The sequence below is a fragment of the Arvicola amphibius genome, chromosome X (assembly GCF_903992535.2).
Source record: "Arvicola amphibius chromosome X, mArvAmp1.2, whole genome shotgun sequence".
In the NCBI taxonomy this organism is placed as follows: Eukaryota; Metazoa; Chordata; class Mammalia; order Rodentia; family Cricetidae; genus Arvicola; species Arvicola amphibius.
Window position 1 is genome coordinate 54,493,506 of NC_052065.1, and position 144,179 is coordinate 54,637,684.

The window sequence follows — 144,179 nt, forward strand, 5'->3', positions numbered from 1 at the left end:
TAAAACGAGTGGCATTTTTAGGAGTGGATGCACCTCCCAATGGTACCAGGGACTCCACTCTCATGGCCAAGGTGGTAGCATTGATAGATGTAGCATTATTGGGCCCTCCTGACCCTGAGGTGATCCCCTGAGTCACCTGGGCTAATACTGCGCCCAGGGACCCTAACCCAACTTTACTCTGTATCAGGGGATCCATCCAATTGGTCAAGTTTTTGCGTAAAAGCCTTATGCAGGGTCCCTTCTCCTCAAGGGAGAAGCACATAGTCCCATTTAGGGCTATCTTTGTAGCATTAAACAACTCCTGTTTAGCGTCTGAGTTAGGCAGACAGGGTGCCTCCAGATCGCAAGAGGTGGAAAACAGTGTGGGCAATATAGAAGAATTAGCATGAACAGGCATTGGCATGGGCCAGGCCTTTGTTACCGCCCATAACGTCATTGGACTCGCGTTTAGCAGGGCTGTCTTCATTGTCAGGATCAGCATCCATGTTGTTGCAGCCCTCATCTTCAGCTGTTGGTCTCAGGCTCCTTGTCAGCCGTGTTGGTACCCAATGAGGGACTTTTTGACTCTGTGGGAAAACACAAACAGCTCCCCTGGATCTCGCAACGACTGGATCCGGTCCATACCATTTGTTATCCAACACATCTTTTTACATAACAGACACTCCCTTATCTTCGGGGGTCATGTTAGCATGTCTATCAGCCGCTGTTCGGCCTTGACCATCAAAAATTAAGAAATTAAATGTAAAAAGTGCCAAAGCAATTCTATCCCTGGGGGAAGCTGTTTTTGCTATTCCCCCTTTTTGTTTTGTTAGAATATCTTTGAGGCTTCTGTTAGCCCTTTTAATGATCCTCTGGCCTTGGGGATTATATGGTAGGCCAAAAGTATGTTCAACTTGAAGCTGTGTGCAAAAGGAGCGAAAGCCATGGGAGGAATATGCTGGGCCGTTGTCTGTTTTTAAGCGCAACGGTTTGCCCCAAGCTGCCCAAGCTTTTAGGCAATGAGTCTTTACATGGGTGACCTTTTTCCCCGCCAAAGGGGTGGCATGGATAATGCCTGAACAGGTATCAACAGACACGTGTAAATATTTTAGCCTCCCAAATTTAGGGATGTGAGTCACGTCCATCTGCCATAGATCAGTCGGGCGCAGGCCCCGAGGGTTAACCCCTGTGTGGGGAGGGTGAAGAAAAGTCACACAAGAGGAACAGGCCTTTACAATATCTCTTGCATTGTTTCTAGACAGGGCAAATTTTTTACGAAGAGTATCAGCGGGTACATGATAGAGCCTGTGAAACTCTCGAGCAAGCTCCATTGGGTCCGCAGCAACCAAGGCCATAGCTCTGGTTGCCTGATCAGCTCTTGCATTAGCCTCAGACATAGAACCAGGCAGTAGGGTATGGGCTCTAATATGTCCAATATAGAATGGATTACTCCTTTGAAGTATATGTTGTTGAATCTGTATTAGAACATTGGAAACCGGACTTGACTGGCGAATGGAAGCGGCCACCTCGAGAGAGGACACCGCATTAACTATATATTGTGAGTCCGAAAACAAATTAAAGGGCTCAGGAAATTTCTTAAAGACTTTTAATACCACCAAGCATTCTGTAGTCTGAGGGGCATCGGGTTGGAAATTAAATACCATCGGTGACTGATTATCCACCACCATAGCTCCTACTCCTGTTTTTGAGCCATCAGTAAATATGGTTACAGCTCCCAATAAGGGCTTAGGGGAGGTAACTCGTGGAAAGTACACTAAATTCTTTTCCATAAAACTCAAAATTGGATGCTTAGGAAAATGATTATCAATAGTATTAGAAAAGGTGCAAAGCAAAATAGCCCAATTGTCCACAGTGGCGGCCAAGACCTCCATTTGTTCCTTAGTATAGGGTATAATCAGCTTATCAGGCATCTTTGCAAAACAGGTCAAGCAAAATTTTATTTCCATTAAGGCTTGATTAGCCATCAAGTCAGGATAATATCTAAGCGTTTTTGCCCCAATTGAATTACCATGCAGCCACCATAGAGGTCCCTCTTGCCATAAAACTCCTGTTGGAATATTTTTTGTTTTTAATATACAAAGAGAAATTGGCAAAGATGGGTCATGGCGGCATAGCTGTGCCTTGGATATAGCCCCCTCAACCTTGAGTAAAGATTGTATAGCAGCAGGTGTCAATGTCCTCGGGGAGGTAACATCAGGATCACCCTCTAAGATAGAAAATAAGGGCAGTAGCTCCGACCTTGGTACATGTAGATACCCTCGGATCCAATTAATATCTCCTAGTAACTGTTGGAAATCATTAAGGGTCCTTAAGTTTTGGGTATGAATAAGGACCTTTTGTGGTCTGATTGTATCTGGGGAAATAATAGAACCTAGAAACCGTGCTGGTGTAGAGCACTGTACCTTTTTAGGGGCTACAATTAGCCCTTGCTTTTCCAAGGTCTGAACAGTATTTTGAAAAGCTTCCCTAAGTACCTGTTGAGATGAAGCTGTCAACAGAATGTCATCCATGTAATGAATGACCTTTACAGTGGGAAACTGTCTCCTTACAACCATCAGAGTAGAGTCTACAAATAGCTGACACATAGTAGGACTGTTTGACATCCCCTGGGGGAGGGTTCTCCACTGATAACGAGCATCAGGCTGTTCATGATTTACAGAAGGCAAAGTGAAAGCGAACCTTTCCCTATCCTGGGAACACAGCGGAATGGAAAAGAAGCAATCTTTGATATCTAGTACTATAATTGGCCAATCCTTTGGCAGAGCAGAGAGTAATGGGAGACCCTTTTGGGTTGCCCCCATGACTTGCATTTGACTGTTTACAGCCCGCAAGTCATGTAATAACCTCCATTTTCCTGATGCCTTTTTGATAACAAAGATTGGGGTATTCCATGGTGATACAGAAGGCTCAATGTGACCTAATTGCAATTGTTCCTCAATTAGTTGTTTAGCGGCTTCCAATTTCTCCTGGGAAAGGGGCCACTGGGGGATCCATACAGCCTTATTTGTTGTCCATGGTATGGGTATGGAGCCCATTGTGGAAGTCGATATGTCAGTGCCCCCTAAGAAAAACCCAGTCCTTTGTGGTCTGTCTTACTGACCGGTATTATCGGATCGGGTATGCCTTGAAGATTTTTTCCCAGGCCTCGAGAAGGAACAAATCCTTGTAACCTCATCATATCTTTACTTTTATCTGAAAACTCATTAGTCAATCTGAGCTGTAATTGCTGCTGAACATCCCTTCCCCAGAGGTTAATGGGGAGGTCTACTACAAAAGGTTGTATTTTTTCATGTTGATCTTTTATTCTCCAAGTTAATTCCTTAGAACTGATGCAAAGTGTACGTGCGTACCCTATCCCCTGTAGGGACTGGCAGGATTGTTGTAAAGGCCATTGCTTAGGCCAGGATTGGGTTCTGATAATGCTTCGATCCGCGCCAGTGTCCACCAAGCCCGAAAAAACTTTTTCTTCAATAGTCAATTCTAAGATCGGTCTATCATTAAGGGCCATGGACAAACAGGCAAGATCAACTCCTGTGGACCCCAAGCCCTCATTCCCTCTTACTCTGTCTGTAGAGGGGAATGATTCATGCTTGGAGGGCAAAATTAACAATTGAGCAACCCGGTCACCGGGAGCAACAGAAATTACGCCATGAAAAGCGTGACAAAGAATCTTAATCTGCCCCGTATAATCAGGGTCAATAACACCTGGGTGAACTATCAGCCCTTTCATAGTAGATGAGGAGCGCCCCAAAATAATCCCTACATGTCCCTCCTGCAAGGGACCCGACATGTCAGTCTCCATAATCTGATCTCCCATGTCTGGTGTTAATACCATTTCGGAGGTGGCACAGAGGTCCAACCCTGCGGAACCGATGGTGGCCCTCCGTACTGGCATGTCTGCCTCTGGTAACTCAGAGGTGGGGCTGAAGCCTGAAGCGCCCCGAATATTTTCGGGCCCCGGGGACTGGGGCCCCTCATCCCATTTTTTGTCTCAGAACTAGAGACTTGTGGGATAGGCTGACCATTAATGTCCCTCACTGAGCGGCATTTATTGGCCCAATGCTTTTCCTTTTTACAGCGAGGGCAAATGCCTGGCATACGTGGACCAGGCCTTGTAGGCAGTTCGAATGGTCCGCTGCCATTAGGACAATTTCTTTTTAAGTGTCCCATCTGGCCGCACCGAAAGCATCCTTTGTTTTTTGTATCCCGGGCCGATCTAGCGGTCGAAAGCATTGCCGCTGCTAAGCCTGCATTTGTTAAAGGACCTCCAATTTCCCTACAAGCCTTCAACCAAGCATCCAGTCCTTTATGCCTGACTGGTCCTATGGCTCGCTGACATTCTTTAGTGCTTTGTTCAAAAATTATCTGTTGCACAAACGGCAAGGTCACATCTGAATTTCCAAAGATCTTTTTAGCGACCTCAGTCATCCTGGCCACAAAGTCCGCGAATGGCTCTGTGGGTCCTTGGACGATCTTAGTCAAATTGCCTGCCATTTCCCCTTTATTGGGTAGGACCTTCCAAGCACTGAAGTAAAGATCACTAATTTGCTGGTATACCTCAAGAGGATGATCAACTTGGTTTTCAGCAAACTCCCCTTGTCCCAAAAGCATCTCAGCAGTCCAATCTGGGTGGCCATTTTGTGCATTAAGTCGAGCCTGAACCTGTGCCTTGTCAGCAGCCAGGGATTTAAATTCCAGGAATTGTCCTCGGGACAGGCATGCCCTAGCAACCTCTATCCAGTGTGTGGGTGTTAAAACCTGGGTACAGAGTCTGCGCAACAATGCAATGGTATAGTCTGCGGTGGGCGCAAAGTCCCTAGCCGCGGTCACTATGTCTTTCAGCTGTTTATAGGGCACCGGCTCATACCACCTATGATATGTATCAGCATCCTCAAACACTGGGAAGGCTGAGGCCAAACGAGCCCAAGTGTTATTGCTGATGAAATGATAGCCTCCGGCAGGCTTTGCTGCCTGCGCATAAGATGGCGGTGGCGCTGTGGGTGGAGACTCACCCAGCAGCTGTCTAGGCCCTCCTCTGGCCCCGCCTCCAACTGCAGAAACCTGCGGCAGGCATCTCCGCCCCCGCCGCTCCTCCTCATATCTAGCAACTTCCTCCTCTAAGTCCTCCTCTTCCTGAGGACTGAGCTCATCGTCCGACAAGTCTAGGTCGGCGAACTCCTCAAGAACCGGATAAAGCCGGTTCCTCTCCTCCATTTTTGTGCCCAAGGGCTCTCTTTGACCCTTTTCCCTGGGCTTAACTTTTGGATCCTTTTTTTTTTCTTTTTTCTTTTCCTTTTCTTTTTTTCTTTTAGGCCTATCCAAGTCTCCCCCTTTTGATTCCGATTCTGATAAGTTGTCCTGGTGTGCTATTAATGCCTCTCTACCTTTTTTAACAAGATCTGCATTATCACCCCCTCTTAAGCAGTTCCTCACTAGTCGCCATAGCGGCATAGTTCCACGGCCTATTTGGCCTATTTTGCCTTTTCCAAGTCCCGTCCTAATTTTTCCCATGAGGGCAAGGTGAAATCCCCAGAGACCGCGAACCATGGTGTGTTCTGGTCAATGTCCTTCACGACCTTATCGATCGTGCTCCGAGAAACTTTCAGGCCACGCTGTTTAAGCAGCGCCTGCAGGGGACTAACGAGGTCGATGGGACCAGGACCAGCGCCATGAGTGTTGCCCATAATGCGGTCTTATGCACGGGCACCCTACCAGAGAGCCGCTTAAGCTACAGCGGTCTTACTTCCCCCTCAGAGAAAAGCCGTTTTATCTACGACGGACTTACTTTCGATTCTGACTAGGCGTGGTCGCAACAGCAAAGGCACTCTTGACCAGGCTTATGGCAACGCAACCAAAAGCAACACAGGAGCACACAGATCACCATTACCACAAAAACAAGGCAGAACATTCCAGGTTCAACTCCAGCAATCATCATTTTTTGGAGACTTGCTTACCGACATCGCCGCCCCGCGTGTCGAGTTCTGGATCCTCCTATGGGCCCCTCGCCCGGTGACCGAAGGGTGTCCCGGCGTCCCGGGTTTCGGCACCAGTTGCGGCGAACCCCCCTGGCCAGCAGGGAAGAACGACCACCGAGTCGAGGATTTTTTTTAAATCACGCTTTATTGGAGCCTCTTGGTTGTAGGGAGAGCAGGAAGCGAAGGGCCCGGAGCACTAAACGGCAGCCGCTTATATAGGGAGAGCGGACACGGGTCATGCCTGGATTGGCTACTCACTCATCTTTTGATGTCCCCGGCCACGGGATTGGCTAAGATTACTGCGCACTACTGCGCATGCGAGAGGTTCCGTCTACAGCCTTGCCATATATGGAGTTGTTTACTCGGTGGTGCAGGGGCTCAGCGCCATCTTGTAATGGCGGCTAGCAAATCGGCTCCCTGCAGTTCCAGAAGCAAGTTTTGAATCCTTTAAAGATTGTGTTGGGCCACACATCTGACAGAAAACTGATCTCCATAATATATAAAGAACTCAAGAAACTGGACACTAAAATACTACATAATCCAAAGAAAAAAATGGGGTAAATACCTAAACAGAGAACTCTCAATAAATCTCAAATGACCAAAAACACTTAAGAAAATGCTCAACTTCCTTAGCTATCAGAGAAATGCAAATCAAAACAAGTCTGAGATTCCATCTTACCCCTATAAGAATGGCCAAGATCACAAACACTGATGACAACTTTTGCGGAGAGGTTGTGGGGTAAAGGGAACACTTCTGCATTGCTGGTGGGAGTGCAAAGTGGTAAGCCCCTTTATATATCAGTATGGCAATTTCTCAGAAAATTAAAAAACAACCTTCCTCAAGACCCAGCAATACCACTTTTGGGTATCAAAAGGATGTTCAATTATACCACAAGGACATGTGCTCAACTATATTCAAAGCATTATTCATAATAGCCAGAACCTGGAAACAACATAGATGCCCCTCAACCAAAGAATGGATAAGAAAAATGTGGTACATTTATACAATGGAATACTATTCAGCAGTAAAAAAATGACATCTTGCAATTTACAAACATATGGACAGAACTAGAAAAAATCATACTGAGTAAGGTAACCCAGACCCAGAGAGACAAATAAAGTGTATAATCACTCATAAATAGATATTAGACATAAGGCAAAGAATAACAAGCCTACAGTTCACAACTCCAGAGAGCCTAAACAACAAAGAGGATCCTAAGAGAGACATTAGAAAGGAGAAAAAGGACAATATCTCCTGAGTAAGTTGGGAGCATGGGGGGCAGGATAGGTGTGGGAGGGGAGAGGGGAGAAAAGGGGGAGTAAGAAAATTTATATCTCAATGAAAACAATAAAAAGAACACTAAAAATTAATAAAAATTTAAAAAAGACTGTGTGGGGGGCTACTGAATTATGACCTAATAAACCAAAACCTCTGATTTACTTAGACAATTGATCCTTGTCAGCTGGGGCTGGAGAATCAAAAAGAGACCAGCATAATTGAGGTGAAACCTGGGAAGCATTTCCTCAGAGTTAGCACACAGAAACTGTTCCAGACGTGGCTAGATATGTCATGCTGGCAGCTGAACTTGTTAGTGTAAGATTGTCCCAGGTTGCATTTTTTTAAGCATGGAGGGATTATGGGGAACAGCTGGAGCTTGATGCTGTGTTTCAGGGTTGGAGTCTGTGAAGTGAGCCCAGGAGAAACCAATGGTGAAAATGTAGCCTCAGTTGCAGTAAAATGCCCAGGGTGGATGGTCATGGAGAGAAGTTGAGGCTCGGTATCATGTGACAGGATTAGAGTCCAGAATGAGATGGTTGAGTTGGGGGGAGGGACAGTATGCCAGAGCAATGAAAGAGATATCTTGATAGAAGAACCCATTAAGGGGTTAGGAAGAAACCTGGTGCTAGGGAAATTCCTCACAATAATGGAGAGGGTGCCTGAACTGGTCATCCGCTGTAATCACGTTGGTAATGACTCAGCTGTCATCATAGAGCCTTCATCCAGTAATTGATGGAACTAGATGCAGAAATCTAAAGTTAAGTACCAGGCCAAAATCCAGAAACCCAATCGAAGAGAGGAAGGAGGGAACATATGAGCAAGGGAGGTCAAGATCATGAAAAGGAAATCTAGAGACAACTGAACCAAGCTCGTGGGAACTCATGAACTTTAGACTGACAGCTGTGGCCCCTCCAAGGGACCGAACTAGGCCCTCTGCATGTGGGAGGCAGTTGTGTAACTTGTTCTGTTTGAGGGATCCCTGGCAGTGGGACCAGTGTATATCCCCAGTGCATGAATTGACATTTTGGAGCCCGTTCCCTAAGGAGGAATGTCTTGTTCAGCCTCGATGCAGTGGGGAGGATCTTGATGCTTGGTCCTACCTTAACTTAATGTGCCAGACTTTGTAGACTCCCCATGGGAGGCCTTACCCTTTCTGAGGAGTGGATTGGGGGTGAGCTGGGGGAAGGGGGGGTAGTGGGAGGAGGGGAGGGGAACAATGTTTGTAAAATGAATAAAAATTTAAATAAAAATGTTGAAGAGAGGCTACTGTTAAAGGTACAACCGGATGAAGTGGAGACCCAAGCATTTGGGAAATAAGAGTACCTAAGATGACCTTCAAAGACTGCATCAGCTGTTGAGTAGAGTTGACCTGAGCTCCTTTGGAGGAGTCGCGAAGATCATAAGGGAATCGCAGACCTTGATTACTGAGTTCTTTCCACTGGTGGAATTTGGTCTTGTTTTATTCAGATTGAGACTGTGTTCTGGTTCTCCTTGTAATAATAAAAATTTGAACTTACTTTGATTTTACAAGAATCTACAGTTGAGAGATTTTTGAGTTTTAGAGATACTTTGGATAGTTTAGAGACTTTAGATATTTTAGAAAAGTAATGAATTTAGAAAACCACTTTGGATGATTTAAAGAGACTGAACTTTGTTCTTTTGGTAGGGAGTTAGTTTAACTAATTATGGCATATATAGACAAGGAATACAAGACACTCATTTAAAATGAGATAGATTGGCACGGATATACTGAAATGAATGTTCTTCAACAAAATACACTGATGAGCTAGGTGTGAGAAGCATACCCATCGTCCCAGCACTTCAGAGGTAGATGCAAGAGGGTTAGGAACTCAAAGTCATCCTCAACTTTATAACAAGTTTGAGGGTAGTTTGGGCCATGTGAGACTATTTAAAAAAACAAAGAATACCAAAACAAAGAAGGAAAAACATTAATTGAATTTTTAAAAAAGCCTCTTGGGCTGGAGATTGAACTTTTAAAGGGTTTGAATTTGTAAAGACTATTGAACTTTAAAATATTAGAATGTTTTATACTGTGATATTCATATTAAATATGAGATTTGGGGCATGAACAAAAATGTAAAGGTAATGTAACAAGAATGTAAGAGTATTGTGTTTGTGTGTCACATTGACAGGGGGTCAATTGTGGTAGCTAGTTTTTATGTCAATGTATCACAAGTTGAATTTATTTTGGAAGAGGGAACCTCAATAGAGAGAATACCTATTTCAGATTGGTCTGTGGGCAAACCTGTGGTACATTTTCTTGACTGTTCATTGATGTGGGAGAGCCCAGATAACTATGGGCAGTGGTACCCCTGGTCTGGTTATTCTGAGTGCAGAAGAAAATAGTCTCAGCAAGCGAGAAGTAAGCCTGCAAGTAGCAGTTCTTCATGGCCTCTGCATCAGCTCTTACCTTCATGTTCCTGCTCCGTTTGAGTTCCTGCCCTGACTTTGAGCCATGAAATGTGACCTCAAAATGTGTAAGCTGAAATAAGTCCTCTTTGCAAGTTGCTTATGGTCCTGGTGTTTTGTTAGAGCAACAGAAATCTTTCTCTTTCCAGATGACCCTTGCTTATGTCACATTGTAAAAAGTAACTGACACACCCATAGAACATCTACTTATTTGGAATGGGTTGCCTCCTAAATCCGTGCTAAACAGTTCTAGCAAATGGTTAGTTCTGACCAAAACTCAAAGGTATCTTCTATATGTTCCTTCTGTTCCCGTAAAGGCACCACTTTTTCCCTTCTTTCACGAAGAGGGAACCCAAGAGAGAGAAAATAGTCTGTATCAGCTCAGTGATACAAGGGGCACTATCCCCCATCTGAATAAGTGAACACAGCTTTTATTGTAAATTCATAATTTTATGTATTTTGAGGATAAAATAGTGCTATGATTTATAAAACTCCATAGAATTTTATCAGACTAATTGTCATGCTTATTACCCCAAATACTTACATTTTGACTGAGTGATTTGATCTTTGTAATTTTGAAATATGCAATATACTACATTTAAGTACATTTAAACTTATTCCATTGAGACTTTGTATATTTTAAATATTTTCCTCTCCACCCACATCCCCAGATTCTGTATCATTTTACTCTGTGTTTCTGAATTTGGTTGCTCTAGATTCCACTGGTAAGTGAGAATAAAAAGTAGTTGGTTTTCGTGCCTGGCACATTTCACTTGGCATAATTTTTTACACTGTATGTTGTAAACAATGCAATTTCCTTATTTTTACGGCTGAGTAGTAGTGGTATACATTTTAAGGTAATGTAACTTTTAAAGGTTATTGACCGTTGATGGATGCCGGGAGGAGAGTCGTTTTCTTTTTTCTTTTTAAAAAATATCTTGGCCCCAGTTAAGTCTACTATGCTCTGGTGGATGGATGGCCTTGACCTATCAGTCTCGGGACAGCAGAAAATGGAGTCTTTGGGGGAGAAATAAGAGAGGGGGGGAGGAAGTTGAGAGTGGGTGTGGTAAGCTGGGGGGAGTTGGGGGAGGAGGAGTGGGTAGTAAATGTTGTCAAAGTCCACTGTAGATATGCGTGAAATTCTCAAAGAATTAATTGAAAATGCTATATTAAAAAAGAAATGTATTTGTCACTTCCAAATATTTGCAATAGGTCATTGCATGTTGGTTGCTCCTTCCTTCCCTGATAAAGACCCTTGGTGGACCTCTGTAACAAGCTGATAAGACTATTTGGCTAGTTCTCTGACCAAGAGCAAAGTATAGGAAGAGAAAAGTATAGTTAATTTGTTTTTCTATTTTTAAACAATTCTCTGGACCCCTTTTGTTAACAGTGTTGAGCATTGAACTCTGGGCTTTGCATATGCTAGGTAACTCCTCTAACACCAAACTATAACTACTGAACTTGAAATCTTATTTTATTTGCTTCATTTATTTTGTCCTGTTAAGAAGCTAGGCAAGGGTTGGAGAGATGGCTCAGAGGTTAAGAGAACTGACTGTTGTTCCGGAGGTCCTGAGTTCAATTCCCAGCAACCACATGATGGCTCACACCCATCTATAATGAGATCTGGTGCCCAGAACACTATATACATAATAAATAAAAAAATTTTAAAAAAAACAGCAGCTACTCCTGCCTCTGCTGCTTTGTTAAAAAAAATGCAAAAAAAAAAGAAGCTAGGCAAAGGTAAGCTCTAGCAAAGCTCCAAGAAGGAAATGGGTATGATCAAAATATACTGCAGGAAATTCTCAAACAAATAATACACTTTAAAAGGGTGATTACTATAGCTCTCTCAGTAGGCTGTATTAAGGATTGCATTGGACTAATATTTTAAAAAATACATAAAACAATTGAAACAGTGCCTCACAGTGAGCTCACAAAAATATTTACTATTGTGATTACAGTTCAAAACAAATCTCTTGGCAGATCCAATGATTTACCTCATTATTCTAATACATCTATAGGTATCGGTAGCTCTTCTGTTCACACAAGGTAGCCATGTCCTCTCCTATCACTGCACTTTTCCCGTTTTGGTGCTGTGGCTGGAACCGAGAGTATCAGGTGTGCTAGACAAGCACTTAGCATGCAATGGTGGTGCACGCCAACACTCAGGAGTCAGAAGCAGGCAGATATCTAAGTTCAAGGCTAACCTTGTCTATAGAGCCAGTTTCAGAACAGCCAGGGCTACTCTGTCCCAAAAAAAGTGTGGTTATTAACACGTGGTGGCCACACTTTATTTCTAGCAAATTATTGCCTGTTTTTATTGGTATATATTTATGTTTTCCCTTGGTACCAAATGCAGAGCTTTGAAGGCAGTAAATGTTTGACACACTTTATTGAATATATTTCAGCTGTTGTTGTTGAGTTAAATGCTGAAATTTATTTCGTTGATATTACTGGCTGTGTATGGCCCATAGTGAAAAGCCTGTCCCCAGAATCATGTGTAAAGGAGTTTTTTAAGTCTGAGCTCAGTGTGCCTTACACATTGCATCAGCCTGTAGGCTTCCTCTCACAGGAAGCCCAGTGCAATTCTGTGCAGAGCAACTATCAAGGTAGGGGTGGGTGTGTGGACATCAGCCATCTCTTGCACAGGAAGTGGCCATAACTTTGCAATTGTCTTTCTACTCTTTCTTTCAGAGGTTTCCCGAAAGAGGTGGAGGTGGATGACCAAGGAAATGTACTCAAAGTAAAAAGGTATTTTCCTGGCTCCCACTTAGAGGGAAATAAGCTAAGGCTCTTGGAGAGTTGAGGCCAGGAGGTCTTCCTCATTTTCTTCTGCACTTGGTCATTTATTTACTCACTTGATAGTCCTGGGGGAAACATTTGACCTGTTGCCTTGAGAAGACAGCGAAGGCCTAGAAATAGTCCTTACTTTGGGTTTCTACTAAAAATGGATGCATAAGAGCAGTTGGACAGCTACTGATTTTGCTCAAGGTTATCAAAGAAGACTCTCTAGTGACGGCCAGCATCATTTTTTATCTATCTTTTAAGACAACTTAAAACCTTACTCTTCTGAGAATCTTTCTAACTTGTCTAACCCTTTGTATGTCATCCTGGGAGGACTGTGTATCTTAATCTATACATCTGATGTCACTTTACACCTTTATCAAATATTTGTCACATCCTATAGAGTAACACAGTTTCTTTGATACATTTCTGTTTTCCTCTTTGCTGTAGTCTGAGACTCCGGGAATCGGATGTGAAGATTGAGGTTCAGCTAGTACATGATTATGTAGGGTCATATAGTTATGTAGGGTCCTATAGTCAGAGCTGAGTTGAAGGACTCTGTCTCAGGGTTCTTTGTCATCTAACACTGAACATATTACAGAAGGGGTTCTCATCACAGTCTGCAAATTCTCATTTTTTTTCTTTTTCCTCATCTTCCTTTCTTTCCAAACACAGTCATGAACGATAGCACCTCAAATGGGAAATCCGTTTGACTTTCCATTGCACTGAAAAACTGCATGGACTACAGGCATACTATATATAAGGGGCCCTGCTTGCTGGATGTGGTGACACATAGCACAGAATCCTAGCACTTGGATGGCTGAGGCAGGGAGATGGCTTTATTCTGAGTTTGGGGTTAGTCTGAAAAGGGTCCTGAAAGCCTGGGGTTTAAAGGAAAACTTTATATCAAAAAATAAATATAAACAGTCCCTCTGTGCTGTTATTGAAAGCTGGGCTCTTACCAACATGTTCTGTGCTTGTGGGATAAAGAGGAACTCTCAAGCGTTCAGTACCCTTTGTTCTACTTCATATTCTCGTCATAGATGACATTTTTTAAATAAAAAACCTTTCTGGCCCTTAATAGTTTCCATCTATGGTGCTAAAGATGGACACCATTAGTTATTCCTTTAATGAAGCCATTATCTCCAGAAGTACCTTGTGTAAAAGCCAGCGGGGGATGGTTGGGAATGTAGCTCAAACAGTTTGAGCCCCTGTCTAGCACACGAGAAGCCATGAGCTTAATCCCCAATATCACATACAAAAAAGAAAACAAAATAGCCACTAGAATACCTTAACTGAGTGCATGCAAAAGGAGTGTTACTGAATGTAATTTTTTTCAGAGTTAGTTGAGAGAACATAGTCCCTTCTTAGAGAAGGGCTTACTGCCTTGCTCCTACTCCAAGCTTTAGTTAGAAACTCAAAAGAAACAGTCACTAAATCTTTCTAGAAGTAAAATCTGGATACACTGTTCTCAGGATCTAAGTTATCATTATTATTTATTATTATTATTATGGTGGAAGGAAGGTATTTGAAAAATAGTGTTAATGTGAATGGGTCCCTATTTTAGGCTATAGTCACAGCCTTAGACCCTGTAATCACAGGAAAACACACAGTAAATAAAGAGGATCAGGGAACTATGGAGTGTTTGAGTCAGAGAGGCTGAAAGCAACAACTCCCAACTATGCTGTTTAGAGAAGGAACAGAGTTGAGACTATGCTCCTCACACTTTTAATTCTCAGGCTATGGTCTTTTTGCTTGAGTCCAAACTTAAAAAAATTTATATGGCAGGAAGAGATTATTTACAAAAGCTTGACTATTGGCTAGGGCCTTATTTCCACTAGTTAGACTGAAGGGTGCAATCTGAAACTTATTTTAAGTAGATCTTGAAAACATCACAAGATCTGTCTCCATCCTTCATCCTCTGTGTCATTAGAATTTAAGGTGGAAGGTCCTAAATGAGAATCGATCATCTTCCTAGTTGTGAATGTAGACTTCCCAGGGACTGCATACATATATTATAGGCTTGAGCATATAATTCATTGCCTTCCCAAACTCTTCAGTTACCCTTCTCATCCTGGAGGTCACATTGATTTTAAAGATATAGCATTATCTTTTATTTTATTTTCGCTACTTTTTCTCCTTCGTTGTGATTAATAAAATACAGTTTAAAACATCCTAGCATCGGGAGCAGTAACTGAATGCAAATTCAGCCTTCACCCTTATTTCCGAGTGTTGTTTGCTTAGACAAGCTGTTTTATCTATAGTGTGTGGCAGAGAGTTACCAGTATATTCTCTGCGGTAACTTGGTCAGACTATGGCTTGCCTCACCTGTTGTATCCCTGGTAAGAAAGCAGACTCTCTGAGTCTCACAGGGAGGGAACAATGTACTAGCACCGCACACCTGAATACCTGAAGCCATGGCTGAAGTTCAGATCAAGCTGCACGCTGGGAAGACTTTCCAGGTGGTGGTGAGGTTCACTCCTGATTTGGAGCTCACTTGCTTCCACAGTGGAGAAATACTGACTGATATGATCTGCGAGATGGCGCAGTAGGTGCTGGTTTCTCAGGAGACCTGTCCTTTATGTTGTATCCACAGAGGCCTGGGGCTTCAGGCCTGCTAAAGCAACCACTCCGACTCCCACAAAGGTGTGCTTCTATGAAGATGGAGCAAGTAGGTTCTGCCATTTCTGGAGGCAAAGAGCCAAAAGGATCTACATTCTCTATTTGCTAGTTTCTTTAAATTTTTCTATTGTTTGGGCTCTAAAATTATGGGAAGGAGAGTCATACCCAAAAGAGAACTCGCTTGTCTTTAGAAGGGGGTGGAGGTGAAACTGTCACATTTATTTTGTACTACTCCTTGTAAGTCGTAGAACTGCTTCTGTCTGTCACAAAAGAAGGAAAAGCGGTATTCCAGGATGAGAAGGCATTCTCACAGGAGGAGATTAACATTGTTTCAGTGGAATGGTGTGGTACCATATTTCAGTTTTGATACAAATTTGCTTCCAATTTCAAATTTTGACAATGGATTTTCATTAGATATTATCATAGCTCTGATATTTGAGGATTCCCTCAGTTGCTCTCGGGACCTCTTTGCCTCATAGGCAGAGCCCAAAGGCAGCTTATAACTTCCTGCTTTCCCACTCCGAAGCATGGGAAGTCAGTGAGTGTCTTTGGAGGCTGCTTGAGAATGGGTGGAGACAGAGCAGTAGGGGCTATTGCTGCACTAGCAGTGCCTTTCACAATAGTTCTGTTTTGTCATGTTGTACCCAGATTTCCGTTGGTTAGCCTCAACTTTATCTTCCTCATTTCTGTTTCCTCTTCATGATACAGAGTCCTTCCGAACATGTGACCTGCCTGCTCACAACATAAAGCTCAGCTTTCCCTGATCGCTATAGTTCGGTTCGGCACCTATATCCCATCCAAGGCAAAGGCACAACTTTGATGACAGGTATAGTATCCATTTATTCTCTTAGATTTCCATGCTGCGACAGTGTCCACAACAGCTTACAATGGTTTGGCTATGCCTAACTGCTTCTCAGATCAGAGTTAGGGATGGAGGTTAAAGATAAGGCAGGAGAAGTTTTCTATTGGCTTTCTATCCTGGAGTTTGTGGTAGCTGAAAGAGGGGACATGATAATTCCTAAAAAAATGATAGGGCTTAGAAGATAGTCATGTAGAAGTTAAATGTTCTTCAGAGCCAGGAGTTAGGAGTTATGAATAGCATTTTTCAGTTTGTCCTTTATCTATCACTTTTCTTTGAGCAAGTTGTTTCTGCATTCTGGCGCTCAGGCTTGGAACCTCTTTTTCAAAGAAGAGGAAGACAATGAACTCCGGAGTGCTGTTTAATGTCTTAGTCCCCGTGTCTCTTATTTCAAAGCCCTCCACTGAGAAGGGGGATGGGACCGATGCTCGAATGTAAACCTCTAGGCAGTGCTGAACACACGCTGGAAAACTGGTGTTGTTATGAAAGGTATGACCAAGAGATGAAGGTTTCTCCCTCTTCTACTTTTATACTCCGCTACTCCAATGTTAGAACTGAAAAGTCACAGAGAAGGAAGTTTGAGAGTAGAAAGAGAACAAATATGTAAGAAAGGACCAGAGGTCTAGGGAGAAGGAAGAAGGTAATTGCCCAAGGCCACGCACAGAGCCTACAGCACAGCTCACTCTAATCACAAGCCAGGGCTTTTATGCCCTGCTGTGGGACTGAGACACCAGAAAGTAGAGGTGCCTTGCAATTGAGGCAGGTGGCTCTTCTTCTACTGGAAGAAATCTGGGTATTTCGGCATGACCCTGAGTACTTCTTCTTCACTAATGTACTTCCTGTTATATGGCTTATTCTGGACACTTAGAGATCTTTGGATAAAACCTCATGCCCCTTTTACCAAGATTATGCCCTCCAATTTGTTTGGTGACAACCGATCTATTGGTCTCTTTGGGAACAGCTTTCTGGAGCTAGCCCATCGAGGACGTTGTGTTCTCATGGGGATGAATGATGCTATTTCAAATCAGATCATAACAAATAGAAGAGTTTAGGAATCCTTCAATTACCACCACATGTAGTCATCTATCTCTTCATTCTATGGGTCTGACTAACCTTTTTCAACTGAACTAGCTTTTCTTCTGTGTACTCCTTTGAACAGGTGCAATAAGCATCAAAAGTGAAAATGAAACTGGCCTACATCCAGCTTAATGACGACTCCTTCCATCAATACTGGTAAAAAGTATTTATAATAATATTTTTTATTCTGAGTGCCGACTCTTTAGCCCCTCTCATACCTCTCTTCCAGGCTTCCTGGGGTGTATGGGGTCAGATAGGGCATTCAGGAGGCTATGGATATCTCTGGAGTGTCCAACTCTTCTTACAGCAGGTGACAGGCAGTGAAGAGGATGACAGGAAGCAGCAACAACTGTCCGTTACCCTTTTCCTTGCCCCTGTAAATACAAGCTCTTTTAATCAGTTTCCTTGGATTTTACTAGCTCCAAAGTCTGAAGCAAGGTCTCTTAAGCACCTTCATAAGAAGCTATAGAAATATCACCAGACAACTTTCAACCACCTTGACATGTAAGACTTCTCTGTCCACATCTCTAGAGAAGACAAATTGAAGCTTAAGAAAGGCTTTATCCCAGCTGTGATTGGCTAGGATCAGTATCTAATTTTGTCTGATTCTTTCCACATGTGGTGGCCATGACAGCTGCCGTGTTAGAAAGTCGCACTTTTGGGAGACATAAGGTGGATTTGAAGATTGAGAGAAAAGTTAGGGAGTAGAAAAGACAATTTTGATTTTTAGCTTTTAAGTCATCAAATTGGAACAATGTGTTAACCTCTTATATTCATCTAAGATTTTAGAAAAAAACAGCATATTTTTGCTGAAATAGCATTCAGGGAAGTTTTCCTTTCCTAGTAATCTTGGGATGTTTGCCACTTTTTGTGCCAGTGCTTAATATAGGCTATATACTTTTTTTTTTCAAATCTACATTTAGTTCTGGGCAGGACAAAATTCGATAATGGCAAGTTGGCATTTTGAACAACAGGATTTGTGTGATGCAAAAGACAATCTCAAGTTCCAGGTGTCACTCTTCTAGCAGTTTCCTTACTGTCCCGGTGGCTGTGAGTTCAAACAGCTTAATGATGCCCCGCAAAATCCACTGTCCTGTTTTGCTCTTTGTTGCTGTTCTTCCCCCTTTTTGCAGGGGGATATAAGACAGGAAAATGCGATGCTGAGGAAAGCTGAGGGATACAATGAGATGACATATGATATAACACCCAAACTCTATATGACTTTCCCCAAACTTCCTTTTCTCATTTTTAATCTTGAGTCGGGAAAGCCAGGTGACTTAAAAGGGAATTTTAATAGTATTCGCTTGTAACTATTTATGCAACATCTGGCTAAGGCCCCAAGAAATTACTGCTTCAATTTTGCTAAACAAATTGTCAATCATTTTTTTCATGCTGATATTTATTTCATTTATTTATTTTAACTTTAAAAGCACATTTTAGTCACCTTTTTCTGTACAAGGAATCAAATACAGAGTTTTAGACATGCAAGCCAAACGCTCTTCCACAGAGTTTTATCTCTAGGCTTCTTTTTCTTTTCTTTTTTATATAAGATAGGGTCATATTACATGGCTTAGGATGGCCTCAAACCTGAAGTTCTCCTGCCTCTAAGAAAGCTGGTATTCAGACATGTACTATCATAACTGGGAATAACCACAAGTTTTGAGCATTTGCTACATAACACATACTAAATGAATGTCTTTATATGCCTTATCAATGCTCTCACAGTGACTTCCTGCACATTCTTGTGGCTGTAAAAAACTAGGCGGGAGGGACATAAAATCACTTATCTAAGCTGTCCACTAGCTAATGACAGGGCTAGAACTCAAGACCATTTTTAAAACTCAAAGTCATGCTGAGAACACAGCATGAAGGAAGTGGATAGAGGGAAGGAACAAGGATGTTGCCTTTGAGGCTTTTAAAATTAGGAAGGTAGGATGACTACCAAACTGCAAACTGTCCTGTTTCAGCTGAACAAGAGTTAAGTATGGCTTGGGTCACAGAGTCTCCTGACAAACACTCAGGATCTTCTGTTCGGTGTGGCACCTTAGGCCTATTTTCCTCCCTCTTTTGGTGTTTCAGCCAGTCAGGTCAGCCTCTGCATTTGCCTGAGGCTTGGGGTCTAACTTCATCACAACATCCCTTCTCTTTCTAGGTGCACGTCTTCTAGGATGTGCTTGCTGCCCAGTGGATGCTCCTGAACTGGCCTTCTGCAGTGTCACGCTCCGTGTATTTGACAAGCTGAGTTGGACACTCTGTGTGGTAGAGTGTCAGTTTGTCAAATACCCCAAGTGTGGCTCATGCCTAGCATCTCCAGGCCCAGGACAGAGCAAATAGCCTGCTGCCTATATACAAAGTTTATGCAACCTCAAGCTCTCTCAAGGTACTCTATGGCTCTGAGGGAACTATAACATTTCTTCAGGAGACGTCAGAGTAAGAAAGGTGCAGCTCCGGGGCCTACCCATCTGGGATCTCTATCTACACACCTTGTGAGAATGCCATGGAGTGCCCAATGGGATTAAAAATATATTAAGGGATACCAAGAAGGATGTGAAATTTGATTTATTATTAATGTCTTCTTTCACATTCCTCTTCCTGCAGCCAGAACACCAGAGTTTTTCTACAAGCATCTTGACATCAAGAAGAAAGCAGGACATAGAAATCCACTCTCTTGTCCTTGGAGCACACGTTGACCTGACCTGCATTTTCTCTTTTTCTGTTTTTTTTTTTTGTCCTTTCTCAAAGTATTCTTTCTGTTTCTCTTCGCACACCCAATTCTTCCACGTACGTTCAGACCCCATCAAACTCCAAACACTCTGGGCGGTTTGGAACATCGACCTATGCTTTTTCTTTACTCCTTTACTAGATCCAGGTATGTGCTCTTATATTTCCTGCCACTCACTACATCCCCCTAAATTGTCAGTGAATTTTTCCAGGGTAAAGTCTCAAAATTCCCCGTTACATTGTAAGAGTCTAGAGCATATTATATTTACTTGATTGCTGCCTTCCCTACTATTGTCCAGCATTTTAATTTGTTTAATAAATGTTTACCAATTAATTGATGTTCTACTAGTCCATTGCCTTTGGTGAAATATCACGCAGGGTTTTGTGGAAAAAAAATCAAACTGTGTGTATTCCAATGCTATTGTGTACACAAATAGGAACCAAATAGATTTTTTTTCCTGAGAAATAAGACTTAGGACTGGAGAAGGAGGGTAATAAAAAAATAGACTCAGAGGGCAAGTGAATTTTGGAATTGTTTGTTTATGTGCAGCAGCTTTTAAACAGAATTTTCTGAGTCTTTAATATTCTAATGCTGCACTGAATGAAGTTTAATACAGAACTATAGAAAGGGATTTCCAATATCTAGCTCCAGAGTCTAACATTTCATGATATATATTTTGGGAAGTTTCTCTAGAGAAATTCCATACATTCCCTCTGTTCTGGAGATACCTAATTTCACTCTAACTTCCCACGCATCAGCCAGCTACCTAAATGACAAGAACTATCTTGTCACCCCATTTTTTTTTTTTTTTTTGCTTAGAAGAGTCACTCTCTATAGGAAGGACTTACTGGCTTATCCTGCATGGCAAAACACCTTAGTTTAGGGGCAAAGGCAATCTTCAGAAGATGTCTGTAGCAATGCACGCACACTGCTGAAATTCACGGGTCTCACTTCCAGTCTTTGTTTAGCCATTGTCTTGATGTGGGTTACCTTTGACAAGTCATCATTTCTCTCTGAGCTTCGTTTCCCATTTTGTGATATGTGAATGCACAGATCAATAATCCTTAAGCTATTTCAAATGAAAGACCGAGAGACATCCCTGATGGTGCCTGTGTCGGGGGTTCCCTGCATTTGTGAGTAATTTTACTAGAGAAATTTCAATAAAAATTCTCTCTTCAAGTCCAGGGATTATTATTTTTTCTTTTTAGCAGAATAAGATAAATGAGTGTTTTTAAAAGGCTTGAGGGGGGCTGGGCTAAGAGCTGTTTCATGAAGGAAGCTGAGGTTTCTGCTGAGTGGGGCCACTGCTATGGAGGCTTGTAAGTAAAATGGAGAAGAAGAAGTGGTCCTTCTCACCATTTATGTGTAGCTAGCATTCAGCAAGGAAGAAAATGCTGAGGTTTGGATCACAGACTTGGCAGTATCATTGGGGGAAAATGTGGAGGCCTCTTACTTGCTCATTTTTGTGTACTATTTTGACTTTTGTAATCATCTCAAAGTGGGAGCAACTCCTGTTGAAACTATGGGCAACATAGTAACTCTCATGAATAGTAATGAAGTTGATTTGATATGAAATACACGGGGAAAGGAAGCAGTACAAACCTGACCCCAAACGATTTCTAGACAAGGGAATTTTATTCAATGGTACATAAATATATAGCTCTCCCCTCCTCTTCTCTTTCCTCTTGTCCCTTTCCCCCTTTCCCTTTTCTTCCTTTCCTTCCCATCTCTCTTCCTTTGCTTTGCCCCCTTACTTCCCCTTCCCTCCCCATTCCCTTCTTTATCCTCCTTTCCTTAAAAAAGAATTTGTTACACCTAACCCTCTCCACATTGCAAGAAGAGTTTGGGAGTTAAAGAAAATAACCGATGAATATTGCAACTAACCCAACGATTTTAGTGATACTACACACATGTTTTAAAAAAGGAAACTACTTCATATCTACGTTCATTGTCCTTTGAGAAAGAAGTAGGGCTTCTTGCCACACTTCCTGTTGCCCTGAGTTTAAAAGTCCCTAAGTAGAACTGAAAAGAAGATGGAGTGGGGGAATGGATATTCTGTAGAATACTGTTTAGAAGAGTTTGGTTTGTTTTAGATAGGGCTATCCACGGTGTGAGAAGGGAAATGGTGTGAGTTGGAAAGTGAAAGACCAAGTAACCAAGAAACAAACTGAAAGAAACAAAAATCTATGGTATACTTTAGCCTAGTATTACAGACTACAGTCTCAGCTACTTGGAGGTTTCAGGCAGCTGACAAGTTCAAAGCTGAGAGTGAAATAAAGGCAAGCCTGGGCAAGTTAATGAGATCTCATAAAAATAAAATGTTAGACAAATACAAGAATATAGCTTAGTAGTAGAGTACTTGGTTACCCTGGTTAAATTTCTTGTAACTAACTAACTAACTAACTAACTAACTAACTAACTAACTCAGACAGACACACACACACAATTTCTTGTAAAACACACACACAGACACAGAGAAGAAAAGTATGTGATCCATATTTCTAGGGGAGCTTACCATTTTATTTAGTCTCATTTTAGGTAGGTCCTACTGTATCTTAAGACAAACACAACTGAAGTTGCTGTCATGATTAAACATTTATTACTACCAGAAGAACAAAACACAAGAGCATTAGGTTTACAGTGTAGGAACAGATGTGTACCTTGGCCTTTGATTTGGCGATATTAATTAAAAGTCCTCTGGCATTAGAGAGGAAAACATAATCACGGACACAGATGATTGCCTGAGTTGGTAGGACTGAGCCTCACCTGATTTTCTGGTGATGCTTTGAGGCATGAAAAGGAGCCTTTAGTGCTATGGGAAATTCTCTGGTGTTTTCAGAGGAGGTGTGGAGGCCCCAGGCAGGAACATAGAAGGGTCCAGGGCCAAACTCAAAAGCTAGCTTTCTTGAGGGCCACATGGTAAATTCTTAGCCAAACCAGGATTTCCCAGGGGCCCACCAATGGCAGAGTTGATACTTTAAGTTGTCTAGGAAGAAAAGAAGCAAGCAAGAAAGCTTAAAGAGCTAAATAATCATAGGCAATTATGTCAGTAGACCTTGACTTAGTGGGACATTTTAGCAGATGCTATTGTCTTTGGTTGCAACAAATTCATAGTTCTGGGGAATTGTGTGAAGCAGGCAGGAATGAATAGTCATAGTTGATCTGTGTGGTTATCTAGTACTCCTGGCCCAGTCAAGGACTCATCAGAATAGTCATAGATCAGAGCATGGGAATCTGGTTCATCATTGAAGTATCCATTTGTGAAGGTAGTTTCTTCAGAGTTTCTGGTCTCCTTGGCACACACCCTGTGGACCAAGAGCCAATTACTCATGAGAAAGTTCTTGGGCTTAGATCCTGACTTCTAGAACCCTAGCTCCTAAGTTCTTATTCAATGACTCCAAGGATCCTGTTAGGCAAGGACTGTGGAGACAGAAATTTGGTATACCTAAATCATCTTGTGCATTCATTGATCCAGGATACAACATGAGAACATTCATTTGAGAGGGTAAAATATTTTCTGACCCTGAAGGACTCTGCTTGGGCTAGTCTCCAGGTTTTCCGCCAACAACCAACAGAATTTAGGGCTTTGAAGGATTAATATGTCAGAAAAATGTGTATCTTACCTGCTTAGTTCATAGACATGCTCTAGAAAACAAGGAAGAATCAGGTTAGAAATTTATATGGACAGTATATAGGAGCTAAGTATGAAACCTCAGTATCAGTCCAAAAATGGGGGAAGAAAACAGAAGAGAATCCAGGGTACCAGCTTTGTAATATTGAGGGATGTTGTCGTGAGTTAAAATACAGGAACACATATTTTTCAAGAAGTGGATGGTACACATCCTTGTTCTCCATCCCCTTTGCCATTTCTGACTCAAACCATCAAGCTGAAGATATTGTTTAGTGTGGGTAAAGGGAAAACACACCAGACCTGTTCTTCACCCAGGATTCTCATCAAAGATTCACAGAAAATTCTGTGGGAAACTTGATTGCCAGCTACAACCCAGGAAAATGAACTGAATTTGGTTCCATGTCAGGGACCACAACCCAATCCATTTTCAAGTGCACTGGCACTGACCTATTACTCAAGAAAGGGCTCGGTTGACCTCATATGTTTATGAATATGTATACATATATGTATATGTATGGGTGTACGTATTCGTGTGTATATGATTTATAACATACATGGAAAAGTTGGTATTTCGTTGAATTAATAAAATATTAGTACTTAAAATCTTAAAACTAAAAGGACCCCAACTAGATAGTCATTGCCCCCTAGTGTTGTAGAGAACTGTCCTCTAATCTAGAGGACTAGCTTGGCACAAGGATGGGTATTTCTTGATACAGCCCTCTTCCCTCTAGGTGCTTATGATCTTTCACGGTAGCAACTGGAAATTCATGTACTAAATTACAAGAATGGTAACAATGCAAACTATGGGAGTTCTGTTTTGTAGAGACCCACCTTTCCATGTTTTATCTCCCCCACTGGACAGGGAACTTCTTTATTTCCAAGGTTGGTTTTTTTTTTCTGTCTTAAGATGCTTAGTATCCAGAGTACAACCTATGCTCAGTAACTACAGACTAAATTGAATTACTGCTCTGACGCTGTGCTGTCTCTCTTAAAGAGAAACAGGAAGTAGGAATTCTGGAAAGCCAAACTAAGAAGGTTAAAAAATAAAGCACAAAGACATGTTATGTAAGCTTTAGTTGCTTGTCTAAATTCAGTGGCTGGAAATGAGAACAAGGCAAAGTGACTAGTGGATGGGAAGAAAACAGAGCTAGACCCACATCATAGAGGGTCTTAAAAAGATGACTTAACCTGACTTCTTATTCCCTTGAGCTACTAGGGAGAATGAAATATTTTGGGATATTTTAAGAGGCAAATAATATGTAGTTACTGTCGTAGCCTTTAGAAGACTATGGTGAATGGTTTCCTTCAACTAGAGCTGGTACTTGCGGCCATTTGAGTAATTTTCATTTCCTAGATCATCCTGATGGATTGTAACTGGCCAACACCATAGGTTATACTTGAGACCCTGGGGAAAGAGATAGACAAGACTGCATTCTATTTCATTAAAGTGATCCAAAGCAGAAAAGATGTTTATGAGTGGAAGATGCTACAGAAAAATATACAAGATGATTGTAGGTAAAATGATTAGTGCAAGATATTGAATTCTAACTTTTTCTCAGAAACAAACATTCCAATCCCCCTCAACCTCATGTTTTCTATACTCATTAAATCTCTCTGGCAATAATGTCTTCATCATGCAGCTTCCAAAACAACTGGGTTAATCTTAGGGCCATTGCAAGGCCTAGTGAAGAAATTCCTTAGGCTGGAGTTCAAAACCTGCTGTGATTAGAAGGGAACCTACACTGTCCCCTGTAATTCATTATCCCTTACCTAACTGAATTTTCCTTTGTGATGACCCACAAGCACTTCCAGTTTAGGCCTTTATACTTCTGCTCACTTGGTTTTCCTTTCCTGGAACACTGTCTCTTCATTTAGTGTCTTCATTCAGTATGACCTAGCTCTAGTTAAACCTTTTGAAAGGCTTTGTTGATTATTCCAGCTCTGACACTCTTCTCTTCAGTATTTGTTCAAGATATTCTTCTGTATACCTTGAATCATTAATCTTTCTGTAATGTATGCTATTGATAAATTCTATGCTTCAACTTGGAAATCCTCTCATACATTGCAAGCAACTCGAGGGCAGCTTCCCTTCCATTCTTGTAAGATGATTCATTATGAAGATAGTTGTGCTTGGCTTAGTACCCTGGATTTTTATATTCTGTTTCATAATTCTTACAACATTACTGGCAGAAACAATGAATATCTGTCTCTTTTTATTTCTACCATTGCCCTAAAACTAGTCTTAAAGATCATTGGAATGTTAGCCATACTGCCTCATATAGAATGTAGATAAATATCCTGTTGGAAAGAATGAATGAACAAAAGGCCAGCCATCCCTACTTATTACTCACGTTGTTGGAAAGTCCTGTGGCAGAACACAAAATAAGCTGTGGTGACAACCACTATGCAGCAAAGGGAGATGATGCAGATGATAAGAAAGACTTTCAGGTTCCTTCCTAAAAGAGAAAATAAGACCAAGAGTTATTTGGTTTAAAATGAGGCTAGTCAAAGGCCTTACCCACTGCTGGACTTTGCGAATAATAATACCAACATACAAGGCATGATCACGATGTGCGCATGGCATGATAGCAGCAAGACTAGTATAGGACAACTAAGACCTTTCTGATTGGAACTGAGAACTGCTCCACAGGAGGGATATCATGCCTGGTACTGTAATCTGGTCAAAAGTCTCTCTCTCTCTCTCTCTCTCTCTCTCTCTCTCTCTCTCTCTCTCTCTCTCCTCTCTCCATGTGTGTGTGTGTGTCCTAGACCATAGAGTAGAATTTATTATACTTATTTCTGTAAATATTCAATTTGCTATTTGAACATTATACCCATAGGCTTCTCTCCATATTGGACCAGGAAGCCTATTTTGCATTTGACAGCCATCAATGTAGAGATGCATAACTGGTAAAAGTGTTGAGAACAGACTTAGGCTCACTTCTACTTTATGTGCATTGGTGTTTTGCCTGTATGCGAGGGTGTTGGATTTCCTGGAACTGTAGTTACAGACTGTTGTGAGCTGCTATGTGGTTGCTGGGAATTGAACCTGGGTCCTCTGGAAGAGTAGCTAGTTCTCTTAACCACTGAGCCATCTCCCCGCCTTATTGCTTATTTCTAAATGATGCATTTCTCTCTCTCTCTCTCTCTCTCTCTCTCTCTCTCTCTCTTACACACACACACACACACATACACACACAGGGAGAGACAGAGACAGAGACAAAGAGAGAGAACTGAGAACCTCATGAAAAAGAGAGCAGAAAGATTAAGAGCCAGACAATGAGGAAGAGTGCTGCGGAGTCCTATTTTTCTGGACATGACAGGGTTATTGTATTCATGAATTTATAGTAGTATAGCTTAGACTGACATAAGATCAAGCCAGAAGTCCTGCAGAGATGATAGACATGCTCATCTTGCCCTACTCCTTACTGAATATTGCTTCTGGAGGAGAGAGACTCATTCTTTTTTCAGTGTGTTCCCACTCAGAGGTTTCCCATACTCCAGCGGATGGACCCAAACTCATGTACATCTGGGTGTTACTAGTTAGATTTAGTGGGTTAACAATGAAGACATGAAGTTAGGAGGAGTTAGTTTGCAGAGTATATGGTTGGAGTACGAAAAGAGAAATGAGAGGTGAATATGACCATACTTCATTTTATACCTATATGAAATTCTTGAGAATCAAGAAGTTATAATAAAAGCATTGAATATTTACATAATATTATTTCAAAAGACAAGATTGGGTGGGAATGGTGGTGGGATACTGGCATTTGGGAGGAAGAGGCAGGCAGATCTTTGTGAGTCTGAGGTTGGCCTGGCCTACATAGCTGGCACCTGGACAGCCAGTGCTACACATGCCAATAATGTAATACTGTTTATCCGTGAATTATTAGTAATGGCCCAAATGAGAAGTTTTTCAGTTAATATTCTAGAATAAAATGAATTCATTGTTAAACACATACAAACCAATTATTTAATGATTGAAATATATTTGCATATAACATAAATGTATATATTCATATGATACCACCACTGACTCTGATAAACACACTGAGTAAACTAAACTAACCACAAAAATAGATTATTATTTATAAGAAGCAGAAGGAGGGAGAACATGAGCAAGGAAGGACTGCGAGGGGTGCTCCCACCCACCGAGATGGTGGGGCTGATATAATCGGAGCTCACCAAGGCCAGCTGGAGTGGGACTGAAAAAGCACGGGATAAAACCGGACTCCCTGAACATGGTGGACAATGAGGGCTGCTGAGAAACCAAGGACAATGGCACTGGATTTGGCTCCAACTACACATTCTGGCGTTGGAGGGGCCTAGCCTGATTGGATGCTCACCTTCCTAGACCTGGATGGAGGGGGGAGGGAGGGAGGAACTTAGACTTCCCTCAGGGCAGGAAACCCTTACTGCTCTTCGGACAGGAGAGGGAGGGAGGAGGGAAGGTAAGTGGGAGGCGGGGAGGAGGCGGAAATTTTTAATAATATAAAAAATAAAGCTATCAAACATGAAAAAAGAGTACAAAATAGCTTAAAATAATACATGGCAATAGTGACTAGAAAAAGAAATCATTTGGTGACTATTAGACAGCAGGTAATGTGGTTGTGAAGTATGCACATTTAAAAGATTTTAAAATATTAACTTACCTATACATTATTCATATAATGTTTCACTAAAAAGTTTGTTAAATTTTTAAAAAGCAGATAAATAAACAAAAATTGGCCTTGGGAAAAAAGATCAAATCAGAAACTCTAAGTATCAGCCTAGAGCATCTTGAGGTTCTGAGCTAGCCAGAGAGAAAAACAAAATCCCACATTCTTAAGACAATCTTGATAAATGTCAGAGACAAAAATGTCAAAACAAATTCTCGTAGTACCACTGGTTGATTGCTTTTTGGGCCACAGGCAGATTTCCACTCTTTCCAAAGGGCCAAGATAGAAGAATTTCACTTTGCCAAACAAAAAATGGTGGTGGTGTTTCGACTTGCCAGCTTTTCAGAAATGCTATATTTGTGAGATTCTGGCAACTTATGTTCAGCCGTAAAGACTCTTCTCACTGAAGTACTCTTTGGTTCAAGTTTCCAGTTTCCTCTTTTCTCAAAAATATTTCCACTCAGAAATCTAGGGTACCTTGAGAGTTAATTCTGTCAATCTGAAAGGATCTAGATACTTCCAGGAGACAAGCCTCTGGGCATTACCTTAACTGTGGGCATCATTCTTCTATGGGCTGGCATTATGGAAAGAATGAACAAGGGAAAACAAGTTGAGCACCACCATACTCTGCTTCTTGGCTATAGATCTGATGTGATTATATGCCATACCTTCCTTGTTATGATGGAATGCACCCTTGAGCTATGAGCCCAAATCAACCTTTCCTTTCTTAAGGTGTTTTTTTGTCAAGTATTTTGTTGCAGAAATGACATAAGTAACTAATACAGGCACGTAAATAGTTGAAGGAATATACTGTACAGAGATTCTAGTCCTAAGTCTTATTTACTTGTTGTATGACTAATGGGTCAGATAATGGTTCTTCCTCCAAAGTTGTTTACACACAAATTTTTAGAATTATATGTAACACAAAGAAGAATTAAGGTAAAAGGCAGAATTAAGGCTGATTGTTATCTGTGCTTAAAATAGGGAGATAATCATTACTGTTTCTGATGGGCTCAATGTAATCATAAGGATTGATTTAATAGTAATGGTAGGAGATATGAGAGAAGGTAAGAGTTAGAGGAAGATTTGAACATATTACATTAATGATGTTGAAAACAGGTGAAAGAGATCAGGAGCTAAGGAAAGTGGGCAGTTTCTACGTAGTGGAAAGCATCAAGGAATGGATTCTTTTACAAAGCTTCCAGAAGGACTGGGGCACTACTGGCACCTGATTTTAGCTCACTCATAATTACATCAGACTTTTGTCAGCCATAGTCTAAGAGAACATATTTATGTCATTTTACCATACAAAATTTAAGGTAAGCTTTTATGTCAGTCATAGAAAAGTTAGTATGGTGATGTTGGTCAAATCTTTAACCGTTATTAGACTTTAGTTTCCTCATAACTTCAATGACACATTTGAATGGTATTCAATGCGCTCCTTTCATTGGCTTTCACTTCATTATAATCAGCATTCAAGATAACCTATTCTGCATACCTGCTTTGGCTGATTTTTCTCTCCACCACTGCACTCTGTTCTCTTGTTGCTTGTATCCTTCTGTTCCAGGAGTTACCATTTCATGTCATGTGTCTTGTACTTCCCTCCTTCCTTAAGAGAAGCTGTTGGTTTTTTGCTTGTTTTCGTTTTGGAGGGATAATTAGGTAGATGGCTCAGTGGTTTACATACTTGGTGTATAGAAAAATTAGAGTTCCCATCTCATCACTCACATAAAAATCCGACATAGTCATGAGAATCTATAAGCACAGTGTTTAGGAACAGAGGCATGCAAATCCTCTGGTCTTGTTGGCTAGCCAGTCTAGTCAGCATAGTGTGCTTCAGGCCAGCGAGAGACTCCATCTCAAGAAAAATTAAGATAGAGAACAACAGAAACATCTAGAGGAGAGCTCTGGTCTCCATATGAGCATACACAGGCAAGTATGTGCACACACACACACACACACACACACACACACACACACACACTGCTTTTTCCTTCTTATTGGCTTCTTTCTAGTTTCATGGCTTATACCTCACTCATTCCTACAAAAATACACATGTGTAAAAATTAAGAGCTAGAATCTACATATAAGAAAAAACATTCAACTTTTATGTTAGTGAACCTAGGTTACTCCAGTTAACATATTTTTCAGTTCCATATATTTTCCTGACATTTCATTTTTTCCTTATGACTGAATAAAATTTTTTGCCAAATAAAAATGTATTTTCCTTGTCCATTCATCTGCTGGTTCTTATTTAGGCTGATTTTATTTCTTGTTGTTAACAGAGCATCAGTAAACATGGATGTGCAAATGTGCCCATGGTAGGATATAGTCTTTTGGTATATGCCCAGCAGTGTGAATGGAATATCTTTTCTCATTTTGTTTTTAGCCCATTTGTTGGTGTATATGTAAAAATATTTATTTTGTATGTTGATTTTATATGTTGATTATGTATCTTGAAACTTCATTGTGAATGTTATATTTAATAAAACTGGAGGTGATACACATTTTTACCTCATTTTACGTTTTAGAATGCTCTAAGTCTTTAAGCTTAGTATAATGTTTGCTACAGGCTTTTCATATGAAGCATTTGTGTTGAGGTATGTCCCGTACATTCGTACTTTTGTCTGAACTTTTATTAAGAAAAGGCGTCTGCATATCTGCAGAGATAGCCAAGTTAATCTGACAGTCAAACTTGGCACTGTTGTTCACATGGAACTGACTTTGCAGAAATGAAGAATGCAGAAGTTAGTGGGTCATGAATTCTTTCTTCCCCCGTGGTTTCAAATAGCATCTAAGGTTAGTCAAAATGTGGCAAGAAAGTTCATTCATGACCGTTCCTTGAAAGGCCACTGTAGAAAGGGAGTGGAAATGGCCTAACAGGGAATGGTGTTGTGGGCAGTAAAATCAGAGGAGTAGAGACGTGTAAGCCTTCTGACATCAGACACAGAGCTATGGAGCTATGGGATTTGAGAATTTGTACTTTTGGGTTTCAGTCTTGCTTTGGTATAGTATTTCTTTACTATGCCTCATTTCTCACTTTTATCACGGTAATGTATATTATGTGTTATTGTATGTTAGATATAATTGTTTTTTATTTTACAGGGCATTACAGTTAAGAGATTGTCTTAATTATAATGTTTCTGATGGGTTCAATGTGATCATAAAGATCAATTTAATCAGAAGAGACTTTGGACTTGCAAATAGTATTCTGATTATACAAGAATATGGGGACTTTGGAAGTCGGACTAAATGAATTTTGCTTTATGATGTGGCCAACAGACTATTAAGTTTAGGGAGTAGAATATGGTAGCTTGAGTGAGGCATCTTGGGATTTAGAATTGGTCTCTAGTTGGTTGCTCTTTGAGGAGTATTATGAAGGGTGGCCTTGTTAGAGGAAGAATGTCACTGAGGATGTATTTTGAGGCTTCAAAAGCCATGTGCTACCCCCAGTTTATTCACTTGGCTTCTCTTTTTTGTAGCTGGACTTACGTGCTCTCAACTGCCTGATGGCTGCCACCTGCTTCACTACACCATCATGGGCTATAACCCTTTAAAACTAATTTCAAAGTATGCCCTTCCCTCTATAAGTTACCATGGTCATGTTGTCTCATCATGTAATAGAAAAGTAACTGATACACACCTCATGGCTCTAGGAAGAAAAGAGGTTAATCCCAAACTCAGCATACAACAAGACACAATAAAGATTAGGAACTGAAATAAATGAAAGACAGACCGAAGAAACAATGCACAATATTAACCAAATAGTTTGTTCTTTAAATAGATTAAGATGAACAAACTCGCCAGCTAAAATAACCAAGAAAAGAGAAAGAAACCTCAAATAAGTGAAATTAAAGATGAAAAGGGAGTTGTTAGACTTCAATGAAATCAGGAGGAATATTAGAAAATATTTTAAAATTTATATAAAGCACTGGAAGACTGTAAGAAATAGATCAGTCTCTAAACACATGTGCCTTACTATAGTAGTTACTTTTCTGTTGCTGTGATAAAACACCAGGTCCAAAAGTAACTTAAAGAACACGGAGTTTATGATTCCAGATGGATGAGTCTGTCATGGCAGGGAAGTGTGGTGGCAAGCACTGGCATGGCAGCAGGAGCAGGAAGCCTCGAGATCAATCACATTCTTCAACATCAAAGACAGTGCAGAGAAAGGGATCTGGAACTGGCGTGAGGCTATAAACTCTCAAAGACCAACCCCAGTGATGTCCTTCCTCCACAAAGACCATGCCACCAGTTGGGGAACAAAAACTCAATTAATCTATAGGGGACATTCAAGCCACCACATCACACTCTTTGACCCTGATGTGATTATGGCCACATCATAGTACAAAATGTGCTTAGTCAAACTCTAAATAAAAGTCCTCACAATCTGTGCCAGTCTCAAAACCATTTAAAAGTCCAATGTCTGTTTTGAGACCCAAGTAAATGTCTTATCTGTAGTCTCAGGTAAAATAAAAAAGTAGATCACATACTTCTAACATAAGATGACACAGAATGCACATTACCATTCCAAAAGGGAGAAGTGGATGGATAGGAAGGAAATAATGGACCAAAAAGAGATTAAAATCTATCAGGGCAGACGTCAAATCATGTAACCTCATTTCTGATGACACAAGGGTTATATGATTCTGCCACTCCTGCCTTTCTGCCTGCAACAGGCATCTCTTTCTTGGGCTGTTACCACTCCCTATCTGCAGTTCTCCTTGGCAGATGTTTCATGACTCTAGCATCATCAACATTTGGGGTATCCAACACAATTCAGGTTTCATTTTCACAGCATAACACAATGAGCTCTTGGGCATCTTGTCTTCTCAGGCTGTTCATACAGTGACTGCCCTGTTATCCGTATCCACATCTCAGGGCTTCTATTCTCAATCAATTCTAAGATATAACTTTGTTGACTATACTAGTCTCAGTTGACAGTAATTATTTTCAGAGCTTGAAATATATCATTCTGTGCTTTTCTGGATTTTAGTGTTGCTGGTAAGAGATCTGATGTTATGCAGACATTTATGCCTCTGTTTCTGAGTTGGCATTTTCCCTGTACATCTTTTAGCTAGTACTTTATTTGGATGTTTATTTCTTTCTCTAGGTTTATAAAATTCTTATCTATAATTTCATTGAATACATTGTGTAAGCATTTTTGGAGGACTCTCATTGGTTAATAAAGAAACTGCCTTGGCTTTTTAATAGGGCAGGATTTAGATAGGTGGAGTAGACAGAACAGAATGCTGTGGAGAAGGGAAGTTAGGCAGATTCCATGCCTCTCCTCTCTGGGACAGGCACCATGGAGCCAGCTGCCAGGTCAGACATGCTGAATCTTTCCTGGTAAGCCACCACCTTGTGGTGCTACACAGATTACTAAATATGGGTTTGTAGTAGGAAGCGGCCGACTGTATCCCGCCACTCGGCTAGCTTTACCCAAAATAATTACACAGAAACTGTATTCATTTAAATACTGCCCGGCCCCTGGCAGTATTTATCTGTATTATCTGTATTATCTGTATTATCTGTATTATAAGTATTATCTGTAGCTTCTTATTGGTTGATTCTCATATCTTCCTTTAACCCATATTTAGTAATCTGTGTAGCACTACGAGGTGTGGCTTACCAGGAGAGATCTTAACCTGCGTCCATCTCAGAGAGGAGAATCATGGAGACTCACTATAGCGAATGCCTGAAGCGTCTCCCCAACTCTGCTTCCTTGTTCCCACAATTCTGTTCTGTCTACTCCGCCTACCTAATTTTCTGTCTCTTAAAGGGCCAAGGCAGTATCTTTATTAATAATGAAAGTAACACATAGACACTCCTCCATCATGGGTTAGTCAAGATGTGCGAGTTAGCCAGTAAGAGGCTGAAACTAATGGGCCAAGCAGTGTTTAAAAGAATACAGTTTCCGTCTCAATGGGTAAACGCACCCCTCACAGTCCTGACTTCCTTGCTCATGATCTCCCTCCTTTTGCTCCTCATCAGGACCTTGGGAGCTCAGTCTGGTGCTCCAATGTGGGGCTCTGTCATTTTCTCCTTCCATCGCCAGGTGAAGGTTCTATGGTGATATGCAAGATATGAGACGGTGGGACAGAACTAATGGGAGATCACCAAGTCCAGTTGGAATGGACTTGGAACAGGCGACCAAACCGGACTCTCTGAATGTTACTGACAGTGGAGGAGGACTGAGAAACCAAGGACAATGGTGATGGGCTTGGACTCTACAGCATGGATGGGCTCACTGTGAGCCTTGTCAGTTTGGTTGCTCACCTTCCTGGACTTAGGGGGGAGTTGGGAGGACCTTGGACTTAACATAGTGAAGGGAACCCTGAGGGCTCTTTGGCCTGGAGAAGGAGTGGGGGTATGGCTGGAAGGGAGGGGAGGGAAGCGGGAGGAGGAGGGGAGGAGATGGAAATTTTTAATAAAAAATGAGAAAAAAAGAATACAGTTTCCGTGTAATTATAAGCTAGCCATGCGGCCGGGAGCTGAGTGGCCCGAACGCAGCCCGCCACTCCTTCTACACATTTTTATTTAATCTCTGCTTCTTCTACTTTGTGGGCTATTAGGTTTGTTCTCAAATATTTTAGTTGTGTTCATTAATGTTTTCTTTATGTATTTCCTTACGTATTTCTATTTTATTACCCATCTTTGAAATTCATTCTTCTGCATGGTCTTATCTGTTTCCGATAATTTCTGCTGTGCTTTCTATTTTATTTATTAGTAAAGCATATATCTAGTTTGTTTGAGATCACTGGTCCTTTCCCCAGTAGCATAAAAAGAAGTATGCCTTCAATGAAACAAAGCCAGAGCATGAAACAATGAGTAATAGTTATTAAACTATTTCACAATGAATAATCAAAACAGATTATTATGGATGGATACCTGGATTCATAGATGTTCTGCTGTATATCTGGAATTAACAACTGGTTACAAGACCATGAAATAATTTGGAGGGTTCTGACATATGACCTATGACATATGACACATGTAAAAATGGGGATCTCATAGTTTAAGAGTATCCAGCCAACTATTAATGTGAAAGAAGTTCATTATTTTAAGAATTGATTTAGGCATATCAGTGCATATTAGCTGACTAGAAGTTTGAGATGAAATAATACAGGCTATTTTCTCTTTGAGATTTTAATCCTTGAGTTCTTGATTTGGGGATCTTTGAGATTTTTGGGGAATAAAAATCAATTCTGATCTGCTACAAAAAGCTCTTAGTCAAGAATTAAAGTAGCAGAGGACTGCTTTGATCTTTACCCATTCCATTTCCTGTCTCCTTAGGATAGATGGCTGGGTTCATGTTTCTAATCCTACTTTCCACCCATCACGCCCAGTGTTTGAGAAGTATATTGCTACTGCAATAGAAAACAAACTAAGAACACATTTATCCATTTCTTTAACCACAACCTGACTCTTTATTCTTGTATCATTATCTTTCCATTTCTATCATAAGTATCCAATTTAGTTCCTGAGCTCTTCCTGGGTTTGTGGAGTTGAATTCCACATAGAGAACTTATAATGAATCACACAGTTTAGAGTCAAAAAAGAATGATAGGATAAAATATTGCTTTTACCTGGTCCATCAGTGGTGTCCTTATTGTTTTTATTCCCCGGGCCATCAGTGGTCCTCTCATGTTTTCCATCTACTAGGCCAACAGTGGTCTCCTTATGGTTTTCATTCCCCGGGCCAGCAGTGGTCCTCTCATGTTTTCCATCCACTAGGCCAACAGTGGTCTCCTTATGGTTTTCATTCCCCGGGCCAGCAGTGGTCCTCTCATGTTTTTCATCCACTGGGACAACAGTGGTCTCCTTAAGTTTTCCATTCTCCTCAGTGGTCCAATCATGGGTTGAATTCACTGCAGTTGTTGCTATGAGAACAGAGAATCCAGGTCAGAGGCCTCTCTTGCACTGAAGAGATGTAAGGGTCATCAATGGCAGAAAAGGCTTGATGTCTTTGCTGGAGATCTCTTCTGGGCTTCCAGGGTGTCGTCATTGTTTTTCCATTGGCTTAGTGGCTACACCTAACTCTACTGATAATTTTACTACCATATGAAGCTCTGTTGCCCTGCATTGAGCATTCTGCTGTTCAGATCATTCATGACCTGGCGGGATTTCTGGTCCCACCAGCATCGCCTCTGTTGTTGCTACCAATGTAGTTTTTAACTAAGTGTCTCTTGCTCTATCTACCAATAAAGATTTGGGAGTCAAACGTTGGGGTGAAAACCTGATAACTCAGAGGTGCCAAGAAGCAACCAGCTGACCTTCCTTTTGACCAGAGACTCAGCAAGAGAGTTTCTCCATTTGTCCTAAAATAAAAAAAAAAACCATGAATCCCTAAGTCCTTCCCTACTTCTTCCTGTGCATCTCTCTATCCATATTCCTGCATCCTCTGTACTCTCTATGGCTAATTCTTGTCAACTAGTCACTGAGTCTGCTTGCTGATCTAAGGTTGAGTTTATTAATACAGTCTTGTGGTTTCACAGTGCAATCAAATATCCTGCAACAAGCCATATTATTAGTATATATTGTATTATAAAGTGAAACATCTCAGCTTTTTGCTATAAAGGATTGCCAGTGGAAGAAGATACACAAAGAAGTAGAATGCTCAAAGTCACATAGTAAATCAGATTAGGAAAAATGTGATACGTTGCTTTCTTTTAGCTTGTTTTCACAAAGAAAAGTGTATATTCATGATTCGACTTCTCCACTACCCTTAAATATCTGCTACATTTCTTTTGTATTCATTAATTTACTGCTGTGATCTTTTTGAGTAACACAGTTATCTTTTTGCCCAAAATCAGTGGAATTGCATCTCCTTGGTTTCCAAATGTGTTTCAAGAATTCAGTAACAAAGCTCTAGTAAAACTTACCTTCCAAGGAGGATTGCATGGTTGTAAGTGCTTCAACATTGATTATAGTTGGATTAGAGGAGTCTGCAAGGGAAAATGGAGTGAGGTTCAGGGATCTTGTTCCTTTAGATAAACAATTGAATATACTAGTAAAATTAGGAATTAGGTTGTACCTCTCAACCCTTCCATCATGATGCTGGTAACTTCTATTGCCTGTTCATTAATCCTTACACATCACTCTAAGGCAGTGGTCATAAGGCAAGGTTCAAAGACGTCAGCGAATCTACATCTAGAGTTGAGAGGGTGTGAAGACTAGGCTGAGGGAATATATTCTAGTAATCACTAACTTTTGACTAAACTATAATGAGTCATTCTTGAGGAAGAATTCCAAAGGACAACAAAGAAGTTGTTAGTTGGTGACTTCATTGAAAATGTCAAAGTAATGACTTCTAAAACTTGCCCCTCACAGAAATAAAGGCATAACTGAAATATTTTGGTATTGTCATTTTTCCCAGAATTTGGGAAATTGGTTCATAGGAACTTATGGTGCTTATGGAAGAAAAACAGCCCAGTTTTAGTAATAACATGAAGCTTTGTGGCATTTCAGCTTTCCTCAGAGGTAATAAAAATTAATACCCTACTCCAGGTGCAAAAGTAAGAAGTTCATTCCAGAAATACTATCTTTATTTGACCTTTCTAATGATTTCTTCAAAAGATCTGACTCCCAATGCTTGTTTTATTTAGCATCTGCACTAAAAGTCTCTCTCGATGGCTAGGAGAAAATTGCCACACAGATCCTAAAGCAATGGATAACAGTTTGGAGAAATAATAGAGTAACCAAGATTTTTAAAAGGAAATGCTCACAAATGAGTTATCTCCAGGAAGTTTGAAAAATTTGGCAACTTCCTAGAGTCAAGGATATCATATCCTTTCTTAAAGTCTTGTGCACATCCAGAAAAAATATAAAAAAGGCATAAGATCACACTTATGATTAACCTTGAGGTTTCATATTAACAGCAAATAAACAATATACTATAATTATAAACCAGATACACATTGATATCATTGTTAAACCAGCAACGAAGTTCTCTGGTAAATAATACATGGTTTATATTCTCTTGGCTGTTAAGAAAATCTCTATCCAGTTATTACTGACTTCTGAGCTAATCAAATAGTGAATTCAGTGGCTATCTCATGACAGTGAATATACAAGACTGTACAAAATTAGTATTTTAAAATCAACAATAAAAGTCCTAAAAAACAAAGAAACAAACAATCAAATAAGTAGAGTGAAGATGTGATTGCGGTCCCAACTACAAGTATAAATTTAGTTTGGGTAGCATAGAAAACCCCAATCTAAAACATAAATAACCCCCAAATAAAAATGAGGCAGAAATCATGACATTTCCCAGATAAACAATGACTGTGAGAATATTCTCTAGCAGACAGGACCAAAAGAATTGTCAAAAGGCATTTTTAAGGTAAAATAAAGGGACAGTGAATCATATCCAAAACTAATATGAGGAAATAAAAAGGTACCTATACAGGTAAATACTGAGTGTAAACATGCTTTTCCAATCTGACTTAAAAAACACTTTACAAAACAATATTATTTTGATTGTGAGCCTAACTTTTAATAGCTGAGCTATCTATCCATCCCTACAAAACAATAATACTATATCAATACTCATACAATTATAATATACTAAGATGCAATTTGCAGTAATGATAGAACTAAATGATAAGAAATTGAGCTGTATATAAACAACCTTTTGTATATTATTAAATTAGATTGGAATAAATGCAATAAATTAAGAATTGATGATATCCACAAACAGAAATAATGAAAATACTTAGTAAATGTCTTAGTTAAGATTTCTTTGGCTGTGATAAAGCACAATAACCCAAAGCAACTGGAGAAGGAAAGAGTTTATTTCTGATTACAAGCTTCTGGTCATGCTCTGTCATTTAGAGAAGTCATGGCAGGGACTTATGGTAGGAAATTAGAGGCAGGAACTTCAGAAGCAGAAGCCATGGAGGAATGTTGCTTATTGGATTTCTCCCCATGGTTAACTCAGCCTGCTTTCTTGTAGCACCCAGGACCACCCAGTGGGTGGTACTGCTTGTGGTGAGTTGGGCCTTCTCACATCAATCATTAGACAAGAAAATACTCCACAGACTTGCTCACAGGCCAGTCTATTGGGGGCATTTTCTCAGTTGAGGTTCCCTCATACAAAATGAGTCTAGCTTCTATGAAGTTGACATAAAAATAGTCATCACAGTAAACTAAACAATAATCGAACTGTATAATATGCTAAGAATTATCTATCAGGCATCAAAGGTAGAAGCAATGAAGGAATATAGAAATAAGTATAAAGACTACAAATAGAAAATTGGCAGAAATAAATCTTACTTTATTAATAATTAGATTAAATAGAAGTAGAAAAATTCAGATTTAAAGGCAGAGAGTCTCAGATTATCATATCTAACTATATGATATCCTTGCTTAGTACTCAAAGGCAAAATAAGGTTTTAAAGTAAAATAATGTTAAAAGATGTACCACGCAGTCATTCGCCAACATATAAGTAGAATGACTATACTGATATAAGGCAAATTATATTTGAGAAAAAATTTTACAAGGTATAAAGAACAGCAACTTATAATCATAAAATTATTTTTGGTAAAGGATAAAGTTCATTAATAAACATATACTGATAATACTAGAGCCTCCAAAATTCATGAAGGAAATTTAGTAGAATTGGGGAGAGAAATGGTTAGATTACCAATCATAATTTGAATTCAACATCCCACTTTCAATGATCTGTTTAATAACTATAAAGAAGATTAAGGAGATTCAAGGGTTGAACAACATTGTTAACCAGCAGTGACATATATAGAATACTTCATATAATAATAGCAAAGTGATACTATTATCAAGTATACCTGCAGCATTATTTGAAACAGACCATATATTGTGTATAAAACAAATCTTAGTAAATTTTAAAAATATCTGAAATAATAAGCATCTTCTCTAACTGAATAAAATAAAGTTAGAAGTAGAGCCTGGAGTGTTGGCTCAGTGGTTAAGAGTTCTTTTTGCTCTTGCAGAGGACCCGGGGATGGTTCCAGGCCCTGACATAGCCACTCATTCCTGTATATAGCTCAAGTTCCAGGGAAACTATGTGTTTTTCTGACTTTCACAGGCACCAGGCAGGTACTCTGTACATACACATTATGATGGTTTGAATGGAAATGGCCCCTATAGGCTCATATATTTGAAACTATGGTTCATAGTTGGTGCAACAGTTTCAGAAGGATTAGGATGTGTGCCTTACTGCAGGAAATGTATCAGTAGGGGCGGGCTATGAAGTTTCAAAAGATTTGTGCCATTTCTAGTGTTCTCCCTCTCTCAGCCTCCTGCTTTCATATCAAGATGTGAGCTCTGACTGTTCCTGCAACCATGTCTTTGCTCTGGTGTCATGGACTCTAACCCTTTGAAATTGTAAGCCTAATTAAACTCTTTCCTAAAGAGTTGGTTATACTATTTTATCACTGCAATAGAAAAGTAACTAAGATATACATGCTTGCAGATAAAATCCTCATATACTTAAAATAATAAATATTAAAAAGTAAATGCTGACTTCTAAAGATGAACAGAAAATTTGAAATTATGAAATTTAAACAAGTAAAAAAATACTGGATTGCTAGTTAAACAACTACTAAGAAAGAAAAGATCAAGCTAAACTGGCTTCATTATTCATTTCTACCAGATCTTTAAAATTGTATTAATTTATTTTTTTACTTTTTTATTTTAAAAACAATCTTTCCTCATTTTACATTCCAACTATAGTTTCCACTCCCTCTCCTCCTCCCACTTCCCCCACTCCTTATTCACTCCTCAGAGAGGGTAAGGCACATTGCTTTGGGGACGGTCCAAGGCCCTCCCTACTATATCTAGGCTGAGAAAGGTATCATCCAAAGAGAATAGGATCCCTAGAAGCCAGTATAAACAGTAGGGATAAACCCCTGTGTCACTGCCAGGGGCCCCTCAGTCTGCCCCAGCCATGCAACTGTCAAACACATTCAGAGGGCCTTGTTTGGTCCTATGCTAGTTCCCTGATTATCAGGCCAGAGTTGGTGGGCTCCCATTAGCTAAGGTAAGCTGTTTAAGTGGGTGTTTCATCATGGTCTTGACCTCTTTGCTCATATTTTCATTCCTCCTACTCTTCCATTAAACTTTGGGAGCTCAGCCCAATGCTCCCCTGTGGTTCTCTGTATCTGCTTCCATCATTTGCTGGATGAAGGTTCTATGATGAACATTAAGGTAAGTAGTCAATCTGATTACAGGAGAAGGCCAGTTCAGGCATCCTTTCCACTATTGTTTAGGGTCTTAGCTGGGGCTAATCCTTGGGGATTCCTGGGAATTTCCTTAGTGCAATGTTTCTCACTAGGTCCACAATGATTCTCTCAATCAAGATATCTCTTTCCTTGCTCTCCCTCTCTGCCCTTTCCCCATCTGGGCCATTCCGTTCCCTCCTGTTCTCCTCTACTCAGATCTTAAGCAAGTTAAGGAATATTGGGTCTGGTGGTATATGCTATAAAAACACAAATATTAAGATAAAATAGGCTTAGACTTCAACAAAGTTAAAAACTTTGGAGCCTTGAGTGTTAGTATCATGAAAGTAAAAAGACAACATGTTGGGCTGCAGAGATGGCTTAACAATTAAGAGGATTGGCTGCGCTTGCAAAGGACCTGGGTTTGATTCTCAGCACCCACATGATAGCTTAAACCATCTATAACTCCAGTTTCTAGAGCATCTGATCCCTCTTCTGACTTCTACAGGCACCATACACCTATATGGTGCATGAACATACACGCAGGCAAAGCACTTGCATACAACTACATCTCAAGAACTGTGAAAAAAAAAACAACATGAAGAATGGGGGGAGGAAATACTTGTGAATAATGTATTTCATAAGACTAACCCAGCCATATAACCTTCAACCTACAATTTACCCTGGCTACAAGATGTGCTGGGGTAAATGTAGCAAAGAAATTGTGATAGTGACCAACCACTAACTCGTCCAGCCTGAGATCCATGCCCTGAGAAGGAGCCCATCCCCAACATTGTATGGAGTACCAGGACTCAGAGGTTGCATAACCTAGAGACTTAGGGTAGAACCAGACATGACTGGAAAAAAGCTAATGAAATGATTCCTAATAATATATTGCTATACTCCTAGATTGGTGCCTATCCCAATAATCATAAGAGAGGCTTCACCCAGCAACTGATGGAAACAGATGCAAAGACTCACAGTCAAATATTAGGCAGAGCTCAGGCAATTCTGTGAGAGAGGGGGAAGAAGAATTGTAGGAGCCAGAGGGTCAAGGGCATCACAAGAAAACCCATAGAATCAACTAACCTGGGATCATGCGGCTCACAGAGACTGAAATGAAAACCAGGGTACCTACGTAGGACTGATCTAGGCCCTCTGTATGTGGGACTCCTAACAGTGGAATCAGAGGCTGTCTTTGACTGTTTTGCTGGCTTTTGGGACACTATTTCTTATGCTGGGTTGCATTAGTGCAGCCTTAATACAAGGGGAAGTGCCTAGTCTTACTGCAACTTGTTATGCCGTGCTTGCTCGATATCCATAGGAAGCCTGCCCTTTTCTGAATAGAAATAAGGAGGAATGGATTGGGGAGGAGAGCACAAAGGGGAGCTGGAGAGAGGGACTGGAAGAAGAGGAGGGAGGGTAAAATGCAATTGGGATCTAAATGATAATAATGATAATAATAATAATAATAATAATAATAATAATAATAATAATAATAGTAAAAATCATTTAAAAAGGCTTCAATAATCCAAATAAAGAAATTATACTCATAACTCAAGAATAATTAGGCAAATGTAATTTTGAAATGACTAAAATATTTGGATGGACAGTTCTCAAAGAAGACTGAAGTCATTACAATTTCTGATTTGGGGACACAGCACAGAAGTATAATTAGCCAAACCAGTACAATATGACTATACAAAGATACATAGGCCAGTAAAACAGTGTTCACATTCCAGAAATAAACAGCTATATTTGAAACCAACTAATTCCTTGTAAATGTACAAAATCACACCAGAGAGACAGTAGCCTTTTCAATAAATGGTGCTGGGAAAAGTGGGCATCATCAAGATTGAAATCTGACCTCTACTGTCCTGTGCAAAAATCAACCAAAGTTAATTAAAGACATCAATGCGAGATTGGAAACTCTGAATCTATTAGGATTCAGCATTTTTAAAAAAAAGATGAGTAGAGGCAATGATTTTCTGGTTACAACCTCTAAAACACAGAGAGAAATAAAAAAAAAAAACATTAAATTACCATGGTACTATATCCAACTAAAAAATATCTTTACTGGGAAAGAAGTATTAGAAGACTGAAGAGAGACAAGCTGTAGACTGGGAGATTAGAAATGAAAATATTCAAGCTGAGTGAGGAAAATAAAGCCCTCTACTGTAATTGCACGCTAACAATAATCTAAACTCTGAGAACACTTAAAGTAAGGAACAGAAGAGCCAGCAAATAATCTCAGCAGAATCACTCAGACAAACTGTAGAAAACCCAAGTCAAAGTGGCTAAAAGAAGAAGGAAGGAATGCCGGCAAGTCTACTGCTGCAGTGAATTTTATGTGGTTAGATGTGAATGGATAGAGTTTGGAATTTTGTTATGTAGAGGACAATGCAGATTTCAGTTTGCAAAACCTTGTGGTAAACTGGGAAGCACAGCTAGTGGGGGACCAGGTCCCTCAGAAAGACTTTGGCAAATCTAGGAGTGATGGCGTGGCAGAAGGAGAGCTTTTTTGAAAATGATTCATTTGTATTTATTTCCTAGTACTATTTAAACTCTTGAATGGGGTGATGACCTCGAGGATCCTGTGATTAGCACATAGAATTAGAGACCAAGGGCTCTCAATTTCTCAGAGGTGTCTAGGACTACAGTACTCTATCATGTCTTTGTTTACTAATGCATGTCTGCTCTCACGGTGACTTACGTTTCTGGACACGGAGCTCAATAATCTCATCTCTCATTATTCGGATTCCCTCTGAGCTCTGCCAGGTGACCTCACATATGTAGTGACTCCTGTCATCCATCTGAAGGGAATTCAGTTGGAGAGACACATCCCCTGGAAGTTTCCGGCTCACTTTCAGGCGGCCTCTGTATTTGGCCTGCTGGATATGGTCTCCTGAAAAGTCACGTAGGAAGATGGTGACTGGATGAGATCCATGTCGTACCAGCCACTTCACAAAAACTTGACTGTAGTCTCTCATGGGAGTATAGGCGCACTGTAATGTCACGTCCCCATTCCGGGTCCCTGTCACACTCTTTGGCGCTCTTAGGATGGGTTGGCCTAAAGACAGGGAAGAAAGTAAAATGAACAAGCAACAGTTGACATGCTCACCTGAGTGAGGGCGAGTGACAGGCTCAATAGCTCTCTAAGAACTTTCCCTGCAATCATACTTTCGTTATCCCTCACCTCTGCTGATAGCTTTTTCATCAATCCAAGTCAGTATGTGGGATGAAGTCCTTAACATTCTTTAGCTAGAGTGGTTTCATGTCCTTTTTATGTGACTGTCTTGCTAAGAGGTGACTCTGAGTAAATGGAAGGACCATTTTTTTCTCCAAACAGAATATGGAGAGTTAGAATAGACCAGTGTTTAGGAATTCTATGATATTTTACATGCCCATAGTTTTTCTTTTACTATTTTCAAATGAGATGCGGGTAAAAGAATGGCAAATAGTTGAAACGGAAGTAGTTTGTTTTCTCTAGATTCATGCTTAAAACAGCCCTCTGCTCTATTATCACCTTTTGCTAACTCAAGAGAAAAGGCTCAGTGATGGGGACACAAACTCATGTTCTCTTCTGGAAGGGTGACAGAGATGATCGATAAGGGAACCGAAAGGTGAAGCAAAAGGCCTGGATACATTTTCCTGTCGAACCAAACCATTAGCTATGAGCTTTGAACCTTTACTTTGCAAGTAAACCTAGCTAATTTTTTTGGTCCTTATTTCTCTTTTTTTCTTTCTTTTAGTTCTTATAAAAAACATTAGCAAGTTACATTCTGAGGGGGAAAGGATTTAATCCTCGCTTGGCCTGGAAAAGAAAAGAACCAGAGTAAATCTCCAGAGCTGGTTGGGCTAGTGATTGTGGTAGAAACAAAGGAAATTGCTCCTTGACGGTCTGGGGAGAGGAGCCCAGAGGCAAGAAAAGACAGGGACCCATTGCGTTTTGTTAAAATTTTTATATATAAGCTCATATCTCAATCCTTTTGTATTTTATTCAACTGGGGCCAGAAATTGTATTTAGACAATGTCTTTCCTGGTAGATGTAGTTTTAAAATGCAAGGTATTACTGAATAATTTTTTTTTCATTTAGCACATATTTCAAGTAAGCAGGTAGAATATCATGCCTTGTGAAGAGAGTGAGGTTATTCTGTCCATCTTCCTGGATGCACGGTTAAGGACCAGGGTTTCTATTAATGGGGACACTGAGGTTGAGTCTAAGGCCTTTGCCCTCACCAGGAACTCTTAGAACATTCATGTCATATTTTAGCCATTAGATAGGCCAACTTTGGTTAAGAAAAAAAAAAAAAAAAAGAAAAGCAAAAATTCAGTATTGCTAGATACTTCAAATTATGATTGATCTAGCTAGTCTTGTCCTCTAGGAAGACGAAACAAGCAGAACTTCAGCAAGAATCCCTTTACCCTATACTGAAACTTACTTAGTTCTTACTTGTACTTAGTTTTCTGAAAGGCGCTTCATTTCATTGAGTTGTAAATGAGTGTGGAGGAAGATTCACAGAAATGCCCCTATGAGATAGTCCAACCTCTTCTGGGCTGTGTATCTAGAATTAGATTCCCACAAACAGTCCCTACAACTGGGTTACTGTGTCCGTAAGGAAGTGAGTTATCTCAGCATCTAGTAATATATATACCAAGACATTTAGCTGAAGAAGCTAAAGATATTTAGCTTGGAGAAGAGGAGAGTTAAGGGGACACAGTTTCTTCCTTTCTTCAGACATTTGAAGCGCTGGCATGGAAAAAAGGAATCATGTGTATTCTGGGTTGATAGTGAGAAGCCCTTGGATAGAAGCAACAGAGAAAGGGATTTAGCACAACACAAGTACTATTTTGGCATGCGTCTGGATAGAGTCTGGTGGAGATCAGCCAATGGCTGCATTCTAAAGTGTATGAACAGCAAATGTTAAGCACCTGTAAACAATTCTATTTGATGGTGAATATTACTATTTGTTTATCTAGAAACTGAGTTTCACCATGTAGCCCAAGACAACCCAAAGTTTTCTATGTAGACCAATGTGTTCTTGAACTCATCAAGATCAATCAGAGTACCTTTGCCTTCCAAGTGCTAGGATTAAATGTGTGCCCCACCATGCCTGGCTACAGGTTACTTCGAAGGTCACACTTACTTATTAAATATCTATCCATTTGTGACGGTATGTTGTGGCAAGAATCAAAGCATGGAAATGAGAAGTTAGTCATTATTGTAGACTTTCAAGGAAAAAGGAGAATATAGGAGGTTTGGGTGACCTTGAAGTCTTCTGACATACCTGAAATACTGGAAAATCATGCAAATACCTTCCAAGCGAAGAACATTTTCAATTTCTACCCAAGGCAGCTTCTGGAATTTTTACTAGATTTCAGTGACTTCCTTCCTTTCTGGCCAAGTTCAGAAAGCTTACAGAATTGCATATAACTGCTACTGACCATTTAAAAACAAGCTTTTCTCAATAAACACTCAACATCAACACCCACATCCTCTGCCTGAGGTAGAAGTGGTAGTCAGGCATCAGTGTGCTACCTTACCATAGGTGAGCACTATTAGGTGGCCCAGGAGCAGCAGGACCAAGAAGATCTCCGTCTTATGTGAAGCCACCTCTGTTCTTTCTTCCATCCTCCTGCTGCTGAAGAGACTAGAAATTCTGGTGGCTGTTAGTTTCTTCTTTTCTTCCCGTATTTTCCCCAAACTCTAGTTATATCACACACACCCCTCCTTCCGTATTTCATTATAATGACATGGGGTTCTTTCCTTTGACCCCACCTAGGGCTGGAGATTTGAAACAGCTTGTCATTCTCCTAGGACTGAACTTTCTCTGAGGCCAGTGAAGGGCAGGAATTTTGAGTCTGCTCACTCCAGTGCAGGGATGTTTTCGTTTCTGGTAGGTCTGGGGAAGATAAAATTGTTCTAGCATATGTAATTTTTATCAATTGTACTAACCCTCAATACAAATGGATAGTGTGGGAGGTGGGACATCTGAGTGCTTCACAGAATGAGTTTAGTGTATTAGAAGGCTTTCCACACAGAAATTTTCTTTTTATTAATTGTCAAGCCTAAGGGCACAGTTGTTCTGTCATAGTGGGAAAGTTTGTTGACTAACTTTTGCCAGTAGCCATATCTCTGATGACAAGAAATGATTCATTTTTAATTAATACTTTATAATGCTTTTGTAAAGGCATTTATTTTTCATTTCTTTTAAGGGAAAGGCAAGCCATATTTGTAGTTTGCTAGACTTAATAGGGGTATGCTATATTAGTTTGAAATTTTTAATTTATTTCACAATGATACAAGACAATGAAGAGATGCTCCCTAACTAAATGTAGTTCAAAGAAGGAGGGAAGAAGTAAAGGGGGGAGGAAGGCAAGAAAGGAAAGAGGGAATGAAGTAAACTGAGACTCTGTAGTCAATTGAGGATCACACATAAGTAGAACCAGGAATCCTTCTTAGTTCTGCGTGATTCCAAATTTATGTTCATTCATGCCACACAACACTATCCAGATTTATTTAAATGGAAAATAATTGAAATTCCCCATTGCATCCCACATCTACTTTCAAAGTCATTATCTTTCACATATACTCAGACTATCTCTTTGCTTTAAAGATTAGAAAGTGCAAATGGAATTACTTTTCTGGGATGACTACAGCTGTTGAGAACTCTTAGGCAAACCTAGTTCTCACATCTCACTTGTTTGGGAGAAAAAGGAGAAGTGGAAAAGGCTGATGGTGTCAAGCGATGTCAAAATGACACAAGATGTCTTTATGAATGTGACCAATATGAGCATTCTAGATTTATTCCAGTTTTTATGTTAATACAGCCTGCTGTATTATATTTAGTTCTAGAATAGATCACCTTCCCTTTCTCACATCTTTTAGCTGTCTCACCGTGTTGATCTCCCTTCTTCAGTCTTATAGTCAAATTTCTCATTGAGGTAATGTGCAGCTTGTAACTGGACAATTTCTTCTCATGGGCCTAACTATCTCAAATTTATTTCCCCAAATATTTTGATAATGCTTTGTTCTTTCTCATCAAACAGATTTGCAATCTAAGAACTTAAATATTGACTGAAATATCTCAGAATTCTAGTAGAAGATTAGGTAGGAGTGGGAAACATAATTTATTCCTCTTTTAATATTTGGTTAGAGATTTAACCCAGGACCTTGAGAATGCTGAAACAAGCTCTACCCCCAACATACATCTTAAGCCTCTGAGTTTGCATTTGATTTTCATCAGTTGATAGACTGTAAATGCTATGATAGCATTGTTTTACACATGTTTTGATACGTACTGAGTGTTAAGAATGGTGCTTTGCTGACAGCTCAATAATTTATTAAATGGATAAATGGGTGGCCATCTTTATGTTTTCTACTTCATTTATGTCTTTTGTAGTATTTAAATTAGGAATTAAATTGTCAGATTAACGATTGTAGGATATACATTCTAAGGAATAAGATACCACAGATTTTCTGTGTGGATGTGAGGAGGGGTGTTCATGTCTGCCTGGGTGCATAGGTATGAGGGTGGATATACACATGTGCACATGCACGTGAACGTCAAAAGTCACCATCTGCTGTCTTTGTTCAGATATTATCCCCCTTGTTTTACTGTTGTTATTTTGAGATAGGTCTTTTATTAACCTGGAACTCACTGAGTAGGATGGACTGGGTGACTAGTGAGTTTCATAGATCCTCATATCTCTGCTTCACTAGGGCTGGGATTACAAGTTCACACCATGGCAACCAGCTTTTTTTCATGAATTTCACAGATCAAGCTTGGGTCCTCATGCTTGTAACACATGCATTTTACCGATACAGACATCACTCTAATCCCTACAGTTTTCCATTTATCCCATTTATCCATTTAATAAATTATTGAGCTGTCAGCAAAGCACCATTCTTAACACTCAGGACATATCAAAACATGTGTAAAACCATGCTATCATAGCATTTACAGTCTATCAACTGATGAAAATCAAATGCAAACTCGGAGGCTTAGGATGTATGTTGGGGGTAGAGCTTGTTTCAGCATTCTCAAGGTTCTGGGTTAAATCTCTAACCAAATATTAAAAGAGGAATAAATTATGTTTCCCACTCCTACCTAATTTTTACCAGAATTCTGAGATATTTCAGTCAATATTTAAGTTCTTAGACTGCAAATCTGTTTGATGAGAAAGAACAAAGCATTATCCAAATCTTTTCTAGTTTCTAAAACTGTTGACTACTCCAAAATGCATCCTATACAAATATGACTACAGCATATCCCTACTACGGGGAAACCCAGAATCCAGAATAAGCATATAAAATGAACAAGATTTGTTGGGTGCAAAGGTATTGTTATGTAATATATTCTAAGTAATCCAGAGGTACAAAGGACAGAGATCATCCTCAATTCTGCTATGAGAAGAGGGATGCTGGTCTGATATAATACTTCATGACTGTAATCTTGCAAGTTGAGAAACAGAGGCAGGTAAAATCATGAGTTTTAGGTCCAAGCTATATAGGAAAGTTAATCCAATCTGGGTCATGTGGCAATCCAATCAGAAAAGAGATAAATTGACAAAAAGAAGGGAAGAAAGGAAGAAGGAAGAGGGGGAGGAGGATGAGAAAAGGAAGGAAAAATGAAAAGGATTCTGGGCAAAATATATGTTTATTTAACAACTTAAAAGTTTATCAAAATCTTAACAGAGAATATTTTAGTTGCTGTTAACCTAATTTCCAAGCGTTGCAGATTGACAGTGATACTTTAGTTCTATTAGCCTTAACTTGGCAAACCATGGTCTCATAGTTTCATGCACTTCAGAGTAATTAGTTGATTTTTTAATAACTATATTCTAGTGTGATATGACAGTCAAACTCATGACAGGGTTGTTGGGAAATTCAAGCACACCCAGATAATACGCTGACTAAAGTGGGAAATGACAAAATAGTAAACTCATAATTGCATTCCCATGAAAAACTGAAGCAACTATGGAAGGGCCCCAAGAGGATGAAAACTGGGGTTCAGAAAGGGCAAGTGAAAAAAAAAAACAAATTAACAACCAACAAGGATTTAGTAGGGTCATCAGAGTGCCTGAGGTTGCCAAGTCACCAAGACTTTTGTTCCTGATTGTTTGCTTACTGTCTTAGTTTTTTTTTTTTTTTTTTTTTTTTTTTGCTGTGGTGAAACATCGTGGCCAAAAGCAAGATAAGGGGAAAAGGGGGTGTTTTAGCTTAGACTTCCCGGTAACACTCCATCACTGAGGGAAGATAGGGCAAGACTTCAAGCAGGGCAGGAACCTGGAGGCAGGAGCTGATGCAGAGACCATGGAGGAGTGCTACTTGCAGGCTTGCTCCCTATGGCTTGCTCAGCTTGTTTTCTTATAGAAAGAACCCAGGACCACCAGCCCAGGCAGGGATAGCACCACTACAATGGGTGGAATGTTATGAAGGCATATCTCAATTGAGGCTTCTTCCTTTCAGATTTTTCAGAACTCTGGCTTTTGCTAAGTTGACATAAAACTAGCCAGTATAATTACCAAGAAAAAATGGTGAACTTAAATTAATTACTCCTTTTTTTCCCTGAGGTGTTTTGTTTGGCGCTAGTGAGGATGAAGCATGAACAAACAACTCTAAAATCCCAGATATCTGTGGCAAAACCGGCCGATTGACTGCTGAGCCTTGTGAGGGGGCAAAATCTTGCAGCAGATGGTTTTTTTTTTTAATAAATATGACTCACATAGCAACTAAAATCTAGCTGCATCTGTCTCTATTTTGGAAACCAATGAAAGAGAAAATTTTATCAAAGTCTTTTAGCTAATACTTCCACTGGGTTACTTTTTGGAGTTGTTATAATTCTTCCAAGTGAGGGTGTTGAGATGTAAATAAATAAATGCATATTCAGGAGCACTTTTGTGGCTGAGTTAATGTTTACATTTCTCTTTTGATAGCGTGTAGAGTTATCTTCCTGTGCTGAAGACTAGAATGTAGGGATGGAGGTTCTATATAGGCACCAATTTGAGTTCTTCATTTTTAATGAGTTGTGTAAGTATTGTCCAGCAGTAGGGCCTTGCCATCAGTTTGTTGACAGCAAGCTATAGCTTTGGAAACAACCTGGGCTTTTTGGAGATTCTCATGAGATCTCTTTGGCCAACAGCTTAATTAGATGTAACCCAATCTTGTTACTAGAAGCTTAATTTGGTGACAAGAGATGGCCAGTTGGGACTAGGTCTCCACAATTATTTGGTAATTTCATTTAACTCATCTTAATATATGTATATTTGTTAGGAAGCTTCAACTGTATCTGGTTTCCATACTAATCCCTCAATGGCACTTACTTTTAACTGTCTCTCCCTGCATTCCCTCCCTGGTCCTACTCACCCGTCCCATCCCCACTTGATCCTCTCTCCACCAATTAATGCATCCATCATCTATAGCTATCTATAATATTTCCCTTGCATAGGGAGACCTATCTGTAATTCCTGGTCCTTTACTAAATACATAACCTCTGTGGTTCTTCAGATTGCAGTTGATTATCATTGACTTAAAAACTAACATCCACATGTAAGTGAATACATATTGTAGACGTAAGTCACAAAACAATCCCACACCAGTTTGGAATTATGATTAATAAAAGGGCTATTTATTTAAGGGGAAAACTTAAGGTTCACTATCCTAGACAACAGCCCTCTGCATGACCAGGAACAGAGCCTAGTAGCTGGAAGCAGAGCCAGAAGCAAGAGAGAGAGAGCAGGACTACTGCTGCGTTTTAAAGCAAAAGAGACCATGCCCAATGGCTACTGAACAGTTTAAAAGGCACTAAATGTCCTTAGCTACATACTAGTCAGAATGGTTAAAGCCATGAAGGTAACTGAAATCAAATTTTGGAGAGGAAAAGGGAACTCTCATTCCCATTGATATGACTGTAAACGGGTGCAGCCACCCTGGGAATCAGTGTGGAGAATCATCCAAAAGCCAAAAATAAACCAACCATATGACCTAACTATATCACTCTTTGATATATGCCTGGAGAATTTGACATCCTACTCTTCAAATACTTGCTCAGTCATGCTCATTGATGCTCTAGCCACAACATCTAGGGGATGGAAACAACCTAAATGTCCTTCAACTGAAAAAAAAAAAGGATAATGAAAATGTGGTACATAAACACAGTGTAATAGTATTCAGCTGTAAATAAAAATAAACTCATGAAATTTGCTGGTAAATGAATGGAACTAGAAAAGACCATATTGAGTGAGGTTAACCTAGACCCAGACCCAGAAAAAGAACTGTCACATAATCTCTTTTATTTGTGAACTGTACTTCTAAATTTATAAATCTGAGTGAGTATGTAACATGGAGCAATCACAGAAAATACAAAGTAAAAAGGAACCATAGGGGACGGTGGAAGGAGTTCTAAACATGGGGTTCATAGGATAGAGGTTCTCTGAAGTAGGAAACAAGAAACATGTGTGTGGGTGTGTCTATCTGGGGAGGGGAATACAGCAAAGAAGGAATAAGGAGGGAAAAACACTAAAGAAAAAGCCATAAAGAAGCATCATTTTGTTTTCTTAAAATGTAATGTGTGTGCACAAGCATGCACACGATATAAGTATATGTACACACACAAATGTACTTAATGAAGTTACACCACTGGAAGTGATAACGCCCTCCCCATGTACCATAGACTTTCTTTTTTTTCATGATTTATTTTTTTATATTTAATACCATAGACTTTCTAAACAAAACCCCCAAAGCCAGGCCTGGCAAGTCTCTCTTTGAGTAGTCATTAGAGGAGTTCAAGAACCTCCCCAAGTAATACAGGCAACTGTTTGCCTTGGTTGCCTTCTAAAACTTTAAAGTAAGTCCCTACTGCTAAAGACACCACACACTTCAGATAAAAAATTTGTAAGAATTGAGCTAGAAATTACCTAGACAAACCTCCTCCCTTAGCACAAGGTCTCAGTATCAGAAGGTGCTACACAAGTTGCCACGTTAGAAAAGCAGCAAATAGTCCTACCCAACTGTAAAGCCTTCAAAGCACAGCAATGATCCACAGTGCAAGCTCTACCCAAGGGTACAATAGTGGCACTATAAACTCACAGGATTACCAACAGTTGTCTATTAGACTTAAGGACTACTCAGTAGGAGGGATTCGTGCGTGCTATTGCAAATCTAGCCAACTAACCATGGCTGGTGTGTTCATGGTCCCCAGAGGTAAGACTACTACTGTTGCCAGTTCCTAAACCAGTATAATTCCTAACTGCTTTTAAATACCCATTCTTGTACTCAGAGATAAATGGAATTCTTACACCTCAGTTTTTATAAAAAAGATAAGCTCCTTTTGGTGGCAGACAGAGACCATTACTAAAATCCATAAATGGACAGGGCCGAGTGACACCCCAACAACATAGTCCTCACATCTAAGTTGCAGAGAAGGGAGTGGGAAGATTATCAGAGCCAGAGGACAAAGATGTACACTGTCAAATAGTGTTTTGTTTTGTTTCTGTGAAATGGAAGCTGAACCTAAGAAATCTTAACAATATGAATGCCTAAGATCTGCAAAATGACAACACCAGTTGACACTCCAATGGGCATAGGGGAAATTTCACAAGGCCACACCCATACATGACTAACTATAGGTAAATAATGATTGCTAAGAGAGGAAGAATTAATTTTTTTATGGATCCTTTACAGGTTAGGCAGTACCAAATTACAAAGTGGTCATCCTTAAACATATATCAGAAATACTAAATAAATTCAGTAGGATATATATATATATATATATGTGTGTGTGTGTGTGTGTGTGTGTATGTGTGTGCGTATGTGTGTGCATGTGTGTGTATTAGGATAACATATATATGTATAATGTGTGTGAAATAACAATATATATGATATAATAATGACCAAAGAAGACGAGGTCATATATTTGAGAGGGGTGAAATGGGCATGGGAGGATTTGGATTGGAGAGAGGGTTGCTAGAAATGATGCAAATACAGAACCTGGGTCTAAAATGCTCAAAATTAATTGATTAAACAAATAAATGTAAAGAAAGAAAAACTACATGGAGATTTCATTTTACCCTGGTCAGAATTTCCATCTTTAGGAATACAAATGACAACAAATATCAGTATGCCATGTGGGAAGTCAAATACTTACACATTGTTAGTGAGAGTGCCAACTAGTAAAACCACTTTGAAATTCAGTATGTAGGTTTCTCAAAACACTAGAAATAGTACCACCATATGACCAAGTGAAATGACTTCTGGGCATGTAGCCAATATTTTATCTCCTACTACAGACACACACACAGACACACACACACACACACACACACACACACACACACACATCCATCTTTACTGAAGCTTTATTCACAGAAACTCAAAGCTGGGAATTGGCCCAGATGTCCATCAATTGACTTATGAATTAGAAAAGTGTGGCACACAGACACAATATAGTATTACTCAGTGATAAAAGAAAAGGAAGCAATGAAATTTGCAGGTTAATGGACGAAACTGAAAAATATGCAGAGAGTTAAAGCAGAACCAGAGAAAAGCACCATATATTCTCTTTCATATGTGGATCCTAGATTCAAAATTTTGTTTTGTGTACTTGACTTGTGAGTAAGTGGACACCAGGAAACTAGAAAGGGGCAATTGTGGTAGGTGTGTTAAGGGAGCAGAGACAGTAGATTATAGATAAGAAAAAGTAGAAGTGGATTTCTCTAGGTGGAAGGCTTAACCCAGCAGGAGCACTGGAGTAGGAGGGGAATTAGTAAGAGTGTGTGTGTGGGGGGGAACCTATTCCAAAGGGAGACGGTATGAAAAGTTATTTGAAGCCTACTATATCACATACAGCTAAAACAAATTAATTGTAGAAATTGCAGAGTATCCAATATGTAAAATGCAGGCAGGGAGAGGGAAAATATTAGAGGTTAAAGAATTAAACAGAGATGGGGGCCCAGTGATTATGAGGGAGAGGAGTAGTGAGTGGCTAAACCAATACAAAGGGATGCATGAAAAAGCCTTATGGAAGTCATGCGTTTGTACGTTAATTCCAAAATACCATAAAATGGAGTTAGAATGGATATACTGTGCATGGTGGGGGGTGGTGACAACGTTTGCTCCAGAAGATACAGATTATTAAGTCAAAATCACAGTGCCAAGCATAGGTTTCCTTCCTATGAGTTATAGGTTTCTTTGAAGTGAAAAGAAATAGCACAGGCATAAATTTATGCATGTGTGTGACACGTTCTCCTAACTACACATGCATGCATCCTAGAAGTTTCACTCCTTTTGTCACAGGTCCTGATTTACAGCAAAGAATATGATACCACGAGCCGGGCGGCGGTGGCGCACGCCTTAATCCCAGCACTCCAGAGGCAGAGGCAGGCGGATCTCTGTGAGTTCGAGACCAAGCCTGGTCGACAAGAGCTAGTTCCAGGACAGGCTCCAAAGCTACAGAGAAACCCTGTCTCGAAAAACCAAAAACAAAAACCAAAAAAAAAAAAAAAAAAAAAAAAGATATGATACCACGAAAAGTATGCTCAGTTCTTTATTGATGTATGCAACAGTACACTAACAAGACAGCAACAGTTCAGCCAGAGCTATATGAGATCTGGACTGTCCTCAACACTTTTCAAAACCAAACAAACCATCTTTATTTTTTAAAAAAAAAAAACACACACACACACACGTTTTAAAATTAGACACTGAAAGCAATGAGCTATTTCCCCTTCCTTTTAAAGCTGACTCCACTGTTGTGAGTTTTAACAGATGGAACGGAGCATTAGGAACATTCCATAGACAGAAGCCTTTAACAACTTGATGTTTTAGTATTCAAGTTACTAACAGAAAACCTTAAATATGCTCCTCAGTGCTTCTTCAATGAAACATAACCCTAGAGTCTAAGTGCTATGGTGCTCGATCCTTAGGCATGTATAGATATTCATGTTGGGACAGTTTGTATGAAAACTGCTCCAGTCTTATGAAAAAAATCACACTATTTTGAAACATTATAGTCTATCAAATAATTACACATGAGTCAAAGAATACTGATCAAACTGAAAATGCATTTGGAAATGAGAGACAGAAATAGTTGAGAAATTATTGACTGAATTTTTACTTTAATTTTAACAAGTCACTTGCTTTTGGGTTCCCTTATGCTTAAGTGGAAAACTGCTCAAGTCTGATTTTTGGAGTTCTTCTCCAAAGTTTTAGGTGAGAATCAATGGTGTTGGCTTTGATTCTCTATGCAGATGGCCATTAGACAGAAAAATACAATTCTGCTGAAATTTCAATATTCTTTAGGAATCAAAAATTGTGTAAGACTGTAATAAAGTGGATAGCTATAGAATAACTTAACCTATAAAATCAAGGACTGACATTAGCCATATCATTCTCATTAGCTCAAACAGTTGCTTTTATACATGAGATTTGTTCCAGTAAATCTTGGAATGACTGTTTATTCCAAGCAAAGATTAGCTATATAATTTGCTAATTAGAAAAATTGCAATAACACTATTACAAATAAGGTATTAGAATATTATTGGTGACTGTTTATTCCAAGAAAAGGTTAGCTATATAAATTTGCTAATTAGAAAAATGCAATAACACTATTACAAATAAGGTATTGGAATATTATTGGCTTAAAATTAAAAACTAACATTTTTGTTATTTTTAAAATTTGGATATTATATTCCTTATCTTTTTGGTTGATTGCATTGTCATCCTAGTTGTCAAAGCTTGTCTTCATACTGGGAGGTAGTAATTTTAACATATTTTAAATTACAGAAGATACAAGATGAAATAGATATACCAGCCAACATCTGTGGAATATTTATTTCCCAGCAGGAAGTGAGATTCATTGAAATTCAAAATAAATTATAATAGAAGATTAAGCTTATATCTCTTCAAAAAATATTAGTAACAGGATTGATAAAGAAAAATGGGAATACATTGGATTCCCCACTGGTTCCATAGATAACTGGGGGAACAAAATTTTCAATGGTGTTTGCAGTATCTTCTTGTGTAGTGGAAATATTGAAGGTTATATAGTCATGATCACATAAAGCTGATAAGACATTAGGTGGGTTCTTCAGATTATCCAAAAGGAGGTCACCAGAATCTTGAAGATCTTCTCCAAAATTACATATTGATGTCCCATCTAAAAGTAAAAGCTCGGATTTTTCCACGCCTTGTTCCACATGTTTGTCTGTGGAAAGAGAGTGTTTTGTTACATGTGACATAGGAGGAGAAGATTTAAAACAAAGTGTAATTCAATTTCACATGAGGCACACAAAATTATACTGTGTCTTTTTAATGTTTGGCCATGGGTTTTGTCTTAAAGTCGGTTACATATTAATACACTCTCCCTGAAGATACTAAAGTCAATAACAGAGATTTTTCACATAATCTTATTTAAATTAACCTATGAAATAAGAAAAACAGTTTACACAAGCACATATTAGGACTTCCAAATGATAAATGGCTTGCAAGAATGTCATATGGATGGTCAGTTGTTAGCCTGGGTGTAGACATACATTTTCTGATGGTTCTACAAATACTCTTTTGTACCTTTTTCCCGACTGGCTTCAAGCAGACTTCTTTCTCCTTCGTTATTCATGAGACTTAGACTCTGCATACAAAGAGAAAACACTAGAGTCCTTATCAATACACCATTTTTTTTTTTTTACTGATCAAGTTAAATAACTGAGGTAAAACCTTTCCCTCGAGGCTGTGACTGTATAGCGTGTTTTGCAAATGTGAGACTATAGTTCCAGTTCTCTGCACCCAAAGAAGCTTATTTCTTGATAAATTAACAAAGGTTAAAAAAAGTACATTTCCATTTATCTTGTTTTCTAAAAGTATAGCTTTCTTTTCTAATTGCTTTTAGACAGAAAAAAAACAATTCTAGAGCCAACTATACCATCTAAGTCTATTTTACAGTTAACTTGAACTAGTATCTACTAATATTTATTGGACAGGTGAAAAGCAAGCACAGTACACACTGTTTTCCAACATGCATGTTTAACTATTAGTAATGAGACGCACCAAATGTGCCTACTACACCTGACAAAAAGGAAATAATACTTCTTTCAAGTCATTTCCTGTCTAACAATATAACAAGAATGAATTACAACAAGATCTAGCCCCATTACTGATCAATGATAAAAGAATAATGGTTGCAACTATATAGTTTCCCGAATTGGAGAAATCATTCTGAGAGAATAGGGCTTTAGTTTTGTCTTAAAACAACAACAGCAATAAGATCTTACTAAGCTATGACAAAGACCTGTAAATATTCTTTTAAAGACTTTGTCTAGGAAGAATTGTGTTTTCTTACTATTTGAAGGCAAGCAAGGAAGATTTTCAAAAATTTATTTTATTATTTTACACATTTTAATTAATATATAATTATACCACTTACTTCCCTCCTAGTCCCTCCAGCTTCCACTCCTCAACTCCTTCCATGCACACACAGCTCCACTTAGCAAGAAGATTTTTGCTTGTTTGTTAGAAGTTTCTCTGTGTAGTCCCTGGCCTGTCCAGGAACTCACTCTGTAGACCAGACTGGCCTTGACTCACAGAGAGGCTTCTTCCTCTACCTTCCAAGTGCTCAGATTAGAAGTATGCACCACCACACCTGACTTAAGATAATTTTCAACAGCTGGCTTTCCCATTTCTTTGTATTTCTCTTTTAATTTCTAGTAGGAACTATACTCATTTTACAACCCAATTAATTCCAGTCAAAATAGGATTTTTATGATAAAACTCTTGGGTAATATATAATAGTAACAATAGTAATTTAGTATTCAGATATTTAGTCATGTCAGAGACTAAAAATGCAGATTTTTCCTTTTTGAAAACATTTTACCTGTAATTATAAAGTTATGGCATAAGAGAAAGGGGGTGGCATTCAATAGAAATTGTTCTTAAAAAATTGGTAAAAGATGGATGGCTGAAGGTGCTACTAGTGCTATGTCAGTCTTCCTAACTCAGTCCTGCCCCTCCGCATTGCTGACGTGTCTCTCAATAAATCTAATTAATTCATTTATTAAATTAAATTAATGGGACAATATATATATATATATGTAACTTGAAAAGATTATGTTAAGCAAAATAATCTAATCCCAAAAACCAGATGCATGTGATCTTTCTCTTATGTAGATCCTACTCTCTGTTAAATATACGTATCATAATAGAAGTAAATATTGGGTAAACAAGGGGGTTAAGAAACTAGAAAGGGGCCCACTCAGGAATGAAAACAGTGGCTTTAAGGGATCAGTATGGTGAAGACAACAGAACAATGTATAAGAGGAATACTAGGGGTAAACGGGGTATCAGCAATAAAAAGAGATGGAGAGAATCAAAAAGGAATAGGGACAGACATGGATCTTACTTGGTTTCTGCTATGTTATCCACATCGAGTAAATTTTCAGGTTTGTTTGTCATCAGAGACAGGAAACTCATCACAGGATGGCTGAAAAGAATGAATTCCTCTTAATGTAATGACATATTATAAATAAACATCTAAACATAATGTTTATTTATTATAAATAAACATCAACACAATGTTTATTTATTATAGATAAACATCAAACATAATGTTTATTTATTATAGATAACTCAAACATAATGTTTATTTATTATAGATAAACATATAAACATAATGTTTATTTATTATAAATAAACACCTAAAACATAATGTTTATTTATTATAATAAACACCTAAACATAATGGTTTATTTAGTTATAATAAACACCTAAACATAATGTTTTATTTATTATAATAACACCCTAAACATAATGTTTATTTATTATAAATAAACACCTAACATAATGTTTATTTATTATAAATAAACACCTAAACATAATGTTTATTTAGTATAAATAAACACCTAAACATGTTTATTTATTTATAATAGACACCTAAACATAATGTTTATTTATTATAAATACACACCTAAACATAATGTTTTATTTAGTTATAAATAAACAGATAAACATGTTTATTTATTATAAACCATCTGACTATTCATGGAAAAGGGAGATTTTGTACAGCAATGAAAAATACTGTGAAAAGAGGGAAATTTTGAATACGTACAAAGCACTATAAACAAAACATCATAATTTTATATACTATGGGAATTTCAATTTTAAATTTTTAAGCTATGCGAGAAAGGAAACATCATGTAAAGACAAAATTGTGATGTTGTTATAAGGGAAAACATAATGATTTGAGAACCAGGAAAATATAGATATATTAAATTAGAAAAGCCAAGGTAAAAGCACAAGTATTCCTGAATCCAAGGCCTGATCTTATCAGTCCTAATTTTCACATGCATTCTGCTTTTTGAGCAATCAATATAAATGAAAGAAAGTCACAAATCTGAGGTGATGAGCTTACCTCACTGAAATCATCAAAGTCAAAGTCCACTGTCTTCTCAGATAATAATGAATTTAGCTCTAGCATGTCCTCTTCTGCATGATGCATATGCGCTTTATCACTTCAAGAAACAGAGAGAGGGAGCAAAGGTTGAGGCAAACCATGATATTCTTAGTTCAAAGAAACAACCTTAGAGAAATCCAGCAGACAATAAATTGAAAAGATTATGCTGGGTTCTCAACTAAGAAACCGTAAACCAATATTGCACTTTTCAGTTACCAGCTTTTCTGAGAAATATTTGTATTTCTATAAATTATTATTATCAAGATTGCTATTCAACTTGACTTTAAGAGGCTATTAAGTACTTGTAGGCCAATATCCTAGGAAGTCTTTGATTTTCCCTGTATCTTTCTTAATCTAGTAGGTCTTGGGCTCAGCTCTGATGGCCAAGTCCATCAATGTTAAAACAACTTAAAACAATCAACACCGTTATTGTCACGGTTAGTTCTGGTTCTGGTGAGACTCAGTGCCCTAAAAGATAATTTTATTGTCTAGAGTTGTTACTTTATGCACATGTCTAAGAGTCTACACTGAAGTTTGGTATCAAACTGAGGAAGCTCTCTTGGGGTGTGTATGTCAAGAGGATATTTATGTAACAGGTCTACCAAGGACTAAATGTGACCTCTGTTCCTCTGAGATTGGTCAATAAATGAGAACCAGTAATGAAGCAGCATAATAGAAACATACGATGTTAACACGTGCAAATAGACAATCGTAAGCACTGCTGATGAAGGTGAAACAGGCAGACATTCTCAGGACAGAGATGTGCTGACAATGGTGCCTTTGGGGCTCCAATTTCGTAGTATTTTTGCTGAAGCATGCACAACCTTCAAGTTTCAGGAAATGAAGCCATTTCTCCTTTTTTTCTTATAGTTCTGTTGCAAGGAGGAAGTTTTCACTCAAATTTAAGAGCTAATATTGGGTACAGAATTGAGTATTTTACAATAACAATATTGGGTGTTCGTTTTCATTCCAGAAGAGAAACACTAAATGCATTATCAGAGTGTATCTGTAATACATGAGAAGCAATGATAATGTCAGGAATTGAGGTACCTCAGGGAAATGGTTCTTTAATCACATCTTGCTTCTCTTAGCATACTATTAAACACTTTTTCAAAACCATGTAAATGTACATCTAGATTAAAGATGGAAGACATTGAATACCTGTTAATTATATTGTTACACAGAATGTCTGATGTATCTTCCATCAAAACTGAATCCTGAGAAGAAAGCACTGATTCCAAATTAATATCCTCAGGTTCCTGTTCAAAGGATTCGTCGGTTATTTTTCTGTGAAAACGGTATGGGTCAAATCTAAATGAATGGTCAGTGCATCTTCATTCACACTATATCAGGAGCTGGCCACTTTAGGCTCTTTCTGAAAGACAGTGCAGAAAAATATTAACTCAACATGATTCAAGAGTTCAAATCACATGAGTTATAATCTATCTATATTACATAAACAGATTTTCAACACTCAGATCAAAGAATTTATATAGTGCAAATATGCTCTCCTTTAATTTCATTTATAAAATGTATGAGACAATGCTCAACATACTGACAGTTCAAGTGGTATTTGGCAATAAAAAAAAAATAACTAAACTGGTAATCCTAAATGAAGCATAATGAACCTTGGAAATATGCTAAGAGAAATAAACCAAACACAAAAGATTACTTGTGCTGGGTTGTGGTGGCCCATGGCCTTAATTCCAGCACTAGAAGGCAGAGACAGGCAGATCTCTTTGAGTTCAAGGCCAGACTAGTCTACAGAGTGAGTTCCAGGACGGCCTCTAAGCTACAGGAAATCCTGTCCTTAAAAAACCAAAAAAAGTACTTGTGCAATACTATGATATGAAGCATCCAAAATAGTCCAGTTTAAATTTAGAAACACAAAATAAGTCTTTTAAATGGGATTGAAAATTATATTGAGGAATGAAAATACTCTCATAAAGAGATTATGATAGAGTATGAACAACCCAGTAATTCCACTATAAATAGCTGAAATATGAAATTTAAATGTAGAAATTTTATAACTTATACACACACATAACTTCAGTCTACTATGTTTTCAATTAACCAATCAGTAGATAAGTTAAGATTATATAAAGACAAATAGAATATTATTCTGAATAAATTCTAGCCACTACCCTCTGTCATTTCAATTTTAATTGAAAAAGAAGTATGGGAACTACTTTCTTGTCATTTAAAAAGGAAATATAAAGGTAAAACAAAATAATTCTTTGATTATCAGATAACAAGTTATATTTAAGCTTATATCAATGGAAAAAATTACAAAGTGCTACACTGCAAAGTAAAATTTCACTAATTAGTGTATGACTATAGCAGAGGTCAGTTTCATCAACAGGATTAATGATTTCTTTCCAGTAGATAATCATCCGATGGAGAAATGGATCACTGTTAACACTGTATGTTAATCACTGATAGCAGCCAGTGCTGTTAACCTCTTCTTCCAGAAGAGCTGGGTTCAATTCCCAGCACCATATGTTGGTTCACAAACAGTCTGTAACTACAGTTCTAGGCGATTCAAGCTTTCTTCTGTTATCACTGGGAACCAGGCACACAATTGGTGCACAGACATGCTGCGGGCAAATACCCATACACACAATTTTATAAAATTACTCATATAGAATAACCGATTTGGATTAGTAACCATATTTTTCCATATTTTATGAATTGCAATTAGAAAGCTCTCATAGATTTGAGGACCTACAAATTAACCTAAGAAGATAACTTATCAGCTCAACTGTCAGGTAAATTATATAGTTTATAGATATTTGAGAGCTTTCTAATGGCCTGTAAAGGCCATAAAGATAACACTACTTTTTTCTTTAGTAATGCTTTTCAGTATACTCTGGTTTTGAGATGTGCCTACTGTTAATAATACTTTACCCCATCTCCTGTTCATTTGGCAGACATGACACTCACATCCCAAAAGGCTTTAAGATACCTATCTTCCTTCCTTCCTTTCTTTTCTTCTTTCCTTCCTTTCTTTCTTTTAATCTATCTATCTATCTATCATCTATCTATCTATCTATCTATCTATCATCTATCTATTTATCTAATTTCTGTATAAAAATTTAATTCAGGAAACTATTGTTCTAAATTCCTTCTCTAAAAATATGACCTCATTATTTTGTCCTGTAACCAATTTCTTAGACACAGGTGATTTAGCACCTTGCTAATATCCTTTGTATTCCTAAGTCTAGGACACCTATGTTCACAGTATAATGACCTTTGCCTCAAGCATTTTATAACACATCAAAATAGTCTACCTCTTGGGTTTCTTTTTTGATATTGCCGTTAAGTATTTTATGATATCTGCCTCCAAAAAGGAGCTCACTAGAAGGGCTTTTCATTCCAATTCACCTTTGATAGACATTCTTTTATAACTCTTTTCTTCCTGTAAACAGACTTGTAATGCTCCATCTGGTCTTCCATTTATCTAAATAGGTATCTTTAAAATGTCTAAACAAGGTTAGACATGATGGAGCTTGGCTTTTAATCATAGTACTTAGAAGGAAGAAGCAGGCAGATTTCTATGAGTTCTAGGCAAGCCTGATGTTACACAGTGAATTCCAGGACAGTCAAGGCTACAAAGCTACAAGACTGTGTCAAAAGCAAACAAGCAACAAAAAAGTCTAAACAAATGTCTAAGCATTTCATATTTTAAATGTTTAAACAACTTAAGAATCTTCCCTCAAAAAGCAGTCTTAAAATAGCATACACAACCATCATAAATAATCTTATTAAAAATTGTTTTAAAATCTGAACCCTTTAACAAAGAACTCATAGAAAAGTACTATTTATTACATTTAATAAAAATTCCCCAAGTCATAGTAGCACCACATTTTGTAGGCAACGAAAAGGTGTCCTGATTGGACTTAAGGCCTGCTCAACAGTAAAGAAATCATGTCTGTACTGGAACTTAGCCAAGTGTTCCAGGGGGCTAAATGAGTCATGAATCTTAGAGAAAAACCTCATAAGCACGAGTTTATTGAGACAGCATAATTCCTAACCATATACTAAATACATAATACACAGAATGTGTATAGTGCTCATCCCCCATCAAAGAAACAACTCTTTGCAACAATAGGAGACCATTAAAAAAACCTCACAACTCATCGAAATGCAAAGAACAACTTATTGTGGGGTGTTTAGCCCCAGTGGATACATTTACAATACAACTCCTGCATCTATGGTTCAGGGAACATTGTGAAAGAGGGGGCAGAAAGACAGTAAGAGCCAGAAGACCAAGAAATATTCTGAGAGATTGTTTCTCCTAGAAATGACAGGGAAGCTATACTCATAATACCTCAACAATATGACTACCTAAAGAAGACATGAAAAGACCATCACCAATAGACTTGTTCACAAAGAAAAAGGAAATCTCACAGGCCCCAGATTAGACAACAGCCACCTAATTACTTTTGAGAGTGGGAAGATTAGTTTTCTCCAGGGATGAGCCCACTAGTTCATTATCCAACACTACGTTGTCAGACCTGAAACCATATACATACAAACAACACTAAACAGAGTCAGAGGGTTGTATTTGTATATTAATGTTTATAAACCATATATAACAAATCATTTGAGAATTATATAATATTAATGTTTAAATATATATATATCATATATATGAGAAAAAGAGGCCATGAATTTGAGAGTGAGAATGGGGAATGGGGAGGGGCTACAGGGAGAAAAGGGGAAAGGAGGAACAATACAATTATATTTAAATTTTTAGCATATATACAAACTCTAAAAACAGTTCAGTGGGTATTGGTGTATGTATGTGTATGCATGCATGCTTTCCTGTGCATATGAATTTAGTAGGTAGAGGCCAGTATAGGATGTTTTATCTGTCTCTGCCTTGATTTTTTTGGGGACAGATTCTTTCCATTCAACATGGACCTCACTATTCAGACTGTACTGGCTGTGGGTCAGTGGGTCTGCAAGACCTAGCCATTTCTGTCCTTCAGTACTAAGGTTCTAGAATTTTGTCGCTCTGTTCAGCTTTTCTGTGGGTGCTTAGACTTGCACAGCAATACTTTCACCCACTGAACCATCTCCCTAGTTCCTGAAAATCTTAACTTTGTTGCCCCGTTTTTTTAAAAAAAATGTGCTAGCTCTTGTTTATTACACTGTAAGATGTTCTGAATTATTTTTTTGTAGTGCTGAGTCACTCAACCTAGGGAATTCCATGTGCTAAGGATTACTTTACCAATGAGCTTTATCTTAACTCCTTTAACTTATCTCTTTTTTATAAATATATGTCTATCTATATATCTATATCCGTTGTGACTTGCTGTTTGCAATAATAGTATTTTGTTTGTTTACAAAGAGGAATAGGCATTTAAATGATTCAACTACTACTATATAGTAAATATATACAACTGAATAATAGATTGCTAATGTATCAACCAGCATAATGTTTCATTGCCAATATATTGCCTACAAATTTGCTTACCATCGTCCTTCACTTGTCTGGTCTACAGATGAAGTTAAGTTTTTGGATTCTTTCAACATGGTAAGACTCTGGTCAAGGAAGACTTTTATATTTGTCATCAATAAGTTCATAACCATCTTTTAAATCTCCATCTAAATAGAAAGATTAGAGAAAATGAATGTTGGCTATGCTCCTTTTATAACATCTAGTATTTCTTGGATCATAATATGAATGCAATTTTCCATTCAAACTATTTACACAATTATATAAAAAGTAACAGGAACTAGAATTAGAAAATGTACTAATAACAAATGTTTGCTTTAACTCATCCATCTGCCACCATTTTATGTTCAGCATCTTACAGCTTCTTTCTCTTGTCATCTGGAATATGAAAGAACTGATGATCCCTTCAGAATCTGAATCTCCAGATATGGGATGATAGTAACCTGCCAATGAGACCCACAAGCTTAATGTCTTAAGCTATATTAATGCTTGCAATGGTCAGCCGACTTTAGTCCATCCTTTGGACATAATGATTCCTGTTAGAAATTAGTGCTATAGGTTTTAGATCAAAGGTAAAGGACACTGTACATTGAAGGGAGAGGCCATTTGGAATTATATCCCTGTATGTTAGCCATCTTTCAAAAATGTTTAAATCTTTTAGTACATCATGTAATGTAAAATTAAAGCAAAAGAGTAAAAGCTCCTTGAGTTATACCTGATTCTAGAGCTGGGGAAGACAAAAGACAGATAGTGCCTGGGACATGTTACTATATTCAAAGTAAATATTAACTGTAACAATGTCGGGATATATTTATTAATGGATCTATTTTAGTAAAGATTAAAATCCTTCAGATAAATTATGAATATATGATTATATACGGAAATTAACGAATATAATCAGGAAAAAGAAAATATTCTTTCTCAAATAGAATGCAAACTAAACATGAAGAATTATGTAACCATAAAAAAATCACAATGCACCACAATAGCAATAGTATTATAGATTCAATTAGAACCTTCAAGTAGAGGACTTGGGTACCACTGTCAGCCAATTCAGGTTAGGCAAGAGTGCAAGCTGAGACCTCCGTCCCTGTGGCAGAGCTTCACTCAGCCCTAGTTTTCCTATTTAATTAATATTCAGGCAATACAACATGACAGCTTGGTCCTCCACAACTCATATCTTGTATTCCTTCTACCCACTCATTGCTTTGTACACTTGCCTACTTCTTTTGCTTTCTCCTAAAGATAATAGCCTAGCTTTGTTACCATGGTCTGAAGGGCTCAACCTCCTGGGAAATGAGACTGTTACACATTATTGAGTGCATATTTATATTTTTTTTTTTACTTCATCTTTAACCCAAACTCCCATACCCTTCCTTTTTCATTCTTTTTATTCTATTGTTTCCTTTTCTGTACACTTTCCTCTCTTCTATTTCCTGAATAGCAACCTAATGCTAACTCTAGTCCCAGTGTGATTTCTTGCTTGTTTTCATTTCTACTCATATTCATAATACAATAACTATTACTTTACACAGTGCTTTAAGTATTCATTTGTTTCCTAAAATAATTGGTTTTTAAGAAGAAATGACTGAGTGTTTTGTAGTCAACAGGTATTCTAATTTCATAGTGGCTGTTGGTGTTTTGAATATGAATGGCTTCCATGGACTCATATGTTATGAATGCTCAACCCATAGAAGTGACACTACTAGGAGGTGTGGCCTTGTTGGAGGAAGTGTGTCACTGTGGAGGCAGGCTTTGAGGTCTTATCTGCTCAAGGTACATACAGTGTGGCAAACAGTTTTTCCTTCTGCTGCCTGTGAATCAAGATGTAAAACTCTCAGCTCCTTTTCTGGCACCAAGTCTGCCTGCATATTGGTATGTCCCACCATAATGATAATGGACTAAGTATTTGAAATTATAAGCTAGCCCCAATTAAATGGTTTTTCCTTTATAAGTGTTGGTCGTGGTCAGGGTGTCACTTCACAGCAATAAAACCCTAAGACAGTGGGTTTACTGCTTAATAATGATACTGTTTGCTTTTCTTAGCAGGTACTTTTGCCCTCTGGCGGCAATACTCTATCCATGAGCTATGGCTTGTTTAGTACTAAGCAAGAGAATAAAGGAGCCTTTGGAGAACACTTGGGGTTAGCGAACTCACCTTTTTCTCTTTTTTAGGACTGTATGATTTCCATTCATCAAATCCAAGATAAAATGGAGTACCTGAAAATAACAGACTACTGTAATTCTGACGCCGTTCTCGACATTTTGGGAAATCAACAACAACACAGGAAGGCTGTGAGAGGTCCTAGAATGGACTGCCAAAACTTGGCATACCCATTTGGTTTTCACATGTCTTTATATTGTACATAGTTTATATTTATGTACGCAGTACCATAAAATAACAATAATTCCCAGAAAATAAAAAAAGACTCCTAAAAACCAAAAAAACAAACAAACAAAAAAAAAAACAACTTGTACCTGTGTTAACAGCTGCTGTTGCTCACAGTGCTTCTTTTTTAGGTTTGTAATTTCCAGATATAGGTTTGAATAGTCCCTGAAACATAAAAAAGATGACTTAAATGAAGAAAGATATTAGTGTTCCTGAAAAACTTGAAAATATCCAAAAATATAATGAATTATCTGAACTAAGAGTATCCATTATGTTCTTCACAAAATCATATCTGCATTGTCCTAGTGGAATATTATTGACTTTTAATTTAAAGTCACCACCTTTACTAGTTCAGTATGTGGCACGGGTTTTAGAGCAATGAGTTTTTAGCGGTGGTGGTAATAACTTGGAGCATCGCACATTCTAGGAAATACTTCTACCACTAAGTTGCATCTCCAACTCCACACATTTGTATTTTTTAAGACTCAGATTAACTTGATATTTTGGACTTCAGGGATAAATGGAATGACAGATGTCATGCTTAGATTTCTCACAGTCCTACCTTAATGCTTTTCTAGACTCAAGCAAACAAAGAAATAAATTCCTTATTAATTAACTTCAACCGCTGGAAGAGAAAAACATTCTACAGAAGTATATGAGAACAAGTAAATCTTCAGGTTAGGAGTTTTACACCAAACTATCGCATTTAAGACTTCTATTAAATAATATAAGAGACATATGCTACAGATTGCATTTATAATACTGAATTAGTTTTTATATACAATTTTCATTGAATTTTGTGTTTTAAGAATAAACAGCAATATAGCAAAATTTTAATAAGTTGAAAGTGCTTACAGGTATGCTCCCTCTGGTACTTTTCAATTATTAGAGAGGAACTGCTTGAAATGCACAATATTTGAACACGTCTAATTATCTGTTGATCTTTGACATTTTGACTAGGAAAAGCCAATCTATCTGGGAGCCTGCTGTGAGATTTTTGTCTCCTAGTAACATCAGAGGCTACTCCTATAAAGTCTCACCAACATGACTGCCCAAATAATGTCAGCATTATACAGACTAAATAGGATATATTTCAGAATATATGTATATGCATATAATGTATGCATGTAATAACAATAAAAAAGAGTGAGGATGGATATATGGGAGTGTTTGAAGAGAGGAAAGGGAAGGGAGACATGTAATTTAAATTATAATTTCAAGAATAAAAAATGGTAACACTAGTAAGAGGAGCAGATAAATAGGTCCAGTGATGGCTTTTTAGAATTACTTAGTTTTTCTTTCATTCAGCATATAGATTCTTACATCTTCAGTTTTTATTGTGGGCACCTAAATTCTTCCAGGAATTACTTCTAAATATGATATAAAATATAGAACTTCACAATGGGAAAATATCACAAATATTTGCTTAGAAAGAACTTCATAAGGCTACTTTTTCACTATTTAGGAGTAGTGTTTTGACTTGTTTGCATATAAACCAGCCAGAACTAACTGGAACATTATCACCCATATGATATATACATATGCAATGGTTAGCATTCAACAACAGACTGACATCCAAAATTAACATTGACTGGCCCATGTTCAATTTCAATGAAAATCTTGGTTTCTTTTCAATGTTGATGAAAAATGCTTCTATCTACTCCATTCCTACTTTCCTTTTTCTGTTTCTGTATATGAAAAGCTTAATTTGTTAAGTCAAAAAAGGATAAAATCATGAAATTTAAGGCTTATTTGCATGTTACAGAAAAATGTTCAAAAAATTCTATTTTAATTTGAATACTGGAAAAAGTAAAGATAGGATTAGAATAATAAAAATGGCAATCTTGTCAAAAGCAATATACAGATCTAATGCAATCCCCATCAAAATCACAACAAAATTCTTCACAGACCTTGAAAGTACAATACTCAACTTCATATGAAAAAAGAGAGTCCAGGATATCCAAAACAATCCAGCACAATAAAGGAACTGCCAGAGGCATCACCATCCCTGACTTCCAGCTCTATTATAGAGCTATAGCAATAAAAGCAGCTTAAAAACAGACATGTGGTCTCCCGTTAGATCTGTCCCACCATCTCAATGGGTAAATGCACTCCTCACGGTCCTGACTTCCTTGCTCATGATCTCCCTCCTTTTGCTCCTCATCGGGACCTTGGGATCTCAGTCCGGTGCTCGGAACAGGGGACCAAACCGGACTCTCTGAATGTGGCTGACGGTGGAGGAGGACTGAGAAACCAAGGACAACGGCAATGAATATGAACTCTACAGCATGGACGGGCTCACTGTGAGCCTTGTCAGTTTGGTTGCTCACCTTCCTGGACTTAGGGGGAGCTGGGAGGACCTTGGACTTAACATAGTGAAGGGAACCCTGATGGCTCTTTGTCTTGGAGAGGGGTGGAGTGGGGGTATGGGTGGAAGGGAGGGGAGGGAAGGGGGAGGAGATGGAAATCTTTAATAAAAAAATGAGAAAAAAAAAACAGACATGTGGCTCAATGGAATCTAAATGAAGACCCAGACATAAATCCACACACCTATGAATGCCTGATTTTTGACAAGGAAGCCAAAACTGTACAATGGGAAAAAATTGAAAGCATCTTCAACAAATGGTGCTGGCATAATTAAATGTCTACATGTAGAAGATTGCAAGGAGATCCATATCTATTGCCATGCTCAAAATCCAAAACCAAGTGTATCAAATAACTCAATATAAATCCAGTTACTCTGAACCTGATAGAAGAGAAAGTGGGAAGTAGTCTTGACTGCATTGGCACAGGAGACCACTTCCTAAATACATCAGCACCACAGACACTGAGAAAAACAACCAATAAACAGGACCTCTTGAAACTGAAAAGCTTCTATAAGGCAAACAAAATGGTAAATAAAATGAAACAAAAATGATAAATAAAACAGAATGGGAAAAGATCTTCACCAACCCCACATCTGAAAGAAAGCTGATCTCCAACACATATAAAGAACTGAAGAGACTAGACATCAAAATACCAAATAATCCAATTTAAAAATGGGGTGCAAATCTAAACAGAGAATTCTCAACAGAAGAATCTCAAATGGCTGAAAGATATTTAAGGAATTGCTCAACATCCTTAGCCACCAGGGAAATACAAATAAAAATGACTCTGAGATATCATCTTGCACTTATCAGAATGGCTAAGATTAAAAAAAAACACTTAGGACAGCTTATGTTGGAAGGGGTATGGAGTCAGGGGAACGCTCCTCCACTGCTTGTGGGAGTTCAAACTTGTACAACTACTTTGGAAATCAGTACGGTGATTTCTCAGAAAACTGGGAATCAATGTACCTCAAGACCCAGCATTACCAGTCTTGGGCATATACCCAAAGGACACTCAATCACACACAAGGACACCTGTTCAACTATGTTCATACATAGCTGCATCCAAAGAATGGATAAAGAAAATACAATACATTTACACAATGGAGTATTATTCAGCTGTAAAAAGCAATGACATCATGAAACTGGTAGGCAAATGGATGGAACTAGAAAAAAAAATCATCCTGAGTGAGGTAACACAATCCCAGAAACAAAAACCAAGTATTTACTTACTCATAAGTGGATATTTGATGTAAAGCAAAAGATAACCAGGATACAATCCATAGCACCAGAGAAACTAAGTAACAAGGAAGACCCTAAGAAGGACACATGGATTTCCCTGGGAAGGTAGATGAGATCTCCTGGGTAAACTGGGGTGGGAGGTAGATAAAAGGGAACTGGGGATGAGAACATGAGAGATTAGGATGGTCAAACTTGAGGAGGGACAGAGTAGGAGCAATGAAAAAGATATCTTGTTAGAAGGAGCCATTCTGGGGTTAGGGAAAAGTCTGGTGCTAGGGTAATTCCCAGGAATCCACAAGGATGACCCTAGCTAAGACTCCTAGTAATAGTAGAGAGGGTGTCTGAACTGACCGTCCTCTGTAATTAGGTTGGGGACTCCCCTAATTGTCATCATAGAGCCTTCATCCAGTAACTGATGGAACCAAATTCAGAGATCCATAGCCAAACACCAGGCTAAATTCTGGGAGTCCAGTCAAAAAAGAGGGAGGAGGGATTATATGATCAAGGGTAGTCAAGATCAAGTAGGACAAATCCACAGCGATCATATACTGGAGCTTATGGGAACTCACAAACTCTATACCTGTAGCTAGAGAGCCTGCATGGGACAGAGCTAGGCCCTCCACAAGTGGGTGACAATTGTGTAGCTTGATCTGTTTGAGGGGCTCCTGGAAATGGGACTAGGATCTATCCCTGATGCATGAACTGGCTCTTTGGAACCCATTACCTATGGTGGGATGCCTTGTTCACACTTGATACAGGGGGAGGGGCTTGGTCCTTCCTAAACTTCCTCCCCATGGGAGGCCTTCTTCTTTCTGAGGAGTGGATGGGGTGGTTTGGTGGGGGGGAGCGGATATGGGGGAGAAATGGTGGATGAGACGGAGGGGGAACTGTAGTTGGTAAGTAAAATGAATAAAAAAACATTTAAAATAATAAATAAGTAAAAAAGAAAATTAGGCCCTAAAAGTACAAAAACTTGATTCACTTAAAATCCCAATATGGAAAAGAAAAATAAATATCTTCAGTAAAAACTGAATATTGATGAATATTTGCTAAAACATGTCCACATATATCTCCTCTAAGATAAATAATGAATTACAGTATTTACTCAAATGTATTATTGTGTAAATATCTAGCTAGTTAAAATTTGCCTTACAATATTACTGCCTGGGTAAAAGTCTTACTGTTAGAGATATTTCATAGTGTCTCATGGACTCTGATTCTTTATAAAACACTGAAGATTATAAAGAATTTATTTGGTAGGCCAAACTAAGGGGGAAAAGACTGAAGGAAGAATCAGTAAATACACTGGGCATGTACATCAGAGTACTTAAATACACAATTTATATATTTAGCAACCTTTTATCATTTTCTTTCTCAGTTAAAATGGAAATTTCTATATACCTTAGTACTCACATTTCTGTTGTTGTCTTCTACCCTGGGAATTTTCCTTCTGACTTGTACAGTGGTATGCTAGGCAATCACAGTTATAGTTGAGCTACTAGCTCATCAATAGCAACTCAAGAATTAAATACTTTGATTTAGTGTTGTGTTTTAACTTAAAAGACATCACACTAAAAAGTTCCATATAAAATAAGAGTGGAGTTTCCCAACTTGGAAGTAATCAAACTTAAAACCCTGGAACCAGGCCCTAGAAAACAGATTAACACCCACTGTTTCATTTGTGAATATCTGGCATCCATGTCGCTCTGCGTGTTTCTAAGCTCTTGCATTTCAGTCAGAATTTTCTGAAATTCATCAGAGAAGAGGTTGGCATCGTCAATTTTTATTGTTGGCCCCTAAAGTGGGAACAGTACAGTCAGGCTGGTTAAAAATTTGGCAAACTATTAACTATCCATTATGAGCACTAATGAGAGAGAGAGAAAAAACATGACTAATGGAAAAAATTACATCCGCTTCTGCAAATGTACCTTGATTATAGTGCTACACTATGCATACTTCATGTTATAGTTACTACATACGTTATTATGCTTCCACGAATTTGAATGCTCCTGGAAGATTAGGAAACTGGAGAGGTGCCTTATCAGTCCATAATGCTGGCTGCTCTTCTGGATTATTCTGTAACTCAAGTCTCAGGGGATATGACACCCTCTTCTGGCTTCCGCAAAAACTACATGCTCACGGTAGTAGACTTTGAGGCAAAATACCCACACATATAAAAGTTAAGTAAGAAATGAAAATATTCAATTTCTGACTATACATCTTCTTGATCTCAAGAACAATACCTTACACATAGAATACTTTCAATAAACCCAGAATATACATATATATATATATATACACACATGTACTTGTATGTATTATATAATACACACATTACATACACAGACATCTATAACACCTTAACTCTGAGGGCTAGGAAGGGATCATAAGTTTGAGTCTGGACATGCTTCAGCCACCTCCACCAAAAGATAAAGAAAAGAAAAATGAAAACTATAGTTGCTTATGGCAGAATTTCTATCCCTAGCAAAATGATAATACCTTACAAAGACAGAAAAAATATAATTTATTAAGTACTGTAACATAACCAAATACAGTATATATCATTATATGTGACTTCAAGAATATATTACATTCTGTCATACATATATCTCAATTTGTTTAGAGTTGAACTCTGAACCTTTCCCTCCTTCTCCTGCTGTGAGAGATTATGAAAATAATATGCAATTAGTTTTATCTTGTAAATAATATACAATGTGGTTAGCTCTCAGAAATAATCCATAGCAGACTATAGATCCATTTTTGGCCTGTTGAGTTGTGAGCATATTACACTATGTTTTTTAATGAAATGAAACACCATACTGTGGTTATAAAATGTAATACATAATAATACCTATAATAACGTGAAAATTAATTTTGCAGGTGGTGCTTCGAACAACTTTAATGATTTGACTGTGTATTATTTCCAAAGGTTTAAGTGCATTATTACCAGAGTTAATAGAACCTTTAAAAGTTTCATTCATTCACAGTCTTACAGTATGGACATAATAAAAGCTTATTAAAACTTTTAAATACAGATGAGAGAAGCAATACAAGATAAAAAAAATTAACAGAATAAAACATTATCAATTATTTTAAATTAAAGCTTTATGTCACACCACCACTACAAATAGGAACTAGAGGCTCCTGGTCCCTCAAAGTAAAACTTCAAAACTGTGAATAGAAACTTCTACCTCGTTTTATCTGCTGGAAATGTGTCAGAAGAATAAGTTGATCTGTGAAACACTGCTGTATAATTAATAGACTGGAGAGAAATTGGATACGTAAACATAAAACGATGGCCATGAGAAACAGTACGTAGTAAACTGAAAATTAGTAGTATAGATATATTTTTACCAGGATTAACTGCCATCAGACATACTCTATCCAGTAACTGACGGAAGCAGAGGCAGAGATTCACAAGCACTGCACTGAGCTCTGAGAGTCTTCTGGAAGAAAGGGAGGAGGGATTGTATGAGCCAGGGGCATAAAAAAAAAAAAGATTGGGAAACCCACAGAGAATGCTGACCTGAGCTCAGGAAAGCTCAAGGACCCTTGACTAACAGGGGTCCTGCATGAGACTGATCTAGACCCTCTGCAGGTGTGTGACAATCCTGTAGTTTGGTCTCTTGGGCTTCTAACAGTGAAAACAGGACCGCTCCCTGGCCCTTAGCTGGCTTTTGGTAACCTGTTCCCATACTGGATTGCCTTGTCCTGCCTCAGTCCTGCCCCAGCTTGATGTGCCATGCTTTGTGTAAGCTCATGGGAGGTCTGCACCTTTCTGAAAGGAGATGGAGGAGCAGAGGATGGGGAGGGGTAGATGGGACATGAGGAGGGAGGGGAAACTAATTGGTACAAAAAAATTAAAAAATGTTATTTAAACAAAATTAAAAAGAAAAAAAGAAGAGGGAACAATTATATTATCAATGAGCCAGTTCTCTCTTTTGATTCTGTGATGAAAAACAAATTGCCTACCACCTGGATAGCTCATAAACTAGGTATCTCCTCTTCAGACAGTACATATCCTCTCTGTGATATTCACCGAACTAATGGAATAAAAGCTACCAAGGCACTGCTGCAAAAGTTCTGTCTTTTTTCAATCATAAAAATTAAATAAAAAGATGGTATTCCTCTTATATATTATTACTTTCAATAACTAATGAGATATGAGAATCATTGTTCCCCATGTAGAAGTTTTAATCTCAAATTAAACACTCTTCAGGTCATATGTCTTAAAATTATTCTTAATTAGACCAAGAAGATTAAGTGCTCAGTAAAATCAGCAATGTCTGAACATAACTCCCTTTTCAATGGATTGAAAAATGACTCCGTGAAGCATTGTTTTCCGTTCTCTAGCTCCTAGAATAGAAGCTGTCATTCCAAAATCACCATCACTAAATTGAGAGCAGTTCAATTCGGTATAAGAAAAACAAAATTTGATCTACTTTCCTTTTAAATTAAAACTATTTTACATACCAGCCGCAGTTCCCCCCTCCTTCTCCTTCTTTTCCCTCCTTCACCTCCTTTCTACCCACCCCCCAATCCAGGCCTCAGAAGGGTTAAGGGCCTCCCATGGAGAGTCAACAAAGCCTGGCACCTTGAGGCAGGACCAAGCTTCTCCTGACTGCATCAAGGCTTAGTAAGGTATTCTACCATAGGGAATAGGTTCCAAAAAGACAGCTCATGTGCCAGGGATAGATCCTGGTCCCACTGCTAGGAACTCCACAAATAGATGAAACCACACAACTGTCAATGACATGCAGAGGGCCTAGGTGGGTCCCATGTAGGTCCCTTAGCTGTTGGTTTAAAGTCAGCTGTCTCTGTGAGTTTCCCTGTCATCATCTTGAACCCCTTTGCTCATATAATCCTCCTCCCTCTCTTCGTTTGTACTTATGGAGCTCGGCCTGGTGCTTGCCTGTGGATCTCTGTATCTGCTTTCATCAGTTACTGGATGAAGGTTCTATGATGACAATTAGGGTGGTCACAAATCTGATTACAGGAGAAGGCCAGTTCAGACACCCTCTTCACTATTGTTAGAAGTTTTAGCTGGGGTCATTCTTGTGGATTCCTGGGAGTTTCCCTGGCACCAGGTTTCTCCCTAACCCCATAATGGCCTCCTCTACCAAAATATCTCTTTCATTGCTCCCCCCCTCGACCAAGGTGTTTTTATAACTATAGCTTTATAGTAGAACTTGAAGTCTAGGATGGTGATCCTATATATATATATATTAGGATTGTTTTGGCTATTCTGCTTTTTTTCATATGAAGTATTGTACTTTTGAGGTCTGTGAAGAATTTTGTTGAGATTTTGATAGGCATTGCATTGAATCTGTAGATTGTTTTTGGTAAGATTGCCATTTTTACTATGTTAATTCTACCTACCCCAAATCATGGGATATCTTTCCATTTTCTGATATCTTCTTTGATTTCTTTCTTCAAAGCCTTAAGGCACTTAAAGTCTTTTACTTGTTTGGTTAGAGTTACCTCAAGGTATTTTATATTATTTGTGGTTATTATAAAGGACATTGTTTCTCTGATTTCTTTCTAAGCCCATTTATCATTTGTATATAGGAAGGCTACTGTTTTTTTGTTTGTTTGCTTGCTTTTAAGTTAACTTTGCATCATGCCACATCACTGAAGGTTTTTTTTTTTATCAGTTGTAGGAATTCTCTGGTAGAATTTTTGGGGTCCCATATGTATACTATCATATTATCAGCAAATAATGAAAGTGTGACTTCTTCTTTTCTAATTTGTATCCCCCTGATCTATTTTTCTTGTCTTATTGCTCTAGCTAGAACTTCAAGCACTAAATTGAATAGATCAGAGAGAGTGGACAGCCTGTCTTGTTCTTTATTTTACTACCCTCACTTTGAGATTCTCTCCATTTAATTTGATGTTGGCTGTCAGCTTGCTATATATTACCTTATTATGTTTAGGTATGTTCCTTGTACCTCTGATCTGTCCAAGATCTTTACCATAAAGGAGTGTTGAATTTGTCAAAGGCCTTTTCAGCATCTAATAAGATGACCATGTTGTTTTATTCTTTCATGTTTGTTTATATTGGTGGGATTACATTGATAAGATATGTCATATTTAACCAATCCTTCCGTCTATCTCTGGGATGAATACTACTGATGTGGTGGATGATTTTCTGATGTGTTTCTGGATTTGGTTTGCCACTCATTTATTGAGATTCTTTCTGCACCATGTTTATGAGGGAGGATTGGTCTGTAATTCTCTGTCTTAGTTGCATCTTTGTATGATTGGTTATCAGGGTAACTCTAGCCTTGTTAAAAACTTGTTTGGCAATTTCCCTTCTGTTTCTAGTGTGTGGAACAATCTGAGGAGTATTAGTATTAGTTCTTCTTTGAAATTCTGGTAGGAATTCTGCACTGAAACCATCTGGGCTCTGGGCTTTTTGTTGTTGTTGTTATTGGGGAAGTTTCGATGACTGCTTCTATTTCCTTAGATTGTTATAGGTCTCTTATAATTGTTTCTCTGTTCTTGATTTAATTTTGATATGTGGTAGCAATCCAGGAAAATTGTCCAATTTCCTTTAAATTTTTCCAATTCTGTAAAGTACAGGCTTTTGAAGTATGGCCCCGATAATCTCTGGACACACAATGTGAATGGGTTTACAGGTCTGAGAAGAAGTAGTAGTGCTAAATGCATATCAATGCCTTCGAATGGGGGCTGTGCAGTTTCCAAAATGGTTATTGGAAGGTTAGAAGTAGTCTCAGTCCCAGAATAGCTGAAAGATGCTGTTTGAAAAAGACTTCTGTGGACCTAGTGCCTTGGCCACTGTGACCATATGTGACAGTACCTCCCAGGAAGCTCAGAGTGGATGACACATGCCTACGTGCTGAATTTGGTCTAAGAAAATTCTTCCAGATAATAGGGCAACACCTTTGAGTCAGAAATAAGTAAAGCAGAATCTAATTTGAAAGCCAAAGGTTGCCATTGAATGGTATAGGCCCTAAGCTGCTCACCAGATAATAGACACAATCTTCCCCACAGAGATGAGTCCATCATTAGTAACATGACACCTACGAACTACTCAGAAATATGACCAGCATCTGAGTTTCCACCAGTGAAAGCCCTCCCCACGGACCAGAATAACACGATCTCCAGGAAGAAGTATAGGAATCAATAAAACAAGATGACCAGTCTAAGTCAGATTTCTGGGAGCTAAGCAACAACAGGCTAGATAGAATGCATCCATCCACTACATTCCACGTTACCCTCACCCATAATATCTCTCTCACGCCCCCTTTCCTCGTCTTTCTTTTACATTTTTCGTTTCCCAAAGAACATAGGCTTGGCAAGGTTTGCATATGTCTCCTTCTTCAATTAACCTTTAATATTTTTCCTCCTCTCCCTACTTCTTGTTCCTTTATATATATTTTCTCTCCACTTTTTCTCAGTCAAATAACAAAACACACTGCTCTTACCCTGCATTCTTTCTGTTGCTGTAAACTGTTGCTATTTGTTTATTTTTCTTTCTACTCATATCAAAAACAACTAAGCTATTTGGTACACAAAACTAATAAACTGTGTTCCTTTCACCCCTAAAATTGATCATGAATAAGAACAGATAAACTTTTTATTGCCGGTTAATACCGGACTGCTATTGAGAGCCTATCCCTTGAAAGTGCTTTTTTTTTCCAGACAATATTGTAACTGCAGGGGAATACTATGGATCAAAATCTGGTGTCCTCATTAGCTGTACTGCAGATGAAAACAACACCTCAAACTTATAACAACATAGCTTTCATTTGTAAAGACCAGAGAGTTCCCCTGAAATAATGAGGGTGATTTAAAATTAATGAGTTAGTTAATCATAATGAAATTTAAAATAAATAAATCCAGTCAAGAGCTAAGTTCCAGATATACAAGACCCAATGGAAAGCCATAATTTGAAAACCCCAAAAAAGTAATAGTAGTCCTCCAAAAATCATAATTCTATAAAATTAGTCTCCAGTAAGAATTTAGTTACATGAAATTTTAGTTAGGTGACTCTAAAATATAAAATTAAAGAAGACAAGCTGAAGGAATTCTAAGAACTCACACAAAAATTCAGAAAGTAATAAATAGAAAAATAATAATTATAAAAATAAATATTACGTATCAAAAAAGAATCCAAACATGGCAACACTGAAGAAAACTAAACTGAAATATTAGAAAAATGCAAACGAAGTGAAAATGTCTGTAGAATGTTTCAAGGGCAGGATACAACACTTGTGCTTGAAGTTTAATGGAGGAATCAAATATTCCAGAAAGGCCTCACATAAATTAACCTAAAAGTATGGTTGATACAGTCAGGATACTCATCATGCTATGATAATACCAAATCTAGAATCACTGATATAAAAGAAACAATAAATTTCCATTATGAAGATATAGTTATGGTTTGGGTACCAGAAAGTTTCCCAGAATTATGAAAGAGAAGCCAACCTAGATATAGGAAGCATTTAGGACACAAACAGTAAATAGATATGAAAGAACTTCCTTTCAACTAAACTACTAACTACAGAAACCAAAAACCTATTTTGAAAGCAACACAAGAGACATCACCTACAAAAGCAGGCTTGTGAGGGTAACAGTAACAATGGGAAAAAAAGTAAAAACCATGAGATGACATATTTTACGTTCTGAAAAACAATTATCATCCCAAAATATTATATGCAGCAAAACTATGTGGAAAAATTCAAGGAAACGGGCTGAAGGCATTCATGACCAGTAGTCCAGATTTGTGGAAGATACTTAAAGGAGTCCCTTTGGAGTAAAAAGGAAAACATCCATAGGGCCACAGGAAAAAATAAACTGTACTCCTGTAACAATTAGGTAGAAGAATAAGCCTCAAAACCAGAAAACAATAAAATATCAGGAATTAATATACATCCTTCAACAATAACTCTGTTCATGCCAGGTATTAATTCCCTAGGCAAAAGACAAAGATTAAAAGATTAAATTAAAAGCAAGATCTATTGATTTGTTGCCTCCAAACAATGACAGTTTTAAGGTGAAAGGATGGATTTTTTTTTTTACTAAGCAAATGATACAGAAAAACAACTCTCTACCATTGGATTTATATATAATATTTAAAACAGAAAATATAAAGAACAAAAAGAAGGCACAGAAAGCAGCAAGAGAAAAGCCACACATCACAGATAAGAAAAATCCATCAGAATAACAGCTGATTTTTCAATGCAAAACTTTGAAAGCCAGAAAAGGTTGAAACAATGTAATCCAAGTTCTAAAAACACACAAAATCCGTACTTCTTCTGTCTACAAGAAACTCATCTTTGTTTTAATCCTGGGAACTACTTTACAGTGAAGGGATGGAAAAAAAGTGCTGCAAACAAATGGGACCAGGAAGTAAACAAGCGTTGCTATCTTAATATATGATAAAATAGAAGAGATAAAGAACACATCATTCAAATAAGGAGATAAATAACCCAAATGGCACACAACTCTAATATATATGCACGAAATTCTGGTGCACCAATTTCATAAAAAGTATATGATTGAGATCAATGACACAGGTTAATAACAACCAAATAATTGTAGGTGCCTTCAATATGTCTCTTCTCCCAATAGACAGGTCATCTGAACAAAAATGTAATTAGAAATAAATACCATCATACATCAAATGAACTTAACAGATACCTACAGAATATTCCACCCAACACCAAAGAATATTCATGATACTCAGTAGCACATAGAAACTTTTCTAACATAGATCACATCTTGGGACAGAAAATAAATATTTGCAAATTAAAAGGGATAGAAATAACTCCTGTGTCCTACTGAACAGCAATGCAATAAAAACTTAAAATGGATAGAAAACTCATAAATGCACATACTCCTGAAGATCTGGAGATTAAACAATTTGTTATGAATGATGAGTAGGTCAAAGAAGAAATCAAGACAGAAATAAAAACATTTATGGAATTAAACGAAGTTAAAACAGTACAACAAAGCATTCAGGACACATTAGATGAATCTTATTTGAGAAATTTATACCTCTAAGTGACTACATTAAAAAACCAGAAAAGCACCAATAATTGACTTAATGATGCAACCAAAAATTTTGAAAGGAAGGACAAATCATATCCAAATGCAGTCAATGGTAAGAAATAATATAAATCAGAAGAGAGATTAATGAAACAGATACAAAGAACACAATACAAAGAATAAGAAAACCCAAATCTTTGAGAAGATAAATGAGATCAATAGACCCCGGCCCATCTAACCAACAGACAGAAAGATAGTAACCTAGCTTAAACCCATGTCTCTGTGGATTTTGTGTTTGTTGTTTGTAGAAAATTAGATGCAACTAGATACAATCATGTTTAAAGAATAAAATTAAGCTAGATGTGGTGGTGCTTGCCTTTATTACCAGCATTTGGGAGGCAGATACAGGTGGGTCACTGTGATTTTGAGGTCTGCCTGGTCTATGTAGTGAGTTCCAGGACAGCTGGGGCTACATAGTGAGACCCTGTCTCACAAAAACAAAGAAAGAATGAATGAATGAAACTAATCTCAGAAACACAGATATTCTATGCATCCTCTCATTTGTGGTTCCTAGATTCATACACTATATATATATATATATATATATATATATATATATATATATATATATATATATGTGTGTGTGTGTGTGTGTGTGTGTTGTGTATGTATATATAATTAATGTGGAAGTGAACATTTCTGTTGAAACAAAGGAAATATATATGTATTCTTGTAAGAAAATGTGATGGAGGAGGGTCATCTGTCTATGTGTTACTTTCATTGGTTAATAAAGAAACTTTCTTGGCCCTTTAATAGGATAGAAAATTAGGTAGGTGGAGTAGACAGAACAAAATTGTGGGAAAAAGAAAGCAGAGTCAGGCAGATGCCTCAGTCAGTCGCCATAGCTCTCCTCTCCGAGGTGGACAAAGGTTAAGAATCTTCCTGGTAAGCCACCACCTCGTGGTGCTACACAGATTACTAAATATGGGTTAAAACAAGATATGAGAATTAGCCAACAAGAGGTTAAAACTAATGGGCCAGGCAGTGTTTAAAAGAATACAGTTTCCATGTAATTATTTTGGGTAAAGCTAGCTGGGTGGCGGGATGCAGCCCGCTGCTTCTACTACTAAAAAAAGTTTATCTAATTAATAAAGTTTGAATTGATTAAAATATAATGTTAACTTATTTAAAAGCTATAATACTGTGCACACTATACATTAAAATAAAAATACTTATATAATTAAACATCATGTATTAATAAGAATATTGAACTGTGATTATGAGAGAATAAAGATGAAAAAAATACTTCTATAGTTTTTTTATGAAAATAAATCATAGTTTTCCAAAAATGTCTTAAGACACTTAGAGATTTAAAAAAATATGTATTGACAACCACTATTCACTATTCTTACTGACATTATACATTTTCTTTCTATATTTATTTTTGGTCCTGAACTTCTAGTATATAGACAAAGGTCACGTGAATTTCCAACATACAAAGAAATCTTGCAAATGAAAAACTGTGTAACCATGTAATCTATCCTATCCTCCTCTGCTTATTTTCTAAAATCTTATATCAATATCTACATAGTAAAAATGATAAAAGAAAATAAAATAGAGCACAAAGAATAGTTTATCACAGAAATTAGTTTTTGGATAAATTAAATCCTAAAGGTCAATTTACAACAACCCAAAATACACCTAGCAACCAGTTCCTGATTCCAGCAGCTTCATGCAAAGACTTAGATAAATCATGAAATGTTTAGAGTAAGGACTGCATGCTACCCTAAATCCTACAAAAAATGTATGAGGGACGGATCTACTTCCTACCTTTCGCTTAATATTTTCAAGAAGACAGGCTCCTCCTTTTTTGAAGAGTGGATGCTGAAATTCTATAGAACCTTTCTTTTTCTCACTAGTCTTTTCACTCTGCGGTGAAACCTTTCGGAAACCATCTAGTATAAAGAACAAAACTGAAAATTAGACAATAATAATGAATGTCATACAAGCGATTCTAACAAGAAATCTGGAAGTATCAGAAGAAGTAAGTAATATTTAAAATTTTTTGATGGTCATAAAAGAATTGGTACACTACAATAGCTTAATCTCAAACTTGGATACTACCATTTCTTTTTATTTTTCTTTATGCCGTGTGTGTGTGTGTGTGTGTGTGTGTGTGTGTGTGTGTGTGTACGTGTACAAGCACCTGTGTTGATGTGGTCTCCTGTGTACAAGCATATAGAGACCAGAGGTTGATGCCATGATTTCTTCTTCAATCCCCTTTCCACCTTTTTTTTTTTTTTTTTTTTTTTAGGTAGCATCTCTCATTAGACTTGGAATTTGCTATTACATCTAAACTGGCTGGCCAAGTGAGTTCCTTAGATCTGCCTATCTCTGTCCTTTATACCTCAGTACTGGGATTTAAGATGTGCAATGTCCACTTGACTTTTACATTGGTTAAGGGAACCTGAATCCATTTCCTCACACTTGCACAAGGATTGTACCAGCTGAGCTGTTTTCCAGGTCCCAGCATTTGAGATCTAAATTGCTTATACACAACTTGGGAGTAACTTTAGAGTCAAAATAAATAAGGATGGAACACACACACACACACACACACACACACACATTTATATATAATACTCAAGCCTTATTTTAACCAACAGGTTCAAATTTTTTTCCAGTAGCTAACTAAATGCCAAGATACTACAATATTTCATATATTTCCAAGTGTGTGTGTGAGGGGGGATAACACTATGTGTTCTGGGTCTCATATCCTTTTGGTACCATGTTAATCATTTGGAAAATACTGAAAAAGAAGACAGTATGAAAAAGGAAAACAGCCATGTAGATCAATGGAATTGAATGGAAGATCTAGACATAACTCCACACACCCATAGACACGGGATTTTTAATAAAGAAGCCAAAAATAGACACTGGAAAAAAGACAGCATTTCTTAATGTAGAATAAGACAAATAGACCCATATCTATCACACTGCACAAAACTCAAATCCAAGTGGATCAAAGACTTCAACATAAAACCAGACACACTGAACCTGATAGAAAAGAAAATAGGGAGCAGCCTTGAAATTATTGGCACAGGAGACAACTTCCTGAACAGAACAGATAGTGCAGGAACTAAGATCAACAATTAATAAAGGGGACCTCATGAAACCGAAAAGCATCTGTAAGGCAAAGTACATCATCAAACGGACAAAACATCTGCCTATATAAAGGGAAAGTTTTTTTTTTCAATTCCACATCCAATAGAGGTCCAATATTCAAAATATATAAAGAATTCAAGAGAGTAGGTATCAAAAAAGCAAATAGTCCAATTAAAAGGTTGGAACAGATCTAAATAGAAAATTATCAATAGAGGACTCTCAAATGGCTTTGGAACACTTAAAGAAATGTTCAACATACTTAGCAAGCAGGGAATGCAAATCTAACCTACTTTGAGATTCTATCTTACAACTCTCAGAATGACTAAGATCAATAATATAACTGATAGCTCATTTTGGTGAGGATGTGGAATAAGCCGAACACTCCTCCATTGCTGGTGGGAGTTCAAACTTACACAGCCACTTTGGAAATCAATAGACTTGAAGATCCAGCTATATAACTCTTGTATATATACCTAAAGGACACTTGATTTTAATGAAAGGACACTTGCTCAACTATGTTCTTTGTTGCTCTATTCATAATACCCAGAAACTGGAAGCAAGCCAGATGTTCTTCAAGAGAAGAGTGGATAAAGAAAATGTGGTACATTTACACAATGGAGTAATTTTAGCTGATAAGGAATGATATCATAAAATTTGCGGGCAAATGGATATTACTAGAAAAAAATCTTGTGTGAGGCAATCCAGGTAAAGAAAGATAATATGGTATGTAGTCACTTATATGTGGATAATAGCCATTAAATAAATGATAACTGAGCTACAATCTATAGACCTGGAGAAGTTAGGTATAAAGAAAGGTGTAGGCTATGGATCATTCTGGGAGGGGAAAATAGAATAAATTTTATGGGTGGACTGGGGATGGGGAAGTGGAATGGAATGTTTATGTGGGAGGGGAAGGGGAGATAAAGTTGAAGGAGGGGATGCAGGGAGAGACAGCTAGAATTGAGAGGCATTTGTGGGAATGTATGGAAACCCAGTGCTGTTGAAGCTTTCTAAAATATATGAAGGTGATCCTAATGAAGTATCCAAATAATGAGAGAGATAAAAGCCCAACTGGCTATCTCTTGTGACCAAATGAAACTTCCAGTATAGAGACTTGGTTATATCCAAATAAGTTGTGAGCCAAAGGGGTTCCATGGAAATCCCCCCCCCCAAAAAAAACCCCAGGATATTGCCAAGATCCTAGGTTGCTCTCTACAAACTGATGGCAGGAACCCATTGCTGAAGACAACACCCATACAATTCTGTATGGCAAAGGACACCATCAAAAGGACAAAACAACTTCCTACATAAATGGAAAGTTTTTTTTTTCCATTATGGAAACATTATGGAGACATCGAGCTGATGTCCACCTAGAGCCTTCACCCAGTTGCAAAACCTGGAAGAGTTTTCAGCCTGAAAGAGGCTGAAAGAGTGTGCACATGCATGGGAGGAGGAGAGGGAGAGGAAAGTACAACCAAGATGTATTGTATGAGAAAAGTATATATTTTTAATAAGAGGGGAAAATACATAAATAAATAAATAAACATACTTTTTTTTTTAAAAAAAAAGGAAGAAAAACAAAAAGATCTGGAGATGTGCCAAAGTAGGTCATTTATTCCCAAGCAATAAACATCCTAACCAAATTAAAAATACATATGCTAAATATCTGAATAAAGACTTCTCAAAAGAACAGTGTGTGTGTGTGTGTGTGTGTGTGTGTATAAAAGACCCTTGAGAAAAAAGGATAATGCTGGAAAGGCTATCATATCTCTTTTCAGGTGATACTTCAGAGACATGGTGGTTAAAACATCATAGCACTGGCAGAAAATGGGGCCAATGGAATAGAACTGAAGGTCCAGATTCATGTTCATGCAATTATTACTTCCTGATTTTCTACAAAATTGTCAAAAATGCTCACTGGAGGAATGACAGATATTCAACAAATAATCTAGGGAAACACAAGGTCCACACATAGAATGAAATTAGACCAATTTCTAGCACTCTCACAAAAGTCATCTTGAAGTAGATCAAAGACAATGTGGAACCTGAATCCTTAAACTGCTGGAAAAGTTAGGATGCTCTTTAAATAGAACTTCATTTTTAAACAGTATTTTACAGATTAAGTAAAACCGCAGTCAATTTCCCCATGAATCAATACCAATAATAGACTAATAGAACATTGTGAAAATGAAAAGCTTGTTTATATGTTGATTTTGTATCCTGCAACTTTGTGGAAAGTGCAGTAAGTTCTAGGAATTTTCTAGCAGAGTCCTTGGCGTCTTTTATAGTATCACATCATCTCCCAGTGATAATTTGACTGCTTCTTTTCCTATTTGTATTCTTTTGTTAAAATTCTCTTGTTTTCTGTTCGAGCTAGAACTTTGAGCACTATGTTAAATAGGAGTAAAGACAGTTAGCAGTCTTTTGTTCCTGATTTTAATGGTATTGGTTCAAGTTTTTCTCCATTTAAAGGTGATGTTGACTGTGTACTTGTCATATATGGATTTTAACATTTTGATGAATGTTCCCTCTGATTCAAATTCCTCTAGCAATTTCACCATGAAAAGGATGTTGGATTTTTGTCAAAGACCTTTCTGTCCTCTATTGAGATAAGTATAAGATTTTTGTCTTTAACACATTTAAATATATTTTATAATGTTAGGGAATATTCTGTAGATGTCTGCTAGATCCATTTGGTCTCTGACATTTAACTCTGATATTTTCCTGTTTGTTTTTTTTTCTTTTCTTCCTGCTGGATTTCCTGTTCATTCTTGACAGTATGGTTTCAAAGTCATTTACTCTTACCAATCTGATATTACGATGTAATTTAGTATCTACCAGTGTTTTCTTTGTTCTGAAGTATTCCGTCCAATAATCTTTGTAAGGCTTGTATAGGGGTCATAAATGCTTTGAGTCTGTTTTAATCATGGAATTTTTTTCATTCCTTATCAATTATGACTGATAATCTAGCTGAGTAAAGTTACTTGCTGGAAATGTATTCCATACAAGGACTTCTTAGGTGTTTATAGAGAGTTCTGAGGTGGATGGTGATCTTGGCAACTTTCTTTTTATAATTGATTTTATTGAGCTCTACATTTTTCTCTGCTCCCCTCCCTGCCTCTCTCCTCCCCCTTCAACCCTCTCCCATGGTCCCCATGCACCCAATTTACTCAGGAGATCTTGTCTTTTCTTTTTGCTTCCCATGTAGATTAGATCTATGTATGTCTCTCTTAGAGTCCTCATTGTTGTCTAGGTTCTCTGGGATTGTAATTTGTAGGCTGGTTTTCTTTGCTTTACATTTAAAAATGATTTATGAGTGAGTAAATATGATAATTGTCTTTCTGGGTCTGGGTTACCTCATTCAATATGATGTTTTCTAGCTCCATGCATTTTCCTGCAAATTTCAAGATGTCATTGTTTTTTTCTGCTGTGTAGTACTTCATTGTGTAAATGTACCACATTTTCCTTATCCATTCTTTGGTCGAGGGGCATTTAGATTGTTTCCAGGTTCTGGCTATGACAAACAATGCTACTACAAACATAGTTCAGCACATGTCCTTATGGCACAATTCAGCATCCTTTGGATATATACCCAAAAGTGGTATTGCTGGGTCTTGAAAAAGGTTGTTTCCTAATTTTCTGAGAAATCGCCATGCTGATATCCAAAGAGCCTGTACCAGCTTGCACTTCCACCAGCAATGCAGGAGTGTTCCCTTTACCCCACAACCTCTCCAGCATAAGTTGTCATCAGTGTTTTTGATTTTGGCCATTCTTACAGGTGTAAGATGGAATCTCAGAGTTGCTTTGATTTTGGGCAACTTTCTTGATTCCCACAGGTGAAGAGCTCAGAGGAGGAGCTCTGTTTCTCAGATAACATAGGAGGTAGGAAGGAATGGGACCTAACTTGAGGTGAGACCATGTGGAATCCCAAGCCCCTTTCTCTACTCTTACTTTTTGTAATGTTGAAATTCTTAGCTAAAGCAATAAGACAAAAGAAGCAAATAAAAAACATAAATATGAAAAGAAAATGTATACTTATCCTTACTTACAAGTGATATAATTCTATGCATAATGCACAGTAAATACTCCACCTCAAGCTTGAACTGATGAACACTTTCAGCAAAATGGCAAGATACAAAATTAACCAAATGGTATAATTCTATATATAAGACATTATAAAATTTCCACTCAACACTGAACTGAGAAACACTTTTATCAAAATGTCATGATACCAAACTAACCCCCACATTGATAGTATTCTTACACACCTATAACAAATATGTTGAAAAAAATAGGAAAACAATCTCATTCACAATTGTTGCAAAGTCCTGGCCCAATTCTGAAGCAGACCTAATCAGAGAAATGAAAGACTTGTACAGCGAAAAATTGAAAATATTCAAGAGAAAAGGAAGAAGACACTGAACGATGTAAATACCTTTTATACTCATGGATTAGGAAAATCAACGCTGAAAATGACCATTGTGCCAAATGCAATGCAGAGAATACAATCCTTATCAAGATTCGATTATCAGGCTGGGCAGTGATGGTGTATGCCTTTAATCCCAGCACTTGGGAGGCAAAAGCAGGAGGATCTCTGTAAGTTCGAGGCCAGCCTGGCCTACAAGAGTGAGTTCCAGGACAGGCTCCAAAGCTACAGAGAGGCCCTGTCTCGAAAAACAAAAGAAAGCAAAACAACAACAACAACAAAAATCTATTATCATTCTTCACAAAAGTAGAAAAAAATTAAAATTCACTTTAGAACCCATAAGACCTTAGATACACAAAACAACATTGAACAGAAGAGTAATGATGTGGACTGCTATACCTAATTTTAAGGAATATTATAGAGAAGCAGTAACAAATCCAACATAGTCCTGGGACAAAGACAAATCAATGGAAAATAATAGAAGATCGAGATAGAAAATCACACAGCTACAGACACATGGTTAGACAACACTGATAACAAAAACAAAAGAAAGATTATTTAATAAACGATGCTAAAGAAATTGGATAGATACACATAAACAAATGAATTTTTATCTCTCATCTTGCACAACAAATCAACTTCAAATCAGTCAAAGACCTCAATGTGAAACCTTAAAGTCTGAAACTGCTACAGGAAAAAGTAGGAAAAACACTACAAGTCATAAGTAGAGGTAAGAGCTTTCTGAATCGCATTCCAGCAACTCAGGAAATAAGGGGGAGGATTAAGTGAGGCCTCTTGAAGTCATAAAGCTTCTGAATAGCAAAAGAGCCGTTCTTGAAGGGAAGATACAGCCTTCAGCATGAAAGAAAAATTTTGCCAATAATGTATCTGAGTATTAATATATAGAATGTACAAATAATTCAAAAATCTAAAAAACAAGAAAACAACCATTCAAAAAAAGCTAGAAATGGAAGTGAGGGTTCTGAAAGAAGGAATTCAAATGGCCAATTAATTTTTAAATGTTCATTATCTTTAGCAATCCGAATCAAAGCTACTCTAAAATTTTCTCTAACAATAGTCAGAATAGTTATTATCAAAAACAAAACAAAACAAATGACAACAAATTCTGGTGACTGTGTAAGGAAAGAGAAACTCTAAATCACTGTCAGTAGGTATATAAACTGATATAGTCATTGTATAAATTAGTGTGGACTTTTTTCAAAAAAACTAACAGTAAATTACATATAATACAGCTAGATGACTCTTGCTAATATACTCAAAGGACTCTACATCTTAACAGAAATATTTCTGCATACCCATGTTAACAACTGTTCTATTCACAATAGGAAAAAGTTAATCAGTCTAAATGTCCCTCAACTCTTTAATGGACAACACACACACACACACACACACACACACACACACACACAAATTTTATTTATACAAAATAAAAATGAAATTATAGATTCTGCAAGCAAATGGCCAGAACTAGAAAATTTTATATGAAGACTGATAACTCAAGCTAAGATAAACACCACACTTTCTTTTTCATATGGAACCCAGGTTCTACATTTTATACATTAGTATTTATATGGAGTGAGAGGAGAAAAAAGTCTTGTGGAAGGAGAGTGAAGAGGGAAATAGAATACATCCTCAGTTGAGAGCATAGCCATAATGTCTACGAAGTAATACCCTTAAACACAGTTTACTATAAATCCATGCTTAATAAATAGCAGAAAATTGTCCAAGTATATTTAAAAGTAAACATTTATTTCAAGAATTGCTTTCTGAAGGATTATTTCCCTATCATGTGATGAGAAGTATAACTTTTATTTCCAATTTCTACATCCTCTATTAAAGCAAATAACATAAAACTAATCAAATGAGGGCTGTTTTTCTCATCAAAATACCACATTTTTACAAGAAAGATACAATTCCTTTCCATTTGGAATATACTTACAAGGAAGTTAACATGCTCTCTGGGCATTTGAATCTATAACTTTAAATATTCTTATCAAGTAACCATTTGCAAACATTTAATGAACACCATTTAATCAAACATAGCTAGTTTGCCAAGTTATGTGGAGGATTTACAAGTCAATAAGATGAGATTCTTGCTTGTAAGAAAGATAACAGAGTAGAGAATATAAATGTATTCATAGCTACTACATTACAACATAGATAAATACTAGTACTTGGGAACATATAGGAGATAACAATTAATTATGTCTAGATGGTGATGTCAAATGCATTTAGAGTAAAACTGACAAAATGAAGACAGCCAGTGTTGCCTACGTTGAAAATTAATTCATAGCAAGTATAAAAGCACTTGTATATGAATACAGGTAGAAAGAATTCAAATATGAACCTACATGAGTGACAACATATATCAGACTCTACATATGTGATTATGCAACTATATTCATAGAGAGAATCTGAATATTTGCCCAGGAGGGTGACCACATAGAGACAGGCTTTGCATTTACATCCATGCAAGTGAGAACATACAGAAAAGTCTTGACCTGAGTCAAGACCAGTGAGCACAATTGGATTTTGCATGTGTAGTCAAGTGAGTGACCACTTAGAAATAGATGTTGTGAATCTGCCCAGTTGTCTTTCCATTACTATCTTAATGCTTTATATTTATTTATCATGTATGTTCATGCATTCCATATTATATATGTGGAGGTCAGAAGATTGCTTGCAGGAGTTCTTTCTTTCTACCATGTGGGTTCAAGGAACTAAACTCAGGTCATCAGGCTTTGGGGCAATTACTTTTATTCACTGAACCATATCACTTTGCCTGCCTTCACTTTTTATACTTACCTATAATGTAACTTCAATTTTGTAAACTAGCTTTGTCCTGTCCTGCTCTCTCTCTTCCTCCAAACTCCCTTTCTTTCTATTCTTTCCTCCCACTCTTTTCTTTTTTCTTCCCCTTCTCTTCTTTCTTTTCTCCTTGTTTCTTTTTTCTCTTCCTCTTTTTTCATAAAGATTTTGTTGATTTTTAATTTTGTGTATGAGTGTCTTGTTCACATGTAAGGCTTATCTTCCATGTATGTGCAGTGCCCACGGATGCCAGTACAGTAGTGGCATGCATAGCTTGGCACTAACCAACAGCTTTATAATTGGACATAAAACCCTCTCAACAAGAGGAAAATTGTGCCTGATACTGGAAATATAGCAAACTAAACAGAGCTAGTGAAGTCATGGATCTTGAAGGAAAACCAATAATTACCACTCTACTAAACTAAAATAGTTCCTAATTACATTATAAATATTTGTCCTTATTCCCTCAGATAAGCATAGTTCCCACTCCTCATCAAGGGAACTTCTCTTTGCAACAGCTGGAAACCATTATGGAAAACCACAACCAATCGAAGGACAGACTTATGGAGTGCATTCCTAACTGACATATCCGTAAAACACTCTTGAACCCAAGTCTCAGAGAACAATAGAGAAAAGTGGCAGAAATACTGTGAAAAAAATTAGAGAAACACAGATTTTGCTGTGAAGATTGTGTTTCCTCATAATGTCGGAAACTACTCCCATATTGTCAGCTACATTACTACTCAAAGTTGAGCTAAATAAGGTTAGCAACAATAGACTTTCTAAGGTAGATGGAGGAAAGCCCCAGAAGCTTCAAGCCTACACAAAGAACTACAGGCAACCGAGGAGTGTTGAGAACAGAAGAGATACTCACTGCCAGGGAAGAACATGTCAACTGATTATCCAATAGCAAATAATTAGCCCTGAAGAAATATATACGAATATACATATATTCATATATATGTTTTATATATGTGAATTATGGATATGAATGTTATAAATATAACATATAGACTGAGCAGTTATTTAGGAATATATGTAGAAAAATATATGTATATAACAATTAAGGCGAAAAAGAGGCCATAAATTTGAAAGAAAGAGAGACTGAGTATAGGAAAGTTTGGAAGGAAGAAAAGGAAGTGGGAAATGTTGTAATAATATTCTCAAAATATTTTTAAAAATTAAAAAGAAATAAAATTCCAAATAAACACTTTAAAGTATTCAACATCCTTAGCTATCAGAGAAATGAGGATTAAAATGATTTTAAGTTTCTGTCTCATCAGGCAGAATGGCCATCATCAGCAAAAACAAGCCAGTGTGGCCATACTAATTTCTAACAAAGTTGACTTCAAACTAAAATCAATCAGAAGAGATGGAAAGGGACACTTTATACTCATTACAGGAAAAATCCATCAGAATGAAGTCTCAATCGTGAATGTCTATGCCCCTAATACAAAAGCACACACTTATGTAAAAGAAACATTACTAGAACTCAAGGCAGCAATCAATACAAACACACTGATAGTAAAAGACTTCAACACTCCTCTCTCACCAATGGACAGGTCAATCAGACAGAAACCTAACAGAGAATTAAGAGACTTAATAGAGGTAATGAACCAAATGGACTTAACAGACATCTATAGAACATTCCACCCAAACAGGAAAGAATATACCTTCTTCTCTGCGGCTCATGGAGACTTTTCGAAAATTGAACACATACTTGGTAACAAAGCAAACTTCCACAGTTACAAAAACATATTAGTAACCACCTGCATCTTATCGGATCACCATGGATTAAAATTAGAATTCAACAACAATGCTACCCCCAGAAAGCCTACAAACTCATGGAAACTGAACAGTCAACTACTGAACCACACCTGGGTGAAGGAAGAAATAAAGAAATTAAAGTCTTTCTTGAATTTAATGAAAATAAAGACACAACATACTCAAACCTATGGGACACTATGAAAGCAGTGCTAAGAGGAAAGTTCATAGCACTAAGTGCCCACTTAAAAAAAACGGAGAAAGCACTCATTGGAGACTTAACAGCACACCTGAAAGCTTTAGAAAAGAAAGAAACAGACTCACGTAGGAGGAGTAGAAGACTGGAAATTATCAAACTGAGGGCTGAAATCAACAAAATAGAAACACAGAAAACAATCCAAAGAATCAATGAAACAAAAAGCTGGTTCTTGGAGAAAGTCAACAAGATTGACAAACCCCTAGCCAAACTAATCAAATGGCAGAGAGAGAACACACAAATTAATAAGGTTAGAAATGAAAAGGGGGACATAACCAGAAACACAGAGGAAATTCAGAGAATCATTAGATCTTACTACAAAAGCCTGTAATCCACAAAATTGGAAAATGTAAAAGAAATGGACAATTTTTTAGATAAATACCATATACCAAAGTTAAACCAGGGCCAGGTAAATGCTCTAAATAGTCCTATTAGTCGCGAAAAATTAGAAACTGTTATCAGAAACCTCCCTACCAAAAAAAGCCCAGGATCAGATGGTTTCAATGCAGAATTCTACCAGAACTTCCAAGAAGACCTAATACCTATACTCCTTAAGGTATTTCATAATATAGAAACAGAACAGTCATTGCCAAATTCCATTTATGAAGCTACAATTACCCTGATACCTAAACCACACGAAGACTCAACCAAGAAAGAGAATTACAGGCCAATCTCACTCATGAACATCAATGCAAAAAAATCTCAATAAAATTCTGGTAAACAGAATCCAAGAACACATTAGAAAAATTATCCACTATGATCAAGTAGGCTTCATCCCAGAGATGCAGGGCTGGTTCAACATACGAAAATCTATCAATGTAATCCATCATATAAATAAACTGAAGGATAAAAACCATATGATCATCTCATTAGATGCAGAAAAAGCATTTGACAAAATTCAACACCCCTTTATGATAAAGGTCTTAGAGAGATTAGGGATACAGGGGTCATTCCTAAATATAATAAAGGCGATTTACAGCAAGCCGACTGCTAACATCAAATTAAATGGAGAAAAACTCAAGGCCATCCCACTAAATTCAGGAACACGACAAGGCTGTCCACTCTCGCCTTATCTCTTCAATATAGTGTTTGAAATTCTAACAATAGCAATAAGACAACACAAGGGGATCAAGAGGATTCGAATTGGAAAGGAAGAAGTTAAACTTTCGTTATTTGCAGATGATATGATAGTGTACATAAGTGACCCTAAAAACTCCACCAAAGAACTCCTACAGCTGATAAACTCCTTTAGTATCGTGGCGGGATAAAAGATCAACTCCAAAAAATCAGTCGCCCTCCTATATACAAAGGATAAGGAAGCAGAGAAAGAAATCAGAGAAGTGTCACCTTTCACGATAGCCACAAATAGCATAAAATATCTTGGGGTATCTCTAACCAAGGAAGTGAAGGATGTATTTGACAAGAACTTTAAGTCTTTGAAGAAAGAAATTGAAGAGGATACCAGAAAATGGAAGGATCTCCCTTGCTCTTGGATTGGGAGGATCAACATAGTAAAAATGGCAATACTACCAGAGGCAATCTATAGATTTAATGCAATCCCTTTAAAGATCCCATCAAAATTCTTCACAGATCTTGAGAAGACAATAATCAACTTTATATGGAAGAACAAGAAACCCAGGATAGCCAAAACAATCTTATACAATAAAGGAACTTCTGGAGGCATTACCATCCCTGACTTCAAACTCTATTATAAGAGCTACAGTATTGAAAACAGCTTGGAATTGGCATAAAAATAGAGAAGTAGACCAATGGAATTGAATAGACGACTAGGATCTTAACCCACAAACCTATGAACACCTGATTTTCGATAAAGGAGCTAAAAGCACACAATGGAAGAAAGAAAGCATCTTCAACAAATGGTGCTGGGATAACTGGATGTCAACCTGTAGAAAAATGAAAGTAGATCTGTATCTATCACCATGCACAAAACTCAAGTCCAAATGGATTAAAGACCTCAATATCAGTCTGAACACACTGAACCTGTTAGAAGAGAAAGTGGGAAGTACTCTACAACATTTGGGCACAGGAGACCGCTTCCTATGTATAGTCCCAGCAGCACAGACATTAAGGGAAACATTGAATAAATGGGATCTCCTGAAGCTGAGCAGCTTCTGTAAAGCAAAGGACACTGTCACAAAGACAAAAAGGCAGCCTACTGACTGGGAAAAGATCTTTACCAACCCCGCAACCAACAAAGGTCTGATCTCTAAAATATATAAGGAACTCAAGAGACTAGACTTTAAAATGCTAATTAACCCAATTAAAAAATGGGGCACTGAACTGAACAGAGAATTCTCAACAGAATAAGTTCGAATGGCCAAAAGACACTTAAGGGCATGCTCAAACTCCTTAGCAATCAGGGAAATGCAAATCAAAACAACATTGAGATACCATCTTACACCTGTCAGATTGGCTAAAATGAAAAACACCAATGATAGCCTTTACTGGAGAGGATGTGGAGTAAGGGGTACACTCATCCATTGCTGGTGGGAATGCACACTTGTGCAAACACTTTGGAAAACAGTGTGGCGGTTTCTCAGGAAACCTACCCCAGGACCCAGCAATCCCACTATTGGGAATTTACCCAAGAGATGCCCAATCATATTACAAAAGCATTTGCTCAACTATGTTTATAGCAGCATTATTTGTAATAGCCAGAACCTGGAAACAACCTAGATGCCCTTCAGTGGAAGAATGGATGAAGAAAGTGTGGAATATATACATATTAGAGTACTACTTGGCAGTAAAAAATAATGACATCTTGAATTTTGCATGCAAATGGATGGAAATAGAAAACACCATCCGGAGTGAGGTAACCCAGGCCCAAAAAGATGAACATGGGATGTACTCACTCATAATTGGTTTCTAGACATAAATAAAGGACATCGAGCCTATAATTTGTAAAAAAAATCCTAGAGAAGCTAAATAAGAAGGTGAATCCAAAGAAAAACATATAGTTATCCTCCTGGATATTGGAAGTAGACAAGATTGCCGGACAAAAAATGGGAACTTGGGGGTGGGGTGGGATGGGGGGATGGGGGATGGGGAGAGAAAAGTGTGAAGTGGAGGATGGGAAGATCTTGGGGGAATAGGATGGTTGGGATATAGGAAGGGTGGATATGGGAACAAGGAATTATATATCTTAATTAAGGGAGCCATTCTAGGGTTGGCAGAGACTTGACTCTAGGGGGGTTCCCAGGTGTCCAGGAAGACGCCCCCAGCTAGTTCCTTGGGCAGTTGAGGAGAGGGTGCCAGAAATGTCCAGATCCTATTGCCATACTCATGAATATCTTGCATATCGCCATAGAACCTTCACCTGGCATTGGATGGAGAAAATGACAGAGCCCCACATAGGAGCACCGGACTGAGCTCCCAAGGTCCTGATGAGGAGCAAAAGGAGGGAGATCATGAGCAAGGAAGTCAGGACCGTGAGGGGTGCGTTCACCCATGGAGACGGTGGGACAGAACTAACGGGAGATCACCAAGTCCAGTTGGAATGGGACTTATGGAACAGGCGACCAAACCGGACTCTCTGAATGTGGCTGACGGTGGAGGAGAACTGAGAAACCAAGGACAATGGCGATGAGCTTGATCTCTACAGCATGGATGGGCTCACTGTGAGCCTTGTCAGTTTGGTTGCTCACCTTCCTGGACTTAGGGAGAGTTGGGAGGACCTTGGACTTAACATAGTGAAGGGAACCCTGATGGCTCTTTGGCTTGGAGAGGGAGGGAGTGGGGGTATGGGTGGAAGGGAGGGGAGGGAAGGGGGAGGAGGAGGGGAGGAGATGGAAATTTTTAATAAAAAAAGAAAAAAGAAAGAAAAAACCCATAATACTTTGAAGGCTAATTAAAACCATTATTTTGTAAAAGAATATAAACAAAGTTCCCCTTCATGAGTGGATAATGCTGCTCCCAGAAGACATGGATTATTAAATGAAGATCTTAAGACCCAGCATAGTTTACTTCCCTATGAATTATTGGTCTTGGAGAACCAGTGGCCACCCCAAACAACACAGACTATTGTCATCGATCTTGGCTGCCCACCATAACTAGATGTGAAGACCCTACTCCTGAAGATACTACACACTGTGGTTGTAGAACATAGGAAAAGCAGTCTCTGACCAGGGCATTTTCTCTCTATTGGCTAGCTTTCACAGTTCCAGGAGGTGCTATCAGGTTGCTGGAGGAGAAAAGGTATTAATCACTTTAACCCAGGCATGAACTGTGCATCTTACAATACTTACATCTAAAACAAAATGTGCTTAATTATGCATGACTATTATATGAGCAAAAAACCTGGAAATTTGAGACCATTTTCATAGGAGGAAAGTCATGGCAGCATAAACTTAGTCAGCAGTTCATGTCTGGGGAGGTCACTGTCCCTACTGGAAAACTCTATTGTCATTTTGCTACGTGGTCATGTTATCAAACTACTATCATCTAAATATTTTTGTTTATACCTATATATTAATATTGCTCTCAATTTGATCAGAGAATCTTCTTTTATTTCTGCTTGTGGGAATGAATGCTGGTACAACCCCTTTGGATATCAGTATGGTGATTTCTCAGAAAATTAGGAAACAACCTTCCTCCAGACCCAGTAACACCACTTTTGGGTATATATCCAAAGGATGCTCAATCTTGCCACAAGGACATGTGCTCAGCAGTGTTCATAGCAGCATTGTTTGTCATAGCCAGGACCTGGAAACAACCTAAATGCCCCTCCACTGAAGAATGGATAAGGAAAATGTGGTACATTTACACAGTGGAATACTACAGAGCAGAAAAAAATAATGACATCTAGAATTTTGCAGGAAAATGGATGAAACTCGAAAACATTATTTTGAGTGAGGTAACCCAGGCCCAGAAAGACAATTATCACATGTACTCACTCATAGGTGGTTGTTAAACATAAAGCATAGAAAGCCAGCTTACAAACCACAATCCCAGAGAACTTAGACACCAACGAGGACACTAAGAGAAACTTATATAGATCTAATCTACATGGGAAGTAGAAAAACACTAGATCTCCTGAGTAAATTGGGAGCATGGGGACCTTGTGGGAGGTTTGAAGGGGGAGGGGAGAGGCAGGTAGGGGAGCAGAGAAAAATGTAGGGCTCAATAAAAATCAATAAAAATTAACATAAATCATGCAGATATTAAAATCAACAGGATATCATGAAAAAACATGTTTAGCACTTAATGCAGCATTACTTGGTAAATACATATCTTTATTTATTGACTTCTTATCACTCTGTTCATAAAAGCAAGGAAATAAATTCAACCTAGATTTCTATCAACACACAAATGGACAAAGAAAACATGATCTGTACATAATAAAATTTTACTCAGCCATAAAGAAAAAATAAAGTCTGCAGAAAAATAAATAGAACTGGAGAATATTATTATTAATGAGGTAATTCAGGCTCTGAAAGCAAAATACTACCTGTTCCCCCTATGAGTATTCCTCAATTCTGATTTTTTAAAATATACATTGGAGGGAGTGAGGGTAGAGAGACTGCACGAGCTGATGAAAGTAAAAAGACTTAAGAGAATAGTTTTCTCAGTAAGTGTGAAAATAAATTATATCTGTAGTTAAAGTAAGATTGCTTAAATATTATTGTCATAATGTTGAAAGACGAAGAGAAAAATAGGGCAAAATAACTGCATGTATTAATTTTAGAGTTAAAAAGATATATTTACTTCTTGCTATGCTTACAGCTGTGGTTGGTACATGTTAAATATTTTAAGTGAAATATCGTGTGCTATTAATAAATACCAAGTTTCTGCACTTGTTACCTTGGATAATATAGAGCACCACATTGTATACTACTTGTCACATTTAGGCCTTGAAAGTAGGCAGTGATTGATCAATGAACGCACCGAAGAGGAAGTCACTGGTTAATTACAAAGTGGATTCAATATAGCCATGGAAGCTTTCGTCCTAATTGTGACAAAATCTGGAAGGACTAGGAATAACAATGTAAACATCAAGTCAGTCCCTCAGAGAAGTTTTACTGCCGAAAAGAAATCTGGTATTATTTTAAAAATATTTTATAACAATAGTACACAATTTTTTACTATAATAGATGTTTATTAAGAAAATCTGAGAGAAATAAAAACAGAAATAACTTCTTAAAATGTCAAAAATGAAAATAATCTTAATAATGGTATTACATAAAATAACACATTTTAAATATGGGAAATATTTATAAAACCCTACATTAAAAATAATGAAGACAAAGATACTATTGTTTTCATAAACAAACATTATTTGTCTGTACCTTTTGCATTTATAATTTCTCCATATTAGTAAAACAAAAACTTACATTGAAAAATCAGGCCTATGGCACAGTATAATTAACATTTGTACTATGTAATACTTTCAGAATTTTAAAGATTAGAAATGGGAGAACTAAAGCATATTTAATGAAGGAACGAATTGCTTAGCTGTACAATCTGGATCAAGCATACTTAATCCCTTTAGTCCCCATTCTTTAGCACCGGCACAGGGAGATTAAATTAGATAAGTCTTTGGTCCCAGTCAGCTGCATGATTCTGAACTCAAAAATTTAAATCAGATCTTTCCAGAAAGGAATTTTTTATGTTTGAAATCTTTAGTGGTTCAAAGGAAAATGGCCACCATAAGCATATATATTTGAATACTTGGTCTCTAGTTGGTAAAATAGTTTGGGAAGGATTAGGAGATGTGGCCTTTTTGGAAGAAGTGTGTCACTGGGATAGGCTTTGAGCTTTCAAATGTCCACACCATTTCCAGTTAGCTCTCTCTTCCTTGTGGTTGTGTTTCAAGATGTGTGCTCTCAGCTACTGCTCCAGTGCTATGCTTTCCTGCTTGCTGCCACACACTCTTACTCCCTGGAATTATAAGGCCAAATTACATGCTTTCTTTTAAAAGTTGACTTGGTCTTGGTGTTTTATCATATCAATAGAAAAGTAACTAAGGAAGAACTTCAGGCAATAAGAAAGACTATGCAGACTTTAAACAATATACTGCAGTAAGAGCTTTCACTCAACTTGGACTTATATTCATTGACAATAAAATGGATATTTTTGTGATAAATGTTAATAACTGTACAATTAAATCATACTTACACATGTTGAGTTGTCGAATAAAGCTGGCTATTTTGTTATGCTTGAAGTATTTTGGTAGTATTTCATTAGAAAAGTTTTCTTCATTCACAATCTCAAAGCTGTGACCATCCTTGTAATAAATGAAAACCAAAATATAGTCATTTGTAGAAAAAAATAAGGTTTCACTCAAGCAATAATTCAAAATAATGTCACTTGATTCCCAAACTTGTGAAAATTTAAAGTCCAAATTAAATAATTCCTCACACTGGAAGAATAGCTCATTAGTTGAGTATGTTCATATCACGCACAAGACTCTGGTTTCAATCCTTTATCATGGAGGAAAATACATCATAAAGATACAGAATATGAGCAATAGGCATACCATGAGGCTGGGCGGTGGTGGCACACACCTTTAATCCCAGCACTTGGAAGGCAGAGGCACGTGGATCTCTGTGAGTTCGAGGCCAACCTGGTCTACTAGAGATAGTTCCAGGACAGGCTCCAAAGCTACAGAGAAACTCTGTCTCAACAAACCAAAAGAAAGAAAGAAAGAAGTACTATCAAGGAAAATGCAGTGGACTGATCATGAAAGCATGTGTCCCCAAATCTCACAAATTAAACAAACAGGCAAAATCAGATATGGTCGAGCATATCTGTAATCCCAGTATTTGAAAAGCAAAAGCAAGAAGACTGATGGTTTAATTTCAGTCTGGATTATACAAGAAAACTTTCTCTCCACAGACTTGGAGACTCTCCATAGACAGTAATTCAAAGAATTAGCCCAGCTGCACGTGGTGGCCCATGCCTTTAATCTCAGAAATTGAGAGGCAGAGGCAGGTGGATCTCTGTGACCTCGAGGCTAGCCCCATCTACAAATTGAGTTTAGGACAGCCAGGACTGTTACACAGAGAAATCCTGTTTGTAAAAACCAAACAGGAAAAAATAATAATTAGCCAATTGTAATGTTTAGTGTTAGTTGTCAACTTAACAAAATCCAGAATCACCTGGGAGAAGGACCTCTAACTATGCCTATGGGGAATGAAATTGACTGTGTTAATTGATGTGCGAAGACACTTTTGACTTTCAGGCCAGACCACTCCCTGACCCAGGGATTCTGGACTGTATAAATGGAGAGAAGATGCTAAAAGGTATGCTACATTCACTCCTTACTTTCTGCTTCTTTATTATGGATGCAATGTGACTAGTTTCTCCAAGCTCTGGCCACTATGACTTTTTTCTTCAAAACAGACTGTCACCTTGAACTATGTATTGAAGTAAACACTTTCTTCCTTAAGTTGCCTGTGTCAAGATATTTTATGACAACAAAACCAATTATGTTTCAAGAAAACTTTTCATAATTTAAATTACAATGAGATATAATCTTTTGTCTGTCAAGCTGACAAAGACCAAAGAAAATATTAATCTTCAGTGGTTGCAAATTAGAGTACAGATAAACAGGTTTTCATACTGCCAGAATTTAAATTGTCTTAATATTGCTAACAGTAGACATTCAAAGTTCCCAAGTACTCAGTCTTTGGATTAGAAATTTGAATTCAAGATTGTATAGAAAATAATTGCTAAAATTTGATAAGATTTAATAATAAAGTTACATTAGTATTTGTATATAATATTAAAATTGGAAACTACATTAATACTAATATAATAATTAAGTCTGCACAAGTGAATATTACACAGTGATTAAAAAGTAAAGCTATATAAAGTATTTAGTGAATGGAATTAGGTATGTTTTCAAGGTCAAACAAAGATATATTTTAGATAGACAAGTCATCTTCAAACACTTCAGAGATCTAGAGAACATGGCATTTAAGATGTTTTAATAACATAGGTTCATTTTTTATGACAATGAGACAAGTCTGCTTCTGGCAGTACTAATTTACTTCAGAGTAGATAATGGACATTAAAGAAATGTCACATAGAGTTTACTTTCTTTGTGGCAAAAATAAACCATTGAGCAAGAAAATACCCTTGCTTTGAGTGCTGACAGTATGCTGTCCTAATTGGACAAGCAGGACACAAAAGAAAGTGACTGCCAAACATTGTCAAGATAAGGAGGGACAGCTCTTCAAAATATCCCACTTCACAGAAAAGTCTGTTGGATATGCTAGATCTCTAGGCCAAAGATAGAAGCCCCAATGTTGTAGAGGAACTCTGGGTGACTGTCCAGGCAGCCAGCTGTTTCTGTCATCTCTCACATTGTTTGGAAGTCACTTGTTTGCACTTTCTGCTTACTCAGTTAATAATACCTCCTTCTTGGGTCTCTGGGTGAGTTGAAGACTAGATAGTTACAGTTTTCCTTGTTTATCTGATGCAGAAAGCAGGTTACAAGAGAAAGTAAAGTAGGTACAAGACTTTGGACTCACCAAGATAGCATACCTTTGGAGTATTTTCTCTGAATTTGTCAAATGCAAATAGACTAGACATTTTTGATGCACTTCTTTCCTATATTTATTGTATATGGTCATTGTACTTACTGTATATAGTTTTTCTTATATTAGTTATAGCCTTCTTTTTATTTTAGAAACAAAAGTGCAATGTAGTGATATTCCATTTGTATTTTAGTAAATAAAGCTTGCCTGAAAATAAGAAAGAAAAACAGCTACACTGTCTTACAGACCAGGCAGTAGTGACACATACCTTTACTCCCAATGTCCACACTAGTTTACCACAGAAACTGGGTGATAGTGGTGCATACCTTTAATCCCAGTACTAGAGAGGAATATAAAACAGGAGGAGACAGCTCTTGCACACAGTCTCATTCTGAGATTCCTGGAGGCAGGATTGCCATTTTGGACTGAAGTAGAGGTAAGAGTCACTGGCTGATTGTTTTTCCCTTTCTGACTTTCAGGTTGAACCCTGATTTCTGTCTCTGAGTTTTTATTAGACATGCTACATTAATCATAATGATATATTTCAAATGGAAAAGGCAAAATTTCAAAAGGTATAATAAATGATAGAGATATGTGATAATGATAATGATATAGATCAATGACAGAGACCTAAATCCAACCCCTTGCATCAGTGCTCCTCGCAAATGATATTTAAACATAGCAAACAATATTATTGCATAAACTGAAGGTGGCAGTTATCAGTGGATAGAAATATAACTACTTACTTTCTATAAAGTAGACTCCAACAAAAATATTTTAAAGTAGACAAAGGTGATAATATTCTTTTTTGATAATATTCTTATATGCTTCTCATTCTATTAAATTAGAAATTTAAACTTAAATGATATTAAAAGAATGAACTAGCTTCAGTGTCAGGTTTTTAAAACTTGATTCCCTACTTCACTCGAGAATAAGAAAATAGGCCCTGCTCATCTGTTATTTACCCATAGGATTCCACAGATATTTTAGTTCTTTAGAGGTTACATGGCTCATTATAATCCCTCCAAACTACCAAGACTGTGTGTGTGTGGTGTATATGTATGTTCAAAGGTGTATGTTCATGTGTATGCATTCATGTTCTTCTGGAATCCAGAGGAGTAAGTTAAGCAACTTACTTGATTTCTCTACCTACTCCCTTGAGTCAAAGTTTCTTAATGAATCTGGTACTAGGCAGACTGCCAGAAATCTCCAGTGATTCTCCTGTCTTCAAAACACACACACACACACACACACACACACACACACACACACACACACACACACACACACACCAGACACATATTTTACCTGAATTTTGGGATCTGAACTTAGGTCCTCTTCTTGAAGCAAGTACTTTTACCCACTGAATCATTTCTCTGGCCCTGGAGCCAAGGATTTTAATTTATTCTATTCTAGTAATTAGTGGGGTCCCTGAATTACTCTAATACAAGGTATGTGCACTTTAGAAGGATGGGGTTATCTTTAGTTGGTTTTGTTTCTCAAGACTATTCATAAACTAACTTATTGTAAGACCAGAACCCATACCACCTTAGCTTTTCCAAGAACTGACTGGTCTTCAGAGATTTAATAAAGAATATCATGACAAGTATGACAATTCCCTCAAGATTGTCAGCAATGCTTCCTGCACCACCAACTGCTTGGCCCCCTTGGCCAAGGTCATCCATGACAACTTTGGCATCGTGGAAGGGCTCATGACCACAGTCCATGCCATCACTGCCACCCAGAAGACTGTGGATGGCCCCTCTGGGAAGCTGTGGCGAGATGGCCATGGCGCTGCCCAGAACATCATCCCTGCGTCCACTGGCACTGCCAAGGCTGTGGGCAAAGTCATCCCAGAGCTGAACGGGAAGCTCACGGGCATGGCCTTCCATGTTCCTACCCCCAATGTGTCCGTCGTGGATCTGACATGCCGCCTGGAGAAAACCGCCAAGTATGATGACATCAAGAAGGTGGTGAAGCAGGCATCTGAGGGCCCACTAAAGGGCATCCCGGGCTACACTGAGGACCAGGTTGTCTCCTATGACTTTAACAGTGACTCCCACTCCTCTACCTTCGATGCTGGGGCTGGCATTGCTCTCAATGACAACTTTGTGAAGCTCATTTACTGGTACGACAATGAATTTGGCTACAGCAACAGAGTGGTGAACCTCATGGCCTACATGGCCTCCAAGGAGTAAGAAGCCTGCCTGCCCTGACCACCCATCCCAGCAAGGACACAGCAAGAGAGAGGCCCTCGGCTGCTGAGCAGTCCCTGTCCTAACTCAACCCTTGACACTGAGCATCTCCCTCACAGTTTCCATCCCAGACCCCCAGAATAGCAGGAGGGGCTTAGGGAGCCCTACTCTCTTGAATACCATCAATAAAGGTCATTGCACCCCTCTTAAAAAAAGAATATCAGACAATATCTTCAAAATATCATATTATTCTATTTCTTGATCAACCCTCTCTGGAGATAAAAAAAAAACCAATTAAAGGAGTCAAAAAGTTTAAAATGTTATAGAGAAGATTATTAACTATAAACTGGATGAAAGGTTTCTGAATAATTAGAGGCTTGATAATGATACATAATGAAATGAAAGAAAATGTAGTGATGTATGTCTCAAGTTAACCACATTGTTTATTTTGCTCCATCTTTATATTTTTGAGAATGAAATAGTGAGTACTGAAAATAACATACATATTAGAAAGATCACAGTGGCACTGAACAGGAGTGGGGAAGGGACCAGTAAGAGGAGGCTTGAAAAATAGGGTAGGATAATAAGAGAGGGGGGTAAATAAGAATAAATTATGATGACACGTGATATAATATCATAATTAGAACCATTGCTTTGTATGATAACTTAAAAATAATTCAAATAGGAAACAGGCAATTGGCTTGGAGTATTATCACACATGTAATTTAGCATTCAGGAGGAGAATTAGGAGGATCACAAGTTTAAGAGCAATGTCTCTATACAGTAAGATCTTACTGAACAAAAACAGGGGTGTCTGTAGATTAGCTCAGTGGCAGGGGTTTGACCAGCAGCACAAGGCCCTAAGTTTGATTCTTAGGACTGGAAAAATTAGAAAGTAATTATTTCCATTGTGTTATCAGAACTAAAAGCAAAAGAGAAAACATTCATACTAATTTCTTTCTTACAGAAGAGGAGAAAATAGAATCTAATCAGGAGGCTGCTAATATGGAACACCATACTAAATATCATCTACAGAATAGATGGGCACCCTGGATTTCTAAAAATGATAAAAGTGCAACTTGGCAAACAAAACTACTGATCTTTAAGCCTGATACTACAAAAGGACTTTGGGCTCATTATCATCTTGCCCAGTAATTTAATAACTAGCTGAGGTAGTGACATTTCATTTGTCATAAATAAGGCTTGCCCAAAGTTCAGAGAGTAAAACAACCATACTGATCAGCCTTACAGACCAGGCAGTGGTGACACACACCTTTAATCCTAGTAGCCACACTAAACCGGGTAATAGTGGTGCATGCTTTTAATCCTAGCATTAGAGAGGAATATAAGAAAGGAGGAGACAAGACTCACACACAGTCTCATTCTGAGATTCCTGGAGGCAGGATTGCCATTTCAAATTGAGGTAGAGGCAAGAGCCAGTGGCTGGCTGTTTTGCTTTTCTAATCTTCAGGTTGAACCCCAATTTCTGTCTCTAGGTTTTTATTAATTGTGCTACAAGATTAGACTTATAACTTATAAATGATGGATAGAATTGAGCTTATGTTTTCAGATAAGAAAAAATGAACAGCAAGTACAATAGCTAATTTCACTGAGCGAACACACATCTAGAGACACTGCTTTGCTTTACTGGGGAATTTTCTCATGAATATGTGAGCTGTAACAATGCTAGAATTAAAGGTAATAAAGTAGCAATATGGACTACTGAATCCAAAAAAATGAGACACACATATATGAATATATATATTTAGTAGTCTATTGTGCTATCTTATCAGCATAATGTAAACAATTAATACATATTTAAATATGAGTACATCATATATCAAGAAATATTAGTGTATGTGTGTATGTGTGTGTGTGTTTCTTTTCTGTGACTGTGATAAAGCACTATGACTAAGATAACTTACAAAAGGGAGAATTTATTAGGGCCTAAGAGACCATCAGGGCAGGGAGGCATAGAAGCTGGAGCAGGATGCAAAAAGATAACACCCTCAATCTCAAGCATGGTTCACAGCGAATGCGAGAGAATTGGAAGCGGGTAAGATCATAAAACCTCAAAGCCTGTCTCTAATGACATACTTCCTCCAAGAATGCTGAGTCTCTTGAATTGCTGCCAACAGTGACACCACCTGGGAACCAAATGTTCAAATACTCAAGCCTATGGGGAGAATCTCTCATGAAAATAATCACATATGCAGAGTATACAGGAAAGGTTACTACTTCCACCAAAGGCAGGAACTACTTATGAGTCGCACACAGCACAGTTAATAAGAATTGCTCCAGCACTGAAATGGGTTTGCTGTTAGAAAAGATATCTTCTGAATGTTCTCATAGGACACTCTGTGCAAGCAACTGAGATTTGGAACTGAATCCAAGTGTTAGTGAAACAAGGTGACTTGCATTTAAACATGATTCCACATTGGACACTGACTGAAAGGACAGAGATTGATAATTTAGGCAAGATAAAAATGTTTTTAAATTGTGGTGGTAAATGTACCACTTTAAAAACATGTTTAAAAAACTTTGAATTACATTCTTTGAGTGAAATCAACAACATGTCTTAGTAAAACTGTTATTTAAAAATTGATTCTACCTCCGTGTTGCTAGGATGTAGGAGAAGTCTCATTTTCTTCTGTTTCATACTTCTATATCCATTATCAAAAAAAATATTTGGAGCTAGAAACCAGCTCAGCAGTTAAGAACAGGTATTGTTTCTTGCAGAGAACCCAAGTTTGCTTCTCAGTATCCACATCAGGCACTTATGAACACCAGCAATTCCTGTTTCAGGGGACTGAAACCTTCTCTGGCCTCCATGGGAACTCAACTCATATTCACATGGTACACAGACACACAGACACATAGACACACACACACACACACACACACACACACACATACACACAGAGAGAGAGATCACATACATATATAATTCAAAAAATAAAGTACAATAGATAAAAAAATCACTGCTCAAGCGTCCACTATCCTAATTGAGGAATTACAGTATATATCATCTTCAAAACCCATAAATGTTTTTCTGGTCCATTGTGCAATGGCCTAATAAAATCACTATCACAAGCAACTTTTATCTATTTTCAGTATTCAAAAAAGAGCTTTTGTTCTATACATTAAAAAGCAAATACTCTGGTACCATTTAGTATTTACCAAATACTCTTTGTACCATTGCATGTAAGAGTACATTTTGCTTAATTAAAGAGCACGATATACAAAATACCGCAACACTTTTTTAATAATATTATTTTGCTAACCTCCGATAATTACCACATTTTAACTTCTTTGCTTTTCTGTTTGATAGCGTTAGTGGTCTTGACATCTGATTTTCATTTGCTTTTTCCTTATAAAACTTTGGTGAAGGAGATTTCACCTTACCAAGTCAGAACGGTTAAGATCAAGAAAATCACTGAAAACAAATGCTGATTAGGATGTAGAGACGGGGGACACATCATTCACTACTGATGGGATTGAAAACTGCTGCAGTCACTCTCAAATCAGTGGAGAGAATCTTCAAACTCTTTTAAAAGAAAAAGTTCCCTTACGACCCAGTTATACCACTGTTCCACATGTGCCAAAGGCCTAGACATCTCACTACTCCAGCAGACACTTGTTCAGCCATCTTCATGGCTCACTATTCACAATAACTAGGAAAAGGAAATAACTAAAATATCCTTCACCTGATGGATGAATGGCAGAAATGGGGTGCAAATATTTATTGTTCAGCTACAAAGAAAAATGGATTCATGAAATTTTCAGGAATTAAAAGAGTACACTAAGTGAGGTAATCCAGACCCAGACAGATAAATGCTGAATGTTTTTTATTTGTGGTTCCTAGTTCTTAACCTCAAGTATATATGAGTATATCACCTCTGGTATCTAAAAATACCAAGAAAGTAAAAAGGGACCTGTGGGCAGGGGAGGGGTAGACAGCGTGGAGCTCGAGGGAGAGGAATAGTAGGATATGGGTGCTATGAAAGGGAAAACAGGCAGTGAGTCTTGATTCTGGAGGGGAAAAGTAAGGACAGCACAGGAAATGGTGTGAGGACATAAAAACACTAAATATGTCTGAAAAGGCCATGAGGAACTACTATTTTGTGATTACTTAAAATTAGATAATGCAAGCATATACGTGTATTATGTTGTATATATACAAATAGTTTAACTGAAATTATGTCAGTTGGAGTGATGGTGTTCCCCCAACGTCAGAGACTATCTAGCAATACTCCAGCACCAGGCATGGGAAACCTGCTTTCAAAGTTGTCATTAAGAGAAATCCAAGTGGCTCTCAAAAGAATACAGTTATTGTTGTTGCTTTTGGTTGCCTCGCAGAGGTTGAAGATACAACCCTACTGCTGACAACCTCACACATTTAGGACACAAGACTCAGAATATTTGAGCTGAATTGAATCTGAAAACCTCCATCTTGCAGTCTGACTTCCATAATACAAGAAAGTACTGTGTAATTTTCCAAGGGAAGGAAGCCGTCATAGTCCTACCCAGATATAAAGACTCTAATCACAGCAATGAGAAGCATATATCACATGGAAACAGCACCCGTGAGCTTTGAATGATTTCTTAATCATGAAAATCCCTCAGTAAGGCTCAGTGCAATCAAAAGATTGGTTCTAAACTCTTGGAGCCAATTTAATTAATTAATAAGATATTATCACTACTTTTGTGGTTTTTGGTGATGAGCCCAGAGCCTTTCATATAAGTACCACGGACCTGCATCCCAGCTCTAATTTCTTTAAATATAAAATATTTACTTCAATATTTCTTTTGTTTTAAATTTATATTTTTTGTTTTAAATTTATATTTATGAAGAAGTTATAAATTAAAGATGATACCCACTATTTTCTTCAAATAAATTATGAGTAAGAGCTGTTTATGAAATAAGAGTGGCTATGAATTGATCATTAGTTGAAGTTAGCTGTGGTACTTGGGAATTCATTATACCACTTTATATTTGTGTTTGAAATTTTATTAATAAAAAAGTTTTACCTTGGCTGAGTGTGGTAGTACATTCCTGTACTACCAGCACTGAGCAGGACTGAGGCAAAATAATCATGAACCAAGACCAACCTGGGCTACAGAGTGAGACCTTCTTTTAAAAACAAATGGACACGATGCTTTAGAGAACTAGTCACAATCTGCTTTTAACAGATTCTACAAGATTTTATTCCTAGCTAGAGTGATTAGAAGCTAAATGTAAATCAAAATCTCAGGGAAAAGGGTGCATTTATAATTCACCCAGCTCACACAATGAAAAGCTAGCAAGGCCCCAGTGATAAAATAAGGTGTATCACAAATTCAGAAACTGTGACAGTAGCTAGCCCTGGAACAGCCAGTTTAGGTACATTTGGTGGGAAAGTTGGAGTATGTGCTATGAATACTTCTATGGCAAAGTGATAAAATTCTGAGTAAATTTTTACTCATATAGGAAGTGTTTAGTGATTCTGAAGATGAAAAATGGTAGCAAAGGAGTGTCATTTTTGCCAGGAATCACAGCACTGGCTGAAATAAGGCTTAATCATCTTCTTATGAAACTGTGTTCACCAAGCAGCTGAAGGGTCGCGAAAACGTCCTGTGCCTCTATTCTTCACCCTGCCTAAAATTTTCCCGCACTCTGAAAAGACTCTTTCCAAAGCTACATCCCTCTATTTACACCCATGCTTTTCCCCATATAGTCTTTTACCTTGCTCCAGTGAATCACATGATCCAAGACGGCATCGTCGACTATTACCCACAGTTTGGTGAGAAAGCTAGGAACTGTCTTGCAGAATTGCTCCATGTTTCAGGGTGTCAGTACCTCAGAGAAATGTCAGCTCTGGAAAACTACGCAGCAGCGAAAACCGGAGCTACCGTTACCACGAGAGCAATTTCACTTCAGGGCAAGCAGCACCGCAAAAAGCGGAATACCCGTCGTCAGAACTTTCCTTGGGGGCGGACCTTAATTCCCAGGGGAGACTTCTCATTGGCTAGCTATAGTACCGGGATTTCAGAGCCTTCTGGCACGTGACTACTAAGGAACTTCCGGTAGAGGAAAACCTTTGTAGTGTGAGCAAAAATGAACCCTGAGCAAAACCAGTAGGGGGCACCACCTTCAGTGTTTTCTCCGCTGCTTTCGTGGGTGTACGTGCTACGTAAGCGTTTTTGCAAGGTCCATCGTTGTTCCTAGCAGGTTAGATACTTGCTGCTAGGAGAATTCTGGATATGATATTACATAATATATATCATCACCTTTAAAGGAACGGGAACACTCACTTTGTACAGTCATGACCTGGTAACGGAACAGAACGGTGTGGAATGGTACTAAATGAGCACTGAATTAGCTTAACGCTGTATATAGCTTAGCAACGAACTTAATGATACTGCAAAGGCAATGTTTTGTAGTGCTTGGTTTGATCTTTTCTCTGGGTAGATGGTGAGAACTGGTTGGTTTTTGTTTTGATTTCTTTGGTTGTGTTTTTGTTTTCTGTTTGTTTTTCAGAGTCTCACTATGTAGCCCAGCTGACTGAAATCACTACGTATAATAGGCTGTCCAGAAATTTACAGAAATGTACCTGCCTCTGGTTCCCTAGCACTAAGGTTAAAGATGTACGCCACCATACCTGGCTGGTGAAAATTCTTGGTATGCATTTTAGTGACATGAGACACTCCTAGAATCGTGGAACATTCCCTTCTTCTAATGATAAGGTTGGAAAGGAAATCAAGAAGAAAAAAAATTGTCTAAAAATGTACACAATTGCTTTTGTTGTTGTTTTTTTCTTATTTCCCTTTCATTACAAAATGGTTGAGGTGAGTCAGAGATAAGCCATGTAGTCACCACAGGAGACAGACGCTTACACTGGCACCTGCCTAAACTTTGCAGGTAGGCCATGACCTCATGGTGATGCACAGGTTAATGGAAAAGGGTTAATTTAAGATATAAGAGCTATCTAGCAATACACCTAAGCTATTGGCCAAGAAGTGTTTTAAATAATATAGTTTCTGAGTAATTATTTGGGGTCTTGGCAGAGCCTACACCAACAGAAGAGCACCTACCATCTGAGGCCTGGATCCACATAAGACCTAAAAAAGTTTAAGAAAAAAAGAGGGTTTCTAGACCCACAGAAATGGGAGTCATTTGGAGCTTGTTGCTAGCAGCATATTTTTAGATAAGCTGTTTGCTAGTGACAGGCAGAGACATGGCTCCTTTAAGAGGTTTCCTGATTCAATTTTAGCAGCAAAACATTACATGGCTTCTTTAAGATCCGGCTCCCTGGTTCAGGCAGCACAAACTCTGTGCCAAGCACTTTAATGGGGTTTGTGGGCAGCTTGCTGTAAGTTACTTAGTGCCAGCAAGAGCCAACTGTCTGAAATTTCCTGCTTCATGGGAAAGTCTGCCGGATACTATGGGCCTGTAGGCCAAAGATGGATGCTCCAATGATAAAGAATAACTTTGGGTGACTGTCCAGGCAACGAGATATCTTTGTGAATTCTAGAGCTTTAGAAGCTGCTTACAATGCACTTCCTCTTAACTTAAGTAATATTATATCCTTCTGGGGTCTTTGATGGAATTGAATAATAGTTATACTTATAGTTTTCCTTAGTTATGATAAAAGATAAATTAGATATAAATATTGTAACTGTAATTCTTGCTTTATACCTGTTTTGTTATATGTAATTTTACTATTTAAAGTTAAAACCTTCCTTCTTATTTAAACAGAAAAGGGAAAATGGTGTGGGAAGTCCTTCTGTATATGTGCTGCTTTTATTGGTTAATGAATAAAGCTGCTTTTGACCAATGACTTAACAAACCAGACAGGAAATCCAGACAGAGATGTAGAGAGAAAGAGAGAGAGTAGGCAGAGTCAGAGAGAAGTCATGTAGCCAACACAGAAAACAGACACCTCTGATGGAGCCTGCCTTAAATTTTCAGGTAAGCCATGACCTTGTGGTGATGTGTAGATTAATGGAAATTAGTTAATTTAAGGTATAAGAGCTAGCTAGCAATATGCTTAAGCTATTGGCCAAACAGTGTTTTAAATAATACAGTTTTGAATAATTATTTCTGGTCTTAGCAGAGCCTCTGCCATCAGAGAAGAACAGAGTCAAGTACAGCTTCTTGGTAATCATCTTTTTTTTTATTTGTTTGCTAGAGGTAAGCAGAGGCATTGCTCTTTTAAGAGAGGCTTCCTGACTCAGCTTTAACTGCAAAAACCACATAGCTCTATTAAGAGGCTCTGCCACCAGCTAGGCAGTGGTGGCTTACGCCTTTAATCCCAGTCCTTGGGAGGCAGAGGCAGGCAGATCTTTGTGAGTTTGAGGCCAGCCTGATCTACAAGAGCTAGTTCCAGGACAGGCTCCAAAGCTACAGAGAAACCTTGTCTCAAAAAAACAAAACAAAACGAAACAAAACAAAAAACAAAAAAAGAGGTTCTGCCACCAAACACTTAAATGGTGTTCATGAGCAGCTGGCAGTATGCTTCTTGGTGGTGGCAGGGACTTGAAATTCCACAGAGATATGGCAATAAACATGGCTCCCATCAGTACCTCCTCTGTGAAACTAGACTCTCATAAATCTACGGAATGTGGTGGAGCCAGCCACCAAAGCTACAGTTTTAATCCTAGCCATACTGCTTAGCAGGTTTAAGACTCATGTGCTGAGAAAAAGATAGAGATATATAACAAAGAAAGATTTAGATGGAAAAAAAAACTTCTAAATGGCTTAAAGTATGTTTCAAAATGTACATAGGCTTGGGAGAGAAAAGACAAAGGATAGGGAAAGTCTTTACAAAGAAGAAATAGAGTAGCCAGGCATGGTGGCACATGATTTTAATTCCAGCACTCAAGAGGTAGAGGCAGGCAGCTCTTTGTGAGTTTGAGGCCAGCCTAGTCTACAGAGTGAGTTCCAGGATAGCCAAAGGCACACAAAGAAACATTGTCTCAAAAAACCAAAAATTAAAAAATAAAAGAAATGAGTAAGAAAAAAAGCCATGTAAAGATGGAAAATACAGAGAGTCTAGATACTGTATATTATCGTATTGTCTAAATTGTTTGACAGATGAGGAAGGAGCAACAGCTGCTAAAGGACATTTGAGTACATATGCTGCTGGATTAATCCAATATATATATATATGCCTTGATTTTAAAATTTAATTCAAAAGATATGTAACTTTGAAGATGAGGTTTTGCTTTTGTTTCACACAGGAAATGAGAGGCTATGGATTCATTGTGTGTTAAAAAAAGGTTTGATTGAAGAAGACCCCCTAAAAATATCTCTGATGGGAATGGATGGCCCAGATGATCCATGTTTCAAAGCACCTCTGTTGCAGTTTCTTCTGAGTTCTACATTCAGAACAGCCTTAAGATTGCTGGCTGTGATGATCCAGCCTCACAGAACACTTCAGTCAGTACTCGGCCATAATCCTAAATTTTCCTTGTGACTCCATAAGATTAACAGTGGCCTCAGTCAGAAGGAAGTAGCCTAGAAAAACTATGCCTGCATTCCCAAAAAATGGATTATGGATGTCTGTCTTTGTTTTGCATGTTGGTTATGGATAATGACCAAGAAAAAAAGCTAAACAAAGTAAATTAGATTCAGAGTTCTTAATTTTGAAGAGAAAAGAAGGGGAAATGGTGTAAGACAATGTTCTTCTACACTGTAAAGATTTGTCACTTAAATTAGTTTAATAAAATGCTGGTTGGTCAGTAAGTAGCCAGGCAGAAGAATAGGTGGGGAAACCAGACTAGGGAGAAATCTAAGAAAAGGAAAGGAGAGGTGCAGTCACCAGCCAGATGCAGAGGAAAGAAGATGAGAATGCTTCACTGAGAAAAGTTGGCTAATCATAGATAAGAATTGTAGGTCATTTTAAGTCGTAATATTTAGTTAAAAATAAGCCTTAGCTAATAGGTCAAGCAGTTTATAATTAATATAAGCCTTTGTGTGTTTTCTTTGTGACTGAACAACTGTGGTACCAGGCATGACAGAAACTTGCGCCTATAATTTATTTTTATTTTATGTTCATTGAATGTATCTTGCTTGCATGTGTGTCTGTGTGAGGGCAGCAGATTTTCTGAAACTAGAATTATAGACATTTGTGAGCTGACACGTAGGTGCTGAGAATTGAATCTGTGTCCTCTGGAAGAGCAATCAGTGTTCTTAACCATTGAACCATTTCCTCAGCCTTTACATTCCATTTTAGGATTCATCATAATAGCAATAAATAGCAGTAGGAATTATCAAACTTATAGGTTTACATTCATTTTATTCTATTTGAATAAAATTTTAAGAGCATATGCAAGAAAAATGAGTATGGGATTAAAATATCTGCAGAGAAATTTCACATAGAATAAATTTACCTTTTAATCTTGAAATACTAGATATAAAAGATAATCAATTTTTAAATGCTAGATATAAAAGATACTGAAAGGCCAATGCTTTGTTTTAAGATTAAAGTTATAGAGGAGTTGGATTAACTGCCTAAGGTAACACAGCCAGTGATTAGGGGACAGTTTCATACATACTAGCTAAATTTCTAAAGGAAGTATGCTCAGTGATATTTATATAAAAGATGTTTCAAGATAATCCACAGGTTTAATTTTTCCCTTTTTTGTTTTTTTCTAGACAGAGTTTCTCTTTGGGGCCTGCCCTGTAACTCACTCTGTAGACCAGGCTGACCTTGAACTCATAGAGATCTGCCTGTCTCTGCCTGGGATTAAAGGGGTGCACCACTACCGCCCGGCTTAATTTTTCCATTTTTAATTAAAATTTTTTCTTTATAACATATGTGTACATGCATGTTTGCAGGTGAACTCACCCATATTGGTGTATCTGAAGATATTTTTTTCTCAGTTGTTTCTGTACCATAAGTTTTGAAAACCAGCCTTTCAGTAAACATAAAGATCATCATTTTGGGTAGAGCAGCTGACCAATGAGCCTCCTAGGACCTCTTGTCTTTGCTCCCCCAAACTAGGGTTACTGGTAGACACTGATGTGCCCAGTTTTTATGCAGATCCTAGAGATCTAAATTCAGGTTCCCATGCTTAAAAAGCAAGCACTTTATCCACTGAGTCGTCTCCCCCCAGCACCCAAAGGCCTAATATCTGGATCACAGACTATCATAAAAATAATGTTAATTATGACTTTTTTCATATGAAGAGCAAAAATATTTTTAGCTCAGCCTCAATAAATGTTTGAATATATATTAAGAATTACAACTGCCACAAACCTTGATATTAATATAATAGTAATGGTTTTAATGATATTTTCACAAATCTTATTTCTACTCTGCTCTTCTTTGCCCAGTCAGACTTCATGATTCTGGATAAGAAATAATTAAATTTATATCCCTGGCATGGCTTCATATAAAATTACTAATAAAGGTGATTTATGAAAAAGTTATCAAAGTACTTGGGTTTTGCTATCAATCTATGACAGTATATCCACTGGAAATTATAAGAAATTTGGTTCCCCAATGATGTTGGAAGAAGTGTTAATAATTTGCAGATTAAAAAGTTTCCATCAAGAAGATGAAGAAACCATTTTTTGTTATCTTTTTATAACTAAACAATGGAACAAATATGACATCATCAAAAATGAGTGGTTAAAAATGAAGAATAACCATTCTTCCAAGACCCACAAGGATGGAATACATCCAACTCATAATTATTTCAGTGTATTTGGATAGCATACATGTTGACTCTAAAGCTACGGGAACTTCATTCCGGTGTTACCATTCAGTGTCTGTGTGTGGCCACACTTATTCAAAGGTGATGAGGGGAAATTTTTTGGTTCTTAGCAGCTTTATCTTCTTATGAGATCATCATTTCTTCCCACCTGTCTTTCATCAAGATGACCTTTCATAGGACACATGCCATGAAAACAATGCAACATCTGAGTATCACAGATTATTTCTAGGGTTCCAAGACACTGCTCTAGTAATCTGGTTTAGTTCTACATCTCAGTACATATGCAACACCTTTATATTTGTTCTGTCCTGAACAGGTTCCTTATTTCTCTTCCTTCAACATATTTTTGGTAATTCCTTGCTTTGTCTCCTATATGTACTTCCTAAACTAAATCAGTGTCTTAGATTTTTAGGCACATTTTAAGAATTTGAAGACTTTTATAGCCATTTTGTAAAACACATGTACACACATACACACACACACACAGAGAGAGAGAGCGAGAGAGAGAGAGAGAGAGAGAGAGAGAGAGAAGTTCAGTTGCTATATTTTCTGGAGGAAATAAATGAAATGCAATCTCTATTTTATTGACTAAATAGTGATTTTTTAAAATTATTTTTTCATGCTAAGGATGGAATAAAAGCCCTAACACATGCAAGGCAAGTACTCTGTCATTGAGCTATACCCAAACTTCAAATAGTGAATATCTTAAGAGCTAGCAATATGACACAATTTAAAAATTAGATGGTCTTTCTTGAATGGAAATTAGATAGCTAATTATTAAGATTATTAAATAAAATATAAGATAAAGTTCTTTAATGAAACATATTAACATTAAAATATATTTTGCCTTTCTAGCTTGTTGTAGTTCTGTAAGTGCATACACTGTTTTGATCAAGTCCTTTACATTCTTCCAATCACTATTTCCTCACAATTCATGAAGTCATGAGTACACTAGTATTGCCAGTGTATACGTTGAGTGTGGAGTCATATGTGAGAGCATAGTTGTCCTCTCAAGGCCTGAGTCCTTAAACAAAGTTGACTCTACCTTTCCCAACAGCCATCACTTAACCTTTGCTTCTTAGTTGGAGGTCCTTTCTTAGCTTGCTATGAAGTATCCTTTATTATTTAATCTTTATCCTACTGTCTTTCTTAGTCAGTACTTGTTCCTTTGAATAGTTTCCAGCTTGAAATGGAGTTCACTGATAGGCTTGCCTGCCTAGCAAGCACAAGGCTCTGGAACTGATCCTGAGTGCCAAATCAAAACACAACTTTGAATTTCCTTACTTATTGCTCTGAGTCTTCTCAAATGAATTCAAAATGATAAATACTCATTCTTACTCTGTTTACTTTTATTCTTTTGAGGAACTAGGGGTTTAATCCAGGGCCTGAGGAATGTTCAGTAAACAATCAGTCACTGAGCTGTAATTCCAGCCTGATCCCTGCTCATTTGAGTAATGTAACAGAGATTCCTAGTGTAAAAATGACTGGCATTAAATTAAGATTGCACAACAACTACTTATAATTTTTTCCCAAGACCTTCACACCTCCCCTCCCCACTCCCTTCTTATTTGCTTCTTTTCTTCCCTATACTCCCACCATTCAAGAATAAGCCAAGGAAGCTTTTGGAGCTTTTTCATTCTTGCCTTCACAGTTAAGGTCAAGCATTTGTTAAAGAAGCTCTGACATGCTACAATTTACAGCTGCACAGAGGCTAGCTCACAATGAAGGCCCAAAGAGGGGATGCATGGATGTCCCTGGAAAAGGGAAATAGAAAAGATTTTTTTTTTGGGTGAACTGGGGGCAGCTGAAAACATGAGGGATTGGGATGGAGGGGTTGGGAAGGATGGAAGAGGAGAATAATCAAAGAGATGTCTTGATGGGGATACATTTTGGTGTTAGAGAGAAACCTGATGTCAGGAAAACTCCCAGAAATCCAGGAAGATGACCCCAGCTAAGATTTTTAGCAATAGTGGAGAGGGTGCCTGAACTGGCCATACCTATAATCAGATTGGTGACTACCCTAAGTGTCATCAGAGACTCTTCATCCAGTAACTGATGGGCTGAGATCTGGAAATCCTGTTGAAGAGGGGTGTGGCAGTCAAGGTCATCACAAGGGAACCCACAGAAACAACTAATCTGGGCTCATAGAAGCTCACAGACTCTGGACCAAGAGCTAGGAGGCCTGCGTGCTACGTATGTGTGACAGTTGTGTAGCTCAGTCTATTTGTGGGACTCCCAACCGTGGGAGCTAGGACTGTCCTTAATGCTTTGACTGGCCCTTGGGCACCTATTCTTCATACTGGATTGCCTTGTCCAGTCTTAATACAAGGAGAGGAGCTTAGTCTTATCTCAACTTGATATGCCATGCTTTGTTGACACCCATGGGAGGCCTGCCCCTTTCTGAACAAAAACAGGGGAAGAATGGATGGGGGAAAGTAAAGGAGAGGAGAGACCAGGAGGAGAGGAGAGAGGGGAAGCTGTGGTCAGGATGCAAAATAAATGAAAAAAATTATTAATGAAAAAAATCAAAAGAGAAGCTCTGACAAATTTCAAATTCATTATGTAATTTTAATATTATTTTTCTTTGCCAATGACTTACATTTTATCAAAAGATAAGTTTTATCACTAGATAATGATAAAAAGTGCTTCATTTGCTTACTATCTGCAAGGTTTTATGTTTATACTCTAATTGGATTATAAAGTAGTTGAAGTCAACATTATTTTATAAGCTGTATAGTTTTGTTTTATATAGGGATAGACACAAACAGTTTTGTGCATTGGTTAATTAACCAATGTAACCCCAAGCTATTTTTCCTTTCCAATCATATTTCTCTGTGTTTAGTGACATTGTGATTATCTCCATGCTGGTCTTTCTGTTTGTGTATTTTTTCTCAAAATTATTTTCTATGCTATTGCCAGATATAATTACTCTGCCTAGAAAATTATGTTTTTTTTTTACTGACACACACATATATTAGTTTATTTTCTGTTTCTGTACAAAGATATATGATGTGGATGCCTCATATAAATGAGACCTAAACAAAAATCATGCCTATACAAAATAAAATTAACAGCTCACCTAAATAGTGAAGTTTGTTTTGTATTGTGTAGCTATAACTTGGCACAGGACCTGACCTATAGTATGGCTTATACACAAAGTATTAAAGAAAACAGACTTTCCCTTCCCCAGCAGGTATCTTCTTGTTTGTTTGGGGGTACATACAGCTGGTGGATAAGGAGGTAGAATGGATTCAGAATTTGAAGAAGAGGAAAACATGAACAAAACGTGTTGTATAAAGAATATTTAAATTAAAAAGGAGTCTTGGAGTATAGCTCAGTGGTTTATTATATACTTAGCATGCGCAGAGGCTCACAGTTCAATCCCCAGTACCACACACATGCACACACATGTACACACACGTACATGCAGAGAAAGAGAAAGAGAGAAAGACACACACACTATGAACACGCACAAACATAGAGAGAGAGGGGGGAATGAGGGAAGGAGGGAGGGAGCGAGAAAGAGAGAAGCACTTTATTTAGACTTTAATTCTCTGTTCTGGAGGTTCAAAGGTATGGATCTTGCAACATTTGGGCTATGTTGAGGGTCCCTTTGACTATGTTACACAGAAGATACCAAGAGAGTACAAGAATATCTATCAGAGGAGACCATGTGGTAAGGTAGGAAAACACTGATTGTTTTGTTTAAAAACGTCTTAAGAGAATTAAGTCAAGGGTCCAAAAGTCTTTTCTCATTTCCTTTAAAGGAATGCTCGTCTAGCAACTATTCAACTCCAGTAGACTTGCAACTCCTCTTTTCCTTTCTAATTTAATAGATTTCTGATTCAAAATTGCCTCTCTCCATTGTCATGCCAGAGACCAAGTTTCTGATTAAAAAAAAAACTGTAACTAAAGTTATCTTAATACTTGGAACTCCAAATTGGTAAACAACATCAGCAGGAAGTAGCTTAGAAAACTACGCCCACATTCCCCCCCAAAATGGATTATAGATGTTTGTCTTTGTTTAGTGCATTCGGTACAAGTTGTTATGGACAATGGTCAGGAAAAAAAAAACTAAACAAATGAGATTAGATTTAGGGTCTTGTTTTGAAAAGAAAAAAGAAGGGAACTGCTGTGGGAGAATGCTTTTGTACAGAGTAATTATTTGTCAGTCACACTGATTTAATAAAATGCTGATTGACCAGCAATCAGGCAGGAAATATAGGCAGGGCAACCAGACTAAGAGAATTCTGGGGAGAGAAAAGGCAGAGATGCAATAACCAGCCAGACACAGAGGAAGCAAGATGAGAATGTCTCATTGAGAAAAGATACGAAGCCATGTGGCTAAACATAGATAAGAATCATGGATTAATTTAAATTGTAAAAACTAGTTAATAACAAGCCTGAGCTAATAGGCCAAACAGTTTATAGGTAATATAAGCCTCTGTGTGTTTCCTTGGGACTGAACAACTGCAGGACCATGCAGGACAGAAACTTCCTTCTATAAAGGATGGAGAAGAGGGAGGTCATATGACTTCACCATTAGCTTAAATAAAGGAGTAAATCCACTGAGCGACAGCATGTCCCCAAGATATTTTGGATTAGGATAGATTTCTGTATGATAATTACTGTTATGTCCTAAAAACAAGGTTTATGAGAGATTAGATGAAAACAATGCTGGTTTACAGAGGTATTAAAGTTGTATCTCCATGCATTCATATACAGGGATGTATCTTGCTAGCCGCCAGATTTTGCAACATAAGGTAATCCCCTTGATATTGATTTTAGAAACACTAAATTGTTTACACTGTAAAAACTGGGTTTTGCCTTCTAGAGATACTAAAATGCTTATACCTAACAGATAATGATCCCCTGATCCTCAAATGCTTCAGAGAACTGAGAATATGGCATTTAATTTTAAAAAAGCTTCTCATGATAGAGACATGCCAGCTCCTGGCAGCACCCTGTATCTCCTCCAAGGACACAGGATGGCCACAGAAGAATTTCCTCTTGGGGCTTGCTTTAAATACATCAAAGTCAACCACAGAGCAGAAAACTCCCTTGCACCTTCACTGCTTCTAAGACCCTGTCCAGACTGTGTTACAAGCAGAACACTGGGGAATTTATTGATCCACTTTGTCAAGACAAGGTAAGTTGGTTTCCCTAAATTTTGACTCCACAGGAAAGTCTGTCAGATCTTTGGGCCCTGGCAGCTGAAGACTGATACTGCCTTCGAACCTCTGTCCCCAACGACTATGGAGAAACCTGGCTTAGCTGTTTAGGTAGCCGGAGAGATGTCTCACTTCTGCTTACTCAAGTGAAATATATACTTCTCAGATCTGATGGTGTTTGATAGATTTCCAAGTTTAATAGCTCCCTCTGCCTGACCCCTCAAGGCTGCAACCACCTTGGTAGCCCATTAGTTCATTAGTTAAGCTTCCTGTTAAAAATACAGACATATTTGTTTTGTTCACAGACTTCATAGTAAAGGATAAACAGGTTTCAGTTGTAACTTCCCACTTAAGATATGTAAAAATGTTTTAGACTTCTGTCCCCTTTCTAGGCTATTATTACCCTGGAATTTCAGAGGTTCAGCATTTTGGCCTTAATAAATGCAGTTTGGGTAAGCACTGACTACAAACACTTTCCAGAAGTTCTTAAATTTCTATGGATTTTAGAACTGCATGGAGGCTTTTTCAGCATTACTGGATTGTCTCCAGCCACATATGGCAAAACTGCTGAAATGCCAACTCCTCCCCCTATGAAACAGGCTAGCATTAAAAGAGGGTTTGGAAGTCTGTAAGCATGTTCAGCTCTGTTCCTCCTTAGGTGTCCCACAGCCACCTCCCCCACCTCCTTGGTTCACTCAACCTCTTTTGTTGTCTTCTAAAATTGCTCATGCCTCCTGACAACTATATGTGTATTAGTTCCAGCTGTTTTACATACACCTTCATGTTCCTGGTGAAAACTAATATCAGTTTCAAGAGCCCATTTTTGACACTCCTCTGCCTGATGTATGCCAAGGCCAACCCTCAGGGGCTGTCCAGATACACCAGCTTCTGCACCAGTACTGAGGGCACCAACTGGATGAATACTGGCAGGTTAACTTCACCCACATGCCCACTTTTAAAAAACTTTTGCTATCTCTTAACTCTTGCTGACACTTTTACAGGATGGATTGAGGCACTCCCCACATCCAGGGAAACAGCAGACATGATGGCTCAGTTACTCCTGGAACACATCATCCCCTAATTTGCCATGCCACACCCCCAAGCTTCTGGGACATCATTGCTGGTACCATCTCCCCAGGCTCAAGCAGGCACCTATCCAGGATATATGGTCTGTCCAGCAACTGGGATCCTCCACCCTCTGGTTTTCCAAGTTGTCCCACCTATTTGCTCTTCTGCCTTGCTCATTCATCTTTGTCAGTGCAACCAGGACACATTTTTGTTCCATTCTTTTTGGCAGTCTTCATTCTTCCCATGGCTAGCTCCATTCATAGAGCTGGTGGTAATCTATTTTTTTCTCCTAGCTGCTCGCCTTTGCTTTCTCAAGAAACAGATCCCTGAGGTCATGGCAGTTAACCAAATGCTTCTTCATACATACCTCCCACTGAGCATGAGTCCACTGACTCTCCATTCCCTCTCCCCACATCATCCCATGCCAGTAGGAAGTAGCTGGTGCCCATGTATCCAAGAAAGTTGGAATGTTCTGTTGGAACCTCTGCCTCGGCCCCACTCCTCCCTCTCCAAACCCTGTACCTCAGAAAGTCCTTTAGTACCATCTTTGAAGAGGTCTAAATTTCCTTTGCTGTCTTAGTACTCATTACGCTACTACAAATGATGTATGATTTAACAGAAGAAAACACACACACACACACACACACACACACACACACACACACACACACACACACACACACACACGCCGCACCAGCGTAGCCTGGATGCTGAGACTGGTGGGGGTGCTGGGATTGAGACACGAGGCTGGAGGCTTCTCTTCAGGTGGAAGAACAGCAACTTTTATTTTGTCCTGAGCTAAAGACTTTTATACCTTTACGCAGCTGACCCGAGACCTGCTGAGCAGCCAGAGGTCAAGATCAAGGGCATCGTATACTGGGAATGCTTCTGCAGAAGACCACACAACAGAAAGAATACAAACATCCTTGTCAATTACAGAGTACAAGGAAGTTCTGCTGTCAGTCAGGGGGAATGAGGGCAACCAGATCACAGCAAATATACACTCTCTCACATGCTTATCTCAAGGCTTATTCCTCATTCTTGCCTTTATTGCCCACATTCTCTGTGCCTACCAATATTCTATCATTGTTTTAGAGAGGCAGTGTAATACTATGGAGGAGTTGTGGGATCTGGGATCCGATCATATGCTGTTGAATTCTTATCCTGTATTCTGGAGTGTATTTGCTGTGAGACAGTGTATAACATCTCCACTTCAGGGTTTTCACATAAAATAATCCTACTACAGCTACTCTTCCTTTTTTTTTTACTCATTTATTCTTTTTTTTCTGGCCATGTACTCATGTCTTGTCTGTACATGTACCTTATACGTGCCTGGTGCCTCTGAAGATTGGAAGAAGGTATTGAATGTCCAGGCAGCTATGAGTTTGAACCTTAAGAAAGAACATGAAAGGAAGAAAGCCAGACAGACTGTCCTTTGTTCCTTTGTTCCATGTATAATCTACTTTGACACAAGGACAGGGATAGGAAATGAGTCATTTTTCCCTTTCTTTTTGTGTAAATGGCTTATCTGTTTTCTAGTTGTCCCAGTGTTAATGTACTTTTTGCACAGTGTTGGGGATCCTGTTCAAAATTTCACACAATCTGTATTTAATAACCTTAGTTTCCCCTAAGTATGAAGTCCAATTGTGAGATCTGTTCCACTGATAATTTTTCCTGCTGTATCATTTGCTGTTACTAAATTTCTTTAATTGCTATAAAGTTACATTATAGTGCAATATATAGTAATCTAGGTATCACTTTTCTTTTTTAACATGCTTCTACGTCTTCTTACATGTTTGTTTTTCCAAAAAATTTTAGTGTGATTTTTTTCTCTAAACTCATCCTCGTATCATATTGAGAAAAATACAATGTTAAGGATTCTATGTTAAAGCAATTTATGTCTTTTGAATTTTTCAAGTCTTTATTTATGTTTCCTTGGTTAATTTTTATAATTTTAGTAATGTAAATTTGTTTATTTTTATATAGCATGGGGTAAAATTATACAAAAAGGTTCATATCTGAAATCTTTAATTATTCTTATCTGATCTCAACAGCTCTATAGTAAATGACACCATTACCCACTTTGTGTGACCAAAATAAATGAGTGGTCTAATGAGAATTTTTTTTGTAGATCAAGTATACATAGAGAATGGTCTTTGATTTGCAGGCATGCTGGTTAGTTTTTCTCAAGTTGACACAAAAGGTTACCAGGGAAAAGGGAATATCAGTCAAGAAAACCCTCCACCAGGTTATCCTGTCATCAGCATATTTATAGGTTATTTTCTATATTAATGATTGATTGTGGGAGTGTACTGCCAACTGTGGGTGGCACTACTTTGGACAGGTGGTGCTGGGTGGCACAAGAAAGCAGGATGAGAAAGCAATGGAGAGCAAGTCTGTAAGCAGCATCCCTTCATGGTTGTTGCTTCAGTTCCCACATATAGGCTCCCAGCTTGGCTTCCTTTAGTGATGGACTGTGGTCAAGATCCCTTCCCTACTGAAGTTACTTTTTAATGGTATTTTATAACAGCAATAGAAAGCATTTAATAGTAGCAGCTATAAATATTTGCAGAGACTGGTGTTATTTATAGATCTGTTTATTAGTTTTATATTCTCTAAATCCATTTTTGGATGGAGACACTCCATTTCTAGAATGATATCTGAATACAACTACTCTTTGCTTTGGAAAAAATCATTTACATGATCCTAGGAACAAATTTTGAGATATTCTTAGCCATTTTATTTCCTCTTTTGAGAAATCTCTGTTCATATCTACAGCCTATTTTTAACTAAGTTGCTTTCTAGACTCTCTGCTTTTTCAGTTCTTTATATATTCTGAACATTAAACCTATATCAGATGTTTAGCTAGCAAAGATTTCCTCCTAGTTTGTGTGCTTTTTCTTCACTTGGTTGATTGCTGCTTTTGCTATACATAAACTTTTTGATATTGTGAGGTATCATTTGCCAATTGTTGACCTTAATTACTGGGCAAATGGAGTCTTACTCAGAAAGTCGTTTCCTACTCCTGTGTCTTGCAGGGTACTGGTTATATTTTCCATGTGATGTGTCCTGTGATCTGGAATGAAAATCAATTGTTTTAGTTAAAAAAATGGTAAAGCATTTTTAAAGAAATAGCCTTGGGATTATTCTATTGCTATTAGAGTTTCTATTGCCATGACAAAATACCATAGCCAAAAATAAATTAGGGAGGAAACAGTTTATTTCACTTTATAGTTGTAGTATATTATCCAGGAAAGTCAGGGCTGGAACTCAACACAGGAACCTAGAAGCAGGAACTCTTGTAGAGGCAATAGAGGAGTGCTTCTTACTGACTTGATTCTCGATGTTTGCCCTGCCTGCTTTCTTATAGCACACAGGATCACCAACCAAGGGGTGGCTCTGCCTACAGTGAACTGGGCCCTCCCATGTCAATCAATAAAATGAATCATAGGCTTGCCTACAGGCCAGTCTGGCAAGAACATTATCTCACTTGAAGTGTTCTCTTCCCAAGTGACTCAAGCTTATGTCAAATTGATATAAAACTAGCCAGTAAAATCAACCCACTTGCCAACTTCATACACAGACATATCATTTTTCAACTATAATTGTTCCTTTCTCATTTGTCTCTAAGATGGTGTTATTATTAATATCACAATATAAAATATTCCAACTTTTGCAAGTTCCACAGTATTTAAATAATAAAACATTTTAAAATTTCAGTTACTTTAAAACATCTAGTCTTGTTCAAAGTTCAAAGCCTCCCTAAAACATTCAAAGTTTCTCTAATATTCAAGAAACTCTCTAAAATGTGAAAGCCACTCTAAAATTCCCGATTTCCCTGTATAATTCCTGTCTGTTAACTGTGGGCTACTGTAAAATAAAAATTAAATATGTTGCATCTTTTCTTATCTGAGAAGGAAAAACCAGGATGTAGTCATAGTCCAAATAAAATAAAGCCAAACTCCAACAGTATAATTAACTCAATGTCCAATATTTGGGATTCACTAAAATATTTTGGGTGCCAAATGGCTTGGATAGTCACAGCTATTTGGCTCTCCCATACATATAACATACTATTTATCTCCCATACATATACATACTATTTATTTAGCTCAGATAAACTGGCTCCACCCCTTGAGTACCTGTGAGAGTGCATCATATCCTACATCATACCTGCATGCAGGGCAGGCAGTATCCTGTCTCTTTAAAAGGCAAAACTCTGTCTACTTCTCTCTCTTCTTCTTCTCCTTTCTTTCTCTGCATTTCTTTGCCTCACTCCTTCTCTCTTTCTCTTTTTCTCTCTCCCTTTCCTTCCCCACTCCTTTTATCTTAATAAAACTTCCCACTTAAGCTCTGTCTGCATGTCATATCTGTTCCTTACCCACTGTGGACTCTCTCCCACTGTGGGGTCTCACCTACCATGGTTTGGACCTCACCAGCAAGGTCCTCTCGTGCAGAATCCTATCACATGCCATTCCCATTAATTCTCTCTGCATTCTGATTACAAATAAAAATATAAACTCTCAGTTTTATTAACTGTCATTTAAAAAATTCTGTTGGTTTTTAGGCCTCAGAAAGATGCACTCAATCTAAATGAACACTTTTCTTTCAGAAGTGCCAACTGCCTTGTGCTTTTTCCTTAGGGAAGAACATCATCAAATTATATTTGTGTCAAATGCTTTAACTTCTAGGTTAGAGGGGTAGGTCAATGGATAATACCCACCTAGCTTACACATTAATCACACAAAATCAATGTAGGGATATTTTGAATATTCTCTGGTATTAGATTAACACGACTTTGGAAGTGTTTCTCTGTAGCATTAACAAGGTAAAAGCCCATCACACCTTTTCTTTCACATAAACATTGGGTTTTTGGAGCAAGAAATTTTAGTGCTCAGATTCCCAATGACACAGCCACGTGCTTCCATAATACTGTTAGCTGTGTAAAAGGGAAAGCATGTTCATATTTTAAGGATGTTGCTATAAAGTACCAGAAATGAGATGTGATGGTTAATAATGTCAACTAGACAGAATCTAGAATCACTCTGAAGACAAGCCTTTGGACATGTTTATGAAAAATTATCTAAGTTAGGTTATCACATGGGCATATGTAGTAAGGAGCATGTTGCTTGTTGTTTCCTGGATACTTAGTCCTGAAATAATCACACAGAAACTGTATTAATTAAATCACTGTTTGGCCCATTAGCTCTAGATTCTTATTGGCTAACCCTTACATATTAATTTAACCTATTTTTATTAATCTGTGTATGGCCATGTGGCTGTGGCTTACTGGTTAATGTTCTAGCATCTGTTTCCAGCAGGGCTACATGGTGTCTCTCTCTCACTCTGCCTCCTTTCTCCCAACATTGAGTTTAGTTTTCTCTGCCTACTTCCATTCTGCCCTGCTTTTCTATAGGCTCAAAGCAGTTTTTTATTAACCAATGGTAATCACAGCATACAGAGGGGAATCCCACATCAGGCATATCTAAGAGTGATTTACTAAATTAGATATAGAATATTGTTACTGAAAAATGGGGCTGTTGCTGTAATAATCTGATTGCCTCACTGCCATATCTCAGTCCATCATATAAGACAAAGTAAAAACAATAGTTCTTTTAGAGTCACTCCAGACTCAAAAACCTTAGAGTGATGCCCTTTCTACCAGCAGCAAACAATTAGGCAGACAACAATACCTTCTACCCTTCATATATAAAGGGTCTTTAATAAAGGAGAATTCCCCCCCCCCCCAAAAAAAAGTCAAGGCCTCAAACTGAGCTCAAAATTCCAGGAAGCCAGCTCTTTGAAAAGCATCTGACCCCTACCCCAGGCATCCTAATGGTTTAAAAGAACCAATGCACCCTACAGGGAAGAAAAGAAAAAAATGCTTATCTAAGAAAAACAACTAACTTTCCCATTCTGTTCATGAGACCTCCTCACTTCCCTACCCATAATCACAAAACTCCCAACTTGAAGCATGCAAACTGTGTTTTGAACTATGGTCATTTTGTTTGTTTTTAGGTTTTGGGCCTTGACCACAGAATAGGCAAGTCTGGAGAAGTCCCTCTCTGTGTAGTAAGGAGCTGCGGGCTGCACTCCCACCCAGCTCTCAGCCGCCTGACTAGCTTATGCCCCAAAATAATGACACACAAATTGTATTCTTTTAAACACTGCCTGGCCCATTAGTTTCAGCCTCTTACTCACATCTTGACTAACCCATATCTAATAATCCGTGTAACACCACAAATGGTGTCTTACAGGGAAAGATTCAGCACATCTGACCTGGTGGCTGGCTTCATCGCATCTGTCTCAGAGGAGAGGCACGGCAGTCTGGCTCAAAGAGGAGAGGCGGGGCAACTGTCTGAGCCATCTACCTCACTTTCTTTTTCCTGTTCTGTCTATTCCACCTATCTAAATTTTGCCCTATCAAAAAGCCAAGGCAGTTTGTTTATTAGCCAATGAGAATCCTCCATCATTTCCCCTTTTTCTGTTTAAACAAAAAAGAAAGGCTTTAACATTAACATAGTAAAATTACATGTAACAAAACAGTTATCAAGCAAGAATTATAGTTACAATATTTATATCTACTTTATCTTTTATCATAACTAAGGAAAACTATAACTATCTATCCATTCTTCAACTCCATCAAAGACTCCAGAAGAACACAATATTACCTAGGTGAACAAGAAGTAAGCTACTTCCAAAACTCTAGAAATGACAGAGAAATCTTGCTGCCTGGACAGTCATCCAAAGTTCCTTTGTACTGTTGGGGCATCCATCTTCAGCCAACAGGCCTATAGTATCCAGCAGACTTTTCCATGAAGCAGAAAATTTCAAAGGCAGTTCAGTCAGTATCTGCTGTGTCCTGCAGAATGTCTCACAGACTCTTTCATGAATCAGGAACCCCGAAAGATCATCTCACTTTTAGCCAAGTTCAGCAGTCCTCTCTCTGAGGGTTCTCTATGTCCAGTTTATGCAATAGTCCAGGCAAGATCAGTTTCTTGCCCAAATGGCTCTCAAACTCCATAAGGAGCCTCTTCGATGCCCATCTTCCTCTTGAAGTACATTGGTGCTGCCAGGAGCAGACATGTCTCATTGTCATGAAAAATTCTAAGTTATTAAAACATTTAAATACCATATTCTGTAGTCTTTGAAAGATATTAGGAATGCCTATCTAGCTGAAATATATCTCTATATATCTAGAAAATCTAACTAACATGACTATAAGCTTTACTATTATCGATAATTATCCATTAACAACATATATTTCTTAATTATACATTACATTTTTAAAATGAACTACACAATCACAATACCTTAATCAGTATCAAAAATACATATACATATAACAAAATTGATCTTAAATCTCTATCAATAAAGCAAAATCTATACCAATGCAAATTATTCATATCTATATCATTTCCCCCTTTCAATGTAAAAGAACGTTTATAAACAATATTTGGGAACATGGGCACAGTTATTTCTCTCCAAACTGCTTCCTGCTGAATGGGTGCGCTGTTAATCAGATCTTTCATGGTGTAACCTGTGTGTCAGGTTCATCTCGGTCATCAGTTGGGTGAAGTAATTTTCTGAAGGTGTTCACAGCTGCAATCTTTCAGGAGGGTGTGGTCTATCATACCATATTGGAATAGAAACAATCTATAGGGTCTCATTTTCTGTAAAAACAAAAGAAGAATCTCTTTTCCAAAGTATCATATCCTTAGATCCAAATTCTGAAGTCAAGGTATTTTCAAAATATCTTGAATTAGTTCAGCAGCATTTGTAAACAAATATCTTTTAGCAGCTGTTGTTCTTTCCTCAGCATTCAAACAATTCAAAGAGAGCATAATAGCATACAGTATCAAGGTTCTTTGTGTATTTTCCATCTTTGTGCAGCTTTGTTTTAACCTCTATTTCTTTTATTTTTACTTTTACTTTTTGAAACAGGTTCTCTGTATATCTTTGTCCCGGAATAACGCTGTAGACCAGGCTGTCCTTGAACTCATAGATATTCATCTGCCTCTGCCTCCCCAGTGCTGGGATTATAAAGGTGTGTGCTACAACACCTTGAAGTCACAGAGGTCAATCTACCTCTGCCTCCCAAGTGTTGGGATTAAAGGTGTGTGCCACCACACCCTAGCTACTTCCTTTTTTCTTTTTTCTTTTTAAGAATTTTAACCTTTATCATGCATATATTTTTAACACAGTGTAAATCATTTAGAGGTTTTCTTTGTTTTTGAATCTCCCTTTACTCTATCTCTCTTTTTCTGACCATATGAGCCTTTAAATTACTGAGCAATATGGGTAGGATTCAAGCTGCGGCTTTGCCAGCTAGATCCAGCCCATTCCTTAGCTTTCCAGCCTCATGGCGGAGGTACCGCTGTAGCCATTTTTATTGCCACAACTCTATGGCGTTTCAAGGTCCCTGCCAGCAAGCAAGCTTCAGCAGTGTGCTTGCAAACCACAGGGATTTCCTTCCTGAAAGAGTCAAATTTTGCCCTGGCAGGGTGGCCCAGAATGCCAGCATTTTAAAACAGAACAACTTTTTTCCTGCTACGGCTGAAAACAAACAAGCACGAAGTCAGCTTTTATCAACGCCATTTAATTGTTTCGTAGCAGAACCTCTTAAAAGAGCTGCAGGGTTTTGCAGCTGAAGCTGAGTCAGGAAGCCTCTCTTAGATGAGAGCATTTGCTAGCCTCTAGCAAGCAGAGCAGACCCGAGAAATAGCTGCTATCAAGAAAACATGCTTTACTCTATTCTTTCCTAGGCTTTCTCAAGATTTCTGTTGATTCAGTTATCCACGTCTGGGCGCCATTCTGTAGTGAGGAGCTGTGGGCTGCACTCCTGCCCAGCTCTCGGCCGCCTGACTAGCTTATGCCCCAAATAACGACACACAAATTGTATTCTTTTAAACACTGCCTGGCCCATTAGTTTCAGCCTCTTACTCACATCTTGACTAACCCATATCTAATAATCTGTGTAACACCACAAATGGTGTCTTACCGGGAAAGATTTAGCACGTCTGACCTGGTGGCTGGCTTCATCGCATCTGTCTCAGAGGAGAGGCACGGCAGTCTGGCTCAGGGAGGAGAAGCGGGGCAACTATCTGAGCCATCTACCTCACTTCCTTTTTCCTGTTCTGTCTACTCCACCTGTCTAAATTTTGCCCTATCAAAAAGCCAAGGCAGTTTGTTTATTAGCCAATGAGAATCCTCCATCATCTCTGTCATTAAATAATGCCTATTCTAGCTGTTTTCATCATTTATTTCTTCCTACAAACTTAATTCTTACATACTGGCATTATAGCCCCTTCTTCTATCTTATCTCCTATTTGCCCCTTCTCTTTCTTCCTTTGTGTTACAAGAATCAATCCATTCTCAGAGCTTACTATGACTAACTGGTGGCCCATATGCAACCCGGAGGCCTCACTCCATCTGGTCCTATGTTGATTTGAATAAGACTGGACTCCTAGGCAGATTACAAGGATGACCTTGTTGGAAGAGGCATGTCTCTGGGGTTAAACTTTGAGGTTTTAAAAGCCCAAGCCAGGCTCCCCCTGACCCAGCCTGACAGTGGATGAGAATATGAAGATATATCTCTTATCTATTTCTCTAGCACTTGACTTACTACCCCTTTGAGTTTTCTTCTTCTCCTTTTATTGATTCTTTGGGAATTTCACATCATATAGTGCAATCACACTCATTTACCAGTCCTTCCAGGTCTACCACCCCACCTTTGTGGCCTCCTCCACAAGTCCCCTAGAATGAAAAGTAATAACAAACAAACAACAACAAAACTAATTCCAATCTGTGTTATATATATTCTCACTGAAACATGAACAAACTCTCAGTGGCCTACTCTTCAAACAGTACTGAGTTGTTTCTGTCTCATACCACTGCCAGAAGCCATCAAAGGTGAAAAGCTAACTTTGGCATTCTTATCACACCTTTTAAGCCTTCTTTTCCACGGCTTCCTATATAGGCCATTGCTTTTCCTTTGAGGGGGCAGTTGGGCAGTCAGAGTTTTCAAAGAAACTTTCCATGTTCCTCTTTCTGAATTATGCATCTGCAATCATCAACATCACTGAAAAAGTAGCTTCCTTGCTACTTTATAGTCAGCAGGAGTATGGACATGAGCTTTTACATGTTTCACGTTACAGCACAGACCACGAACACCTCCCCTGGCTGTAGTAGGACCTCTGACCCAGATTAGGCCCTTGGAGGCAGTCAGGACCAGAGACACCTATCTGGACCCAGGGAGAAATACAGGCCACTCACATCAATATTGTCCCTAGGGACAGAATAGCCTATGGACATCAATATATATTCAAGTGGCAGCCCAGACAACTGATATCAGCAAGGATTTCAGCAGTAACACGGGCCATGGATATCAACCATTTATACATGCCCCCGCTGAAGACCTTGGGCCCAGACATGACCCTCAGTGGCAGCATGGATCTGGGTATCACCATGGCCTCAGGTGACAGCACAGTCTACTCAGATAAATATGACCCTTGGTGGCAGCATGACCCATGGATATCAATATGGCTTCAGGCAGCAGCCCAGACCATGGGCATCCACATGACCTTCAGTGTCAAAATGGGCCACGGACACCAAAACAGACCCAGGCTACAGCAAGACCTTGATCCTAGATATGGCCCTTGGAAGCAGTATGGATCCGGATATCATCATAGGCTCAGATTGCAGTGTAGTCCTCTCACGTCAGCTCAGTCCTCACTGCCATCCCCAGCTCTTCCTCTTCCCACAGCACATGCACTGCCTCTCTTCCTTCTCTCTCTCTTTTCTCCACCACATACTTGCTTGCCTGCAGCAGTCAGGCTCCCCAATGGGCTTTTGCTTCACTTGTAGCAACACCTTCAAAATAAAATACGTACCAGAAGGCAATGAGGACCTTCTTGATTTTGAGTTATATTATAAGAAGAGTTCTGGATCACTCTAGATGAATCAAAAAGGAAAACCAGGATCAATCAATATTTACAACTCTAATAAAATTAACTCTTCCATTCTCTAGTGCCTACTTAAAGAATCTTATTAAACTCAGTAGCCCTAGCATATCAGGTACCTTTGTGTATCCACAGGCCCTGCTTCCCTATATCCATGCATTCAGTAACCTCTCAGCAGACTTGACTAATGCAACATCACTGGCACTCTGTCCCCCCCCAAAGAATACCCAGACTCCCCTATAGAACATGGTGATTCAGAAACTGTCCATCTTTCCAGCCTTCTAGCCTTCAGTTTGTCCAAATCTACCCCAGGTTCTTTTGATAGGGCAGGGACAGACCTGATTTCCTGGGGAGAGAAAAGACCTTTCCAAAACCTCTAGTCTTCCCATTCAAATGTGATTTTTGTCTCTACTTGTAGGCTTCTAAACATCTCCATATCTTACAGTTCCTTCCTTGAAACTAATACTTTCTGTCTAGTTCAGGAGAAACCTAAAATTGATCAATATTTTCTAATCAATTTACAACCCTTCACCACCATATATATAGGGCATACCTTTTCCCTACTGTACACCAGAAAAGATGAACTACATACACCTAGTAATCTGTTTTAGTCTTATTCCATGTCTGTCTGACAAGAACGGGCTGTTCTGGGCCTATGGGTCCAGTGCCTACAGATGCCTGCCTAGTAATTGGACAGTGACATGTACCTTGGTCTTGCTCTTGCCTAGCATTTCTATTATCTATTTAGATATCCCACTTGTCAAGTTGGTCTGTACTCTGGTAAAGACAAAGAGAGCTATCTATCCATCTCATCTTCTTACTAACAACTCTGGGAATCCTCTCTGGCCTTGGGATGGGGCTGGTAGGGATAGGTGTATTTTTGCACCAGTCAGCTTCTCTGTCTCAACATCTGTCAGAAAGCCTGAAAGAAATTTACAAATAGTTCAACAGCCTTCAAGATCAGCTGGACTCTTTGGCTGCTATGGTGCTTGCTCCAAAACTATGGAGGGCTAAGTCTCATGATTAGCACTAGTGGAGGAATTTGAGCTCCCCTATTGGAACTTTTACATCAACAAATCAAAATTGGTTCAGGGCAGGGCCAAATAGCTTAGATACCAGACACTAAAATCCCAAGTTTCACATTCCAGATAGACCCTTCCATCCTGGCTCCTCTCTTTACTTATCCTCTTTGTCCTTACCATCTTAATACTTAAATTTTTACCTTGTCTTTAAATTTGTTACAGAAATTCCTCTTGAATGGTTTCACTGCTATCACTCAGTTCATCACAGAAGACAAAGCAAAAATACTTCTCTAGACCCTACCCATTCCACCAACAGCAAGTAGACTGACAGAAAAAGGCCCTACATTCTTTATATATAAAAGGTCTTTAATAAAGCCCCCCCCCAAAAAAGAAAAAAACAACCAAGGCCCTTAACTGAGATCAAAGTTCCAGGAAGTCAGCTATTTGTGGGTTGCATAAGAAAAGCAGCTGACCCTGATCCTGCTTCCAGAGATTGCAGAAGAAAAGCAGCTGGCCTCTACCCAGAACACCCAGTGGCTGAAGAAAGAGACAACACAGCCTCCAAGGATTTTATTAAAGCTTAACTAAGGAAAACAGCTAACTTCCACATTCTTCCCCTAAGGAAACCTTCTTCCTCCTTCCCTATCCTTATCTACGGAAACGGCAGTTTGAATCTGTGTTCTCCTGAGCTCAGGTTATTGTGCGCTGATCACAGTGTAGCCAGATCTGTAGATGTCACTTCTCTCGCATTTAAGTAGAGCCTGTTAGAGCTGTTGACGTGGTCTAAATTCTCATTCATTCTTTCCTTTTACAAGTTCTATTCTTACACATTCTTACACTTAGACCTTTGGAACTGGTTGGCAGGAGGAATGTGGGAGAGTTTGGAACACTCTGCTAGAAAATTCCTTGAATGTCGTAAGCATATTGTAACAGGATGTTGACCTGGGAATTTGGAAGACCCAAACTGCTGAGAGAAATGCAGATAGTGCAGGCCCAGCTCATGAGCTGTCTGAAGGAAACAGGGAGTCTATACGAAACCTGCTAGAGGTCTTTCAAGTAATAGAGTCTCACAGAGAATCTAACTGCATTTGCCTATTAGAAACTTTTATGAATAATTTTTGTGTATGAGTGTTTATGTGCATGTATATCTTTGTGCCACACATGTGCAAGACCTGGAGAGGCCAGAATAGAGAGAAATTACCCCCGGAACTATAGATACAAACAATTTTTAGCCAATGTGTGGGTGCTAGGAGTCAAACCCTGGTCCTCTGGGAGAGCGGCCTGTGGGAGTCAGTTCTCTCCACCATGGATACAACTCAGGTCATCAGGTCAGCAGGAGTTATGCTCACCCACTGAGCCATCTTGCTGGCACATGTTCTGAGAATTTGAGCGAGGCGGAATTGAAAAGAAATAGATTAATGTTCAGCAGTTACTATGTCAAGGCCAGCTAGTACTCTGGCTATGACATGACAGCTTCTCAGTGCTCTCATTAATGTCTATAGTGAAAAAGAACAAGTGGGGCAGAAAGAAATAAATAGTGGACAGTTTGTTGAGAAAAAGGGCTTGAGCAAGTTATAAATTGCAGCCAAAGTATTTGCTGAAAAAGAGGCCGTAATTGTTAAAAAGAAGCCACCTGCTCTGCACTGGGACAATGAGAAAGGGGCCCTAAACTAGCACCAAACACATGAAAATTTCTAATTTGTGAAAATGCAAATTCATTTGAAAGGAAAGAGTCATTTTATTTTGGAAGTATTCAGCTTGTTTTTCTTCTTTCTTTCTTTCTTTCTTTCTTTCTTTCTTTCTTTCTTTCTTTCTTTCTCTTTCTTTCTTTCTTTCTTTCTTTCTTTCTTTCTTTCTTTCTTTCTTCCTTTCTTTCTTTTTTATTTCCTTTCTTTCTTTCTTTCTTTCTTTCTTTCTTTCTTTCTTTCTTTTTTCTTTCTTATTTTTCTTTCCTTATTTTCTTAACAAGTGCTCACAGATAAAAGCCTCAAGTCTTAGATGATACTTGAACTTTGGATGTATAAAACATGTTAGAACTGTTAAAAGCACTTTTAACATTGGACTGAATGCATATGATGGTTCTGAGCTTATGATATGAGGACAAAGAGTGGAAGGCTATGGCTTAAAACTAATGTGTTTGGGTATTAAATTATGAGTATAATTATGATGATTAATGTCGATTGTCAACTTGACAAGATCTAGACTCACCTGTGAGATAAGCCTCTGGGCATATCTAGGAGGAATTTTTTAAATCGGTCTTTAGGCATGTATGTGAGAAATTATATACATTAAGCTATATTTGGGCCTGTCTATGAAGGGTTATCTAAATTAGATTCATTGACGTGGGAAAGCCCACCCTGTATGTAGATAGCATCATTCTATGGGCTGAGATTCCAAACTGAATTAAAAAAATAAGAAAGAAAGGAAATGAGCTGAGCACCAGCATTTCATGGTGCTTTGTTTCCTGAGTGTTCACAAGGTGTGGTCAGCCACTGCATATTCCTGGTGCTGTGAGTCAGTCACCCTGATGGACAATACTCTCAAACTGTGAGCTGAAATAAATTCCCCTTCCCTAGATTGCTTCTGTCATGAGCTTTGTTACAGCTCCGTAAAAAGTAACTAATGTAGTAGGTGAATTAAAATTAAAAAGAAAGTATTTGTTGCTGTTTTGTGGGCTTTAATTCTGCATACAAGGTGCCTTCAGGGCCATAATTTCTGAAGCCTTAGGACATTTTTTTTTTTGCCTCTTTCAATTTCTAGTGTTTACTGTGCTGCTAGTCCTTAGTATTTCTTAGCTGTGGATGCATCATCCCCTTAATTACTTTGTCATTTTGAAAGTGCTGGAGACAGAAAAAAGGACCCTGAGCATGACAGACTAGTACACTAACAGCGCAGGCTGCATCTTGAGTCTCAGTGTCTTTGGTTCTGTCTTCACACTGTGTTCTCCTTTGTCTGTACGTCCATACTTTCTTCTTCTGATGAGAGTGTCATTGGCTTGACAAAGGTCTACTCTAATAAAGCTGGAATTTAAGTTGATCACTCCTGCAAAGATTCTGTCTTTCAAGTAAAGGCACACCTATAGGTTTTGGGCAGATGTGAACTTGTAGGAGCGTTAAACTAAAGTTCTCAGAAAGAAAACCTATACCTATGTTGTAGAGTATAAAACACTGGCTGGCTGACTCAAACTTCTCCATTGTGGAGAGCTGGAATGTTGCAGAATATTTTTCATCTGTCTCTAGTGTCCATAATAGCCATTTAGTGCCAACCTTTTGTCTCTGACAAAACTTCTTTCAACTACCAAGTAATACCATTGGAATGCATTTATATGACAGACGACTAACTTCTAGCAATCCATGCGTTATGAATGTGATTATATAACACTTGAAACCCATGGTAGCATTTTCCTGGTTTTGCTGCAACCCGCCTACACAATGCTCCCCCCAATGTATTTGCTGAATGTCCTAATATCTTGTTTTCTTTTGTCCGGTAACTGTAATGGTTCACACAACTATTTCTCTTGGTACATGCTGTTTAAGATGACCTGGATCAGCATTCCCAGGTCATAGTTATTCATATTTGGCTCAGAAGAAATTAATGTTTATTCTTTTTGAGGTAAGAAATGTGCTTTGCACTAAGGAAACGCTACTGAATTATACAGATATTCTGAGATAATCATGGAGTTGAATTAGATGGAATGAACACCTACTGATATTAGAAAAATTAGCCTGCGTATCTCACCTGGGTCACCTAGCCCTTATCAAGAAATGGTACTGTTGTCAAGATTCTCGAGTGACCTGTGCATTTGATTAACCTTAAATTATTTAAACAATATTGTAAATTTTGTTACCACCTGGGGATCTTGATCAAGTTTGTTTGTTTCTGCTAATTAAAGAATTAAAATCAAGAAAAAAAAATCTTGAGTGCAGCATGGACCAGCAGGGAAAATAACAGACACAGTAAACGGAATCAGCCAGGGATTTAGGAGCTACTGGTGAGAGAAAAAAAACCTGGTCAGACTTTTGTTTTAAGTTGCTAGTTTTTAACACTTGCCATCTTGGAAGTTTATTATTTTTCTTGTTATTGTCAGGTTATCTTTATTACCTAAATGGATCCCCTCTCTCTATTTGTGTGCCTAATAGGGGTCTGTCTAATGTCAAGTCTTAATTTGGGAAATAATAATAAAGGGAGTTTTATCCTATTTGAAAAGTGATAGTATTATAAAGGGATGGCATATCACATCTAAAGAAAAGACAGATAATGTATTTAGTTCATAATAGGTCCTAGTGTTGCACAATACATTTATACTACTGTATAAAAGACTGTTGTGTTCTGAATAAGAAAGGTCCCCATACGTTCATATGTTTGAATACTTAATACCCAGATGTTAGGATTGTTTGGGAAGGATTAGAAGGTATGACCTAGTTTGAGGAGGTAAGTTATTGAGGCTAGACTTTGAGGTTTTATAAACTCGTGTCATTTCCATTTAGCTCTGTCTGGCTCATGACAGTGTTTCAAATGTAAGTTTTCAGCTATGCCCCGGTGCTATACCTGCATGTTGTCATGCTTCCATGATGGTCATGGACTCTAACCCTCTGAAACTATAAGCCCCAAACTAAATGCTTTCTTCTGTAAGTTGTCTTGTTCATGATGTCTTATCTCAGAATTAGAAAAGTAAGATGATGACCTTATGTTGTGATTACACATTTTTATTTTTTCTCAGAATAAGGGTTCACAAACAAGTATTTCTGAAAAAGGAGACATTTATATAATGGTGCAAATTAACTAGAACACATTATGTCCTAAAAAATATTTGTTGTTGTTTGGTTTCCTATTAACTATCTTGCTGTGATGAGATACCATGACCAAAGCAACTAGGATAATTCAGTAATCACACATTTGCTAGAAGTTATGACCATCATGGGTATACCTGTACAAATAAAGACATAATTTTCCAGCATATGTCTCTAAGAAAATGAAATAGTTTTGCTTGTTATAATATAAAGCACATTACAGGTATATCACACAATCTTACAGGACAGGCAGTTATGAAAAGATCAAATCAAACTCTAAAGGATATATTCAATAAATAGAAAGCGATGATAAAAATAGCCATAAATAGATTGTAGAATGCTTTATAACATTGAATTTTCTAAATGCTAATGAGAACAAAACAATAGCTGAGGCGAGACATTGAATAGTAGAAAAAACTATGTAATTAAACTAGTCAGTATACACACACACACACACGCATATATATATATATATATATATATATATATATATATATATACTGACCTCAGAATGCAAACCTGACATGTGTTACACTGGGGGAGGGGTTTTGTTTTGCTTCCACAGGAGAAGAAAAGGTAGGGATTCCACAAAATCGATAGATTCAATTTGAACAAGAGACACCTCTTAATTAGAAGAGATGATAGCTCATCAAACAGCATGGCCTTTTAATCTAAACTAACCTATAAAACTAACAAGTGCTTTTCATTTGATCAGATATATTTTGTGAAAAGAGAATCTCCCTAAAGTTAAAGTTAGGGAAGGGCTTTTTTTTTTGTCTTTTCAGGTGAATAAAGGCACCTAGCTAAGGAATCCAAAGACCACTGGACAAATGAGACATCTAAAGAAAAAAAGGACAAATAATCCAGAAAAAGTATCCCATGAAAAATAGTAAATTAGCCTATTGTTATATCACATTTCAAAAAGGACAAAATTTTATAAATCTTCCCAAGTGTTTATTTCTGCTATTCTCTTCAGACATATAATATAAATAGTCTTTTAGTAGTCCCAGTGCAGTTACAGATTAAACCTGGCTTTGGATATGGAGTGTGGCTCTCTCCCTCTCTAAACCCAACATGTTTATTAAAGTAAAGTACAAAATCTCTGTCTCATGTCAGAAGAGCCACCTTATATGAGACAGAAGAAAAACAAATACGTAAGGACTATTTTATTGCCACTAATCTCATTTTGGTTTTCTATTATCTCTTTAATAGCTTTTCTTATGGTATAAATATCATCAAATTTATAAGATGTTTATATATATTAATTTTTGTCATATTAATGGTCATATAGAATACTAATTATAGAAAAATGTTTCATCTACCCTCTTGTACATGAGTTCATGTTTGAGCCTCTATCAGTATTCTGAAGTGAACCATGAGTATGCCAAATAATGACCTTTGAAGTCTCCAAAAGGAGAATGGGGTCCCACAACAACGATTCCTCCAGGACTATGATAACACCTCTAAGCTGAAAAACACCACATAAAGATATGCTTTGAACTACGAAGTATTCAGAACAATTTCAAGGTGGCTAGCTGAGATGATCCAGCCTCACAGACTACTCTAGCCAGGACTTGAGACAAGCCCTGCGCTTTCCCATTATGCAGAAACTAGACAACAAATGATAAAGCTACTGACTCTCCTGGGACTTGATAATTAACCTAAAATTTTCCTTTCAATATCCCCTAAAGATGTCATCACTCTAAGACAGCAGGAAGTAAATTTAACACAATGCCCATATTCCTAAGAGGTGGATTGGGAGGTTTTTAGTCATTCAATAGGTTATGGAAATTTGTCATGGTTTAGGGTGGTTGGTAACAAGTTGTTATTGGTAATGGTCAGGAAAAAAAGATAAAGGAGATTAGATTTAGGGTTCTTGTTTTGAAAAGAAAAAAGTGAATAAAGCTATGCAGGATAAGAGGAAAGATTAAAGAATCTACTTTGAAAAGGAAAAAGGAAGGATATAGCTATGATAAGATAAAAAAGTAGATTATTTAATCTACTTCATAAAAAACAACTACTAGTTTTAAATATATTATATTGGATTGCACTTTTGTATATTGTATACAAATTTTATATATTGATACAATTTGAGATTAACTTTGTTAAAACAAACTGTACATATGTTTCTAAATCTTGTTCAAGGTATTGTACCTATACAACTCATTTAACAGTGTAATACAAATTTCTAGTTATTGAAAGTTATTTTTAGCAACTGCTTAGGATAATAATAAGATGCAGGTTAATAATTAGTCACATATTACAGTCAAATTTGTAGTCATATTAGGTATGTTTTCAAGGTCAAAGAGATATGTTTTAAATAGACAGGTTATCTTCATCATAAATCTACAGAATATGGCATTTAAGATGTTTTAATAACATAGGCTCTTTATAATGACAATGAGACATGTCTGCTCCTGACAGGACCAATCTACTTCAGAGAAGATAATGGACATTGAAGAAAGTCCACATGGAGTTTACTTTCTTTGTGGTAAATATAAGCCACTGGGCAAGGAAATGCCCTTGCCTCAACTGCTGACAGTATGCTGTCCTAATTGGACAAGCAAGGCACAAAAGGAAGTGACTGTCAAACCTCATCAAGACAAGGAGGGACAGCCCTTCAGAATATTCTGCTTCACAGAAAAGTCTGTCAAATATTCTTGGTCTGTAGGCTGAAAATGAATGCCCCGGAATTGCAGAGGAACTTTGGGTGACTGTCCAGGCAGCCAGTGTCATTTTTCACACTTTTTGGAAGTTGCTTGCTTGTACTTCCTGTTTACTCCATTAATAATATCTCCTTTTGGGGTTTCTGAGGGAGTTGAAGACTAGATAGTTATAGTTTCTCTTATATACCTGATATAGAAAGCAAGTTATTATAGAAAGTAAAGTAGATACAAGACTTTGGACTCACCAAGATAGCACAGATATGGAGTACTTTCTTTGAATTTGTCAAATGCAAATGCATTAGACATTGTTGATATATTTATTGCCTATATATTGTAAATAGTTATTAAGCTTATTGTATGCAATTTTTATATAGGTTATAGCCTTTTTATTTTGGACAAAAGGGTAAAGACAGAGGTATATTATTTGTGGGGTTTTTTTTGCTTTTTTTTTGAGACAGGGTTTCTCTGTAGCTTTGGTGCCTGTCCTGGAACTAGCTCTTGTAGACCAGGCT

General features: G+C 38.0%; 2 protein-coding genes and 1 long non-coding RNA gene across 3 annotated transcripts; 1 reads left to right on the plus strand and 2 right to left on the minus strand.

The window, feature by feature from the left end:
- Positions 1-15,809: 15,809 nt before the first annotated feature.
- LOC119805032 lies at positions 15,810-19,719 on the plus strand. Its single transcript, XR_005283863.1, has 4 exons — positions 15,810-15,913; positions 16,255-16,435; positions 17,106-17,179; positions 19,622-19,719. It is a non-coding gene; the product is annotated as an uncharacterized LOC119805032 (long non-coding RNA).
- Positions 19,720-22,320: 2,601 nt separating this feature from the next.
- Vsig4 (V-set and immunoglobulin domain containing 4) lies at positions 22,321-47,043 on the minus strand. The gene is made up of 7 exons (XM_038317293.1): positions 46,779-47,043; positions 43,948-44,304; positions 36,920-36,982; positions 35,624-35,917; positions 25,728-25,832; positions 23,369-23,390; positions 22,321-23,050 (listed from the first exon to the last, which is right to left on the minus strand). The coding sequence occupies exons 1-7, from the start codon at positions 46,864-46,866 to the stop codon at positions 22,897-22,899; spliced, it is 1,083 nt and encodes a 360-aa protein (XP_038173221.1). The 5' UTR covers positions 46,867-47,043; the 3' UTR covers positions 22,321-22,896.
- Positions 47,044-57,137: 10,094 nt separating this feature from the next.
- On the minus strand, positions 57,138-112,107 carry LOC119804275 (heat shock factor protein 3-like). Its single transcript, XM_038315744.1, is given in 15 exon segments — positions 57,138-57,439; positions 57,802-57,862; positions 60,635-60,734; positions 61,838-61,961; positions 61,964-62,047; positions 65,740-65,757; positions 66,172-66,235; positions 66,237-66,289; positions 67,407-67,429; positions 68,299-68,360; positions 68,619-68,694; positions 73,809-73,933; positions 83,982-84,106; positions 101,726-101,834; positions 112,012-112,107. Coding segments are annotated over 15 exon segments (1,422 nt in total).
- Positions 112,108-144,179: the final 32,072 nt, after the last annotated feature.

Bases quoted from the DNA above. Each gene is read 5' to 3' on its own strand.
- Vsig4 (XM_038317293.1), bottom strand. From the start codon at position 46,866: ATGGAAGAAAGAACAGAGGTGGCTTCACATAAGACGGAGATCTTCTTG. The intron at 36,983-43,947 runs GTAAGTCACCGT...TTTCCCTTGCAG, and splicing joins TGAGCTCCGTGTCCAGAAAC to ACTCCTCTAATCCAACTATA. The intron at 25,833-35,623 runs GTAAAAGCAATA...TTTCTCTTTTAG, and splicing joins GGACACCACTGATGGACCAG to GAAGGAACCTGAAAGTCTTT.